Below are 126,191 nucleotides of genomic sequence, written 5' to 3'. Positions count from 1 at the left end.
CTCAATATATATATATATATATGTCGTGTTTTTGTGATTTTTCTGAGAAAAGACAGTCTTCAAAATATATTTCTTTTATGACGGTATAGTCTTCAAAATATCTTCCTTTGGACGGGATTTTCTTGATAATGAAATTTGTGACATTAGTCACACGGATACTCTCATTTACTCTTGTGGCGTGTTTCCTTACCATTCTATGTGAGAGATTGCACAGTAATAGCGTGTCCCGAGTCCTTTCTGTGGGCCCTGTGACAGGAGTTTCAAGGTTCATTTGACAAAAGGGATTGGCATCTTGATTCAAGAGAAAATCGAAGGCTGCAGATTCTAGTGGTTGGATGGAAGCGTGATTTTTTGGGGTGTCAACCGTTCGGGTTTGGTTCGGACTCAGGTAGAACCAGACCTGACCCGATTTTCAGGTATGGTATCAGGTCAGTCTAATCTGACCCGCCATAAGAGAAACCATACTCGAACCTGATAAAAACTACATGATTTATTATTTTTACATTAAAAATTTGCAAGTCTTAATTCAAACTCGGGTTGGGCCCGGGTCTTGTATAAAATTTTACAAACTATAACTGGATCCATGTATTAATTAGACCTTCAGGTTCAGATTTTGATCTTTTTATTTATCAACATACCTTGACCCTATAAGGTTTAGCAGGGGTCGGGTGTGAGTAAAACCATGGCTAATTGGTTGGACTCATGGTTAGACCCAAAAATTGATACAAGTACAATTAAACATATACCTATTAAAGAGTTAACAAAAAATCTGGAGTCAGAAAATAAGTATAATACAAGTGCATTTGTGTTCTTTTTTTTTCTTGCAAACGAGTTCAAAAATATATATGGTACATATTTATATTTCATAATTATGTGTTATTTTAACTTTGTGATCTTATTGTTATTGTCCATTTGATTTAATGTTGTTCTTATTTAATAATGAATATTCTTGTATGATTCAATTCTGTACAGTATAGTTTGAGCTAATATTATTTGCACGAAATTAACTGATGTCAACATATCGTTTATGAGAAGAAGGTGGACATTCTTCCTCCTCGTGGATCAATTCACCACCCGCCAATCAAGGTGAACACCTAGACGAGATCGACATCAAATTATATGTAAGTGATACTTCAAAGGAGGAAGAGCAGACCCCATACATACCCAAGACACGATGGCCTCAAGTAAATATTAATCCACTATTTATTTAGTGCAATTAAAATTTTATTACTATCATTCCTATTAATATTTATTTTTCATAATAAATTAGCAACTGCAAAAATCATCACAACGCAAACATAAGAAGAACAAATGTATAGCCTACCAAAAGCAAATCAAACAACAAAAGACTTCAATAACTATCAAGCATGGGACGCAAGGAGTCATATGGAGGGCGTCTTCATATTCTCTATGAGGCTTTTGTGCATCGTCAGGGAGTGTGCTAACATCACTTACAAGTCATGGATAAAGGTCCCAGAGGATGAGAAGATAGTGTTGCATGAATTAGTTTATGTAAGTATGTTGTCTAACTATATTTTGATAAACAAATTAATTTATAAAAAAAAAATACTAACTTATTTTGATAATTTTGTACAAACCAAGTTTGATTTAGATAATGATATAGCTGAGCATCATGCTACCATGGATAAGCAACTTTAGCTATCATACTCAAGAGTACGAGAAGGTTTTTACAAACATTACAAAAGGTTTAAAAACCATGATGAGGCAGCAAAACGTCCTCCCAATAGAGTCGACTCTAAAGCATGAAAAGTGATTTGCAATCATTGAAAACTATTGGATGGTAAATATTGGATATATATTCAAAAATAATTAAATGTTCAAATTTTTAGATTTTCGTGAATTAGTTGTTGTTCCTTTGGTTAACAACGAATGTCGATGAAAATTTTTACAAATAGAGCAAAATAGACGGTCCAACATACTAGTAGATCATTTTTGTACATCCAGAGGTTTTATACAAGTGTAAGTTTCTTATTTCCTATTTTTTTATATAGTAGTATAATGCTAAATAGTGTGTTCTTAAGGACACATGTTTATTTAAATATTCTTTTTTTTGTTTGGCCTGTATTAATTTTTACTATAATGAGAAGTTGTGAGTATGAAACTGATTATATATATATATATATTTATTTATTTATTTATTTATTTATTTATTTATTTATTTATTTATTAAATTAAAATTGATTTATGGTGTCTGTCAGAATTATGGTTTATTGTATTTTTTTTATTATCATTAGGTATGTAATGAATATTTCATTTTTATTATAATATTAAGGGATTTTTAATTACCATAAATGCATGATTCTTTTAGGATTTAGGGTATTGATTTTGATTATTGCAAATAATGAGTGTTTAACTAGGGTTTTTGTATTTTTTTATGTTTTTAAATTATTATTAAACATGAATTCATGAATAATGAATGCTTGATTTTACTTAGATTATTAATGAGTTTTTTTGTCAATTATCACAAATGCATAATTTATGATGTTTGTAGGAATTAGGGTTTATTGTGAGTTTTTATCAATTATTATCATAAATGCATGCCTTTTTTAGGATTTAGGGTATTGATTTGGATTCTTGCAAATAACATAAGTGTTTAATTAGCATAAATGCACGAAATTAACAAAGGTTGACATATTTACAATGAGGATGGGGATTTGCTCCTTCCCTCAAGTTGGGTTCACCACCCGCCAACCAAGATAAACACTTAGATGAGATCAACTTCAGATCACAGGTAGGTAATACTTCAAAGGAGGAAGAAGTACCCTCTTTTTACATATCATAGGCCACTATAGTTTCAAAGCGATCTACTACGGCCTTAGGTAAATATTTCAATAATTCTTTAGTATAATTAACAATTTATTATTGATAATCTTATTAATATTTGTTTATTATTTTAAATTAGCAACTACAGAATCTTTCCATCATAATCGTGAAAAGAACAAATGTATAAACTACTACAAACAAATCAAGCAATGAAAGACTTCAGTAACTATCAAGCCTGATATACAAGGAGTTGTGGGCAAAGGCTCCTCTACATTCTCTAGGAGGTTTTTATGCATCATCAGGGAGCAAGATGCACTCACTCACAACTCATAAAAGAAGGTCCCAGACGTTGAGAAGATCGTGTCGCATAAGACAACTTATGTAAGTATATTATTTATTTATTTATTTGAAAGACAAATTAATCTATTAAAAAAGTGCTACTAACTATATTATGATAATTTGGTATAGGACGAGTTTAATTTAGACAAGGATATACCTAAACATCAGGTGTGCATGGAGAAACAACTTTCACTATCATTTGAAAAGGTTTCTAAAAGTATTACCAAAAGTTTAAAAACAATGACATAGTAGAACAACATATTCCAAAGGGATGTGACTCTGGAGTGTGGAAATATATTTGCAAGTTTTTTACTAAAGACTATTTAATGGTAAATATTGGATATATATTTATAAGTAAATAAATGCTAAAAATTTTAGATTTTCATACACTAATTAATCTTTATTTGGTTAACAATGAGTGTCGAAGACAAATTTGGTAAATAGAGTAAAACAAATGGTCCTACATACCAATGGATCGTCTTCGTACCTCTAGAAGTATCATACGAGGATAAGTTTTTTATTTCATAAGTTTCTTTTTTTATATAATATAATGTTAATTTAATAAATTCTTAATTTGTTATTTACGGGCTGATATAGATGGGTAGGAATCATTGATGAGTGCATTTTACAAAGGGACACACACTCATTCAGACCACAAGACATTCATCTGTAGTAAAATAGAAGACACCTTTGTAAGTAACTCATACTTTGTAGTGCCACATTCATTCATTCTATTATGTATATTATTATTATTTACTGATAATCATTTATGATTAACATTCAGATGAAGTTGTAATATGTGGAGACTGAAAGTTCAACATCTTCTTCACAAGAAGGTCCACCGATGACACAACATCTTTGCCAAGGTCCTTGAAGAGCGGTACAAATGTGTGAGGAGGATGGATGCATTTATCATCACATCCAAACCATCCATCTACAACTAGGTCTGAGTTTTAAAGATATCTTCTCAGTTGAAGATGATGCAGGCAGAACTCCATCAGTTAAGAGAAGAACAAATGATTAACAAAAAAGAACAAGAGCGAGAGAGAGAAACAACTAGGAAGATCAGAGAGGATATGCAAACCTTCATGGATGCACACATACAGAACCCATCATCATAGATCCAAAAATTTGTGATTATATTGTTTAACTATAATTTTCTACCTTGTTACAATTTCTAAACTTTGTCTATTTATTTATGATGTAATAGTTTTGATTCTCCTTTGATGGTTATATAAATTTTAAACTCTCTTTGTTTACTTGTTTATGTGAATATTAGAAGTGTATATGTTTTTTGCAGGCTTGGAAAGGATGCAAGGAGTGTAGCGGGTTTATATTTGAAGTGTGTTTGTTGCGGGCTTGAAGTATACAATTCCTAAACTCACTTTATTTACTTATTTATGTGAATATTAGAAGTGTATATATTTGTTGCAGGCTTGGAGAGGATAAAAGGGGTTTGTATTTGAAGTGTGTTTGTTGTAAGCTTGGAGATAATACAATTTTTGAACTCTCTTTATTTACTTGTTTATGTGAATATTATAAGTGTATATGTTTGTTGTAAGCTTGAAGAGGATGTAGGGGGTTTATATTTGAAGTATATTTGTCGTAGACTTGCAGATGATACAATTTTTAAACTCTTTTTGTCTACTTGTTTATGTGAATATTAGAAGTGTAGAAGTTTATTGCAAACTTTGAGATGATATAGGGGGTGTAGCGGGTTTGTATATGGAGTGTGTTTCTAAACTCAGAGGAATTTACTTGTTTTTATTGAATGTAAAAAAAAATGAAACTAATTTTTTGTTTTTTGCTTGCAGGTTTATAGCATATAACGGCGAGATCCCTGTCTCACCGTTATAGGTGAGATTCTTGTTTTGCCATCCTATAGCGGTGAGTAAATTCTCTTCGTTAAAGCCTATAATAGTGAGTTAATTCACCCCATGGTCTATAAAGTCTAGTTATGGGTCTCATCATTATAGGCTATAAAGGCGAGAGTATCTCGTTGTTAACCGAATCTCGCCATTAAAGATTGTCATGTCATTATTGGTGTTTTCAGGTCCAAGGAGATTCTTCGCTGGTATTGACTCACCTTTTAACAACAAGCTATAAATGCCCAATTATTACTCAATAAAGGTCAATTCTTTTTAACGTCGACAAGATTTCTTGTCGTTATAGGTCTATAATAGCGAAAAATAGGCCAATAGAGGCAAGATATATTACTACTATTAATGTGCATCCATGTAGTGATAAGTAATCCATACACGGTTTGTATAAAAAGATACCATAGATGTTTAGAATGTGCATGATCTCGGAGCTGGTATGCGCATGCTTTTGTCCTCTTTCATGTTTGCAGATATTATATATGGTTTTTGCTCCACTTTGTAACCATGAACTGTTGTAACTATTATATATCGAGTGAGACCCCAACCGAGTGGCGTTTCTGGGTTTGGTTGGTTTGGGCCAGAGGTCCAGAGTTCGGCTGGGCCCAACCCACTCGGGCTAGGTTCACCCATCTTGGCTGTTTTTATGAAGGAAAATTGGGAGGTGTCATTCTGTCGAGTTGCCTAATCTATGTGTGTGTGTGGTTTTTTCTTGTCCATCTTCTGTGAATTAAATGCTAAGGACTACTCATCTAACGACACATTCTTTGCAAGCATGTTAGTAGTTTTGAAGAATTTTTTTGTCCATATGGTAGTGCGCTTAAGCGAAATGTGTTTTGTTCGCTAGCTCAAGTTGATTACAAATAAGAGAGAGAGAGAGAGAGAGAGAGAGAGAGAGAGAGAGAGAGGATGAAGGAATTGGTATTCAATGGTAAGTCTACCGGAGCTCGGCCTCGGGCCTCGAGTGTGCCGACAGCGGATTCTCGCACCCTCCCGAGTGCACAAGGTGAGAGATGTAAAACGAAGAGTGCACGGGAAGGAAGGAAAATGACCTGGCATCAATCGCGGGGTACCACCAGCAGGCGAGGCAATATTGGGGATTGGATGGTGACAAAGTACGATAGTAAACAATGAGGCTTTAAATAGTTTACGCATCTCATTGAGCGAATAGGGAAAATGTGAGAGGAGGGAGGACCGTCAAACCATCGATCAATGCTTCTTCCTTTCTCTTGTGGAAACGCTGAAAGATTGTATTGACAAGAACTCCATCGAAGCGAGGGAAGTCAATGCATTCATCCCCACTATATCTTAGCTTGTGCTCGAAGATTGTAGGGTGGGTTGTTCCCGTGATTCCCTTCTACATTAAGCAGCCACTCTTTGACGAGGAGGGGGATGCAGTGGAGGCTGGAAGGTTGTCCGCTCAAAAAATTTCAGCAAGGCCTTCAACGCCCTGAAAGGGCTTGACAACTCGGAGCTAAGAAGGGGAGGTTGAATGTGCAAGAGGTGTAGGTTTTTGAAGTTTAGAAGGCGAAAGTGGTGTGTTGTTTGCGAGCAATCTTGGGATGCAAACACTCAAATCTGATCTTCTGTGGGCCTAGCAATGATTGGTGGTAGCTGCTTGGAGATGGTGGATTTTTCGAGAATGGGGAGGTGCATCGAAAGATGACGGGAGAGGCGAACAAGGAGTGACACGCTCATACAGGGAGGTCCTGTTATCTAGGGAGATCATGAAGAAGAAAGAAGGGCCGGATCAAGGAAAGATCAAAGCAGGTTATATGCCCCCCCCCTCCCCCCCAAGATGCCCTGTTTGTTATAGTGGGTGTTCAGGGGTTCGAATGAGTGCCATGTATATAAGCATGTGGGGCTCGTATCCCTGTGTGTGTCTGCATCACTTAGCATCAGAGTTCGGTGCGGTTGCAAAGACTTAACTACCCTTTCCCGCCATTCTCGCCATGAAACGACAATTTGAGAAAAGGACAAAAATGTCCTCTATCTAGAAAAGTGAAACGACGATTCAAGAAAAGGACAAAAATGGTCTTCATCCAGAAAGTCGAGGATGATGTTAATTCTTCAAAGTCCAAACATTCTGTTTTTGCCCTACGCAGTAAACTTTTGCACCACCTGCTGTAACAGGAGCTCCCTTTGACGATGCACCCTTTGCCATCGTCTGTTGCCACCAGACCCTCCTTTGTCGTCGTCTGCTTTCACCGGAGCACCATTTACCGTCGTCTGCTATTGTCGGAGCACCCTTTGTCGTCATCTACTGTCGCCAAAGCATCCTTTGCCGTCGTCTGCGCAGTGGCAGCATCGTTGCCACCATCGACTGCGTCTACCTTCTGGGTGTTTCTCCTCCACTGTCGAATTACCAAAACTCGTATAGTTTTGGTGAGTTTTGTGTAACGTTTTGTTATGCAAACAAATTAATTTATAAATCTGAATGTTAAATCTTACAACTGGTTGTACTATTCATGTTAAATAACACCTATTTTCATACTAAAACAAATCGATTTGTACTGATCCACCTTCTGGGCATCGAAAAACAGTTAGCACGATTTGTTCTTATGAAGCATCAACGATTTATATGCTTGAAGCAGTAACAATTTAATGAAATTTCCACAATTTGTACTTAAGTTTGATAAATCGTACAACAATGTTTACGTATGAAGCCCAAACGTTACAACAATATGTACTTATAAAGGTTGTAATTTCTACAACAATTTGTAAGTTTGAAGCAACAATGATTTATACATTTAAAGCAGTAGCAATGTGTATTTATGAAGTTACCTCGATTTGTACTTAAGTTTGCTAAATCTTACAATGATGTTTACTTATGAAGCCAAATATTGAAACGATTTGTAATGTTGGTGATTGTTTAACGAATGAAATAATTTATAATATTATATACTTGGGAGGCGGTTGTAACATATAATGATGCAGTTAATGTATGTGTTGTGCATGTGAGCAATGTCTAAAGCTCGTCAGATAAGAAATCTCTTGCCATTCAATTTCATGAGAGTTACTGAAATGATTTGTCAGTCCCATCTATATGAGCATTATGAAAGGTACCAAAATATAATGAAGATTGAAAATGATAAAGAAAGGGACAAAGCATTGGAATTATATTATGCATAGCAATATCCATCAGATATTGAGGTTGAAGATCAAAGGAAGCATGAGGAAGAACTAAAGATGAAAAAGAAGAAGAAAGTTGACGAAGAGAAGGAAAAGCAAAGGAAGAAAGAGGAAGAGAATGAAAATCAAAGGAAAATGAAGGAGGAGGAGAGAGAGAAGGAAAGGCAAAGGAAGAAGGAGGAGGAGGAGAGGGAAAAGAAAAGAAAGAAGGAGGAGGGGGAAGGCAAAAAAAGAATAAGGAGGAGGAAGAGAAGGAAAGGCAATTAAAGAAGAAGAAGAAGAAGGTGGAAGAGAAGGAATGGCAAATGATGAAGATAAAAGAGGAAAGGCAAACGAAGAAGCATCAGGATGATAAAGAGAAGAAAAGACAAAGAAAGGAGAAGGAGAAGAAGAACGAGAAAGAGAAGGAAAGACAAAGGAAGGAGAAGGAAGATGAGGAAGTGAAGGAAAGGCAAAGGAAGGAGGAGGACGAGGAAGATAAGAAAAGAGAAAGGAAGAAGCAGGAGAAGAAAAGGGAAAGGAAAAAGCAGGAGAAGGAAGAGAAGGAAAGGGAAAGGAAGAAGCAGAAGAAAGAGAAGGAACAAGAAAGGAAAAAGTAGGAGGAAGAGAAGGAAATGGAAAGGAAGAAAAAAATTGAAAAGAAGAGTAGGGAGCTAAAGGAGCGAAAGAAGGAAGAAGAAAGGCAAATGATGGATGGAGGGGATGAAGAGGAGAAAAGTGTGACCAAGGTACGTAAATCGATCTTATCTGTCATGATTTACTGTGATAGTTATTACTATGTATAACGATTAATGTGATAGCGATTACTATGTATAGTGATTACTATGTATAGCGATTACTGTGATAGCGATTACTATGTATAGTAATTACTGTGATAATGATTACTGTGAACGATTATGTGATAGCGATTACTGTGAAGATTAAAACATGAATACATAGTTTTCTTCAGTGTGACATGCATAGATTTGGCGCTTTGTATGCTTATCATACCTACACAAAAGTATTGTCTTCCATATGTCAATGCCCACTTCTTTTTTTCTGCATATAAATTTTGTAACCACACACAGTCTTCAAGGTCGTACATCTGGATCATTTTCTCCCAATCAGACATAAATGTGACCTCATCTACGCTCTCAAGTACACACCTTATGAACTTTTTGTCAAACCCTGTCTTCTGATTAAATATGTGTCCTATGTTCTTTGTTGTATTTTGAAAGATATGCCACAAACATAGGTGATGATGTGCATCTAGCCATACATGAGACACTGCAGCTGCAATTGCGTGATTACCATCTGTAAGTACAACTTCAGGTTGCTTCCCATTCATTGCCTGTGTAAATACTCTCAACAACCACTCAAAGCTTTCCTTGGTTTGGTCATACAAAAAAGCACCGCCTAATATACAACTCTGTGAGTTATGGTTTACTTCGACAAACTGCGTAAATGACTACTATTTAGTATTAATCTTCACTGTTGTATAAAAAACAAGCACATCATTGAAGCATTCATAATCAATTCTTGACTTTGAATCTGCCCAAAACATATTCACAACATATCAATCTTCATCTAGTTGCATTGCACTAAAGAGACCAGTGTCAATGCTTGATTTCTTCTGTAAGTAATCAACCAAAGAACATATTTCTTCATTCTTCATGTTATCTGTCCTCTTCCTTTTCAAGTGGTTTCTTACATCCATAGGTGTGAATGGCACATTCTCGCGACCACCATCTATGTGGGCAAACAAATTGTATGTCTTCCTTGGTGCAATGTCAGCGCTATCAACTATTTCAACAATTGCAGCATGCGCTACAATAACTTTACAATGTGACTTTAACATAGGAGTCATAAATGAAGCTGCTAAATCATGGTTATGATCATCGATTAAAGTATGAACTACATATTTCCCATTCGGAAGTCTTCTTAACACCATTCTCGTTGGACATTCACATCTTGAATCAGGCTTGCTTCTTGTTGAATTTTCACTTGACTTCTTCCAACCTTACTTAGAACAAACATATGTTTTTCTCACCATGACACCCTGTGCATTTTTTGAACCAAGAATATCTTTTAACACTGAAGCCAAGTTTTAAGGCATAATCATTATAAAATTTATATACAGCTTCTTCATTATTAAACTACATTCCTTCTACATTCTTCAACAATAGCATGATGACATGGAAATGTACTCACGATGCCTTAATGGAACTTGTTGAAATGTTTGTGTGTCATTGCTTTTTTCCATACTGCCTAACAAAAACAAAAAAGAAGAGAAGACTATAAAAAGAGATGGTCGACAAATGCCCCTATGACGCCCACCAATGATCGAACCAGTCCATCAATTTATAGCTATCTTCACGAGGTAGGAACGAACCCGAGAATGTTTTGTAACACAAGGCATGAACGAGAAGGCGACAATGTGTTGTAACATAAGCTAAAAACCAAGGCAGGAACCTGAACTCGAGACGACGACAAAGGCTACTCTTACGGCATCAGACGACAATACGTCGTCAAAGGAAGATCCTGTTAGAGCAGATGTGCAAAAGTTTACTGCTTAGGGCAAAAATGGAATGTTTGGACTTTGAAGAGTTAACATCATCCTCAACTTTTTGGATGAAGGATATTTTTGTCTTTTTCTTGAATCATCGTTTCCCTTTTTTGGATGGAGGGCATTTTTGTCATTTTTTTGAACCATCGTTTCATGACGAGAATAGCAGGAAAGGGTACTTAAGTCTTTGCAATCGCACCAAACTCTGATGCTAAGTGATGCAGACACACACAGGGATATGAGCCCCACATGCTTATATACGTGGCACTCATTCGGACCCCGAACACGCACTGTAGCAAACAGTGCATCTTCGGGGGAGAACACACAACACGCTTCCAAGATAGATGGCCACCACGCATGGTTCTTTCACTGTAGAATGGCGATGTGCTTAGTGGTTGCAGGTCGAAAGATGGAGAACCAAACAACGTCCAAGCCACAACTGTCGGAAAGCTGCGGGGGCTGCACGCTGGTCTGGCGTCACAAAAGAGTGAATGACAATGAAAGTGAAATGGAGGAACGCCAGAAAGACCAAAAATCTGGTGGGTTTGGATTTTTTCTACGAGCAAGGAAGGAGTCTCCTCATGTCCGATCCCAAAAGCAATGATTATGGTGAGCCATTTGATTGGCTGAAAGGGGGAGGGGACGTTACTTGTGGAGAAGGGCTTTTTTGAAATAGAGTGGTTTAAAGGATGTAACATGGAAAGAGAGATAATCACGGGATGCATTAAATGGGGATCGGGGTGGTAACAATGGATCTTGCTGTTGGGTGGGGGCCCACACAATCACCGCCCCCTCCCAATCTCGCTCCCCAATGGCTTTGGATTTTCATGGTATGGGATGACTTTTTTCCAGCCCAACATTAATGGCTGACCCTCCCTTAAAAATTGCCTCTTTTGTGGGCCACATCTTGGGTGGGATGGGCAATGTATGCCATGTCCCTCATCCTCTCTTGGTTGGAGAACTGGAGCAGGGAAGTGACAAACGCCTAGACCAGGGATTACGGGTGTCAACAGACTGACCCGTACCAAACCTTATAAGCTCTGGGTATGGTGATAAATAAGAAAACCCAATTAAGACCCGAGTTCATATTAGAAGGTTCCATTAATACATAGAGCGAGTATAGTTTGCGATTTTTTATACCAGATTCGAGTTCCGATTAAGACCCACAAATTTTAAATGTAAAAATAATAAGAAAATATTATTTTATTATGTCTGGTTCATGTAGTTCTTATCGTATGGTTTTTCTTATAGTGGGTCTGAATAGACCCGAGTTCAGATTCAATACCACAACCAAAAATCAGAGTCAGGTCTAGTTCTACCTGGGTTGGAACCAACCCTGTGTAAGTAACCGTGGCCATGTTTCACGGAGTTGTTTCAACCGTTAAAGAGAGAGGAGGGCCCACTCTTTCTCTAACGATTGAGCTGTGGCCTTATTCAGAATGATCCTCTCATTCTGGATAAGCTCCAAGTGAAACAGGAAGTAGTTGCTGGGGTAAACGGCTACCCAAAGGGAGGTAAAACTCCCAACAACCCTTCTCTATTTTAAGGAGAAGGGATTACTCATTGCATGATGCGATATGTGAGAAGAAACCCCCTTTGAAGCAGGCCGTTTACGATAACCAATCTCAAATCCTCGGTTCTCTTATTCTCTTCGATCCTTCAACTTGACCCGTTGACACCCCCAAGCGGGAATGTTGGTGGTGAGCTACAACACTGGACCATTGTGGGTCCCCCTTCCACAACGAGCCAAAATATGGTCGAAACTTAAAGTCAAAGTGTGGGGTGCCCACAAACGAAAAATCATGCACGGAGTTCCAAAGGCTGCATACCTCATCCGTGCGTGAGGAGAGCAGTGGCTGGGACCATTGAGGTCGATGATATGCGGAGCAGCTCTTAAGGTGGATTCTCTCTTACTCAATTTTTAATGTGTAGTTAGCATGGAATATTAGGGGGTTGGAATGACCAAACAAGCAATTGTTCATTTCAAATCTCATCAAACAGCATAAGGTAGACATAATGTGCATCTTTGAAACTAAAATGTAGGTCATTGATGGTGGTTTTATTAATAGCATTTGGCAAGGATGTTCTTATGATTTTGTCCTGTCGGTGGTGAGGTCAGATTGAATTTTGGTGGCATGAAAGGGAGACTTAGCAGGGGAGGTTCTTGATAAGGTAAGGTTCTTGATGACTATCCAACTTTAGAGATCAAAACTTGCATGTATCCATGGTCGCCCCAAATGTAGCTTGTAGGAGGCACGTATGACTACAACATGGAACATGGTATGATGTGATCAGATCAATTTTCAACTCTAGTATTATTTTCTTTAAAATTACAATGGCATTCTTACCGTAACCACTGATTTGAATAGAGTTGTCTCTAAATTTTAACTAGATAATGTTGAGCTAAGGATAAATATTTAATCCTCCATCGTCATTCACCAAGCAATTGGGAATAGAAAACACTTTGATCTGGGTCTTGGTATACTAAAATATAGTCTTGTGTGAGTCTTCTTTTGAGAAGATGATGGGCACATAGGTCATGACTTGTGACACTAGTGCAGCTAGATGGTTCTATAGCTAATAGTCGTGATTTTGGACAGATGACCTTTTGTGTTATATTGTTTTTTTATCTGGTAGATATGCTCATAAAAGGGATTTTTGAGATGAACTTGATGCACTAGGGCAAAAGAACACACCTAATTGGTGTCTTGCAAGGGATTTTAACTGCATGCTCCACACATTTGAATCAAACCGCGAGCAATGATTCACTAGCAGTATGAAGAGGTTCATAGAATTCATAGGAGAATGGGACTAATATTTTGGGGAGCCTCTTCATTTGGTCTAACAAAGGACCAATCTGTGTACGAAAGCTCGATAAATTCATTGTCAGGAAACAGTGATGGGAAAATATGCATGACTAGATAATACATGAGGCCAATACCAATTTCGGATAATGCACCTATCACACTTGAGTGTGGAGTTAAATGGTCGAATAATCACATGTTCAAAATGGAGTTGTGGCGACAATGGTGGCCCCAATCGCAATAAGCTCTATGGCCAGCTCTTAGATTGATAAAAGGATGTTAGAAGTCGATTAATTGAATGGTCCAAAGGGAGCAGCACTATTCCAGCAAATAGAGGCTTGGGAAGAAAGCTAAAAAGGTTGCAAATGTGTGTGGCAACCAACGTGGATGGTCTAGCGGTGGAGGGCGATCAGAATAGACAAAACTCCCTAATTAACAATATTGCGAAATGAAAAGTGAGGCATAAAATTAGGTGGAGGAAAAGATCAAAGGTGCATTGGATGAAGCAGAGATAAAAGCAAACATTTTTTTTACTTGTATGCATCATCCCGTAGAAGAAAAAACTTTCAAGGTTCTTTTGATTTGTGTGAGGTGCCCATGGGCTATTTTGACGAAAAGGTATGGGTCATTTTGAACGGAACATTCTTGGTTGATGAAATTAAGCTTCCAATTTGGGATCTCCCTAATAACAAGGCCCAGGGAGTTGATGGATTCCCAATTGAAGTTTTTCAAGGCAGTATGGCCGGCTAGTTGGGAAGAGTTCATAGAAGTTTTTAAAGAATTCTATGGCAATGGATGCTTGTCAGGAAGGTGGGGGAGTCCCTCTTCGTGATAGTTCCCAAAGAGCGAGGGGCAAGTGACATTGACGAATTTAGGCCAATCTCTCTACTGGGTAATCCACTTAGGTGATCTCACGGGTATTGGTCGCGTCCGTCTCAAGAAAGTGGTTCATCAAGTAGGAGCCTCGCTTTGTGAGTTTGTTCCCAAGAGGAGAATCCATGAAGGGTGCCTTCTTGTGCACAATGCAGTGCCCGTCTCAAGAGAGTGGTTCATAAAGTAGAAGGAGCCTCGCTTTGTGAGTTTGTTCCTAGGAGGAGAATCCATGAAGGGTGCCTTCTTGCACACAACGCAGTGCACTCGATGCATTCTCCAAAAAGAAGTCTTTTTTACTCAAGTTGGACCTTCGTAAAGCCTTTGATTCACTGAGCTGAGACTTCTTGTTCAAAGTTTTACAAAGGGTAGGGGCGGTGGGTAAGGTAGATTAGGGTTATACTGGAGTCTTCATCGATATTTGTATGCATTAATGGCCAGTGTGAGCCCTCTTTTAAGCCGAAGAAGGGTTTGAGGCAGGACTGTCTCCTCTACTATTTATTCTCGCCGTGGAGGTGCTCAGCTATCTATTTCAAAGTGCTAGAGAATGGGGGATGTATGACAGTATGAAGGAGTGCAATTGCCAGGTATGGATAATTTTTCACATATTCTATTTATAGATGATGTTTTAATTTTTGACGAAGCTAGCAAGGAAAACATGAAATTCTTGGGGATAATTCTTTATGTTTTTCTGAAATCTCTGGCTTGCAAATCAACTCGGGAAAAGTAGCTTAGTGAATGATGAAAATGGGTGTCCTGGGAACATAGCTAGGAGAGTCTTCTAATATGAAAAGTAGAAAATTTCCATTAAATATTTAGGGATTCCATTACACAAGGGGGTGACGGAAGCTCGTCCATGGGCATCGGTGGAAGATAAGATACAAAGCAAAATTGAATCGTGAAAGGGTAGGGTGCAGGTAGGAGAACTTTGATCAAGCATGCCTTAACCACGGTAGCTCAACACTTCATGAGCCTTTTTTTTCATTCCAAACCTGGTCTTGAAGAGAATAAATAAGCCACTCAGGGAATTCCTGAGGAAGAAGGGGTGACAAGTCTACAAGAGCACCCATTGGGTGGGAAGTGGTGACATTGCCGCTCTCGCAGGGAGGACTAGGGATTAGGGACCTCAGGCGTCTCAATAATGCGTTATTGGCAAAGTGGTGGTGGCTAATAGCCAAGAAGGAAGGGTTGGTGGCAGCGGTTTAGTTAAGATTTTTGACATGTTCTTGTCAAATGTAAGGGCTACAGTAGTGGTGGGTAACGGGAGCAGCACATCTTTTTGGAGGGACGTATGTGTTGCAGGAGGGCCTCTACGACAAGTGAGTGTATCCGGAGTTGTTCAGTATTAGCAGGAGGACAAGTAGCACGGTGAGGGACTATTGGCCGGTGACACACCAATGGAGTGTGAATGTTGGGCGTGGTCACAGCAGTGTCACCAACCGGCAGCTGCAATGCTTGATGGAATTGCTCACGGAGGTGCAGCTCTCGGATGGTGAAGATGGGATTCGATGGGAACACGAAAAGGATGGTGAGTTCACGGTAGAATCATGCTATCGAATGCAGGTTGAACGGTTAGCCTTATGGCTCCCGGAACACAGCTTATGGGGAACTGATATGCACATACGGTCATCGCTGTTCGGATGGCAGGTACTTCATGGAAGAGCAACACTTGTTTGCCAAATGTAGCTGGTTTGTGGAACTGCATAGGCACTTCTGGGATCACGTTCTCCGAGCAACTGTGGAATCCTGCATGACGTCTTCATGTCAAATTGGCAGCGCCGTGCGAGAGGACGGGGGTATTCGAAGTGGAGGTGCTAGGTATTAGTCACGTGGAGGCAGATATGGCTGCACCGAAACAAGATCATATTTGAGGAGGCTCGTTCAGATCAGGATCAAGCGCGAATTCAGAGAAGTGATCAGGCTACAAGTGGAAAACCATGGTAGTGGCGTATCTGCAGCAACTGTGTGACGGATGTGAGTTTGGTTCTAAGGGATTGGAATGACACCTCGTCATTCACAGCTCCCTGTAGATTGTGGAACTGAAATGACAGATTATTCCAAGGATCAAACCTTGGATCGTATAAGTGTATTATAAAAAAAGAGGCGGAGCTACATACTGGCCTGAGTGGCCAGTGCCCACCCTGACTTGGAAATCCCTAATAAGGGAGTTTGGGTTAGGGCCCTGACCTGAATGTTGTTGCCCTGCCCCAAACTCTCTCTCTCTCTCTCTCTCTCTCTCTCTCTCTCTATATATATATATATATATATATATATATATATATATATATATATATATATATATATATATATATATATATATGTGTGTGTGTGTGTGTGTGTGTGTGTGTGTGTGAGAGAGAGAGAGAGAGAGAGAGAGAGAGAGAGAGAGAGAGAGCCCAAGTGGATTTCTAGCTCCGCCAAGTGGACCATACCTCAATAATGTAACGTTTCTTAGCTTGCTTGCTTAATTTTACTTCTTGCCAACATCATTTTACCCGATCAGAATATACCACTGTGGTTCCAAGGTGTGTGTGTGTGTGTGTGTGTGAGAGAGAGAGAGAGAGAGAGAGAGAGAGAGAGAGAGAGAGAGAGAGAGAGAGAGAGAGAGAGAGAGAGAGAGAGAGAGAGAGGCTGGGTCAAAATCAAATAGAGATGATAAGTAGTTGCAGTGGTCCATGGGACTTAATTGCAGAACGCCAAAGGTTGGAGTCAAGTCACATACGGTTCGACGTGTAGGTAAGGACAAGTCCTTGTCATCAAGTCCACAATTTGACTTGAACAAAGATTGATGTACAATTGAACCTGGGTCCCATTAAGTTTCAGTCATTTGACCGCAATGCCTTCACTAGATTCTGCTCGACAAAATCACCTCAGTGCACATGGACTCACCCAGTGCATGATGGGGCGGAGGCCCAACTTGGCTAAGCTACTTGTACACTTCAAATTAAACCTTGGCACAAAAGACAAGTTCTTACACGAAGTTTTAACCAATTGGATTAGAGTTACAACTTGGCCTTCTCACCAGCCAACAATATTGCAAGCAACAACATCAATAGATTTATCTAATTTATGATGATCAACTAAATACAGTACTATGCAACTAAATGCTATCTGATTTAATATGATCGACATTGTGGGCAAGAATTTTTCTTCTCAGATCTATTCTATCATTCTCCCTTTCTGTTGCATCCTTTTGAATTTTTGACTCTCAATTTGGTTTTCACATCACACGAACAAAAGAAAAAAATCATATGCAACACCTTTTCTTACGAAACTTCTTGTACTGTAAAATTTTCTTTTCATATGAGTTTTTTTTCACTTCCAAATGTAGCCTTATGGACACATCTGAAAATTTTATTATCCAAAAGATACTGATCAACCAGTTCCAACATAGCACAATCCTTCAAGGAGATCACATACTGAGGAACATAAGCAACAATATTCGCCCACTTTGCAGTAAAGAAATTTTCTAACAAACCAACTTTGAGATCAAAGAGAGCGAAAAAATGCAACAGGATGCATACTTTAAGGAGAACAAATAAATATATCTTGTCCACATGATTACTTTTGTCTTGTGAGCCAGAAATTTGGATGCAAGCAAATGTTCCTCTTTGACCCATGAGATATCAATGTAAAGCGAATATCAATATGAAAAGAGTGTCATATAACTGATTGAGCATTTCTTCAATTAGTAGTAACATACAATTTTGGGTCTTCAAAAATCCTTACAAGGAATAATGTGAAACACAAAAAATGGAGAACAAACAGCCAAAAATAGAACCAACTCATCAATGTCCATTTTGATCCACCACAGCGTCCCAGTCCAGGCTATGAATTGAATGACGCAAAGCCTCTTCCCTGAAATGTGAAAGAACATCATCCACGCTCCTTACAAAATGATCAGCTTTGTCCCTTACACGAACGCTGACCTGAATACACGAAACAATAAAAAGGAATTAGCACCTGCATTAGGCATATGATTGCCTAGAAATATATGTAGCCAAAACAATGTATTAGTGTTCACGTATACAGCACCAGTAAATAATTTTTGACACTATCTATCTAGACAAGAAGTCAAAGATTTTCCTGATCTATAACTTCACCTGGTGAAATCAGCAGATGACATAGTAACTATGCTCTAGCCGCACAAGCAGATCTACTTTAGAATAAGATAAAATTAAATATCAGACTAACCGTTCCAGTGTTTGCCTCCTCCTCCCCAACAACCAGTATGTAATTGTATTGTGCCAGTTGAGCTTCTCGTACCTACAGAAGAGAATAAAAGAAGATTATGTGTGGCATCCTTTCGAGATTCTAATAGGAAAGCCAATTCAAGTAATGGAAAATCCACAACCAGATGCCACCTAAAATTACTGGTAAAGCAGATATAACAAGAAATCATGCAATCAAACACTTTGATTCAGATTTACAAGTTCTCAATCAATTAAGCAAATGGGCCATCCTCATTTTTATCACTTGTCTTCACAAGCCAAAAAGTCGACTGGCGTGAACTTCATGTGGGTCAGGTATACAAGCTGATATTTGCGACTCCCTGGGGGAAGGGTTAAGCCCACGGAGTTTTACGCTGACAGGACAGCGACCGTAAGTACGGCAGGAAAAGCCAGGGCGGCTATGTCTCTGATCCTGGGGGTAGTTTCTCAGTGTAAATATCAAAAAAAGTATGATAGGCAGTCTGTTCAGTAACAGGATAAGTATGGACCTAAATGGTTGCCAGAAAACGTCTGAATTATGAGCAAAGATCAAAAGGAAAAATAATTTAGAACTGAGACAGGGGCAATCAACCTAGAAAGAAAGAACTTTAAAGTGAACTAACATGCTAATTGTGAATATCAAAACTAAAGCCAATGCATTTTATTCAGCAAGCACTCTAGATATGTTACAAATACAATATTTAGGCAGACATACAATGTGCAGCACCTAGAAAAAAAGGTTTAGTGCTGTCACAGGGACTCTTCAACTAGGTGCCTCACCCGCACCCGATGCGGTCAACCTGACCCTGGGTGCAGTCAACACACCCAGTGTCATTTATGTCCAACTTTTAGACTTTATATATATATATATATATATATATATATATATATATATATATATATATATATATATATATAATTTTTTATATTTTTGCTGCACCCCCGCACCCAAGTTTTTTGAAAGTGCCGCACCCTCACCCACACCCATGTGACATAGGTTTAGTGTACTAAGATGCTACCATAGATTTTGTGCAGCAACCTAGAAATGTTATAAATACAACATTCATGTCCTAAAGTATAAGTACAACATTCATGTCCCAAAGACTAGAACAATGCGTTTCACAATATTCAATTCTATTTTTTCAACAATAAAGAAATTGTTAAAGTGAGTCATCTGAGCTTTGGATAGGGATGGCAGTGGACCGGAGCGGAGGCAGAGGACAAGGTCTCCACCCCTGCCCGGTCTCAAAATTTTTCCCTCCATCCTCGCCTTCGTCCCCGCACGGGTTTTGATTTTAACCTCCATCCCCGGTCCAAACGGGGTGGGGCGGAGCCCCGTTTCTCTCCGGTCCACTGCCATCCCTAAAGGTATTTTAGTTATATTACTAACGGGGATCGGAGACGGGGCGGGGGAAAGCATAAGTCCATCCCCACCTCCATCCCTGCATGGGTTTTGATTTTAACCTTCATCCCTGCCTCCATCCTCATTTCATGTCCTCCATCCCCAGTCCAAATGGGGTGAGGCGGGGTGGGGCTCCGTTTTCCCCCGGTCCACTGCCATCCCTAGCTTTAGAGCAGGCTATAAAGACACTACAGCTGATGGAATTATTGACTTGACCTAGCTGAATTGGCTAAATGAGCTCATTTTATGAGATCAAGACCACAGCAGGAGCCAGATAGGATCTACTCTAGGTCAAATCCACACAGAAGAGCTAATTGTTAGGCATAATTTACTAATCAAAATCCTTCACCGCATCAACAACCAAATCCTTCAAATCTTGAAAGAACTATTTATGGACCAGGTGAACTTAATTTTGAAATTGTTACAAGAATTTATAAATAACAACATGAGAAAAGCATGTCTTGTCTGAAGCAACTTCTGATGGTACAAAAAGTGTGACCACATGCAACCTCTATAGATCTCCCTGCTACTGTGAAGTAGAAATGTACAACTTATTGGTGTAATCAGAATTTAAGAAAAAGACAAACAAATGATTGAAATAAGGTTGAATAGCAGGAAGAAGAGCATGAAAAAAACAAAAGATGAAGTTTTTTCCACATGCAATATACAGATATAGACTTCCTAGTTTTCCTTGCATTGAATAGCTCTAAAGAACAACCTCATACAAGTTCTACTATGACCACTAAGAAAATTATTGAGTAGGAGGATGGGGTGGTAGAAAGGTTTTCTTATGAGGCTGGCATAATGACAAACCCTTCCCATTTCCAAGACAGTCAGATTAATTTGTTGATACAGCCTAGTGGCTGCCACCAAAAGTAAATTTCTTTATATGGCAACACAAGAAAACCATGGTTGATGTGATTGAACATTTAGTTGTCAAAGGCGGAGCCTAGGCGAACTAGGTGCAGCCCCCACCACCTGGGATTTTAGGTTTGGGCAGTGGGGCCCTTTTTTACCGCCTAGGCGGCCCATGCCTACTCTTAAACCGACTAGGCTTAAGGACAATTTTGTCCTCTTTTACTTTGTTGACTACATGGTCAGCCGTGCTATGGGAAATGTAAAAGGGGAAGGGCAATGCCCTCAAAGAGCTCTCTCTCTCGCCTTTGCCCCTTTTCTTTCTCTCTCTCTCTCACGGTTTGTTGCAGTGAGAAGAAGAGAGACACTCTCTCTCTCTCTCTCTCTCTCTCTCTCTCTCTCGCGCGCGCGCGCGCGCCTTTGCCCCTTTTCTTTCTCTCTCGGTTTGTTGCAGCGAGAAGTAGAAGAGTCTCTCTCTCTCGGGCGTGCCTTTGCCCCTTTTCTTTCTTTCTCATTCAGTTTGTTGCAGCGAGAAGATGTACTCTCTCTCTCTCTCTCTCTTCTTCTTCTTCTTCCTGTTTTTCCTTTTTTCTGTAGTTTGTCTTTCAGTTTTATATATATTCCGCATTTAAGTTATTATAATATGTATATTATATATATTATGTGTTTGTGCGTTTCCTAATATATATCTATAATAAGCTTGCAATGCTTAAAGAAGATGGCAATTGGAGGCAATCAGAAATAAGGCTCAAAAAGCACCAAGGGAGGAGAATAACTAGTGCATCATACCACAGATAAGGGAGGCTGAGAAAGAAGAAATGATATGAACATGAGGATGATGAGCTATCATTCAAATATCAATTCCAGCATGAATAATGAAAACTATCTAGTAATGTAGACATACCACAAGATATCATCGGACGATTGATAGTACTTGATCATTTGATGAATTACACCATACATTACATGCTAGTTTATTACATGCACGAGATGGTTGATGGTTTACTTTCAGGATGTTTATGTGCTTCAATGATTTTTTTTCTCTTCATATATTTAAAGTTTAACTAGATGATGTTGCAGGTCAATTGACTAATTTAAACAAATTGAACTCCTAAATGGCATTTGTACAAATGAAACCCATGCCAATACATAACTCAACAAAGTACTTTTAATCTTTATGTATATAACGAAGATATCAAACCAAACTCTGTAGACTTATATAGAATAAACTGTTTTTCAAGTGTTATTTTAGGGATATAAAATTTCAAAATCAACATAAGCAACTACCTTCTTTTGTATCTTTCTGTCTGTTGTATCAACATCTACATGATAACCAGCATTATGTATCTGGTCTCTAACCTGCACCCAAAAAGATAACAGAAAAACAATAATATGAAGTTCTATTTTATTTTTTGACACAATAACATGATACACAAAATCAGTGAAATATTCTGATGAAGGAAATGGATAAGCTGTCAGAAAGGTCTCAGCACAATCTGTTACACTAGTAGTAATACAAGCTTGAACTTACCAAGCATTTTATTATACAACAACAACAACAACAACTACAACTACGCCTTCATCCCAAAACAATTGGGGTCGGCGATATGAACCAAAAAAGAAAATCATTCTGGGTCTTCCACATGAATCCTTCTCCTCCAATCATTTCTATCCAATGCCATGTCCTCAGTGAGGTTCAAAGCATTCATATCCTTTCCTATCACATCCATCCATGTCTTCCTAGGCCTACCCCGACCTCTTTTAACTAATATATTTTCCCATTTCTCCATCCTTCTAACTGAAGCATCATTAGGCCTTCGCCGAATATGTTCAAACCACCGTAAACGATTCTCTCTCATCTTATTTTCAATGGGTGCAACGCCTACTTTCTTACGTATCTCCTCGTTCCGAATCTTATCTTTTATTGTATTTCCACACATCCATCTCAGCATACGCATCTCAGCTACACTCATTTTTTGAATATGATGTCTCTTGGCAGCCCAACATTCCGTACCACATAGTAAAGTGGGCCTAATAGTCGTCCTATAAAACTTTCCCTTCAACCGCAATGGCATTCTACGATCGCACAACACTCCAGTTGCACTTTTCCATTTCATCCACCCAACCTTTATCCTATGATTTACATCTCCATCAATTTCTCCATACTTTTGAATAATAGATCCCAAATATTTGAAACAATCATCCACCGATATTTCTTGCTCACCAAGCTTCACTACACTCCCATCACTACTTCGTTGCTTACTAAACCGACATTCCATGTATTCTGTCTTACTCTTACTCAACTTAAAACCTCTTGCTTCTAATGTCTGTCTCCATAATTCTAACTTAGCATTAACCCCAGCTGACTCATCAATCAAAACAATATCATTATCAAACAACATACACCACGGCACATTTTCTTGAATTGATATCGTAAGCTCATCCATCACTATAGCAAATAGGAAAGGGCTTAAAGCAGATCCTTGATGTAACCCAACCGTTATAGAAAAATTGGTTGTCACCCCTCCACAAGTGCGGACATTGGTTACTACTCCTTCATACATATCCTTAATTATACTAATGTACTTGAGAGACACACCTTTCTTCATCATTGTCCACCAGAGAACGTCCCTAGGTACTCTATCGTATGCCTTCTCCAAATCAATAAAAACCACATGCAAATCTTTGTTCCTCTCTCTATTTCTCTCAATAAGTTGTCTAAGAAGATGTATAGCTTCCATAGTTGATCTTCCAGGCATAAAACCAAATTGATTCTCCGATATCATGACAACCTTCCTCAACCTAGACTCAATCACCCTCTCCCAAAGTTTCATAGTATGACTCATGAGTTTTATACCACGATAGTTTGTGCAATCTTGTATATCACCCTTATTCTTATATAGAGGCACCAAAATACTCTTCCTCCACTCATTAGTCATCTTATTTGTCCGCCAAATCTTGTTAAAAAGATTTGTCAACCATTCTAAACCTTTCTCTCCCAAGCATTTCCAAGCCTCGATAGGTATACCATCTGGGCCAACTGCCCTTCTAGATTTCATTTTCTTCAAAGCCTCTGCAATTTCTTTCTTTTGAATCTTGCGCATGAAGTCACGATTCATCTCATGAAAAGGAATAGAGAAGTCTCTAAGATCTTGAGCATGACTTTCATTAAATAGCTTATCAAAATAATCTTTCCATCTCTCCTTAATCTCCTCATATTTGACTAAAACCCTTTGCATTTCATCTTTGATACATCTAACCATACCCATATCCCTCGATTTCCTATCTCTCATCTTTGCAAGCCTATAAATATCCTTCTCGCCCTCTTTGGTATCCAACTTGTCATAAACCTCCTTATATACCTTATCCCTCGCGTTCCGAACTACTTTTTTAGCTTTTTCTTTGCTATCATATACTTCTCCAAATTCTCATTATCACGACTCTTACTTAGATTTCTATAACACTCTCTTTTAACCTTAATAGCTAATTTGACATCCTCGTTCCACCACGATGTATTCTTACTAGCGGTGCATCGCCTTTAGACTCACCCAATACCTCCTTAGCCACCTTTCTCATGCCACACGCTATCTTATTCCACATTGATTCTGAATCCTCCTCGAGACACCAATCAGCTTCCTTAACTACCTGCTCTACAAACATTCCTTGTTTAGCTCCTTTCAGTGCCCACCACTTAATTCTAGGATCTATCCTATGTCTATCCCTTTTGCGGCATTGTCTAATTCTAAGATCTAAAATTAAGACTCTATGTTGTGTAGCTACATTTTCTCCCAGTATAACCTTACAATCGATGCAACAACCCCTATCTCTTTTTCTAAGTAGGAAAAAATCTATCTGACTCGTATTAACCCCACTTTTAAATGTTACTAGGTGAGACTCCCTCTTCCTAAACCAAGTATTTGCTAAGATCATATCATAGGACAAACCAAAATCTAAAATCCTTTCTTCACTTTCGTTTCTTTCTCCTATGCCATAGCCTCCATGGATACTCTCAAATCCATCCCTACTAATGCCTACATGCCCATTAAGGTCATCGCCGATGAAAAGCCTTTCTCCATAAGATATCCCTTGTACTACTCCATCTAAATCTTCCCAAAATTGACGCTTAATGGAATCATCTAAACCTACTTGAGATGCATAAACACTAATAATATTAATAATATCCGAACCTAATACTAATTTAATAAGTAAAATCCTATCACCCTTCCTACGGACCTCAACTACATTATCTATAAACTCACGACTCATAACAATACCTACTCCATTCCTATTCCTATTTATTCCTGTATACCAAATCTTGTATCCCCAAGGTTCTATCACTTTTGCTTTCTCACCTACCCATTTGGTCTCTTGAAGACATAAAATATCAATATTTCTCCTACACATAACATCTACTAACTCTACCAACTTACCAGTTAAAGATCCTATGTTCCAAGTGGCTAGCCTAATTTTATGGTCTAGGACTAACTTCTTTACCCCCACCCGTCCAACAAAGTGAGGGAACCCTTGCCTATTTGACACCACACCCGGGCGCCGGTGTGATGCGTCGCTTCCGGGCGACGACCTAGCAACCCTTGCCCATTTATCACTGCCTCTGGGCCTATAGAGTACAACGCGTCGCTCAGTAGGGAACGCCCTAACGAAATTCTCATATTGGTTCATAATCATAGGGTATGACTAAGTTTTTATGCTGGCTGTCACAGGCCTACCACAACCCTCCTCCTTTATTCGGGCTTGGGACCGGCATTTTATTATACAAATCATAAAAATAAACTTGATTAAATATGATGAAAAGGATAACACAGATTGTCTAGGTAGAGCCTCAAGCACAGTAGCCAAGCCTTGAATTGAACTTCAAGAAGGAAAAACAACCAAGACCGAAAGAAGGTTCTGAAGGAGTATCTTTTCCCCAAATTTTAGATATCATAATTCTTCAAATGAAAGCTTCTCTAACAACACACATATGCACAATATATAAGATTTTTTAAATCCAAGTTTATTATCTAAATAAAGTATATGCAATTATGCACACAATCAAGATTGATAATATTGAGTGCAAGGTCTCTAAGTTATACATTTGGATGCATTCATAGTAACACACTTGCAAAGCTTGTCTGACCTTTCTTCTAAAAAATATAGTACGTAAAATTGTGTTTTAGCAATAATAAAAATATGATAAACAAAAACTAAAAAAAAGATCTTTCACTTGTGTTCACAGGAATAATTAAAAAATTTGACGAAATCAGTACCCAAAAAAAAGCACAATCAATTGAGATCCCTCTATTGAGTGAACCAATTAATCATAAAGATCTATATTTGTCTTAGAGGGGATTTTTTACGCAGTAGCACTGCATGATGCAGCATCGCTGACGCTGCTGACAGCCATCCATCTTAACATTTCTTGAGATGGAGACCATGCCCATCTCAAGAAATGCCAAGATGGGTGGCTGTCAGCACCACTGCATATAATGTGAACACTTTCTTCTAAGGCTTTTAAATTGACATTTTTTGCGCAATGAGATGAAAAATTTTACTACTTTTTAATCAACTACGAAATTAATTCTAGATTAGTATGGTCCACATGCAACATCAAGGATAGAAGAGAAGGGCAAGGACTTCCTAACTTTTCCATCTGACTAAAGCATCCAAGCTATTCATGCAGTCCTAGCTCCTAAGCAAATGATTGAACAAGTGATATGGTAGGAGGCAATTTTCACAACCAGTGGTACCATCTAGTGAAGAAAACCAATTCTAGTCAAAAGGCTATCACAATAAAAAACTAACTGTTTCAAAAAAACAAAACTAATAAAAACCATACCAAAAGGTCTTTATTAGACTGCTCCATATCACACCCTGGCCTGATTCATAAATGCAGTTGTCTCCAAAGAAAAGTTACAGTTTATCAAGTTTAGGGAGTTTAGAGATGGCTTGTACCATATGGCAAATGAAAATAGGGCAATAGATCAAATGTTCCAGATAATTTCTTAGTCTCTTTTTCGTAAAACTTCCACAATGTGCCAAAGAGAGGGAAGTTTCTAAGTCAACAGCTAAAAAAGTTGGAGCTTTAAATGTGTTCCTACATGCTTTGTTTGGTGCCAATGAGTAGATCAAGATTTTGAACTTACCACTTAAGGATATTAGTGAGTTGGACAGAACTAATGCTACTCCCGATACTTGCTAAGAATATTCATTTACAAAATAGCAGAATGATCTACTTGCCATCTAAGTACTCCCCATTATTTCTCTTTATCTTCTAGGCAATCATAAGCATTGACAATATTGATTAGCATGGTGGTTTCCACCAAAATGGTTCCTAACATTTAGCACATCCATTAACATTGTAATGGCTCCTCACAAAGTAAATTATAATTTATAAACAATAACTACAGATGAATAAGAACTTAGGTGTCACTTCAACCATTCATATTTATGCACAAGTAGTTCATAACAAACTACATCACAAATAAATTTCCCAAGGAAACATTGCCATTAGGTGAAAGATGCTTCTTCTTACAGTAAATGTGTGGCATTTTCAGAGGTTCAACTTCTTCATCAGCAAATATTACTGAGGAATACAGAACCATATAGGGCATAGCAATATGGCATGTGTTTCACATAAGACAAACATAGCTGCATAGTTTTTTTTATAGGTAAGCTGGGGTTAGGCAGACCCCCACCAGTTATATCACTATACCATTGGGTTTTGAACTTGCAACATCCCCAACACAAGGTGATGTGTACTAACTGCTCCTACCAGACAACCAGAGCCCCCATTGGTAAACTAGCTGCATAGTAGGCCACTTAGTATCTCAATCAACGTAGTAGAGAAATTCCTGACACATACAAAAGCAGCCCTTGGAACAGAATTTCTTTACCTCTTTTACTTTCTTTCATATACAGTAAACTGACACCACTATCACAACCATAAATTGTGAAGCCCTAGTAGAAGCGGTTGTGCACAATTTATCTAATACCGGTTCCATCAGTAAACAACCTAGTCAACAGAAAAATGCTTCAGAGATCACACAACAGAGCAAGAGAAGCAACAAGCTTTTAAATAAATATGAGCCGGTTAATCAATCTGTTCATTCCACCCTAATCAATCTGTTCATTGCCATTTCAGCAAGTTTCGAACCTGTATTGCGTAAGACTGAGACTTTTCTGAGACAGGACAGACAATTGCTTGCCGAGGACTTAACCAGAATGGCCATTTTCCTTTATAGTGCTCTAAAAGTATTGCAAGCATGCGCTCAACAGATCCAAGGACAGCCCTGTGTATCATAACAGGACGCTCCCTTTTAGCTTCATCTTCAGCTGAGTATGATAAGTTGAAACGAGAAGGAAGCTGAAAGTCCAGCTGCCAACAGAGAGAATTTCAAGTTCAGTAGTGGCATATAACTACAAAAAACTAATAAAACAGGTGACAGACAGACCTGAAGAGTCGCACACTGGAATTTCCTCTTAAGAGCATCAAAAACACCAATATCAATTTTTGGCCCATAGAACGCACCATCACCCTCATTGATCTGACAACAAAATTTAATGGACTAGTTACATAGCTGGTTGAACAGGAAGCTAAAGACATGAAGATCAACTACTTGCAATCAATACCATTTGGTTTACCTAGAGATATTTTCCCTTAGTTATACATTAGTGACCAAAACATGATCACTACTATAATGTTCCCCAAACAGAAATAAAACAGTCACATAAAGCTCATTTAAGAAAGTTCATGAAGAATATCACCTACAACAAACTAGATGGAAATGCAACTTGTCTAAACATTACTCCAAATAAACTTTGAAATGCCATGATTTCAATTTATGGTAATTTTGATAATCTCATAGGAAGCATATTAAATTTCTTATTTGTACTCTAGGAATGTAAAGAATCTTAGAATGCATTAACACATAATTTCCATAAACATCCATATGTGCATGCACAGACACACTGGTCCAGCTCAATTCAGTCAAGAATGATTGACCATTACATGGGAACAGATGCCTCTTCAAAGCATTTCTCCCTTCCAACTATCTTGCTACCTTCACTTCCCTCATTCCTTTTATTAAGCATAATGATGCAATCAAGCTTTAATGAGTTCTAATATACAGTGTGAAGTAGTTGCACTTTCTCCATCCAAAAAGTGTACGGTTGGAACGAGGTATATATGAGAGAGAGGGAGCAGGGAACAACACGCCTAATCCTGAGTTTCCAATTTGAACCAATAGAACGTGCAGGCACATCAGTTGCGGGCATTGTAATGTTCTGTGAGGTTGTTAGTCGCAGTTGCCAAGTATTCAATGGACTAGTTTGCCAGAACAAGCTCATCAAATTTGGAGGTATATGCATATACACATGTATATGGGCCTGATTGTTATCAAGGCCATAATATAGCACAATTTCATCCCAATTGAAACCTCCTAAACCACATAGCAATGTAAAAATAAAGGTACACATGTATTAACAAATGTAGGCCATAAGCACACAGTTTGTCAGATATCAACAACTATTTCACTAAAAGACCACAATTTGGGATACTGATCATTGTTTGTATGTCATGATATTAAATAAAGAACAAGAAGCCATGCTCTTACGAGGATGCAGTTCTGCATCCTTGCAAGGGCATGATTGAACTCGTTTAAATCTCAACAAGAGAATAGAATCCCATCAGGTCAACCAAAGTTAATGTTGTGGCTCATATCTATCCATGTATTTTGGAACATATTTAAAGACTTGTAGTAAACACTTTCATGATAGGCAGGCTACGTTGGATAATTTTATGGGACACAAAACCATGAAGACAAAGATTCTGTTATTTTAGTGGGTTAGTAGTTCAAGACATAAACTACACTTCCATACAAGAACAAAACAAACAAGGCAATGAAAAACAGCCACACGACAGAGGAAGTCTCCCCAGATAGCAATATAAAAATAATAAACAGATTATATACCATACATCACATATAACAAGAGCAAAATCAAAATGGCATGCACTCACTCAAAATAAAAGCAAAATAAGATAAATAAGAAACAAGAAAAAAAATCCTAGTTACCTGCCATGGCCTACCAAACTCATTTAGTGCCTCTGACAGGGCAGCCTCAGCCTTTTCCCATGTCCGAATATCACCCAAGTAATTCACTGGCCTCTAGAGATATGAAAAGGAAATCAAAACATAGGGATATTGGAATCACAATTAAACCAGTGGACAGCTTCACCATATTGCAAGTCATGGGTTACAACAAGAAAATAATATGAACAACAAAGAAAAATAAGGAAAAGACCTCAGATAAATGCATTTCATTTAGTTAACAACAATGAAATCATAATAACACCTGTCACAAAATGACACTTTGTTAAGAAATTAACTCTAAGACAGAGCACATGGTAACAAATGGCATGATTGGTATCTTGTGAAAGAATGCCAGCAAAACCTTTTGACACCAATTACTTAACAACCCAACACTAACCACTGACAATTGTTCAGTGGTTACATGATTATGAAGCCAGATAAGGTCCAATTCTAGCAGTGCAGTTCAAAACAGATTGCATATGAACTGAACCTGCAAGTCCTTTTCAAGCAATAAATATGAGCTATATGTAAAGACTGCTATTCCATCCAACGATTGAAGGCAACATATAAAAATTACTGAACATTTTAACACAACAGAATGTACTAATATTAACATATACATGAACTTCCCTATGTTTTTCTCCCTATAGTACAATATAGTGCAAGTCTTGTTAAAAGAAAACAATACAAAGATGCATAGTACAAGAGAACAAAAAATAAAAAAGACTACGATCTACAGAATAAAAGAATAAATGACAATACTAACCATAAAAGGTAATACAATGAAAAAGACAAATGCCTTTAATGAATTACGCAAAGGAATAACACACAAGTTGATATTTTCACACTCGAGCTCAGTTCTATTCTAACATGGTATTAAAGCATGTTGCTTGGGGATTCATGTTTCAAACTAGAGATTTGTGACATTGGTTTACTCTTTTTTATTAAGATAATTTTGGTGATATTTATTCCTTTCTGCCCATCTTCCCACCATATGTATGATTGCAACAAGTCTGGACTCTGATATCAGCAGCTGTATGATCGTTAAACTTGTTTAATATTCACCAATGTTTTTCTTGAGTCATTCCATACGCAGACATAGATGTGGCTTTACAAAGCTTTTTCCATTCTGCAGGATTTGAATCAAGAAGTGCAAATTTTTGGGAATAAAAAGCCCATTCCATGGAACCACTCATAGATTCAACAAGATAATCAAAGGTTATATGCATGAGAACCAAATCTGGAGAACTTGAACAATATAACAGCAAACAGACAAGAAAAGAATGAGAAACATGTAGCTGCAATTTACAAAACCATTTAAGGTCAACATAATGCATAACACGAACATAACTTAATGAAGCACATAAAGTACACAAATAGAATCATATTAACCCAGTAACAGTGACTAATGCTACTCCATGTAAGACAAAATACCAAGAATCATGAACTCAAGTACTTGAAACAAAGACCCAGAAAAAATAAAAACAAAAAGTATGTAACATTATTAAAAGATAAGATATTAATAGAAAAATGGAACAATAAACTAACTTTATATTGAACAAACTATTGTTTAGCAGATGCAAGAGATCTTTGAAAGTGGAAAAATACCATACCGTTGAGAGCTCCAACTCAAATGTGAAACCAAAAACATCATAGACATAATTTATAAAATCCAACACAGACCTGACTTCATCTTTTATCTGCAAAAGATCAATACATGACAACACATAATAAAAAACATTAGCAAAGAGTCCAGAGAACATCTCCTTTGTGCTTAAAGAATGAATGCCAGTACCATCATTTTGAAGAGGTGAAAGAGTAACATCACTCCATAATATAAAAGTACAATAAGGTCATGATTGTAATTAAACAAGTTATCAGGGATTCTTCCATGGCATGTTAACAAATTATTCTATTATTATACATGATACTGACAATTATTTCTGAACATTCTGTGACAAGGCCTAGTAACAACCAATATAAGAACAGACCTCCATGTATAAGCATTAGAACTACAAGAACATTCAGAAATCCTGTGCATGATACACTGGTATTCTTCACTTAGAAATGGTGAACACATGTTAATGGAAACCCACAAAATGGAATGCTTACAAAATTTTTACAAGCCATAGGATTTCAGGACACTAAATCTGTAGAAGAAAATAAGCTAACTTTTAAATTTAGAATCTCCCCACCCAACAGTATTCCTCAGAAAAAATGTAACACACAAATCCATAAATAGGCCAGAAATTAAGTTTGATTCAATTTTTTCAGTAAGTGTAAACCACCACCTCTCAGGCCTCCCCAACTGATTCTACCATGGGGACCAACACAATCAGTTCAAGAAGAAAGGCCATACATAGCTTTCTCATCCTAGAGAAGTTATGTATGAGATGAAGCATGAAACCTGCACTCACCTAGCAAACAGTTCAGTTACTACTAAATGCATCCAACCGTCATAATATATGTATATGTCAGTTCAAGAACCTTTTGTGTTGTAGTGGATACAAATCATATATGCCACGTGGATATGGATGTGGGAATGAGACTCTCTCTCTCTCTCTCTCTCTATATATATATATATATATATATATATATATATATATATATATATATATTATGGGTAAATTATTTGCTACCCTCGTGGGTAACCCCCTAATTGGAACTCATAGAAGGCTGTCTTGACCACATCTAACCCCATGGATGCCTTCAGCATGATCAAAATAGCAGGAATCAACCCTTGGATCGTATTTTTTTAATGTAAAAATATGAATTTTTGAGGATCAAAAATTTGATACAATGTAGGACATTGATTTCTCTGGACAATCTGACATACATGTTGAGAGAAAATGATCCAAGAGCCAGTCTCTACTAAACCAAACATGTAGATCACAATTGGAGGGTTAGATGTGCAAAAAAAAAGTAAAATAAAAAAAAATAGAGTTTTTGACATTCCCACAAGGATAGTAAATAATTTATATACACATGCACAGAAAAGACATGCACGTGCACACGTATGCACACACAATTTTGAAGAATGGATGGGCTTCCCTCTTCCTTTTGGTGAAGATTTTATTGTTCGTCCCGTTGAGAAATGTAATATTAGTGTACTATTATTGGGTAATAGCCTTCATGTCTATTTTCATTATTTATAAGGGCATCATTCTCCTCGTTTGTAATGTTGTTAAGATATCATTTCCTTCCACTTTTAGATAGGTCGTTAGGATGAGGGGTCGCCCCATATACATGTTGTAGCCTTTCATTTCCTCTGCTCTCTAATGAATTTTTATCTTCAAGTGCTTCACATTCCATCATGTGCAATTCATTTATTGCTTTGATAGGGTATCAGATTCATATCCAAATCAAAAGGTCATCAGAGGGTCAGATAGAGGCTTTGGAGAGAATTCATTCTGGTGTTCTTGATCCTTAAAATTGATTTTCTGCATCTCTAAACATGTCTGCAAATTTCTGCATGTATATACTATGTATTTTTGGTGTTCCTAATGCTTAAAATTGATTTTCTGCACCTCTGAACATGTCTACAAATTTCTACATGTATATACCATGCATTTTTGGTGTTCTTGATGCTTAAAATTGATTTTTTGCATCTCTGAACATGTCTGCAAATTTATCATGTATGTACAATGTATTTTTGATGTTCTTGATGCTTAAAATTGATTTTCTGCATCCCTGAATATGTCTGCAAATTTCTGCATGTATGTACAATGTATTTTTTATGTTCTTGATGCTTAAAATTGTTTTTCTGTATCCTTGAATATGTCTGCAAATTTCTGCATGTATATACCATGTATTTTTTATGTTCTTGATGCTTAAAATTGATTTTCTGCATCCCTGAACATGTCTGCAAATTTCTGCATGCATATTCCATGTATTTTTGGTGTTCTTGATGCTTAAAACCTAAGTCACATGGGTGCGGGTGCGGGCGCGGGTGCGGGTGCGGGGATTCGGTACTTCCAAAAAACCCGGGTGCGGGGGTGCGGCAGGGGAAAAAATGTAATATATATATATATATATATATATATATATATAAAGGGGGTCGGGGAATAAGGGTTTTTTTTTATTTTGCAGCTGTCAGCTGCTGTCAGCAGCTGACAGACTGTCAGCAGCTGACAGATGCAGCAGCTGACAGCACAGCTGCTGACAGCAGCTGTCAGCACAGCTGCTGACAGATGCAGCAGCCATCTGTCAGCTGCTGACAGACTGTCAGCAGCTGATTCAGCATAATTTTTTGAAAAAAAAAAATTCGAGAAGCCCATTTGGGCAAATTTTTTTTTTTTAAAATGGACCTTAATGATCCTGGGTGCGGTCAACGCACCCAGGATCGGGTTGACCGCACCCGGTGCGGCATCCGCACCCGCACCCGCGTCGAGTCGCGTCGACGCGGGTGCGGCACCCTCCTAGCCGAATCCCTGTGACATAGCTTAAAACTGATTTTTTGCATCCATGAACAGGTCTAAAAATGTTTACATGCATACCATGAATACTTTTATCTTTCTTGATGCTTAAATCTAAGTTTCTATATCCCTAATTATGTCAAAATTTTTTTTGCATGCATACCATGAATATTTTTATCGTTATTGATGCTTAAATTCAAGTTTTCGCATCCCAAATCCTGTCTGAAAATTTCTGCATGCATATCATGTATATTTTTATTGTTCTTGATGCTTCAATTCAATTTTTTGCATCCCTGAACATGTCTGCAAATTCCTGCATGTATATTCCATATATTTTTGCATTCTTGATTAGATTTACAACACATATAGTGTACACACATGTGCTGGCTGCATTCTCGATGAGATTCACAACACATATTGTGTACACACATGTGCAGGCTGCGTTCTTGACGAGATTCGCAGCAGTAAATATTTGCGTATATATATGCTATCTGCATCATAACCAGATTTGCAGCAGCATATATTTGTGTATATATATGATGTCGGCGTCATAAACAAATTCGCAGCAGCATATATTTGTGTATATATATGTTGTCTGCGTCATAAACAGATTCGCAACAGCATATACTTACGTATATACAAGTGTTGCCTGAGTTTTGGATAGGTCCACAGTAGTGTGTGTGTGTGTGTATATATATATATATATATATATATATATATATATATATATATATATATATATATTGTCTGCGTTATGGACAGATTCGCAACAGTATATACATATGTATATATGCTGTCATATGTTGTTTACACTTGCTGCCCATGCATGTGCTATTTGCACATGTTGTCCGCATACGCCGTATGCATGTGCTCTTTCACCTATTGTATGCACATGCTGTCTGTATATGCCGTTTGCATAAGCTGTGCGGTCTATGTTATGTTGTCTGTATATGTTATCTACATTATGTTGTTTGCATTACACTGTTTACGCTATGCAGTTTGTGTTATGTTGTATGTGTGTGTTGTCAGCGTTCTTGAGCAGATTTTCAGCTTAACATATATATATATATATATATATATATATATATATATATTTGTGTTGATTGCTTTTGAACAGATTCACGGCATAAACTGATTGCTTTTGAATAGATCCACGACATAAAATATATATATGTTGCTTGCTTTTGAACAACTTCACAACCTTATATATATGTGGTCTGGATTCGAACATGAATTTTTGACTAATTATATGTGTTTCATGTTCACTGAAAAATCTTGCAATGCTAATTTATTATGGAATGTCTGATCCACTAATAGGCCATTGAGGGCCGTAAGCATGTGTTGCTTAGGAGATATTAAATTGTGATTTTTGCATTGCAAAATGATTTTATTGAAAATTGTTTTTTCTGAATTAATTACACTATTGAAATTGATAGGACAAAGGCCCGAATTTGTTATTGTCTGTGGATTTGCATAATTGTTCTTGTGTAAAGAACCCTTATGTGAATAAGAATGGTAAAAGATATCAAACCGTGTAATAAATTTTTTTCACTGGTGTCCCTTTGAAAGGGTGAGAACCTTAGATGATGGTCATAGAGGACCGTGAGGATACTAAACACCGTGCGCATTTGTTGTCCCCAAGAACCCAATGTGTGGTTCGTGTTCCTAGCCACGATTGTAGGAAACTTTCAGCTACTTTGTCTGGGGGTATTGTTGTTGACTCAACTGTAGTTATTGGTATACCAAGAAAGTGGTGTCAATAGTTGTGAAATTTTATTGATGTCCCAACATTAGGTGTGGATTCCTAATGTTTCGATAGATGGTGTGGATTCCTGATATCAGTCGGGGAAGAAGTTTAGAATCAAGTAATTAAAATACAAATTGTGTATTAAGTTATAATTGGAAACCGCCTTTAACCTTGAGAACTTTGCCTGTTTTGAGTATCCGCAAGTTTGTAAGAATTTGTGTGCATTAAATATGGCCATGCATGCAAAAACAATTCGAATAAATTAACTTAAAAAGTTATTCATGCATATTGCATGGATTTATGCATCCCTAAATGTTTAGCATTGATTTCATGCATCCCTAAATGTTTAATTTAGCATAAAATTGTTGATTGTTTGTTTGAACTGCTTAAATGGTAAGTTTGTTTTGATGATATGTTACCTGTGATTTCTTTTAAACTTGTGTTTGATTTACTTTTTGTTATTTCCTTACTGTTGAAAATTTAGAGGGTCTCGTACGAGAACTTCGGTTCTTGCTCATTTTCTAAAAATGTTTTTCAGGTCCTGAGGCGAGACTGGCCGGCTGGAGGACTCGAGGGTTATGGATCTGGTGGCTCGGGTTCTAACAGATATAGATGTTTTGTCTTTTTGTTTTGAGAACATCGTGAAACTTCATTGAGACTATTCAATTAAGTTAAATTTAATTTCAGTTCATGGTTTAAATTTATTATATGTCTGAAATGGTTAATGGGTTGTGAATATTAAATCTATAATGTGCAACTTGTCCTTGGGAGGTTTTCTGCAATTGTTAAAAAAAAAATCCACAATTTTTGAGGGTCAATTTGGGGTTGTTCCAATTAGAAATCAGGTCTGAAGGGTATTTTGGGTTTTTCTCTTTTATGTATCGTGTTGTAATATGCTTCATACCAAAGGGTATTCTTGTCCTCCATGTAATCTCAACATATATATATATATATATAAGAGGGACATCTAAGCTAGGGCACGACCTCCAGTTTATCTTCTTTTCTCTCCACTCTTTGTGTAACATGACACACAGGCCGAGCGACGCTGCAGCCTTCACAAGCTCAACAAAAAAGAAACCAAAAAAGGGTGATGCTAACTATGAAAATAATCTTGAAGAATGGAAGAGGGATAATGAAAAGGTTAAAACATGGCTCCAAGGTTCTATGAAGCAACATGTAGTGATTAATATTTTGAAGTTTGAGGGAGCTAATGATGCTTGGGGCTATTTGAAACAAGACTATGACTAATCAAACAAGGTCCACATATACCAATTGGGACAAGACCTCAAAGCCTTTAAAGTAAGCAAATGAATTGATGCAGGTGTTCTATGCTAAATTTCAGTAGTAATGTCATGCCTTAGCCCTGATAATGCCTAACAATAAGTGTGCTAATTGAAAAGAGTGCATAGAACATAAAAAGTAGGATTGTGAAACAAGGGACCAACAAGTCAATTACACCCTGAGTTCGACAGTGCGCAGAATAGTATTCTCTATCGCCCTATTCCCACACTGATTTAGAACCTTATTGAGTTGTTAGTTGAAGAGACTAAGAATTAGTCTCAGTGCTTTCCCTATAGAGATAGTACTAGCAATCACTAGACGGTCATAAAGCAGATGAGGTGGGAGGATTGGGGGTTTTAAAGGTAATATGAGCACGATTCGGTGCCATTATTACAGAGAGTTTGAGCATATGAAAAATACATTCCCAATAAAGAATAATAAGTTTGGAGCTTTTGCAGCATCACCTAGTGGAGAGACTAAGTGTAAGGAGATGCAGTAATATAGTAGTTGTAGCATTCAACCCAGTTTTCTTCTTGTGGGGCAGTAGGTGGATAGGCGCAAAGTCTTGAGCATATCAGTAGCAAATCCAGCAGCTTTTTAACTCAATCAGCCGTTGCATCAAATTCCACTGATCCTTTTTCTTATTATGATATTGCTTATGTAAATATCTCTGATAGTTCCTCTAGTTGGCTACTAGACTCAGACATCATGTCATATGACTGCTTATGAATTTATTCTAAGCAGCTGTCATCCTTGCAGTAGCACGTTTCACACTACATATGGGTCATCCATGTCTATTTCTAAAGTCGGGTAAAAATGTAAATGTATATATATATATAATAACTAGGAACAGTCTCTTTAGGTTTTCTTTATTTTTATGGTTGCATTTAAGCTAGTCAACACATGTTGACTAGTAAACATAGGGAACCGTTGGGGTCCCAATGACACTCTATGGCCTCCTTCACTTCGTGTATAAATATGGGGCAAAGCCCCACTACAAATGTATGAATCTTGCATATGTTGAGATAAATAAAATCATCATTTTTTATCTCTTGTTTTTGTTTTCCTTTAGTGGGTGTTTGTGAGAGAAGTTAGAACCCATTTGTGGTTCTTTGAGTGTTCATTTTTGCATTTTGGTGGAACTCTCTTGAGTGTCCACTATTGGTGATTGAGTGAACATATTTGAAAGAATTCATTTCCTTACATGGTATCAGATCTTGGTGATCAAGCTGAAATTGTTTTTAGTACATTGGAAAGTGTGCGACTCCAAATTTGAAAGTACTAAAGATATATTGCAATTCTTATTCAAGTATTAGTAAGATCGTGATTGTTTTCAAAAAATAGGTTGATGGTGCTTGCATGGAAAAGGAGTGTTCGTGCTCTTGATTGGTGGAGTTTGCATGGTGGTGAAGTGCTTGTGATTTCCACCCTTGCTCTTGTTCTCTCCTCTATACTTTTTCTCCTTCTCTTTAGTCTTTTTTTCTTTATCTTTACCCTTATAAAATGGATGAGAATGAAAATGTCATCATAAAACCCATCAAACTCAATAATTCAAACTATGTAACATGGGCTTCAATTATGAAGCATCTCATACGGGAAAAAAGGTTGTGGGAATTAGTGGATGGGACCGATCCGAAACCCAAACTAATCCTTACCAAAGTAGAGGGTAAAAAAGAGGTACCTCTTACAGAGGTTGAGAAAAATAAAGCAATGACCACTTATAAGAAAAAGTTGAAGGAATGAAAAATAGGACATGCCAAAATTATGTCTTGGCTCATTAGTAGCGTCAACATTAAGAAGTGTTCAAGTCTTGCTAAATTCAAACATGCAAACCAAGGTTTTAAAACCCGTGACTCGAAACTCGACTCGTTCTTTATTGACTCGTGACTCGGTGGGTCAACTCGGTGACTCGGACCAGGTTTTGTTAACTTTTGATTTTAAAAGAAAAAAAATATATAATTTGTCTCAAACCATGTTTTTCAGTAAACATATAGTCTAAAGAGTTGACAGAATAAAAAATTGCAAGTTCAGAGTAGAAAAAGTACAAACTTCTTCATAACAATGTCACATAGAAAGATCAAGTTACATGAAGAAGCTGATGAACCATAATACAACTACAGCAAAAGATAAATAGAAATAAAAAGGACATTAATGAATACCTTAAATTCAAAGGTGATTAGCTTATTGAGCCAAAGCATGCTGCTCATAATTGACTCAGGTTTAGCTGGATGAATATTGATTGTCCCCAGCTAGAACCTCTAGGTTGGAAGAAATGGTTAGAAGAGGCAGGACAAAGGAGGGACCGAGCAATTTTCATTTGCATGTCTTTGGTATTCAATGAAGGCCCCATGTAACTGAGTCTAGAAACATATTTAAACTCAAGTTTCTAAATAAAATGGTTTAGGAATTTCAACTAAACTTCTCCAGAAGACACCCTAGCTTTTGTTAGCTTTCCTTTCTAGTGATCTCACCTCATTGAGAACAACAACACATAATCTTGCATAAAAACAACAACAACAACAACAACAACAACTACGCCTTCATCCCAAAACAATTGGGGTCGGCGATATGAACCAAAAAAAGAAAATCATTATGGGTCCTCCACATGAATCCTTCTCCTCCAATCATTTCTATCCAATGCCATGTCCTCGGTGAGGTTCAAAGCATTCATATCCTTTCCTATCATCTCCATCCAAGTCTTCTTAGGCCTACGCCGACCTCTTTTAACTAATATATTTTCCCATTTCTCCATCCTTCTAACTGAAGCATCATTAGGCCTTCGCCGAATATGTCCAAACCACCGTAAACGATTCTCTCTCATCTTATTTTCAATGGATGCAACGCCTACCTTCTTACGTATCTCCTCGCTTCGAATCTTATCTTTTATTGTATTTCCACACATCCATCTAAGCATATGCATCTCAGCTACACTCATTTTTTGAATATGATGTCTTTTGGCAGCCCAACATTCTGTACCATATAGTAAAGCAGGCCTAATTATCGTCCTATAAAACTTTTCCTTCAACCTGAATGACATTCTACGATCGCACAACACTCCAGTTGCACTTTTCCATTTCATCCACCCAACCTTTATCCTATGATTTACATCTCCATCAATTTCTCCATACTTTTGAATGATAGATCTCAAATATTTAAAACAATCATCCATTGGTATTTCTTGCTCACCAAGCTTCACTACACTCCCATCACTACTTCGTTGCTTACTAAACCGACATTCCATATATTCTGTCTTACTCTTACTCAACTTAAAACCTCTTGCTTCCAATGTCTGTCTCCATAATTCTAACTTAGCATTAACCCCAACTCTAGACTCATCAATCAAAACAATATCATCAGCAAACAACATACACCACGCCACATTTTCTTGAATTGATCTTGTAAGCTCATCCATCACTATAGCAAATAGGAAAGGGCTTAATGCGGATCCTTGATGTAACCCAACCGTTATAGGAAAATTGGTTGTCACCCCTCCACAAGTGGGGACATTGGTTACTACTCTTTCGTACATATCTTTAATTATTCTAATGTACTTGAGAGAAACACCTTTCTTCATCATTGTCCACCAGAGAACATCCCTAGGTACTCTATCGTATGCCTTCTCCAAATCAATAAAAACCATATGCAAATCTTTGTTCCTCTCTCTATATCTCTCAATAAGTTGTCTAAGAAGATATATAGCTTCCATAGTTGATCTTCTAGGCATAAAACCAAATTGATTCTCCGATATCATGACAACCTTCCTCAACCTATACTCAATCACCCTCTCTCAAAGTTTCATAGTATTACTCATAAGTTTTATACCACGATAGTTTGAGCAATCTTGTATATCACCCTTATTCTTATATAGAGGCACCAAAGTACTCATCTTGCATAAAAAGCCAAATTGAATTAGTTGCAACAAGCTAAAACAACAATAAGAGAATGAATCACCAGAAGAAATTCCAATTATGACCAAGGGAAATGCCGTCACATGGATACATGTACAAGCATACTATACAAGATCAGCACAACTGGTATGATATGGGTGTTTCTGTCAAAAAATAAGGATGTCAGGGTACAGATTGTTATGCACAGGTGTGGGTGCAGGTATATTTAAGATTGCAAAAAAAGAAATTCACAAAAATATGAAGATACAAAATTTCAAACTTTGTACAAGAATATATTTGTATATACAATGAAGGATATGAAATGAGTGCATAAAGTGAGAGGTGTATTTAAGATTGCAAATAGAGAAATTCACAAGAATATGAAGATAAGCAAATACAGATTTTGTACAAAAATGTATTTTTATATACAATGAAGGATATGATATGTGTTCATAAAACAACACTCAAAGGCACCCAACACCAAAACATGAAGTACAAGCATTGATACCTATATGCTTCACTTTTTTGTGGATCTTTGAATCATTTTTTTTGCCAATATGTTTAATCAACACATAAAGATTGATAGATTATTGTATCTTTGAACTGGTTGATTTGTAATTTATTATTTATTATTAAACTGTTATTTTGAAATACCCAAAAAATCAAATTTCAAATATCCCAGAATTCGGCCGAGTCAGGCCGAGTCAAGGCAAGCCGAGTTTACCCTGCCGGGTTGACTCGCTGGAGGGCCGAGCCGAGATGGCCGAGCCACCGAGTTGACTCGGCGAGTTTCAAAACCTTGATGCAAACAATGCATGAGATTATCTTAAGAGAACGTATTCTCTTAAAGATATTGCACATGTGTGCAACTTGTAAGATAAGATACAAAATATGGTTCAAAGAAACAAAAGCATTAGAGAATACTATAATGGTTTGTCCGAACTATGGGAAGAGTTGACTCTTCTTGAACTAAAGTGGCATTGTCCAGAAGACAGAGCTCCACCAAAATCAAATAGACGTGGAACACTTTTACGAAATTATTAATGGGTTGAGATCGGAGTTTAAATCCACTCTTCTTCATTGAGGGAAAGTCCCTTCGATAGAAGACACTAAAGAAGAATTAAGTATGGATGAGAATAGACTTAAAATGTGAATCTCTAAAAGTGATGATGACTCGACTCTAGCATATTTAGACAAGGAAATCTATCTTCATACCTACAAACCACCACACTATGGAAGGCCAAATGATGAGAAGCAAGGCAATGAGTAAAAAAGAAAGAAAGTTATTTGCTACTATTATCGTGAATCGAGACATGTGAAAACAGTCTTAAATTGAAGATACGTTATGAGAAGAAGGTTGCCTCTCTTGGACCTCCACAAGAGTCAAGTGATCCATCTATTGGAAACATGTCTGACACAATTGGTGAAAGTTTTTCAACCTCTACTCAAAGGAGCATCCTCATCCATTGGAGTCGTGGTCTCTTCCTTCGGCCTCTTCGATCCCGATAAATCTCTTTGGCTTCTTTACTCGGGTGCCTTTTTTCATTCGACACCAAATGGTGATACGTTATTCGAATGTCATCAAGTGGGTCAAATGTTTTCACTGTTAATGAAACATCTCTTGAGAAAAAAGGAATAGGAAATTTTAAAAGCATTTTTTAAAGCTCAAAAAGATTTTGTATTCCAAAAATTAGATATATTTCAAAATTGAACTTAAATATTTTATTTGTTTCTCAATTATCTGATCATGAATGTAATGTTTCCTTCTCCTCTCGTGGTTGTCGAGTGCAGGATCATCAGTTAGGGAAGCTGATTGGGGAAGGCCAAGGAGGAGGCTTGTACTATATGGATTTTTTGAAAATACCCAAGAATACATTTTGTTGCAACGTTCAGAAATTGGATTTGGATCTATGACATAAGGGACTTGGCCATCCTAGTTATCCAAGATTAAGTTTTTTTCAAAAGATGGATAATTTTTGTAATTTTGGAAATTTTACATGCCCGACCACTTGAGTTAAATACATTTGGACGTATAGGGATCTGCATCAGTTATATCAAATGGTAGTTTGACGTATTATGTAATTTTTCTGAATGATTTTATGAGATAATTGGATTTTTCCTTAAACACAAGTCAGAAGTTTTCTCACATTTTCAAATATTTAATAATTTAGTAAAAAACAATTCAAGAATAATATTTTCATCTTTCGCACTGATTCAGAGAGAGAGTTTTTATCAAAAGAATTTAAAGATTACCTAGACCTATACAGTATCACACATAAAAAATCTTATCCTTATGCTCCTCAACAAAATGGTTTAACTGAAAGAAAGAATATGTATATTATAGAAAACAAGAACTTTACTTATTACAAACCAAGTGGGTTGAACCCACATTAACTGTAGTTAATCTTATTAACAGAATGTCATTTTCTTCTTTGAAAAATGTATCTCTTATTGAAAAACTTTTCAAATAAGTCACAAATTACTCTAGATTAAGAGTTTTTTTATGTAAGTGTTTTGTTTTTACTGACAAAAATGACAAACTCTCAACTCGTGCCTTTTTAGGATATGCAAATAATAAAAAAGGTTACAAATATTTTGACTTTAAAACTAAAAGGCTATATGTTTCAAGGAATGTATCCTTTTTAGAAAAAAATGTTTTTTTGAAATCGAGAAAACTAAGAAAATAAATGAGTATTTTTTTGTTGGATTTAATTTCAAAGATTGGTGATTGCGATGTTGATGAAGATCAAAAAGTTAAAAGTAATGTGATAAGTGAAGAACAATCTCATCAATATCAAGATTGTATCCAATATTACAGGCATGGTAATTTTGAACACCCATGTGCTCTTGAAAAGTATACCAATAATGAAAAACAAGTAGAAATACAAACCAGAAGGTCATCTAGAGTATAAAAAATCTTTGAAAATTTTTTGTCCTATTACTCATTTTCACCTAAGTATCAAACCTACATTGCATTAATACATTCTTATATAGAACCTTCCAACTATGATGTGCTCTTGAAAAGTATACCAATAATGAAAAACAAGTAGAAATACAAACCAAAAGGTCATCTAGAGTATAAAAAATCTTTGAAAAAATTGTGTCCTATCACTCATTTTCACCTAAGTATCAAACCTAGGTTGTATTAATACATTCTTATATAGAACCTTCCAACCATGTTGAAGCAAAGGAACATCCTGAGTGGGTAGAAACTATGAGAGTGAAATTAGATGCCTTAGAAAAAGTGAATACTTAGACTGTCCAAGATATTCCCCCAAGAAAGAAACCTATAGGTTGTCGATGGGTATAAAAGATTAAAACCAAGACTGATGAAACTCTTAAAACGTACAAAGCCAGATTAGTTGTTAAGGGATATTCCTAAGAGTATAAAATAGATTATGAGAAAATCTTTGCCACAGTTACGACCTTAGTAGCCCTTGCATCTGTGAAGGAATGACCTATATATCAAATGAATGTTAAAAAAAATTCTTAATGAAAACTTGGCTAAAAAAGTTTATATGAAAACACTGCCTGACATAGTTATCCCTAAAGGAAAAACTCTTTGCTTAGACAAGGCCCTGTATGGTCTTAAATAAGACCCAAATGCTTGATACAATAAATTTAGTCAAGTTATGCTTGATGTCAGATTTCAATCTTATCTGACTAACACAACTTTGTTTATTAAGATTTTTTATGCAAGTATTATTATACTTCTCCTCTACGTGGACGATATGATTATCGTTGATAGTGATAAACAGGGAGTTGAACACATTAAAAAGCTTCTCAAAACACATTTTGAAATGACTGATTTGAGTTTTTTTAAAAAAAAATTGGTATAAAAGTTGTTTATTCTTCTAGAGGTTATCTGCGGACTCAATCTAAGTTTGCTTTAGATATTGTTGTCAGGTCTGGTATCTCAGATGATACTCTCGAAGTTTTCAATGTCAAAATGAAGATTGATGATAGGAAACCACTTAAAATCCAACAAGATACAGACAACTTGTTGGAGTATTGTCATATATCTCAATTACGAGACCTGACATTGCGTATGCAGTTCACACAACAAGCTAGTTTCAACATGCTCCTACCACTATTCATATGAGAGCAGTTTTGCGTATTATTAGATATATTAAAACTTTTATTTTTCGAAGACTTCTTTTGTCTGCTTCTTCGTCCTTAGAATTAATTGCTTATACTGATGCTGATTGGGGAGGTGATTGAAATAATTGACACACTCAATCACTGATTTTTGTGTATTTTTAGGTGAATCGTTGATTTTTTTGAGGTGCAAGAATCAACAGAAAGTTTCACTCTCTTCAACAGAAGCAGAATACAGAGTCATGGCTACAACCGCTATGGAAGTGGTCTGGTTAAAGGGATTGTTGGCTGACATGGGTGTTTAGAGTAAATGAGCATCATGACTATGTTGTGACAACAAAAGTTCTATATACGTTGCTAGCAACTGGACCTTCCACGAACAAACCAAACACAATGTAATAGACTGTCGCTATGTACGAGAGGAAGTCCTACACGACACTATTGATCTTTCCTATGTTACTTCAGAATATCAATTGGCAGATTTCTTCACCAAACCTCTCGTTGCTCTTAGATTTTACTTTCTCTTGGACAAACTTTCAGTTATCCAACCGTAAGTTTGAAGGAGAGTGTTAAAAAAGTAGATGTATATATATATATATATATGTATATATATTGTCATATGTAATGTAACTAGGAATAATCTCTTTAGGTTTTCTTTATTTTTTTTGTTGCATTTGAACTAGTCAACACATGTTGACTAGTCAACATAGGGAACCGTTGGGGTCTCAACGACTCTCTATGGCCTCCTTCCCTTGTATATAAATATGGGGCAAAGCCCCACTATAAATGTATGAATCTTGTATATGTTGAGATAAATAAAATCATCATTTTTTATCTCTTGTTTTTGTTTTCCTTTAGTGGGTGTTTGTGAGAGAACCCATTTGTGGTTCTTTGAGTGTTCATTTTTGCATTTTGGTGGAACTCTCTTGAGTGTCCACTATTGGTGATTGAGTGAACATATTTGAAAGAATTCATTTCCTTCCAATCCATTCCTAAGTTGAGTTTGATTCTTATGCAAAAGCAACTTCTAAGGAAGAGTGTCAATAGGCAATGGTTGAAGAGTTAAATGCACTAGAAATAATAAAGACTTGTGAAACTTCCATCAGTGGATATAAGTGGATCTACAAGATTAAGACTACTAGAGCTCTTTTGTTTGTGAAATGTATACCTAACATTTATTGGGTTGATGCAATCTATATGGAAATATATCAAATTAATCACATGCCTTCTGGAACTCTCAAAGGTATCTCTATCAAAATTATATGGTGTTGCTCTTAATTACAAGGTATTGAAAGTAATTGGATAATTGGATATACTTATTTTGTTTTATTACTTGAACAATATATAGATAATTTTTCTCCTCGAGTTGTACAATGTAGTTTTGTAGGACTCCTATTGGGCAGAAAGGTAATATAAGTATTATAATCCTGTTGGAAGAAGACTTTAGGATTTCTAGAAATGTAGTATTTCTTGAAAGTACACCATATTTTGGAAAACTCAAGGACCAGGAGGAAGGTGAGGTCAAATTCTCGTTTTTGGTGATACTAGGTATTTGAGAGAAGATACAGATTGAGAATGCAAGTATGGCCTCACAAACAAGCTCCACGAGCTTGGTTTGAGAAAATTAGTTTGATGGTCAAGTTAATGAGGAGAGTTATCATGATCAAGCCTTGTTTTTGTCTGTTAAGATAAATGTATCCTTGGTATCCTTGGTATGTATACATATATGTATGTGGATATATATATATATATATACATATGTATTCATACATATACTATGAATATATATTTATATATTTATATTTATACATATATATTATATATAATATATATGAAGAGCTTAGTCAACCTAAGTTGACTAAGCCCTTGGTCAATCTAGGTTGACTGAGTTCTAAACGTTGGAAGCTAGTCCAACGGCTAGAATGTCATCACAAAATGACACAGATCCCAATGCACTCCGGAATGCATCCCATGGGCCAAGAATAATACAATGTAGTTAAACACACATTCACAATAAATATACCCATATAATACAAGACTTAAAAATAAACAATTTCATTAAGCATGAAATTCAAATAATACAAAAGAAATGAAAAATTACAAAAGAGCCTCAATACAAACACTCAAAACCTAAGAAACTAACCATCACTCTCTCACTTACAATGTCACCCACTCACCCATATTTATAGGCCCAACAAAGAGAGAGACCCTTCTAATCATTGGAACTAGTCCAACGGCTAGAACTCAGTCAACCTAGGTTGACTAAGCTCTCTCTCTCTCTCTCTCTATATATATATATATATATTCATACTATATGTATTCATTATGTATATATACATATCCACATACATATATGTATACATACCAAGGTTACATTTATCTTAACATTGACATCATCAGATTTAGAGAAGTACATACTTCTTTTATGTGCAGATGATATGATTGTCACAGGTGATGATGTGAGAAGATATTGGATAAAGTGTTCGAGATAAGGATTTGGGAAACTTGAAGTATTTCCTTGGTCTCAAAATTGTGTATTCAAAACGAGAACTTTATTTGTCTCAGCATAAAGACGCGATTGAATTCTTCCCCATTAGAGTGACCTTAGGCTAGATTGGCAGATGTACTAAAAGAGTACTCCCTCATAGAACCAAATATGAAGCCAAAGTCTTTTAAAGGGGAAGAATTAAATGATACAGTTGTGCGCGACAATTAGTTGTGAGTTTGATATAATTGACTATAACTCAGCCAGATATGACTACTGCAGTCCGTGCAGTTAGTCAATTCATGAGCTCACAATAATCAATTCACCCTGCTACAGTGCTTAGGATCACTCCATATGTTCGAGGTATTATATATTTTTCTCATCATCAACATCCACAAAGCTTAGGGTATGTTATGATCCAAAATTTGGAGAATCTACTCATGAAAGGCTCTCTACCACAAGATTTTGTGTGTTTCTCCAGAATTCTCTAATCTCATATAAGAGTAAGAACAGAGAGTAGCTCTATCTACAGTTGAGGTTCAGTATAGACCAATAGCTAAAGTCACAATTGAGTTCATATGGATTAGATGGTTATTAGGAGAGTTTGGAGTTCCTATGAGTGGAAGAACCTCCTTGTATTAGGGCAACACGAGTGCCATTCATCCTGCAAGGAATCTAGAAATTATAAGAGGATGCACATTGAGATAGAATTATCACTTTACAAGGGCATATAAGGATGGAATTATCTCACTGCAGCATGTGTGGTCTAAACTCTAAAGAGTAAGTCGCATATGTGTTCACTAAGAGTCATGTTCCTTTCTTCAGATTGTTTTTATCCAAACTTGGAATGATTTCTCTAGCATCATCTCAAGTTTGAGAGTGTTAAGAAATATGATATTGGTATACTACTATAGTTGGGTAATACCCCGCATGTGTATTTTCATTATCTATACTAGCATAGTATAATGGCCCATCCATATGGCCGGGCCTAGAAATGCATGTTTATGTCAATATTTTCATTTCAAATAAGATGAATAAAGGCATATGTTTAAAACACGCTATATTTATATTTTTATTTTAAATATGCAACTAAAAAGACTAAAAGCAAAAAAATACTTTGTTTAATTTAAAATATGCAATAAAATAATAAAGCAAATAAATATCATTAAACAAAAGGTTGTTTTATCTTTTTTGTTCGATAATAAAGCTGGGGGAAACGACCCCCCATCCTTTATTGGGAAGAAAAATATTTACAATATCTACAAGGCTCTTATACAATAGCAGAACCAGGCCAAAATTGTGGCCGCTCATCGAGACATGTGATAAAAGAAAACAAACATGAAAGCAAGGATTACTTGACAACATGTAGAGCGAATGAAGCACCCGGGGAAGCATATTATATTGCCTTCAACCAATAAGTATAATGGTCATTGTGTTATTTTGTTTACCTTCTAATGAGAAAAAAACTGAAGAAAATTTTAATTTACCAAATTAAAACACAAAAAAAAGGCAAGAAAATCATCATGTCATTCGTAAAGGGAGTCAAACAATGGTAAGAGGAAGTTGCCTGCTTGCAAATAGAGAGATGTATGGTGAAAGAAAAGAACACACAATTTTGGAACAAAATTTAGTAAAATATAGTCAAATATATAGGAGGCGGAGGGTCGTGTTATTAGATAAGGTAGTAATTAATTTTGACAAAAAATAACCGTTTCTAATTAAGATAATTAGCAAGAAGAAAGTGGGGAGTGGAGACACCCATGTTTGGAGGCTAGATTTTTGCATTGAGAAAGAGATATGTTTGAGAGAGAAGTGGGTTTGGTTAAAAATGGTAACTTTTAAGTTTTGAAAAATTATGAAATGCCATTTAAGACATTTTTGTTTTTAAAAAATTATAGATAATTGGCCCACCCATATGGCCAGGCCTTATAAAATCAAATGGTAAAAAAAGTCTACATCAAATAGATTTAACAAGATTGAAAGAAAAAAATAATTAGAATCATAAACATATTGAAACCGGACCCAAATCAAGATGACTTGGGTTTGGGTTTAATTCTTAAACTTGATTAAAAACCATGTGTATTGAAGTCCCGACCTGATACATACTGAACCTATTAACTGATGTGACTCAACAATTTCCAGCTGCACTCGAACCTAAATTAAATTTAGTCGGGTTTTGGTTTAAATTTTTAACCCGATTTGGAGTTGGGTCTGATAAGACCTAACTCGAACCTGACCAGGTTACACCCCTAAATTGCTAAATAACTAAAGGCCTTGACAGTTATGCATGGGAATGACCAACTACGTGCATAATGTTTTCTCTTTTTATGGCCAATATGAGAGAGAGAGTCCTCATTTTATGTCTATTAAGGAGGGAGAGAGACATTTTGGGGGAGAGAGAAAGAAAGGAAGTTTCTTCATGTTATGGTAATTAAAGAAAGGGAGACAAAGACATGGGGAGAGAGAGAGAGCAGTTATACATGGTAATCAAATTTTTTTTTAAATTACAGTGTCATGTAAGTAACACTTGATTTGTTATGAAAACTTTATTCAAATGCCCTTACAAATTTTGAATTACATTCTCAATTCACATGACAAGAATGTCAAGTAAAACAAAGTTATAAAGCATCCAATTTTTAATTACATTCTCAATTCATTTTATTCAAATGCCCTTGCAAATTTTTAATTACATTCTCAATTCACATGACAACGAAACCTTTAAGGAGCTCCGCGCAGATCCAGTTCATATGCAAAATCCTGTTATTGATGATGTGTTTATGTGAATCAACACAAAGATGTGAGAGCAGACATGTCATGGATAAAAATCCAGCTAGTCATTCCTACAATCGTATTAATTGTGATTGAATTAGGAACCTCGTCCTTTGTCCTGACTCTTTACTATTTTCTTTTTTGACATTTACCAATAAAACAAATTTTTAATTTATAAAAAAAAAGGAACTATGATTGGCAACAAGAATAAAGGTTGAGGATCAAAATGTCTCAAAAGCTATGATGCCATCAGCAATGTCTCATCACAAACAATATGCAACTGAGTAGCATGTAATGATATCAAATAGAACATTCAGGAAGATGCTTCTTGTCAAAATTTCAACTGATCAATAAATGAGAACATACATATTTGTTTCTGTTGTGTAGATCAAGCATTGCACGATTCCCTAGATAACCTAGCTGTGTCACACCAGTGCGAGTGAGGGCACTGGTGGTACAAGAAGGGAATATCTAAAACTGTGGGTACAGGAGTATGGCTATATATACAAATACATATATATATATAATATGTAAGTGAAAAAAGATATATAATTTCATATCGTAGAAAGCAAAATTTATAACAAACAGAGAAAAATTGACTTGAAAAGTAAAAAATAAGAGAAGTGATCCGGATTGGTCCAAACCGAACCATACCCAGACCAGCACCTGCACGAGTATCCATATCCACCTGTGTCGATATGGGTACATGCACCTTTTAGCCATACCTTCTTACATAGCAACCCAGTTTGCCAGAGTCTATGATTGAGGACCAAGGATGACATATGGAAACTCAAAGTAAACACTTAGGTTATTAAGTGTATAATTATCCATAGCTGACAAAATGCATGCCTATCATTTATTAAATAGATAACTAATATAAGCAATGTAACCAGAAAGTTTGTTTTTGTATAAGAATGTAAACAGCAAGTATACCTGGCTCTCCGTGCAGAATATATGGGCATCATCCTGCAATTCCAAATTAGAGCATCGCAGTAGTCAAGACAAGTTATAAAAATAAAGGCACCAAATGAAGCACGAGTGAGGTATCTTGGGTTTGAATCTCATGGGGGCTATGCTCAGGGAATATATATAGTTTGGTCAAGATACCACGTCCGTCCAACCCAGCTGGACATCAAGGGTGCAAGCTGTCTCAACTCAATTCGAGCTCATGGATGTGTTCAGTATGGACTGATGCTAGGGATCAAACATTCAATTGTGTTTTCTCAATGTAAAAACATGAATTTTTAAGGCCTGAAATTTTTGAACAATGTGGGCCATTAATAAAACCTGCTTAACACATTGTAATCACATGGTTCAAAAACCTGTTAGATCAAACATTTGGCTAGATCCAGGCAGACAAGAGGGTGTACTACCATATGGTATTGGTATATCGTGGTTCAGAACCACAATAGATTTTATATAGAGCTCAGCCATGCATGTAGCCATTGGATCATCTTATACAAACAAAGAATAAGCAATAATTCACCTCTAAAAATCTGAGCATGGAGTCCATGCACACACAGCGAGATCCCTAGGTATCTGATAACAAATGTCAGTCTAAGGTTAAGAAACTTGGATTTCTTAGGCAGCACACCTAAGGAAACACTTAATGTTGTCACTGGCAGTATTTAATCAACTCACCAGCATCTTCAACTGGGTTGTTAAGTCCACAAACAGTGACTGAACAAAATGGATTATATTAAATAGACTACATGCTTTTATATATGTCCACTCTGTTCCAGGTCAATCTACAGGGAAGCCTCATGGAATGCCCATTAATTATGATTACATCTAAAGTACCTGCTGGAACCTCCGGACACGAGTTAAACCTGTAAGAGCACCACTTAGTTCGTTCCGATGCAAAACCCCAAAATCTGCAAGACGTAATGGTAGTTCTGCAAGTACATTTGAAACATGTCAAGAAAAACCTAGAAGAAACCAACTTGCAATCTGATTCACATAAAGAAAGATGCAAAAGAAAACAATAGGAATTATTCTATGAAGTAAAACATGGTCATAATGCAGAAAAAATAGAAGTGATGCCATTCATGAATAAATCCAAGGTTCAATCAAGATATCAAGCTTAGCAAGTGACTGTGTGATACATTCCCCCACTAAATGCACCAAAAAAGGGCGGTTTCTTTCCATACAGGAGAATTCTCAGTCTCTCAAACCACACCAAATAACTTAAGAATACAACAACAACAACAACAACTATGCCTTCATCCCAAAACAATTGGGGTCAGCGATATGAACCAAAAAAGAAATTCATTTTGGGTCTTCCACATGAATCCTTTTCCTCCAATCATTTCTATCCAATGCCATGTCCTCGGTGAGGTTCAAAGCATTCATATCCTTTCCTACCATCTCCATCCAAGTCTTCCTAGGCCTACCCCGACCTCTTTTAACTAATATATTTTCCCATTTCTCCAACCTTCTAACAGGAGCATCATTAGGCCTTCGCCGAATATGTCCAAACCACCGTAAACGATTCTCTCTCATCTTATTTTCAATGGGTGCAACACCTACCTTCTTACGTATCTCCTCGTTCTGAATCTTATCTTTTATTGTATTTCCACACATCCATCTAAGCATCCGCATCTCAGCTACACTCATTTTTTGAATATGATGTCTCTTGGCAGCCCAACATTCCGTACCATATAGTAAAGCGGGTCTAATAGTCGTCCTATAAAACTTTCCCTTCAACCGCAATGGCATTCTACGATCGCACAACACTCCAGTTGCACTTTTCCATTTCATCCACCCAACCTTTATCCTATGATTTACATCTCCATCAATTTCTCCATACTTTTGAATGATGGATCCCAAATATTTGAAATAATCATTCACCGGTATTTCTTGCTCACCAAGCTTCACTACACTCCCATCACTACTTCGTTGCTTACTAAACCGACATTCCATATATTCAGTCTTACTCTTACTCAACTTAAAACCTCTTGCTTCCAATGTCTGTCTCCATAATTCTAACTTAGCATTAACCCCACTCTAGACTCATCAATCAAAACAATGTCATCAGCAAACAACATACACCACGCCACATTTTCTTGAATTGATCTCGTAAGCTCATCCATCACTATCGCAAATAGGAAAGGGCTTAAAGCAGATCCTTGATGTAACCCAACCGTTATAGGAAAATTGGTTGTCACCCCTCCACAAGTGCGGACATTGGTTACTACTCCTAGCCGTCCAAATGGCTATATTTTAAAAATTAGAGTGTTCCAAATGGCTATAGCAATCCTCACAAGCATAGGATAAATTGCCACTATAAAAGGGTATAACTTTCAGGAAGACTCAAAGACTTCTCTGAATTATTCAATACTTCCAGGAAAAACAACTATTTATAAAAGAAACATCAAAATGCCATTATAAACCTTGAGATCTGACTTTCCACAAGCCTTAAAGCATATTGCATGGTCAGATACCTCATTTTCATTTACCAAAAAGGATCCAGTCCTTTGACATAGGATGGGTTTGATCCTAGCCGTCCAGCTGAAGCATCTGGATGGCTAGGATCAGTCTGTTAAATTATGTATATAACTATATATTAATATATATATATATACATATACTTATATATATATATATACATTCGTATATATATAAGTATATATATACATATATGTATATATACATAATTTATTTTCTTTTTCTGTACAACCAAAAACCCGATAGGGGTGTTTTGGTAATTTACCATGTATTTTTTCCTTTTTGTATTTTTCTCTTTTCCCTTTTTTCTTTTCCTTTTTTATTTCTTATTTTTCTTTTTGTAGGACCATAAGGGGCCCCACCCATCTAGTCGTTGGGGCCCCAACGATCATATTTATGACCGTTGGGGCTCCCTGGGGCTCCCAACGACTAGAAGGGAGCCCCCCTTTATGGTCTCCTTTTTAGCTCTCCTCCTCTATAAATAGAGGAGGCTCTCACTTGTAATTGAATGGGGTTTTCACCCTTCTCTTTCTTTCTTCAATAATATTCAATTTATGACTTTAAGTCATTTTCTACTTTTGTGAGTTTTGTGTGTACACCTTTAGTGTTTGTGTTCTTGGTTCTTGTGGTCACTCTTAAAGAGTGCTCTTGCTCTATTGGTGCTTCCGCCTTTTTCATTACACAGTCCACATCCAGGTGAAAATGTGGACCAATCCTAGCCATTGATTGGATGACTAGAACTGAATGTAAGATGGAAACCATCCTATGTCAAAGGCCTGGATCCGTACTCTTCATTTACAAATCAGACCACCACAAAATTTCATAAATTAGTTGCATTTACAATTATACAATTATAAGTTTTTTTTAACTTGGTCAATGTTGGACCTATGTCCCATAGGTGGGAAGCGGATGCGAGTGACACAAGTGCAGAAATGATATATGTATATATAATTCTATATACATATATATAGTTATAGTTTATTTATTTTACAATTATACAATTATAAGTTATTTATTGTTAAGCTTTTTTTAACTTGGAATGTTGGTCCTGTCACATAGGTGGGGAGCAGCTGCGGGGAGTGCTTTGGAGGTGCAGAAGCACCTATGTTACAAAGTTACAAAGGTTTGAATAAAAGTCAAGAAATTTAAATAATTTATTATACAGAATCAACATGCTTGATGGTCAATTCCAGCATATTTCATACATCAGCAGCAAAGGACATTATTAGCCGACCCATGGAGTTGCACACAGCTAGTGCACCAAGTCAACGAATCACTTCACATTGCAAAATCCAGGAAATATAGACCAAAATGCTGCAAGTATTGCCAAGAGTATCAGCATTAATGACTAGGAGAAACAAAAATCTTTTGCAGGATTAATTTAATTTGGTCAGTAAAGTACACATTTGGCTCTATAATGCAAAATCGCATCATTTATTTGATGTTACATAGAACTCCTGAATTGTTCAGATTACTAGCCCCACCAACCGAGCAAACATGGTTTGTAGAAGTCAAACAAATGATCTATGGAAAATGACTGTACTGTCCTTTAAAATGGCACAATTTCAGAAAAGTCTCACAATTTGCCGAAAACCTCTCCATATCCAAAAATGTCCGGTTCCTGAGTTTTTTAGGACATTTTTGTCTTTCTTCAAATATAGCATCAGATTCGCAAATCATTTTTGTAAATGTCCCCAAATTTGTGAACCTCATTTTACTAAAATTGCATGAGGCATGCAGGAGGACATTTGCAAATGACATTAGAATGCGAAGGTCAGGACATTCACAAATGTGAGAGTATTTAAATAAAGGAGGTTCGCAAATCATGTTTGCGAATGTCCCCAAAATGTGCAAAGCTCCTTTAACTAAATACTCCTGACGTACCTCTGCAAATATAGTACGACCTTCTCAAATCATTTTTGCGAATATCCCCAAATGTTCGAACCTCCTTTTACTAAAATTGCATAAGGGGCACAAGCAGGAGGACGTTCGCAAATGTGTGAGGACATTCAGATGCGAGGGTCAGGACATTCACAAATGTAGGGGTATTTAGTTAAAAGAGGTCTGCAAATATAGTACGACCTTCGCAAATCATTTTTGTGAATGTCCCCAAAATGTGCGAACATACTTTAACTAAACACTCCTACCGTAAGTCCGCAAATATAGTATGACCTTCACAAATCAGTTTTGCGAATGTCCCCAAAACGTGTGAACTTCCTTTAACTAAATACTCCTACATTTGTGAATGTCTTTACACATTTGTGAATGTCCTTCTGCCTATGCCCCTTATGTGATTTTAGTAAAAGGAGGTTCACACATTTGGGAACATTCGCAAAAATGATTTGTGAACGTCATTCTACATTGCTGAAGGGAAAAACTTATTGGGATGTGATATATCTTAGAATCAGGATCCATATCATAGACCCAGATCCATTATAAAACACGTTATTGTAGTTTATCCATTTTACCCCCCATTATATGTCCTATTGTATATTAGAGATTGGGGATAATATTATTCATTTTCATTGTAATCAGTTACGAATCTTAATGATAAAAGATAGAAACCCCAGACGTCCCAGCCATTGACATTTTAGGGTATTCTGCAGCAGCCTCTGCTCTCTCCATTCTTCTCTTCCTTTTGGATTCTCGGTAGATGATCTCTGATTTACATGGTATCAGAGTGAACGATTTTGGACTGGTTATTGAGGTGAGATCGAAATATTGGCTGATTTCTTTTCTATTTCCTGATTTTTCTCTATGTTTCTATCTCTTTCTTTGGCTGTCATATTTTCAAAACCCTAAGTATTTCCCAGTTCTAAAATCCCTTTCTTTGTTTTGGGTTCATTATTGGATCCAGAAATACCCTGTTAATCTTCATCTATTGTCTTTTCTGTACTCTCAAAACCCTAAAATCTGATGCTGCGTATTTCACGTGAAAACCTAAATTACGTGAAATATATTCTCCTTATTTAAATCACGTGAAATATTTCTGATTTTCTTCTTAAATCATGTGAAATATTCCTTGTTGCTGCATACTTCACATGAAAGTTTAAATCACATGATCTCTTACTGCGTATTTCACGTGAAAACTTAAATCACGTGATCTGTTGCTGCATATTTCTTATTTCTTCTTTTTAAATCACCCGAAATATTGCTGATTCTCTCCGATTGATAAGTTAGTCTTGGACATTTGATTGGTTTTCAAGCTACCATCTTTCTGGTTTCTGCAGACCAGATCATTGCTGAAACTGATTATCTACGCGTATTTTTGTTCTTCTCTTTGTTATTCTTTTCTTTTTGCTTTCTTTCTTATCTTGAAATGGATTCTTACACGTCTTCCTCTCTTTCTGCGAGCTTTTTAAATCAACTTGTCTCTGAAAAACTTACCAACGCCAATTTTCTTACTTGGAAGAGAAAAATCATTTTATTTATCCGCAGCCAAGATCTTTCAGGTCACCTAGATGGATCAGTCCTGATTCCACCAGATTTTATAGTGCAAGAAAAGAATGATGGTAAAGGGGCTGTTTTGACTACTCATGTTCGAAATTCAGATTTTGTATGAAGCAAGACCATGCGCTCATTGCCTACATCACATCTACTCTATCTCAGGATGTTCTGATTAGCATTCTTGATGACTGCATGGCTAGGGAACCCTGGGGTAAGCTGGTTTAAACTTTAAACATATTCTCAAGTTTCAAAAGTGAGAGTTATGTTTTTAAGAAGAGAATTTTAGAATCTTAAAAAGGGTTTCATGACCATAATGGAATATCTAAACAAAACCAAGCAGATTATTGATCAACTTGTGATGGTTGGCTATGAAGTCTCAGAAAAGGATAAAGTGCAGCAGACACTTAATGGGTTGGGACTAGAATATAGTGTTGTTTACACTACATTGTCATGTTTCAATGAGTTGCCCACCTTTAAAGCGTCGTGATCTAAGTTACTCCTCTTTGAAATGAATATGCTTGGAGCATCAGGAGAGAATTTACCCACTGCGAACAATCATAATGTATTCCTATCAGATTCATAGTCTGGAAGAGGGCGTGGTAGAATGCGAGGAGGAAGAGGTCGTGGACGTGCATAGAATCAGGAAGGCCAAGGTCTTCTTCCACTTCCAAATACTCTGCCTTTAGCAAATCAGAACAGAAGAATCCTAACATGCTGTGTGTGTAAAAAGCTAGGTCATGTGAAAAACGATTGTTGGTTGAAGGATGATCCCAGATATAATCCAGAAACTAAAGTTCAAGGGAAGTCATCTGACAAATCAACTGGATCAGGATTAGGTTCAGAGGCTCAGGCACCTGTGGATAGATAACTCTTGTTGGCAGCCCTTGTAGGACTCAATCTGAAGCAGAATGACCAAAGAGTTTGGTATGTGGATTCAAGGGCAGTCAATCACATCACCGGAGATAAAGGTAAATTCCAAAGATAGTCATTATTGGAGATGGTACTCGACACCCCATCATTGGCACTGGAAAGGTCTTTGTTCCCATGTCTAATTCTAATCTTCAGTTGCCAAACATATTATTTGTTCCCAACATTAAAAAGAATCTTGTTTCTGTTTCCAAATTAGTTGATGATACCAACTCATGTGTTATTTTTACTCCTGTTTATATGAAGGATCTTTACATGAAGAGGACGTACGCTGAAAGTCAAAGACAAGGAAATATGTACCTCTTCAAAGAATACCCATATGTTGAAGTCAAAGATAAATTTGTCGAGAAGTCTAAGAGTCATCCTTCGTCTTTATGTCTTGTCAATGAGTCCGAATTGAATAAGTCAAATATTTGGCATAGTTGTCTGGAGCATTGTAATAAAGACCCAGATCCATTATAAAACACGTTATGATTATTGTATTTTATTTGTCCAATTTACCCCCCATTATATGTCATATTGTATATTAGAGATTGGGGGCAATATTGTACATTTGCATTGTAAGCAGTTACAGATCTTAATGATAAAAGATAGAAACCCCAGACGTCCCAGCTATTGACGTTTTAGGGTATTCAGCAGCAGCCTCTCCTCTCCCTATTCTTCTCTTCCTCTTGGATTCTCGGTGGATGATCTCTGATTTACAAAATTGTCCTAAAAAAGTCGAGAAACAGTTGACTTTGTTTTTTCACAAGTTGTTTTGATGGGTTCATAGTTAGATCATTCGGAAAATGATGTACTGTCCTTTGATGGGTCCATAGTCAAGTCATGTGATTCAGAATTTGCAAGTAACCCAGCTAAGTAGGCCACAGTCCCATCATTGAAATTATCAGAAGCTATGAGGTTGCCAAGTTGAAAAGTAAGACCTTTCAATCATGGCATAGTTCAACTTAGTACAGTGATCCGTACCACTTATTTCAGTATTGGAATCGAGTTATATAATCTTGAGAATCTTTCAGTAGATGATCTCACCTCTATACGATCGAACCCTATGGTCAAACATCAAACAATGGCCAGGACAGTTCATTGGCTTAAGAGCGAATTCTTGCTTCTCAACCTACATAAGAAATGAGATTTGCATTTGCATTAGAAAGTAGAAACATTGGTGAAAAGCCACAATATTATTGGCAATCAAAAAAGAAAAAATAAATACAGATAGAAAGGACAATAATGTAGCAAAAAGTGCCTTGTACACGGCAAGAATGTCCACTCTGTTATCGTGAAATGCACAGGTAAAGACATATGGTGGTTAACCTCAAAGACAAACATGTGTTCTTTGTAATTTGCAGCATGCCCTGATGTTTCCCACAATTGCATATTGTAAATATTTGGAGTTAAAACCTGAAAGAAAACCAAAATCAGTTGGAATAAGTATATTCTTTTAATGTTGTGGAAAAACAAGGAGGCTGAGAAAAAGAAGACCTCTTCATATCCCCTTTTCCTGTACTCAGCTCGAATAAAGTCCATCAACTTGTTGTAAATTCTAGTCCCGTTTGGCAGGAAGAAGCAACTTCCAGGGCTGGATGTCATTCACATGTATGTAATATTAAGCACACAAGCAGAAAACATCTATTATCGAGCTTCAGGACGCAAATCACATTTGTTACACTAAATTCAATAATTTCATAATTAGACCTGAGTTGATGAAAAAAGAAAAGCTCTTGGTTAAGCCCAACTACTCTATGATCATATTTTTTTGCCTCTTCCAACTGAGTCAAATATTCCTGCAAAAGACACCACCAGCAGACTTGAAGTTTATACATGTCTCACAACTACATGGAAGTTATAAAAGAAGACAAAACAACAAAAAAGTGGGATCAATTTAAACAATAATTATTACCAATTTGTGTGTGATATGCAGCAAACTTCCATATTATAAAAAGTTGCAAACATTCATACATGCATGCATACGTGTGTTACATATATGTGCATGTATAAACTGAGTACTCGTGTTCCTTCAACCAGCAACAATATTGAAAAGTGAATAGGTAAACAAAGAGGTGTTTGATTTTACTGCTTCTTTATGAACGAATACCCAGACAAAGTTCGAAAAAGATCCAAACACACGTGTAAAGCAGTGACCCTCTGAAAGAGACATTATTTTAAGCAATATTCTACCTTGTTTACACCCACAAATATATAAATGCCTTCCTTTTCTGCAACATTCTCTTTCCTAGAGAAAACATCCACCATCACATCTCAAACTTTCTTTGTCCGTTTCCAGATTCATAAAGGACTTTATGAGAGTATGGTTGCTTTACTTGAATAATACAGAGTGTAGCTAGGCAGTTTTCTCGCTTTGTTGTCCAGAAACTTGATATCAGTTCCTTTCACCTCAAAGAAACACCACCAAGAATATATCTAAGCTCATTCATTCCAACAGCTACAGCTGTGCTCCTCCTCACAAATTGAGGATACTCTCTGAGATTTCATTTTCAAAAATAGGATTTTCTTTAAAAGAAACTGTCAAATAAAATATGTTGTCATATATTTCTAGAGTCCCATTTCAATTAGTCTTCTTTAACTGATCTTGAATATCAGATTTATCTGGAGACTGATTAGGAAGATCAACCTCATCTGGACATCCCCATGAGTTTCTGGAATCCTCTTATCCAGATCCATGTTATCTTTAATGCCCCCCTCAAGCTCAACAGCCTAAGGAGGGTGTTGAGCTTGGATCTGAGTAAGCCAAATCTGACTGTAGACAAAGGCTTGGTCAAAATGTCGGCTGTCTGATCAGCAGAAAAAATATAACGAACCTGAATATGCTTTTTGGTCACATAATCCCTGAAAAAGTGCACATCAATAGCAATGTGCTTGGTACGACTATGCATGATAGGATTTGATGTGAGATAAGAGGCCCCAATATTGTCGCACCATAAAGTTGGAAGAGAGGAATTCAGAACTTGAAGATCTGACAAAAGATACCCGAGCCAAAGAACTTCAGAAGCTGTATTGGATAGAGACCTATATTCAGCCTCTGTACTAGACCATGCAACTATATGTTGTTTCCAAGCTGACCAAGAAATAAGAGATTGGCCCAAGAACACTGCAAAACCACCAGTAGATTTTCTATCATCAACATTGTCAGCTCAATCAGCATCAGAATAAGCTGAAATTTGGAGCTGAGAGCATTTTGGAATTAGTAACCAATACTGAAGAGTATGTTTAATTTAACGAAGAATGTGCTTGACAGCAGTCCAATGAGTGTAGGCTGATGCATTAACTGGCAGACCTTATTAACAACAAAAGCAAGGTCCAGTCAAGTACCAACAACCTGACGATATTGGGTTGGATCTGGAAACAGATCACAATCACCAAGAGATAACTTGGAGGAGGAGGCCATGGGTGTAGTAACAGGTTTGGCGGCATCCATATTTGTCCTGTCCAGTAGATCCAACATATATTTTTGTTGGGATAAGTACAAGCCCGGAGAGGTATTGACAGCTTCAATTCCCATGAAGTAATGCAAGGGGCCTAAGTCCTTAAAAGCAAATTCATCACCCAGCCTTTGAATAATATGCAGAACATATTTTGGAGAATTGCCAGTAATAACAATATTATCCATATAAATAAGAATAAACACATAGAGGTGAGCTTTGTGGAAGATGAACAAGGAGGTGTCCACTTTGGAAGTGACAAAACCAATTGACAAAAGAAAGTTATTGAGTATTTGGTACCAAGCTCGGAGAGCCTGTTTTAAACCATAAAGTGCTTTGGATAATTTGCACACATAGTCTGGATGTCTGGAATCAATAAGACCTTGTGGCTGAGCCCTATAAACCTCTTCAGATAAAATTCCATGCAGGAAGACATTATGAACATTAAGTTGACGAATTGGCCAACCCCGGGTAATTACAAGAGTAAGAACGTTACGAACTGTAGCCGGCTTGACAATGAGACCAAAAATCTCAAAGTAATCAATGCCCTCCTACTGACTGTATCTTTTTGCAACTAGCATTGCCTTATATCTTTCAAGAAAACCGTCAGCCCATCATTTAATTTTAAAAATCCATTTGCAACCCACAATATTAGTATGAGGCTTAGGAGGAACAAGGGACCAAGTACCATTTTTAAGTAGAGCATTAAACTCATCCTACATGGCCTTGCGCCACATAGGATTTTTCTGGGCTTGACAAAAACATATAGGTTCAGTGTCTCGTACAAATTCGGTAAGACAGTGGGAATAGAATAACGAGACACACATAAGGCCTTGGGTTTCAAAGAACCAGTTTGGGACCGTGTGACCATGTGATGAAGTCTGGAGGATGGGTTTGAATCACTATACACGGGAGCAGGGGGAACATGCGATGGTTCTAGGTCAGAAGGGGAGACAGTAGTCTGGATCAGACTAGGGGGGTTCGGTAGATTTGTAGGAACAGGTAAGACTGGGTTAGGCTCCACAGAGGGTGGGTCGGCAGCTAAAACATGGACATGAACAGGAATTGGTATAGGGGATGGGGGTATAGGAGGTGGCGGAAGTTGTGGTATATTCTTGAATGGGAAGTCATGTTCATCAAATTGCACATTTATAATGACAATGAATTTACCGGTATTAAGGTCAAGACAATAATATCCTCTGTGATTGTTGTATCCCAGAAAAACACATCTTTTGCTCCGAAATTAAAGCTTGAGAGCATTAAAAGGACGTAGATAGAGATAACATGCACAACCAAATACTTTAAAAAAATTGTAATTTGGAACAGTTTGAAAAAGTATCTAGTAAGGTGATTTATGATTTGTTACTGTAGATGGCAATCTATTTATTAAATAAACAACAATTACAAAAGCATAGTCCCAATATTTTTGAGGTAAACCAGCCTGGGCTAACAAAGCAAGTCATGTTTCAACAATATGTCTATGTTTTCTTTCAACACATCCATTTTGTTCATGTGTGTGGACATGTAACTTTGTGCTCAATACCACACGTTTTTCAATATTCAAACATAGTCTGGTACTCTCCTCTCCAATCTGTTTGGAGAGATTTTATGTTCTTGTTGCACTTATTTTCCACCAATTTTTAAAGTGTTAAAAAACATGCAAAACTTGAGATTTATTTTCAATCAGAAACATCCAAGTAAATCTGGAAAAAGCATTCACAGAGCTAAAATAATAGGCAAAACCTCTACTACTAGGAACTAAAGCAGGTCCCCAAACATCAGAATAGATCAAATCTAGTGGTCCATGAACTGTATGAGTAGATGGTTCAAAGGGTAGACTGTGACTCTTACCCATTTGACATGCCTCACATAAACTACTATAAGTTTGATGAATAAAAGGTAAATGATGCTTGTTTAAAAGAGTTTGTACGATACAAAAAGATGGATGTCCCATCCGTCTATGCCACTGATCAACAGAGGTTCTTTCACCAACAAAGGTAGATGCTTTAAGATGTTTCAAATCCAATCCTTCTGTCTTCATATCTAGTCTGTAGAGACCTCCATCACTGGTACCCTATAGAACTGCTCTCCCTGTTTTGCAAACCCTTAACATAGCGTCGGTCATTATAAAATTCAAGAAAAAAAAACATCACTGTCTTTAGTAAATCTTTCAACAGATAAAATATTTTTGGTAATATCAGGAACATGAAGTATATCATTCATGGTAAATTTTGAACTGGAAGTTCTAGAAGCTGAATTACCAATATGAGCAATATTTAAGCAGGAACCATTACCAATTTTCATGTGATCACCTCCCTGAAAGATTATTCAGGTCTATCATAACATGATGAGTTGCTCCAGGGAACCATCTAATGTAGTCTGTTGTGCTTCAGGGCTAATGGATTCCTAATGAAATATGAAGGCCTTACATTGCAAAGCATCGTGCCCTTGCTTCCTACCTGCTTGACAAGTAGTACAACATTGTGCAACAATATATCCTTGATTGCCGCATGGATGACAAATCACCAGATTAGACTGTCGATCCCCTCTATTTTGACCAGGTTGACCAGATTGTTGGCCTCTACCTCTTCCTCGAGAAGATTGAAACCTCCCCTGTATAGGTCGGTTTCCAATGTTGGATCTTTGATTGTTTTGTTTGTAGGAATCATCACCCTCATGTAATTGAGCTTCATGAATTAATAACATGCCCAGCAAATCATCAGAAATAACAATATCTTCTCTAGTGTTTAAAAAGTTCTATGAGAACCATATTTTGCCATTGGAAGTCCCACAAGAATATGCATAGATAAATCTTCATTGGAAACAGGTTTTTCAGCCATAGCGAGCTGAAGTGCAATACTCTTGGCTTTGTTAAAGTATGTAGATATAGTATCCATTCACTTTTTCAGGTTTTGAAGTTGAGACTTGAGTTGTTTAACTCGGGATTTTGAATGGGCAGCATATGTTTTTCTGAGCGTGTTCCACACACTATATGAAGTAGTTAATCCAACTACTTGGCAATGGACCGTGTCAAATGAGAGGATCTAGCTCAATAAAAGTTGATCCATCCTTTCCCATTTAACATATTCAGGATTTTTTCCTATTTCCTTTCCAGCCTCTCACAGAAACATAGGAGGGTGTGGGTTTGTACCATCAACAAAACCCATCAAATTATAATTTTATAAGAGGGGAATAAACTGGGACTCCCACAGTAAAAATTCTGTGGACAATTTTACTGATAACAAATGTTATAAAGTATTAGGTGCAAGAACTAAAAGGAAGGAATCAATAAAACCTGCTCCACCAGTGTTTTTTTTTTTGCAGCCATCACTACAAATAGAGAGATTTGAATGAAACGTCAAGTAGGAGGATAAAAAAAATCACCACGAACAGGGTTGGACGACTTCACACGATCGTAAGATCAAAGAGCTCGGATACCATGTCAAATAAAATAAGCAATCATAAACACACAGACAGAAAGATTTAATGTGGTTCGACCAATGCGGTCTATGTCCACAAACAGGAACTCTCTTTATCTCTCATCGACTTTTCCTGAGAGATAGGGTTTTTATATAATATATGCAGGTTTACATGGTTTTGGGGTCTCTTAAAGAGACCTTATTTTGATCTACATCAGATGCACTGAGGTTTACACAATTAGAACTCTGTAGATAATTATCCTTTTTGTGTTGGACGGTCAGGATTGAATCCTTGATCTTAACTTGGTTCGACGTGATCCTCATGCCTCTTGACTAGTTCTTCTTCTTGATATTGACTTGCCTTGTTGTCATATATTTCTGGAGTTCCATTTCAATTAGTCTTCTTTAACTGATCTTCTTGAATATCAGATTTATTTGGAGACTGATTAGGAAGATCAACCTCATCTGGACATCCCCCATGAGTGTCTGGAATCCTCTTATCCAGATCCATGTTATCCTTAATAGAAACTACTTCCACCCTACATTTTCTTTCTTCGGCAATTTTAAGAAAAGAGATCATGGGAATCAATCACAGAGACATTATTAAAAGACAAAAAGAAAAAGAAAATGAGAAAACTTTAAAAAAAGATACATTGATCACTTCCCATGCATCTAGACTGCAGACCAATCTGGCTGACACTTCTATTCAAGCAAAATCCTACTCCAAGATTTCAAGATCATAAGAGGCTCTTTTTCTTCTACAATTGTGCACCCTCTATAAATTTTAAAATCATAAAAGGCTCCCTACCAGAAGAATGTCACATGGATGAACACCTATCAAAACTAAAATAGATATATCTAAGTTCTAGTATCCTCTTCTGTTTTCCGGGAAAAAAAAACCATGTACAGTGCACAACATAAAAGATACAAACTTCTTGCTGGTTGGAGCAGAAACATGGCTAGTCATTGATACAATAAAAGAGAGATTTGCTTTTTAATACTTGAAACCATGTTTCGTTTGTACAATGAAGCCCTATAACAAGGAAAAGAATTCCATATAAAACCAACATTTTACATCATATCAATTCTCAATATCGAAATGCCTATACAGTTTTTCATATCTTTGATTGTTTTAACCATTGCCATTCAAAGTTGTGTTGAGGCATCACCTAAGACATCTAGCTACATAATGAGTAATGACCAAGACAATATGGTCCCTTAGGAGTTAGGATGAAGTAGGTCTTTTGCCTCTACCAATAAAGTGGTGTCATGCACTATCCTCATTAAGCTGTATCAGCCAGAAAGAAAGGTTACCTCAAGCACAGGAAGGGCTCTTGAGAACTCTTAATGCAAACAAATCATCATCTTGAGCCAAAATCATAGTATCTCCATTTGATATTTGATATAAGGTTCAAGAATGTCCATATATCATTTGAATTTTCCCCACATTTCATGAGTTTTATAATAGTTAGTACAGCAGATGAGCTGGCTTGAGAATGTAGATCAATTACAAATTCAACTATATTTCTCTACCCTCCAATGCAAATAAAAAAGCTGCTCACCTTTTTGAAAGACACTCCAGTTACTTAAGGAATCATCCAGAATCAACAATTTGAGCAACATGATTATCCAGAGAAGAAAAGTATGATTTAAGACATCAACTTGTAGATTATATTATAGCCCCCTACCATTAAATAACTGCCAAAGATTACCTAGTGTCATTGAATAATGTTCTTTGAAGAAAGTGCAGACAAATATGCCCGATATGGAGGACAGGAACCAACAGAACCTAATAAGTAATAACTCAAATATCCTTCCCAGCAGGTAGCGGAACTGCAAAGACATGACAGGAAAATAGGGTTGGGCCTGGCCAAGATTAATTGGAAGCTAAAAGGCCTGTCAACCCTGAAGGGAAATCGAGTTTATCCCAGGATTCATCATGCCACAGTGAGCCAAGCCTGATCCAATTATAGGGCCTGATTAAACATGCAATCAATTCTAGCTTCAATCAGGTCTACTGCAAAAACTGCAACCCGAGCTCAGTCTTGGCCTCATTATTTATCATGTCAATCATCCCATCTTAACCTCAAAATCCGGGCCTATGTACACCTCCCAAGGGCAGGTACCTATGTAACACAGACTCTTCTAACAGGGCACCGCACCCACATCGCACCCGTACCCATGCAGGTGCAACACTTGGACACGGCTTCCTTTGTGTCAGGTGAAGTCAACCACACTAAGGTCCATTTCTATCCAAAAGTAGATTCAGTTAGCCCTAATGAATTCCAGTTTTATTTATATTATATATATATATATATATATATATATATATATATATATATACATAAATGCACACACATACATGTATACATACATACAAAAAACAATAATACTCTGTTTGGGAGCCTGTCCGAGGTTGCTGGAGTGGATGCTGTGGAATCCACAGCAAACTATACTGTTTGGAAGCGGGTGCTGTGGTAGCAAATCCCAATTCCAATTCCACGATTTGACTGCCTTCATAGGGAGGTGGTAATTATCAAATACTACACTGACGACCACCTCTGACTACTCTCCGGCTATGTCACAGGGATTCGGCTAGGAGGGTGCCGCACCCGCGTCGACGCGACTCGACGCGGGTGCGGGTGCTGCACCGGGTGCGGTCAACTCGATCCTGGGTGCGTTGACCGCACCCAGGATCATTAATGTCCATTTTTTAAAAAAAAAAAAATTTGCCCAAATGGGCTTCGAATTTTTTTTTAAAAAAACTTTACGCTAGTAGCATAAAGTAAGTTTTCCACAGCACAGCAGCTGTCAGCACAGCTGCTGACAGCTGCAAAGTTTGAAAAAAAAAACCCGCCTATTCCCCAACCCCCTTTTATATATATATATATATATATATATATATTACATTTTTGCCCCTGCCGCACCCCCGCACCCGGGTTTTTTGGAAGTGCCGAATCCCCGCACCCGCACCCGCACCCGCACCCGCGCCCACACCCATGTGACATAGCTCTCCGGCATCCCCTTCGATTATATATATATATATATATATATATATATATATATATATATATATATATATATATATATATATATATATATACAGAGAGAGAGAGAGAGTAATGTGTTCCTTAGGCCTCCTTTTTCATTAGGCCCTTTCAGAAATTGTATTTTTAAGTATTTTTTCTCACGTCTAACACCATAGATGTGATCTATAGGTTTTGTTTAGTGGGAACCGACATTTGGATCACCGGAATCTGATTTGTATACAGGTTTCTTCGGTGATCCAAAATCAATGGCTATGAAGGTACCAGTTTTTCTCGGCTCATAAAAATATGTTTTTTCGTCAAAAAAACATGATCCAAGAGTCGATTCCCACTAAATTGAGCATTCTAAACACATCTAACAGTTCAGAACTATCATAAAACACTAAAAACCTATGGGGCAGAACGAGAAATAGGGCCCTAATATGTTCAGTGTGTGTGTGTGTGTGACTGCCTTCTTCAGAAAACCATAGTGCTGGGGGATGTTCACAACAGAGGAAATTTTGTTTGTTGTGGTCTCTCTATCTATCTATCTATCTATCTATCTATCTATCTATATATATATATATATATATATATATATGACTGCCTTCTTCAGAAAACCATAGTGCAGGGGGATGTTCCAAAACAGAGGAAATGTCGTCTGCTGTGGTTTCTACCAAGGGTGTGAGGTGTCAGATGTGGTTTCTACCAAGGGTGTGAAGTGTTTTTTATTTTCAGACAGAGACATGGTTGTGTTCTTTCACTATTCTGAAGTAGTTGCTGTAAAAGCTCTATTTTAGTTTTTTTGGGGTGTATCTTAGCAAGAAAATCCTAAGGAGATCTTTCTACATCATTGGGTAAGCCCAATCACATTCTTACCGGGTTACACCCACGGCTTTCTGTTTTCTCATTGTATTTGCTTTTCAAGTGTTTGACGAAATGTTTATCAATGTATTTTTTTTTTCGACAAAGAAAGCTGGGGTTAGGCAGGCCGCAGACCACTACCAGTTATACAACCATATACCATTGGGATTCAAATTTGCAACGTCCCAACATAAGGTGACGTGCACTAACTGCTCCTTCCAGACCAGCAGAGCGCCCATTGGTGCCTATCAATGTATTTTGTTTTAACTAAACAAAATGTATATTTTTTACAAATATTTCACAATGTGGATAACTAAACAATTTTTTTTCCTCATCTTCTGTTTTTTTTTTCTATTATTCTTCCATGATCAATTCAGTTCTACGAATTGTGTTATCTAAAGTTCGTTGTTTGTTCATATTTGAGATATATAGCACCAATTTTATCGGATGTCTTTGTGTACTAGCTCAAGTTTATTGGCTCTTCCAACGAATGGTGTCACTTGGTTATCTACTTTATAAATATGGTAATGTATCATGGGACAGATTTGGCTCAGTTGGTGCACAAATTAGGTCTCTAGCATAATCATAATCCTTGCCCTAGTCCAAAGTGTAATAAGGCTTTGGTCTGAATTGCTAAGGACATGTTTGAAAAATGGTGCAACTTGACTACTCTAGATCAAGTAATACTCAACCTGCACAAACAAGTCAAGCCAAGTCAAGCACAGTCCAAGCCTGATATGTTGACTAAAGGCATCGACAAGTCAAAGAGTCCAAGCCTTTGTAATCTCTGACAGAGAAAACCAATAGAAATACCACATCTGCAATATTTGTTATGACTGTTTGGAAACTGGTAGCTGGAGAAACATCTATGAAATCCACATATCTCCCAAACAGCTTCAGGCGGATTTGCTAACTCTTAGCTGGATTTTTTATGGTGCTCCCAAACAGGCATGTTGGAAGTAGCAAATCCACAGAATTTATGGATTTCATAGTTCCCTCTTTAGCTACCACGACTGCCAGTTTCCAAACAGATTCTAAGATATTCCTCCAGATCCTTCATATAGAACCATTATATTTCTGAAAAATCAATTTATGAGACTTAGCATTAGTTTCCTGCTATTTTTGGTGTGAAGGAATCTAGTACCCAATGAAAACTTACACAAGTCCAATGCCCATCAGAATAAAGGTACATTTTTTATTTTGGTTCAAATATAAAAAGAAAATGGCTGAAAAAGCATTCAACACAATTTCAAAAAATCCCACTTGGAAAAATCTCCGTGGTAGAACAAATATATGAACAACAACTACTTACAGTTGGAAGATGGTATAGATAACTTATAATTCATATATGCAATTTATGCAGCAAGAGTTGAGCACTGCGAATTGTACACCAGATCACATAAATATCAAGTTCCACTATATAAAGAAGCCGCAGTATTAGACCTAAACCTATTCAAACTTTCATGCAACAGTATTAGTACCTTAACCTATTCAAATTTTCATGACAGCTTAAACTTGCAAGAAACATTAAGGAATATAATTAGAAGAAAAGAAATGTTAGAGTTTTAAGTGAAATAACAAGAGGAAATATGGCCACCTTAAGAAGTTTCTGTTCTGGAAATGAAATACCATAAACCCTTTGTAGACTTTCCCGCTTTGAATCTCCTCTCCAATAAGATGAAGATGCCTGTGAGAAAGGAAAAAAAGCAAAATTAACATTTTCTTAGTAAAAAAGTTTGTTAAAAGACGATCAGGTATCATCAAACTAAACTTTACCTTCAAACAAGTAAAAGCTTTTACAAAAGATGTATTAGGGATATGTGGACCACGACAAAGATCAACTAGTGGCCCACATCTATAAACAGTGATGGTCTTGTCCTCTGGCAAATCATTAATTATTTCAATCTGTACAAACATATATAGTGAAAATGCATCAGCTATCACTCTAATCCATGCAGATGACCTTGCAAAAGCAATATAAGTGTGCAAGTGCATGTGCACGTGTGTGTGGCGGTGTCTGTGCAATTTGTGCTGTTACATTGAACGTCAAACCCAAATTATGGGTATACTGCAGCAGGATCATTTCAACTAAAAATGAACCTGGTAACCTCAGAACACATCCCAAAGTAGAGAACCTCGTGACAGCGTACTGAGCTTATAAACAATCCAACAAATAGGAAATCACATGGAAAGTTGAAAAGGAAAAGAAATAAATACTCAAAAATATACAATCATATTTAGCAATATAATAGAACAAACTATCTCTTGCCTTAAAACTATTTTCAGCAAATAATTCAAGGGCTTGTTTCCTGGAAACTTCAATGCGTTCAAAGGGCTGTTTTTCCTGCAAGTCAATACTACAGACAATAAATGAAGGAAACTTAAAAGCAACAGAAATAACAACAATAAGCATCATCTATATCTGTAGTAAGACAGCTTAACCTTATGATTTTTTAGGATGACAGGCTTAGGTTTGACACCATGAATAAGAACATAGTGATCAGTGCAACAGAAGCGCGAACACAAGATTCCCCAGATATAAACGTTATCACAAACCATTCTAGTGTTAAAACTATAGAAACAAACAATCCAATTCAATGACAAACTTTAGATGCATATCAATCTGCTTAATAAATTATGAGGAAGGATGATTTTGAGGCATATATCAAGTAGAGAGATGAAAGATTCTGGTCTGACACAAGTTTCAAATTTAAATAAGAACAAACAGAGAAAAATGACTTGCACAGCACCAAGTAGATGAGACAAAGACAGAAATGATGATTGCAATAATGATAGACAAACATATGAATGTTACGTGTGCATATATGTGTGTCTGAATATGCATGTATGTGTGTCTGCAGTTCCTTGATGCACTCCAGTTAAAGTGCTTGGCATATCATAGAAAAAACCCATCACTCTAATGATAGAAATATATAAAACACAATAGACATTAATTATTATGATCAATGATTATGCCAGATGCCCTGCAGCAATTTGGACAATTAGAATCCATCTAATTAAGATGTGCAATCTCCAGATATTTGTCATACTTTACAAACAACCTCAGCACCACTTAAACTACTCTGTCAAGAGCATACTGCACACTAAGTATATAGTGGCAAGCAATCCTGCATAAATTACTTTTATGGATTCCAAACTACAACATTTACTCTGGTATATTGACAACTATGTGAATGCACGTATTCATATACAAATTATCACTTAGGAAGACACTCTTGTGCTCCCACTACCATCCAATACCACATTGGCCAAAAAATGGACCACTCAATCAATCTGGTTGCAAACTGGTGCTCGTTTAATGAGGATGTTGATCAATTAAAACTGTCTTAAATCAACCCAGCATCGCAGCCACTTATAAAACCTGTACAAAAGACCATTCTAATGCCAGTTTCCACTCAGGACAAAGAATGGTACTTGTAGAGGGGAGACATAGAAATACGTGCAGCTGCATGTGTGTATATGTGCATTGTGAAGTTGTGCCTTGGAATGGTGCCCTGCTATAGAAGACAAGAAAGAGAGTGGAGAGAAAGAGTTGGGAAGCAAAAGAAATCCAGCAGCAGCCTTAGGGCTGGGCTTTTAATATATATGTATTACTTATTTAAGATAAATTACACAATTGTCCTTGATAAGTTGCAAACAATACAACAAATCAAACAGGAACAAAACCATCCAAAATCCACGATCCATATGTTAAATCTAAACATATATGTATATATATGTTTACATATGCATTTTTGTACATTTCTGTATATTTGTAGTTCAGGGGTATTTTGGTCCATTCACATGTACAACATAAATAAGTGTTTTTTTATTTTTATTTTATCCTTTTTTATTGAAATAATTCCCAACCATCATGAGCTTTTTAGGAATTACCAAAGAGTCGTTGGACCCTACTGAATGGCTAGATTTCTAGCCGTTGGGTAGGTCCCAATGGCTCTCTATGAGCCACCTCTTGGATATAATGGGGTCTACCCCCCTCTCATTTTGTAAGTTTTCTCCAGGGGATTATTCCCCAATAATATCAATTATTTTTATGTGTGTTCTCAGCCCTTAGTGGCTCATTCTTATGTTTTCATGTGTTGACCCATAAGAGGTCATATTCTCTAAGTATTCTCTTGCACATAAATGGCACACCAAAGCATACACTTCAATTCATAACTGTTAAATTATGTAATCAAACTTGTAATTTCGTATATATATTATATATATATAAGGTAATACATATACATATATATAATATATGTATATGTATTTACCAATTATATATATGAAATATATACAGTCATAGTAAGGGTAGTTTAGGAATTTTACACATATTCTTTTTCAAGAATATGTTTTTTTGTATTTTCTTTTTTCTTTTTCTTTTTGTTTTTTGCATTTAATGCATTGTACATGCATTGGGAGGGGCCCAACCCACTAGTCGTTGGACCCCTCCAACGGTCACAAATGTGACCGTTGGAAGGGCTCCAACGACTATGTGGAGCCCCTCGCAAGGCCTCCTCCAAGCCCTATTTATATGGGCAGCTCCTCTTGTATTTTCTCAAGGGATTTGGGATTATAGCCCAACCTCTTTAGTGTTTATGAAACTTATGGGTGCAAGTGCACATTTGTGATTCGGTGTGTTGTGTTTGTTGTGCACAAGTGTTCTTGGGTGTGTATGTTCACACATTTATTCTTAAGGTTGTTGTGTTATCGACTAAAGTATCTTGTTGAAGATACTTTTACATGGTATCAAAGCCTCGTTGAAGAAGAAGAATTGCAACTCGTCTTCTTTTGCATTCCTCGGGAAGCGTGCCTTCAAGTTTTTTGAAATCAAAGAGGATCATCTTCTTCGAGCAATATTTTAGGAGCTCCTTTTGTCAAGAAAGACGCAAAAAGTAATTAAGGTACATACTATCTCTTGCATTCTTTCCTCTCTAATGGGCGAAAAAGACTCCCATTTCTCTCTTGGGTTTAAGCTTAATGGCTCAAACTATCATGTTTGGGCCGGTAATATGGAAGCCCATATTAAAGGAAAGGGGCTTTGGGGTTACGTTTATGGATCCATACCGGAACCGGAACCCAAAATTACCATTGTTGAAGGAGGTGATATTAAGATTCTTGAAGGGGATGAAAGACAAAAGGCCCTTGAAGAGTATTCTAAGAAACATGATGATTGGGAAATGAAGAACTTCAAGATATTATCTTGGATTTTCTCATCCGTTGAGACTAAGATAAATGCCAACATCATCAAATTTAAAAGGGCTTCCGAAGCTTGGATATATCTTGAGAAAATGTACACCTCAAGAGATCTATCCCACAAGTACTTTCTTCAAAAGAGGGCTTTGACTCTCCAACAAAATGACATGACCATTCGGGAGTACTTTGCCGAATTATCCTCTATTTGGGACGAGCTTGCAATTCTTGAACCTAAATGGAGTGGTGAGGCTATCGAATTAAGGCACAAACAACTTGAAGAAGACCGGTTCTTCAATTTTTTAAATGGCCTTAGACCCGAATTTGAACAAGTTCGGTCCTCTCTTCTCTCCGCCTTCACATCCCCCTCACTCGAAGATGTTATCACCAAGCTAAGTGGTGAAGAAACCCGTATGGGGATTGGCAAAAATAACCCTAGCATTCTTGTTACTTCTTCTACTCAAGAAGATGGTGAAATGGCTAATGCCGTGTCAAGACCGGGAAATAACATGAGGACCTATAGACCTCCTCATTTCAAGAATCAAGGTCAAGGAGGAAATAATCGGTATGGCAAAAGAGACTATAGCAAAGTAACTTGCTATCATTGTAAAGAACCCGGACATATCAAACCCTTGTGTCCTAAATGGAAAAAATTGATTGCAACGGCTATGGCATCTCAAGTTGAAGAACGACCCCCTTTATCAAGTGAGTCTCTTTCTCTTCAACAAATCGTGGAAGCCCTACAACCTCTTCTCAAGGGAGGTACTTCCGGAGCCGCTATGTCATCCTCTTCCCCCGGTAAGACATCTTGGCTTTTAGATTCCGGGGCATCCTTTCACATGACCCCTAGTTATTGCACTCTTTCAAATTTTTCTAAAAGTGCTTTTCCATCCTTTGTATCAACCGCGGACGGTACATCTCTTGAGATTAAAAGAATAGGTAATTTTGAAAAACAAGACTTCTTTGTTCCAAAAATTCGTTTTATCCCAAACCTTAACCTAAATCTTCTTTCCGTTTCCCAACTCTCGGACCATGGTTGCGATATAAAATTTTCTTCTAATAAATGTTGGATACAGGATCGCCAGTCCGGGAGATTGATTGGGGAAGGCTCTAGAAGAGGAGACCTCTACTACGTAGATTTTCTTCAAGTTCCCAAGAGTCAATTTTGCAACGTCGTCCAAAACAAAGACATTCATGTATGGCATAAGAGATTGGGTCATCCCAATATTGTTAAAATCTCGTATTTGCCTTTTGTTAAACATCTTTGTAAAAGAGACTTTTTGTGTAATGAATGCATTCTTGGGAAAATGAAATGTTTGCCTTTTCCTCAAAGATCCATGTTTACGACAAAACCATTTGAAATTGTCCATTCCGATGTATGGGGACCGGCTCCGGTAATGTCAAAAGGAGGTTTTTCATATTATGTGATCTTTGTGGATGACTATACTAGGTTTTGTTGGATCTATTTCCTTAAACATAAACATGAAGTTTTTTCAACCTTTAAAAGTTTTCACATGATGATTTCAAATCAATTCAATGGATGTTTAAAAATCTTTAGGTCTGACTCTGGAGGAGAATACCTCTCAAATAAATTTAAGAGTTATCTTGAAAATTTTGGAATTCTTCACCAAAAATCATGTCCGAAAACCCCTCAACAAAATGGGTTAGCCGAACGAAAGCACAGGCACATCATTGAAACAACTAGGACTTTGCTCATTTCTCAAAACATTCCAAAAAATCTTTGGGCTGAGGCAGCCCTTACCTCTGTCTATCTCATAAACCGACTTCCATCTAAAAATTTAAACAAAATTTCTCCCTTTGAAAAATTGTATGATAAGGAACCTGATTATAGCAGGTTAAGGATCTTTGGGTGTAAGTGTTTTGTTCTTACTGATAAGAATGACAAACTTTCTCCAAAAGCCATTCCTTGTGCCTTTCTTGGCTATTCTGAAACCCAAAAGGGGTTTCGTTGTTATGATATCAAAAGTGATAAATTGTATGTTTCCAGAAACGTGAGTTTTTTGGAAAATGTTAGTGGATTTGAAAGTTGTGACCCCCATAATGAAAATATGGATTACTCTTTTTTATTTGATTTACTAAATAAGGACGATGATACTAGTGATAATGAGTCAGATCAAGATAACCCAAATGAACTTGAAACCGAGGAAAACATCTCCCTGTCTCCTTCGTCACATCAACCTATTGAATTACCTAGAGACCCTATCACCTACTCTCATAGAAATCAAAACAACTTTAGGAGTGCTCTTGACAGATATAATGATGCCAGTTCCAGTGCCTCTCAGAATGAAGTGATCCCTCGTAGAACTGAGAGAAGTAGAAGGCCTCCTTCTAGGTTCATTTCCTATGACTCTTTCTCACCAAAATATAGAGCTTGCCTTAGTGTCATCCACTCTTATATAGAACCTAGAAATTTTGAAGAAGCACGTAAATGCCCTGAATGGATTAATGCCATGGACAATGAACTTGAGGCTCTGAGAAGAGCCAAAACCTGGGAATTCCAAAATCTTCCTAAAGGCAAGAAAACAATAGGGTGCAGATGGGTTTTCAAAGTAAAAACTAAAAGTGATGGATCCCTTGAAAGGTATAAAGCTCGCTTGGTTGCAAAAGGATATAGTCAAGAATATGGTATTGACTATGAAGAAACTTTTGCTCCTGTAACTCGTATGGTCACTGTTCGATGTCTTATAACCGTTGCCTCTATCAACAAATGGAACATCTATCAAATGGATGTGAAAAATGCCTTTTTAAATGGCGATTTAAGCGAAGAAGTCTACATGGATGCTCCTCCTAGAATGGAGACTCCTAAGGGAAAGGTGCTTCGTCTTCAGAAAGCACTCTATGGCCTAAAATAAGCTCCCAAGGCTTGGTATGATAGATTTAACTCTGTTATGATTGAGAATGGTTTTTCCTCTTGTTTTACTGACACTGCTCTATTTGTTAGAAAATCCAATGCAGGGATTGTTATTTTACTTCTGTATGTTGATGACATGCTCATCACTGGGAGTGATTCTAAAGGGGTTAAAAGTATAAAATCTATCTTAAAAGATAAATTTGAAATGTCTGACTTGGGTTTTTTAACTTATTTTTTGGGAATTGAAGTGGCATACTCTCTTCGAGGATATTTCTTATCTCAAACTAAGCTTGCTTCTGAGATCATTGACAGGTCAGGTATTACAGATGAGAAGCTGTGTGAAACGCCTGCGGTAGTAGGAGCAAAGATGAAAATTGATGACGGAGTTCCCCTATTGGATCCTACACCTTACAGACAGCTTGTAGGGTCCCTGATGTATCTGAGTATTACCAGACCAGATATATCCCATGCAGTCCATACTGCAAGTCAATTTCAGCATGCGCCTACATCCGTTCACATGAGTGCCATCTTACGGGTCGTAAGATACATAAAGGGTACTCTAAATAAGAGAGTTTTTCTGTCCTCTTCCTCTGATTTAAAATTGATTGCTTATACTGACTCAGATTGGGGAGGTGACCCAAATAACCGTCACTCCACCACTGGTTTTTGTGTATTCTTAGGAGACTCACTAATTTCGTGGAGATGCAAGAAGCAACAAAAGGTGTCGCTCTCCTCAACTGAAGCTGAATATCGTGCCATGGCCACTACTACCATGGAGATTGTTTGGATTCACCAACTACTAGAAGACATGGGGATCAAAATTGAAGGACCCACCAAGCTATGCTGCGACAACAAAAGTGCAATCTACATTGCAAAGAACCACACCTTTCATGAGCGGACAAAACACATCGAAATAGACTGTCACTATGTTCGTGAAGCATATCTCCGAGGAGTTATCGACCTTCCTTATGTCACGTCCGAATATCAGTTGACCGATTTCTTTACTAAAGCCCTGTGCGCTCCGCGGTTCAACTTCCTTCTTGGCAAACTATCGGTCATCTTGCCCTAAGTTTGAGGGGGGGTGTTAAATTATGTAATCAAACTTGTAATTTCGTATATATATTTTATATATATAAGGTAATACATATACATATATATAATATATGTATATGTATTTACCAATTATATATATAAAATATATATAGTCATAGTAAGGGTAGTTTAGGAATTTTACACATATTCTTTTTCAAGAATATGTTTTTTTGTATTTTCTTTTTTCTTTTTCTTTTTGTATTTTTGTTTTTTGCATTTAATGCATTGTACATGCATTGGGAGGGGCCCAACCCACTAGTCGTTGGACCCCTCCAACGGTCACAAATGTGACCGTTGGAGGGGCTCCAACGACTATGTGGAGCCCCTCCCAAGGCCTCCTCCAAGCCCTATTTATATGGGCAGCTCCTCTTGTATTTTCTCAAGGGATTTGGGATTATAGCCCAACCTCTTTAGTGTTTATGAAACTTATGGGTGCAAGTGCACATTTGTGATTCGGTGTGTTGTGTTTGTTGTGCACAAGTGTTCTTGGGTGTGTATGTTCACACATTTATTCTTAAGGTTGTTGTGTTATCGACTAAAGTATCTTGTTGAAGATACTTTTACAATAACATGGTATCACAGCGAGGCCGTCTCTTTGGTGATATTCAACTCTTCCTCAAGCATATTTGTAGTGTGAAGATCGGGCCTTGCCTTGGGAAGCAGCATTCCTACCAACTTTTTTGATGATTGGTCATCTCATGAATGCATAAAGGCATTGGTGCTTCAAAAAAAGAGTTGAAAATAGTTCTTAGTATTTATTCATCTTCCTTTCTATTCCCTTTTGCTTTATATTTTTTGGTTTCATGGCCAACAAGGAAGTAGTGACTGCAGTTCCAATCAAATTTGATGGGAAGAACTATAATTTATGGGCTACCGCCATTAAAAGAATTCTTATTGGAAAGGGTTTGTGGGCGTATGTTGTGTTAAATTCTCTCTCTCTATCTCTCTCTCTCTCTCTCTCTCTCTCTCTATATATATATATATATATATATATATATATATATTCTTTGTAATACCCACTAAGGGTAAAATTGTCTTTCCACATATAACTCGCATATTCACTTGAATATGCTTCTTTTCTTTTCTTTTTTTTCTTTTCACCTTTTTTTGTTTTTTTTATATTATTGAGGGTGATTGAGTCTAGGTTGAGGAAGATTGTCATGATATCGGAGAATCAATTTGGTTTTATGCCTGGAAGATCAACTATGGAAGCTATATATCTTCTTAGACAACTTATTGAGAGATATAGAGAGAGGAACAAAGATTTGCATATGGTTTTTATTGATTTGGAGAAGGCATACGATAGAGTACCTAGGGATGTTCTCTGGTGGACAATGATGAAGAAAGGTGTTTCTCTCAAGTACATTAGAATAATTAAAGATATGTACGAAAGAGTAGTAACCAATGTCCCCACTTGTGGAGGGGTGACAACCAATTTTTCTATAACGGTTGGGTTACATCAAGGATCCGCTTTAAGCCCTTTCCTATTTGCTATAGTGATGGATGAGCTTACGAGATCAATTCAAGAAAATGTGTCGTGGTGTATGTTGTTTGCTGATGATATTGTTTTGATTGATGAGTCTAGAGCTGGGGTTAATGCTAAGTTAGAATTATGGAGACAGACATTGGAAGCAAGACGTTTTAAGTTGAGTAAGAGTAAGACAGAATATATGGAATGTCGATTTAGTAAGCAACGAAGTAGTGATGGGAGTGTAGTGAAGCTTGGTGAGCACGAAATACTGGTGGATGATTCTTTCAAATATTTGGGATCTATCATTCAAAAGTATGGAGAAATTGATGAAGATGTAAATCACAGGATAAAGGTTGGGTGGATGAAATGGAAGAGTGCAACTGGAGTGTTGTGCGATCATAGAATGCCATTGCGGTTGAAGGGAAAGTTTTATAGGACGACTATTAGGCCCGCTTTACTATATAGTAAGGAATGTTGGGCTGCCAAGAAGACATCATATTCAAAAAATGAGTGTAGCTGAGATGCGTATGCTGGATGTGTGGAAATACAATAAAAGATAAGATTCGGAACGAGGAGATCCGTAAGAAGGTAGGCGTTGCACCTATTGAAAATAAGATGAGAGAGAATCGTTTACGGTGGTTTGGACATATTCGACGAAGGCCTAATGATGCTCCAGTTAGAAGGATGGAGAAATGGGAAAATATATTAGTTAAAAGAGGTCGGGGTAGGCCTAGGAAGACATGGATGGAGGTGATAAGAAAGGATATGAATGCTTTGAACCTCACCGAGGACATGGCATTGGATAGAAATGAATGAAGAAGAAGGATTCATGTGGAAGACCCATAATGATTTTCTTTGTTGGTTCATATCGCCGACCCCAATTGTTTTGGGATGAAGGCGTAGTTGTTGTTGTTGTTGTTTGTTGTAGGGATCCAACATAGAGACGTTGGACCCCTACAACGGTCATTAATATGACCGTGGAGGGGCTCCAACTTCCCTATGGGAGCCCCTCCTTGGGTCCCATGAAGTGTATTAATAAGGGGCCTTGCCCCATGTTATTATATGCTTTTGTAGTGCTCTCGCTCTCAATAAAAGATTACTTTTTTATGCATTTGTGCTCCTTTGTGAGTGATTTCTTGTGCCTTTGTGCACTTATTCTCTTTGTGAATCTTGTGGGTTATTTAAGTCATCTTTGAACTTGATATTCTTGAAGATATTTTTACATGGTATCAGAGCGTGGTTTACGAGAAGCTAGCACGATCACGGTCGATGCCTCAAAAATCTCACTCTTCATTATTGTATTTTTGTGTGAAAAGCTCTTGCAATCTACTTCTCGTTTGTCGTACTACAAGAAATAGCTAAAAGAAGACCTGTTGTGGTTATTGTTCTAATTGTGAAGATTATTTTTCTCATAAAAGCCCCTCAATGGCAGAAAATGATTTACATTTTTCCCTCAGATTTAAACTCAATAGGTCAAACTATCATGTTTGGGCCGGTAATATGGAATCTCATATCAAGGGAAAACGGCTTTTGGGCTACATCAAAGACGCGATTCCGAAATTCGAGCAAAAAATTACGATAGTTGAAAAAGGAAAAATAAAAGTCCATGATGGAGAGGAAAGAGTGAAGGCTTTTGAAGAATATAACAAGAAACATGAAGAATGAGAAATGAAAGCTACAAAATCCTTTCATGATTTTTTTTTACGATTGAGACTAAAATTAATGCCAATATTTTGAAATTTAAAAAGGCGTCTCAAGTTTAAAAATATCTTGAGAGGATGTATACCTCGAGAGATTTATCTCACAAATATTACCTCCAAAAAAGAGCTTTAACCCTTTAACAAAGCGAAATGACTATTAGATAATATTTTGCCGAATTATCATCTATTTGGGATGGGCTTGCTATTCTTGAACCAAAGTAGAGTGAAGAAATCATTGAGCTACGACACAAACAATTAGAAGAAGATTGGTTTTTTAATTTCTTGAATAGGCTTAGACCCGAATTCGAGCAAATAAGATCCTCTCTTTTATCTTTTTTCACTTCTTCACCTCTTGAAAATGTTCTTACTAAGCTAAGAGGGGAAGAAACTCCAATAGGAACGAGTAAAACCAATCAAAGTGTTCTTGCTATATCTTCAACCAAAGATGATAATAAAGGAGCCTATGTCGTCTCCAGGCCGAAAAATAATTTGAAAACCTATAAGCCTCCTCATTTCAACAAATTTCAAAATCAAAATCAAGAATTACGGGAAGAAGGAGGCACAAGATGGAATCAAGGAAGGGAGTATGAAAAAATTATTTGCCATTTTTGTAAAGAACCGGGACATATTAAGCCGGTTTGTCCAAAGTAAAAGAAAAAGGTGGCTATGTCTACCACGTTTCAACCACACAAGGAGGAAAATCCATTTACTTCCAACAATGGAGCATTATCATTAAGTCAAGTCATGGAGCATCTTCAACCCCTCTTTAAAGGATCCATTTCTGGTGCCGCCATATCATCATCTTTTGCTCCCGGTAAGATTCCTTGGCTTTTATATTAAGGTGCCAAATATCACTCAATATTTTTGCACTTTCCGAATATACAAAAAATGTTTTACCTTCTTTTGTTTCAACCGCAAATGGCACTTCTCTTGAAATCAAAGGAGTTGAAAACTTTGAAAAACAAGATTTTTTTATTCTCAAAGTTAGATTTGTACCAAAATTAAATTTAAATTTGCTTTCGGTCTCTCAACTCTCAGAGCATGGATATGATGTTAAGTTCTCATCAAATAAATGTTGAGTACAGGATCGTCGATCCGGGAAGTTGATTGGAGAAGGCTCTAGAAAAGGAGATCTATACTACATGGAGTTTCTACAAATTCCAAAACATTCTTTTTGTAATCTTGCTCAACAAAAAGATATAAATGTTTGACATAAAAAACTTGGGCATCCTAATGTCATCAAGTTTTCCTATTTACATTTTGTTAAAGATCTTTGCAAAAGTGACTTCACTTGTAATTATTGTATTCTTGAAAAAATGAGAAGTTTGCCTTTTGAACAAAGATCTATGTTCACAACCAAACCTTTTGAACTTGTGCATTCGGATATATGGGGACCGACACCCGTCATATCTAAAGGAGGATTTGTATATTATATTATTTTTGTTGATGATTATTCTAGATATTGTTGGATATATTTCCTTAAGCATAAACATGAGGTTTTTGCATCATTTAAGACATACCATATGTTGATTAAAAATCAATTTACACTGTTAATAGACTGGTGGCTGATGTGACTTCGCATGAGGAAGTGATTTCAAACGCATTTGAGTTGTTCAAAAAACTGGACGACGAGGTGGCAAGCCTGTAAGAGCAGATGAATTTGCTGATGAGACAGGTTACTTCGCTGAATACAACAGTGACCACCCTACAGACTGAAGTATGGGAGCTTCAATTGAAGAACCGCACTTTGCAGCAGACAGTGACCCTAAATGTCAGAAAAAGTGATAGGCCATCAAAGATAGATGTGTTGAGGCCAACGAAGTTCAATGGTTTCAGAGACATAAGGCCATAGAGAACTTTCTGTTCCAAGTGAAAGACTACTTGGACATTGAGAATGTATTAGTCGAGCACCTTATGGTGAAGGTTGCAGCAACTCTGCTCGACGGAGATGCTATAGCCTGGTGGAGACGGAAATGTAGCGACATGGAAAGAGGGCATTGCGTAATTGATACCTTTGAAGCCTTAAAAAATGAGCTACACAACTACTTTATACCAAGGAATGTACAATAACAAGCTTATCGGATGGTGTCGAAATTGAACCACACTGGAACCTTGATAGACTACATCAAAACATTCCAGAAGTGCATGTTGGACGTACCCAATATGCCAGATGAAGACATACTCAACTGGTTTATTGTGAGACTACAACCGTAGGCACAGTCCGGAGTGGAAAGGAGCAACCCCGAGACTTTGGAAGATGCGTATGTGACGGTCGAGCGCTTAGTGGATACTCAGTGCAAGACCTTCACTCCATCGACAAAGGTCGAGAAGAAGCCAGACCATGGAGGCAAGAAAGAGGATCGGCGTGACAACAAGAGTGAGGCGTCGACCCAATACCACTTCGACAAGAAGCAGAATTACAAGAAGTACAACAACGACAACAAAGGGTGGTTTGTGACTTGTTGGTTTTGTAGCGATAGACATATCGCAAGGCAATGTCCTAAGCGCCTCGTGAAGGATGATGGGCAGGCCAGTGCAGTGCAGGCAGAGAGTAGTGTCACTGAGGTCTTACAACCAAAGATGGGAGCTATGCATTGATCAACGCAGTAAGAAGTGACGCAGTTGCAAGTATACCGGTTAGCAAAAAACTCATGTATCTAGAAGTCATTGTAAATGGAAAGTCTACTACGACAATGGTAGACTCCAGGGCCACGTATAACTTCGTCTCGTAAGAAGAGACAGAGCGGTTGGGCTTAAAGCCCAGGCCAAAGCAGAGGACCATCAAGACGGTGAACTATGAGGCCAAGTTCATTCTTGGTAAAGCAAAGGATGTGGCTATCCAAATTAAGAGTTAGGCCGACAAAACCAACTTCTCAGTGGTGACCCTGGATGATTTTTGAATGATTTTGGGCATGAAGTTTCTTCACAATCGGAATGTGATAATGTTGCCGAAGTTTAACTCATTGACAATCATGGGGCAAAACTCTTCACACACGGTGGAGTGCCTTACAGTCGAAGGCAAGTCTTCAATGATATCTGCCATGCAATTGAAGAAGGGAGTCAAACGAGGAGAGCAGACATTCCTAGTTGCCATGCGTACCGAAGAAGAGAAGGTAAAAGTAGCAGTGCCGCCGACTCTTGTCCCACTGTTGGCGGAGTTTCGAGGAGTGATGCCTCCAGAACTGCCGAAGCGTCTGCTGCCGAGACGCGAGGTCGACCACAAGATAGAGTTGACCCCGGGAGCAAAACCCCCTGCCATGGTCTCTTATCGCATGGGACCGACTGAATTGAAGGAGTTGCGCAGGCAGGTGGACGAGATTTTAGAAGCATGTATCGTTCATCCTTCGAAAGCACCCTTTGGCGTCCCAGTGCTCTTTCAGGTGAAACATGATTGTTCCAAAAGGTTATGTGTGGATTACAGTGCATTGAACAAGGTCACGGTGAAAAACAAGTATCCATTGTCATTGATAGCGGACTTGTTCGACCAGCTAGGCAGTGCCCATGTCTTTTCGAAACTAGATTTGTGATCGGGTTACTGGAAAATGAGGATTGTAGATGGCGATGAGCCCAAGACAACTTGTGTCACTCGCTATGGTGCCTATGAATTTATAGTGACGTCATTCGAGTTGACTAATGCTCTAGCCACATCCACGACATTGATGAACAAGATCTTCTACCCCTACTTAGACAAGTTCGTGATAGTCTATCTTGATGACATCGTGATTTATAACAGCAACATGGAGGAACATGTCGAACACTTGCGAACAGTGTTTCAGGTGCTAAAGAAGAATGACCTCTGTGTCAAGCAAGAGAAGTGTCTCTTCGGCCAGAAAGAGATCAACTTTATTGGCCACGTCGTGGGGCGTGATTTGCTGCGCATAGACAGGCAGAAGATAAGAGTCATCTAAGAATGGAGTCCGTCAACCAAAGTGTCAGAGTTGCGGTCATTCCTTGGTTTGGCAAAATATTATCGACGGTTCATCGAAGGTTACTCCCTCATTGTTGCGCCTCTCACGGATTTGCTAAAGAATAATCGAGTATGACTCTGGACAAGAGTCTGCCAAGATGTCTTCAATGGCTTAAAGAAGGCCCTGGTGAGGGAACACCCTGGTGAGGGAACCAATGATGCGGTTGCCGAACCACACAAGACTCTTTGAAGTCCACACAGATGCTTCAAACTTCACCATCAACGAAGTTATTATGCAGAAGGGTCATCTGATGGGTTACGAGAGTCGAAAGTTAAAGGATACGGAGAGGCGTTACCCTGTGCACGAGCGTGAAATGATGACCATCATGCACTGCCTCAGGACTTTGCAGCACTACCTTCTAGGTGCCTAGTTCGTCGTCAAGACGGACAACGTCGCCACAAGTTTTTTCCAGACACAAAAGAAGCTGACGCTCAAGCAAGCTCAATGGCAAATATTCCTAGCTGAGTTCGAGTTCGACTTCGCCTTAGAGTATAAAATGGGGAAGATCAATGTTGTTGTTGACGCCTTGATTCGCAAGGCAGAACTGGCAGTTGTGCGGGGAGAGCCTTTCGAAGTTCACTTAGAAGGCGCATTGTTGGACCGCATCCGCGAAGGAATGCATCAGGACCCGATGGCGCAACACCTTGTCTCTCTAGCGCAAGCGGGAAAGACTTAACAGTTTTGGCTATAGGACGGCCTCATCGTGAGAAAAGGGGGATGCGTTTTCGTGCTGCGATGGGGAAGTTTTTGCCGCAAATTGCTTAAGGAGTGCCATGATACATTATGGGCCGGTCAACCAGGTCAGGAGCGGACCTTAACACTCCTTGAGCGTAGTTACTACTGGCCGCAGATGAGAGACAATGTGGAAGGGTATGTGCGAACGTGCCTCGTCTACCAGCAAGACAACGAGACCAACCAGAAGACTGTCGGCCTCCTTGAGCCTCTACCCATTCCAGATCGTCCTTAAGAGAGCATTTCCATGAACTTCATTGTTAGTCTACCAAAGGTAGATGCCTTCAGCTCCATCCTGGTGGTAGTGGATTGTTTCTTTAAATACGCCACCTTCAACCCAGCTTCCAAGGAGTGTCTCGCAGAGAGGACTGCAGAGCTATTTGTCAAGCATGTTGTGAAGCATTGTGAGTGATCGCGATGCTCGCTTCACGGGCAAATTCTGATGTGAAGTATTTCAGTTACTCGACTCCGATCTGCTATTTTTAACAAGTTTTCACCGACAAACGAATGGGCAGACGGAGCGCATCAACAGACTGTTGGAGCAATACCTCAGGCACTTTGTTAGTGCCAATCAGAAAGACTGGGTGAAGCACCTGGACGTGGCTCAATTCTGCTACAATCTTCAGAAGAGCGAGTCTTCAGGCCACAGCTCGTTCGAGATAGCCACGGAGCAGCAACCGCTGACCCCGCACACTCTAGCCGCACAGGAGAAAAGAAGGTCATCCTTCGCCTATCAGTTTATTCGAGACTGGCATGACCAGACCGAGCTGACAAAGGCATTTCTGCACAAGGCGGCTAAGAGGATGAATAAGTGGGCGGACAAGCGTCGTCAGCCTGTTGAGTTTCGTGTTGGGGACCAGGTGTTGGTGAAGCTTTACTCGGATCGCACAGGTATCTTCCGTGCGCGGCACCGCGGACTGATCAGAAAATATGATGGATCATTCACCATCACCAAGAAAGTCGGCAATCTAGCGTACAAGGTGGACCTGCCCTCGAACTTCAAGGTGCACCCGGTGTTTCACGTGTGCAACCTGAAACCGTTCTATGCGAACGAGGGGGATCCGGAACGTAGCGTGCCACAATGCGCTCCTATTCTGCAGAGGGTCTCGGTAACACAACAGGCCGAGAAGCGTCTCAGCAAGATCCTTCGTCACAAGGTCAACTACTTGGGTGAAGCGAAGAAGTATTTTGTGCAGTAGGAGACAGCGGAACGGACGTGGGAGGCAACATTCCGGATGAAGAGCCGCTATCCAGTTTAAGTCAGAGCCTACCATGAAACAGATGGCGTCGAGGGCAGCACATGATTTGAAGGGGGGAGCCTGTTCCCCTGTGACCTACATTATATGGTTGTGTCTACTAGAGTCTGTTTTGCTTTGGTTGAATCATGATGTAAGTGTTAAGTCACTTGTAACTTTCTCCAGGCCACCCTTGCACTTTGGTTCAGGTTGATCAATATCCTAAAGAGTTAGCCCGTAGATCTGAACTGTAATAAGCCAGAGGGCAAAATAGTAAATGAATGCAAATGCGTTGAGTTTTCTTTGTTCACCCTCATTGTGATTACTTTTAAGTGATTGCAATTTCTCTCCCTCTCTTCTCTTTTGCTCTCTTGCACACTCTATAATCAAAGCTTCCGCAGCGACAAGTGAGCGACCACAAAGGCTTACGACGGTAAGGAAGCATCATCGTGCCACACTAGCCTATTGAAGAAATAGGCCCGTGACAGCCATATAACCTATGAAATGATGTATCTCCTTCAAGAATACCAGATGGCATGCAGTTGATCAGAAATACTACTACAGAAGCAGCAGCAGTTCAAAATATCCTAAGAACACTACTAGAAAATAACAGTGTTTGTGTGGTCTAAAGGATGTGCCTAGTCTTGTGCTCAGCTACCCCATTTTGCTATGGAGTATAAGGGCAAGATTTTTTATGAATCACCTCACTTTTTAGCAAAGAATTGTTGCAACTGAACACTAATATACTCTCCCCCTGACTCTAAGTGCAAGTTCTTTAAGCAAGTCAAAAATTGTGCTTCGACCATAGCATAAACCTATGATATTAAACAGTTCAATATGATTTTGCATTAAATAAATCCGTGTAAACCTAGTGCAATCATCAATAAATGTAACAAAGTAAACTGATCCACCTTTAGAAGGAATTGGAGAGGGTCCCCATACATCAGAGTTCACAAGATCAAAGGCGTTTGAGGACTCAGAACTACTAACAATGCATGACCATTAGCTAATTTGCAACTCTCACAATCTTTAACCAAATAAGACACAACTACTTTTGATTCATTAATCATGTTGGTGGACAACATATGTCGAAGTCTTGAACTAGATACATGTCCAAGACATTGATGCCATAGGACAGACATCTAAAGCTGCAATACTATAGCCTGAAAAATGAATTGGTTGAGGTCTCAAATCAAGGAGTCTAAGTAACACAAATGCCCCTTTTTATTCCCAGTGCCAATTGTCCTTCCCGAATGTTGATCCTAAACAAGGCAACCATCAGGAGTGAATATAACATTATAGTTATAACAAGTTATTTGACCAACAAAAATCAAATTCATGGCAAGAGTTGGGACATGATATACGTCAGTAATATGCAACTGGCTTTTGATGTTAAGTTGGGATGAAATAGACCCAATTTTTGAAACCAACATTATACTGCCAGCTCAAGAAGAAACCATGACATGGTCTACAAACAATTAAGAGTCATTTGCAGTCATGTCTTGAGTCAATCAACCAACCAGAATTAGGTTCAAACGTACTTGCATGAATTGTATCAAATGAGGAAGAAGATAGGGATAAGGAAGTTGCAGACTGAAAAGGTAACTGGTGCTCTAGCCTTTGCATAACCGATGCAATCATAACATTAGTAAGTGTAGTTGCACTAGTCACAGATGATACATGATCAAGACAAGTTCCTTGATTTTTCTCCAACTTAGGACAAGACTATTTCATATGGCCAAGCCTCTTGCAATAGTTGCATTTTACATCATACTCCATATTCTTAGAATCCGCAATTAATCAACACCTAGCCAAATACTAGCCTCCACTACACACACCAAAAGTCAACCGATCTCTTGGTGAGCACAGGTACATCGAGCAAACAATCATCAAATATCTTTACAACACCCAAATGAAGCACCAAACACATACAATGTGCATTACTTACACAAATACCCAACTACTTGGTGTACATGTTGCTTAGACAATCCATCAAACACTTAATGTGCATTAGCACAAGCAATGTTATTCACCCTAGAAAGCACAGATCGATATTCCACTACAAACAAAACATACAATCTCTAACACATGCTTCAAACGAATCACAATCAGTCACACAAGCAATTCATCAAACATTTAAAATGCACAAGTATGCTCCAAAGCTACCAATGGGAGCTCCGCTTGTCTGGTAGAAGCAGCCAGTGCACGTCACCTTGTGTTGGGACGTTGCAAGTTCAAATCACAATGGTATCATTGTATAACTGGCGTTAAATTTTATATATATATTCTGTTCTATGTAAACTGAAATACACATCAGGGGTATTTCAATCATTTCACCCATGTAATAGGTGTCAGCCTATTAGATAGGGGTGGCAATCGGGTCGGGTCGGCGGGTCAGCATACCTCAACACGAACCCGACCCATTTATTAAACGGGTCGGCTGTGGCAAACACGTGTTAAAAAATGATTGTACATATATATATATAGAGAGAGAGAGAGATCATGACACACACACACACACACACACACACACACACATATATATATATCCTCCTCCCGGTCTTGAGATCGAGAGAGGAAAAGTTATTCGGTTAAAGAAAGCTTTGTATGGGCTTAATCAAGCCCCCAAAGCTTAGGTTTAGCAATGTTATGTTAAACTTGGGTCACAAATCTTGTTATATTGATATTGCTCTATTTGTCAAAGATACAAGTATTGATATTGTCATACTTTTATTATATGTTGATGATATAATCATCACAGGGAGTGACAAAAAGGGAATTAATGTAATTAAAATATTCTTAAAAAAACATTTTGATATGTCTGACCTTGGTTTTCTAAGATGTTTTCTAGGTATTGAAGTGGCTTATTCACCTAGAGGATATGTATTGTCTCAAATGAAGTTGGTTAGAGATATTATTGTCAAATATGAAATCTTTGACAATAAGAAGGTTGATATGACAAAAATTGTAAATGCAAAATTAAGATTAGAGGATGGAACTCTGCTTGAAGATCCACCTCCATGCCAGCAATCGGTTGGATCCTTAACCTTATTCATCACAAGACCAGACATCTCTCATGTGGTTCACTCAGCCAGTTAGTTTCAGCATGCACCAACTGCGGTGCATATGAGTGTTGTTCTACGAAGTCATATATATCAGGAATTCTATAACCAAAGGGCTATTTCAATTATCTTCCTCTTCTTTAGAGTTAATTGTTTATATTGATGTCGATTGAGGAGGTAATCTCAATGATAGAGTCTCAACTAAGGAACTTAGTGTGTTTTTAAGAGACTCTCTTATCTTGGAGGTGCAAGAAGCAACAAAAGGTCTCTCTGTCATCCATACAAGTTGAATATTGAGTCATGGCAATAACAACGATAGAGATTATATGGTTAAGGGGTCTTCTCAAAGATATGGGCTTAATCATCTCTAGTCCTTCGAAGATGTAATGTGACAACAAGAGTGCTATCTATATTGCAAGCGGTCACACCTTCCACGAGCGCACCAAGCATATAGAGATGGACTGCCACTATGTCCGAGAAGAATTTGTGAGGGACCATTGAATTACCTTATATAAATTCGGAATGTCAGCTAGCAGATTTCTTCACTAAGGCTTTGCCTTCAACTCGGTTTTTATTTCTTCTTGGCAAACTTTCGGTGATTATACCATAAGTTTGAGGGGAAGTGTTAAATTATATGTCAATGTATATATATATATATTGTTCTATGTAAATTGAAATACCCATTATGGGTATTTCAGTCATTTCACCCATGTAATAGGTGTAAGCCTATTAGAGGCTTGTCCTTTTTTATTTTATTTTTTTTCTTTTCTTTTTTATTTATTTCATGTACTTTATTGCTGTTGGGGCAGCCCAAATAGACATTGGGCTGCTCCCAATGGTCGTAAATATGATTGTTGGGGGCTAACCCAAAGTCTAGTTGGGCTGCCCCCTTCCTCTCTTGTATTATAAATAAGGGTTGAAACCCCTTCTATTCTTAATGCTTTTCTAAGCATTTTATTAGTGAAACTATCTATTTTTTATGAATTGTGTTGTATGTGCCCATAGTGGCTATTATGTATGCCCATAATGGCTAGTGTGTGTCCGTGTTATGCTATTGAGATTGTTCTCACTTTGTATTATCTCTTGGTGAATTAGTGTTTGTGCACTCCTTTTATATTTGTGTTGATCCTTATTGGGATCTTTTTTGTATTTTCGCTTGTTTCATTACATAGGGGTTTGTCCAAACCCAGCTTGCCTTTCAAAAAAATAGTATGCTCCAAAGCCTTAGCGTTAGCACATAAAATTCAAACACAAATACCTTTAAAAAGCTTCAAACCTCAACCTATGTCACATGGGTGCGGGTGCGACACGGGTGCGGTGCAATTTTAAAAATTTTGGACACGGGGACTCGGCTATATATATATATATATTAAAAAAAAGTGTGTATGCATACAGCACAGTCTGTGCACAGCACAGTCATTGTGACTGTGCACTGTGTGCATAGTGCACAGCTGTGCACAGCACAGCACAGCAGTGACTGCACAACACAGCTGTGACAGTGCACAGCACAGTCACTGTGACTGTGCACAGCAGTGACTGTGACTGTGCACAGCACAGAATTTTCTTTTTAAAATTCTCAGACCAGAATTTTTTAAAAAAAAAGAAATCCAAAAAATGGACCAAAATGACCCTGGGTGCAGTGACCGAGTCCGAGCTGCACCCATGTCGGTGCGTCGACCTTGGAGCCGAGTCCGTGTGACATAGACCTCAACTCAATATTCAAATCAGTCCAGCAGCGCAGGAAAAAAATTGTTATCTTCATAGAGGATGCCCAATACCAAGGAAACCATAAATTAACAGCTACCACCTCTTGTTCCACGATACCAAATTTAAAAATACACTCAAACCAACGTGTATTTGCACCAAACAAAGGTCCCAACGCCTTTCACTATAAAAAACGACCCAAATGGAACCAAACTCCCAAGCTAAGACTTCAAATACGATTCAGAATCCACTGATTTTTTATTCAGAAGAAAATGTTGGACAACAGTTTAGGCAATATTGAAAAAAATCATAACTGCATCTGGACAACTCCGATGGCACTGTAGCGATATTACTGTAGCAACTTGCACTATCTTCCTTCATACAAACCTCAAATCTATGAACTTTGATTGGCTGCAATATGAAGGAAGCACAAGCACACACACTAGAGTGGAAGGCAAAACTCTAAATTGTCTTATTTCATTAAGAAAAAATACACAAGTCTACCCTCTTTATTGGACTTACATTATAAGGAAACATTACAAAGACTGAAATACCCTTAACAAAGATAAGAACAAGAAACAATAAAAAAAAGTATGAACAAAAAAGACATCAAATATTAAAATACCAACTATGCCCTTAAGACACAACCTACCCACTATTTTCACAATGTCAAACTAAGATCAGATCAGACTTAATCTGATCAAAGAACCGAGGGAGATGAAAAGAATGTTGAAGATATAGAATTTACTGAGCAATTTGTTTTAGACGAAATAAGGAGATAAATAAAGAAGATCAAAGGCAGATTGAAGAAGAAGATATCAGAGAAAAAAATATTAAGGAACACAACTTAAGGAAGAGGGAAAATAAAGCAGATTTGAGATGAAAAATTTAAAGGATGATTTAAAGGAAAGAATTAGGGCATGCTTAGAGAGAGAATTAGGCCAGATTTGAAAAAGACTATTTGAAAGAGGGATTCTAGGATATACATAGAAGAGGAAGGAAATTTAGATATGAAAGAGGAATTAGCAGTCAAGATTTCTCGGGACTTACCTCGGGGCCTGCTATGATACCATGTGAAGGTGTGCCTTGGGAATTGTGCACTGCTATAGAAGACAGGAAGGAACGTGGAGAGAAAGAGTTGGGAGGCAAAACACGTCCAGCAGCCGCCTTAGATCTGGGAATCTAATATATATAAGGATGACATTTGCTATCCTCATGGGTAAGGAAACCCCTAGTTGGAACTCATAGGGACAGGTTGTTTGACCAAATCTGACCTCATAGATGTTTTCAGCATGGTCAAACTAGTAGGCAGCAACCCTTAGATCATAGTTTTTCGACGTAAAAATATGCTTTTTTTTTAGGTTTGGAAAATTGATACATAGTAGGCCATTGATTTTTCAATCCACATAAAATCTGACATATACGTCAGAAAAACATGATTCAAAGGACAGTTTCTATTAATATGTAGATCACATCTGGAGGGTCAGATGTGCAAAAAAACTGAAAACAAAATAAAAATATTACATTTTTTTGCTAGGGTATTCCTTATTCACGAGGATAGAAAACACCATCTCATATATATGCATGCATACATATATATATATGTGTGTAAGTGTATTACCTCTCTATGATAAATTACACAATTGCCCTTGGTAAGTTACAAATGTAAACACAATACAACAAATCAAACGGGAACACAACCACCCAAGATCCACAATCCATATCCATTCCTCTACATGCATAACATATATGACATGTATGCATGAACACACATAGATTCAAAAGTTTTGGAAGAGGGAGTAAGCATTTGATTGAGCATTACTGCAACAGCTTTCGTTGCTTGTGACTTTATTTGGTCAAAATGCTCCTCGTTCAAGGCCAAGCCATTGTAAAATGCATCATAGTAGAATCCCTGCATGAGGCATTGAAGCAAATTACAATTTGGCTCATGCTAGGTGCATATTCTTGTACTCTAAATTCAAGGGAACTAAAAAGAGAAAAATTAATGTAAAGAAAGAAAAAATGCATGCATAAGCATATAAAACATACATAGAGATACAATCATAACATATAAAAGAGCATTTATGGGTTTGAGAACATGTTTTCTGCTACCAGGAAAGATATCGCCCACTTCATTTCTCTACTATGAAATCCTAATATAAAATAATAACAAATAAATAAGGATAAGCCAAAATTAGCCTATGTATACTTTTTCAAAAGCAGGATATTTGACAGAATAAAAGCATATCTTAAGAGCACCACACAAAGACATGAAGCAGTTAGTTGCCATGTAATATTATAACTAGATGCTATACATGTAGTTAAGTTCACAGAGATTATTTAGAAAATGACATACCCTTTTAAATAGTCTAATGTTTTCAAAACATCAGCAACAATATTTGACCTCAACAATAACGTCACAATATTTTCAAAAGATTTGTGATTTCATCATAGGAATCCAGCAAAAAAATAATCCTACTACCATGATAATATTTCGATATTACTGCAGATGTGTATGACAATGCTCATGATGAAGTTAAGTTTTCTCTTGCTTTGAGTTCAGTTATTCAGCATGATTTAAGAGAGAGAGAGAGGGTGGGTCGTAAAATCAACGGTGGGGGCAATGATGGTGATGATAGCGATGGGGAGATAAATTCATGATCATGATGACTATGACGATAATGACCACCATGCAAGAAAAAGAAATGCTATAAAGAAGAGCAAACCAGAGTTACCAGAAGCTTCTTAGGTAGGTTGGAAGCTCGCTTCCCGGAAAGTCGCTTCGGAAGCGTGATACTCCTCGCTTCCGAAACTTCATGGGAAACTCGATTCCCCTACGCTTCTTCTATGCTGCTCATACACATGGTCTATGCATACTATATACTTTTCTCACGTTTCTTTTCATCTTTTTCATGTATTTTCTCTAACGCTTTCACTCACTTTCCATGTACTTTCTTTAAATTGGTGACCATCATTGTTAGATTTTAACAAAAAATTTAACTCTTTTACAGAAAAATCATGAAATATAAGAATGATCAATTTTATTTTAGTTTTTATTTGTTTCTTGTTTGATTCCATATTGCTTCATTTTTTATTCATATTTTGCTTTTAAATTGAAACTTCGCTTACCGCTTCGTATAAATTTTAAAATGCCTCGCTTCTCGCTTCCGCTTCCCGTATCGTTTTTCGCTTCCTCTTCCTAGTTTGACAACCTTGGAGCAAACACAACGGAAAATACAAAGAGGCCGTCTCTGGAATGTACGAGTCTGACTGTATACATTTAAAATCTCTGCTCAAGAAAGGAATTGCATGTCTTCATTGACATTGGCATGCTTTGTACAGTTTATATGAAAAAGGCACAAACAACAGCTCAGTTTGCCATTCATCTATGTTATCTGCCAACTATATTTCACATGAAACTGACTGAAAAGGTCAAGCCAACATGTCAACTATTTAGATCTGATGCATCATCATCATCAATAAGTATCTTTACAGAGCGGTCCTCCCATCCAGCATTTGGAAAGGTTGGCTGATATGCTGGAGGATTTCAAAATGTTTACTGCTGCCAAACTCAGTAATGGTTGGTCGGTTAAGTTTTAAAGGATCTCTTTCTAGTAGCTATGGAACAATTAGGAGATCCTCTGGAAGAAATGCAGTGCTCTGCTTCCGGTGGTGGACAAGATTGTTTAGTGTCGAAGTTCCCTCATTTACTAAGGCAGGCCAACAATCCGAATTGTTTGTTCAAATATTGTTGGTATCCTAACGAGGGGTGAATGCATATTTCATGAGGCAAGTTAAAGAACATGAATTTTAAGATTGAACTCATACTGTCCCGGACCGAGCCTTCAGAATGGGGCTTATGCAGTGCGGAGCTCTAGTGAGTGAAAAATGCATCAAGTGTAGGAACATGCGGTGGTAGCATGGCATGCGATAGGCAACGGTATCGTCGTTGGTGCGATAATATGTGGTGGCACAAACATGGAGCGTTGTTTGGTTAAGCAGTGTCAGTGGATCAGAGGATGTTGCCTTTGGGGATTTGGTTAAGGACCTCTCGACTTGAATGAGTTTTTCATTCGTAGCGTTTGGACGCATGGGGGGTGCGTGTGGGTTAGGGTTAATTCTCCAAGAATCACCTTAGGTGGTTCCAATCGAGTATAGTGACTCGAGGCTAGACGTGTGAATGCTTAGGAGCCGGCGAACGAGTCTGGGTGGTGCTCTTCGCTATGACATACAATCATCAACTGGTCTTCGGACTGTGAGTCGCAAGGCCTTGTCCCTTCTGTGGCGAGGTTATGCTTGAGCGTACCCATGGAGTTGCGATACGCTCCATGGCACGCAAGGCAAAGGCATCTGTGCGCTTTCTAGTCGGTATGGGACGGCTATGCACATAAGTGGCATACACCAAATAGAATACGCATTTGAAGATGCGCTAAATCAGCCTTCGCTAGGAAGCTGTGCACGAGGTGGTGCATAGGGCCAATGAAATAATTCAGCACATGAAAAAGTGTTGATGCGTGGCCTTTGGCCGTTAGGCTGGCTAGACTGGCGCGTCGCGGATTTGCAAAAAATTTATGCCCATGACAAACTAGCATCAGAGCAGAAAGATTCACGAAGACCTTATTGTTCGTTGAGTACGACACTGAAGAGGGCAGTGATGGTTTATCCTGTTTACACGAATTTGCGCAGCTGAAGCATGGTTGACCGAACGCAGAAGTAAGTTGTTGGCAAGGTGATATGGAACATCTTGTTGATGAAGTATAATATTGCTATTCAATTGGATAAGGGAATGTGGATAAGCCAAAGATTCCTACCAGTTGTGTATCAGGCTCGCAGGTGGAACGTGGCGTTTGCCTTGTGCATGCAGAGAATGCACGTTGGATATCCACTGAATGAATTTGCACCTTTGAGTATGGGAGAATTAATTGAACTTCTATGTTCTCTCTCAAAATTGTGTGTTAGCGGAGTGTCCATCTTGAGCAGAATGTGCGTTGTTTTGTTCCCTTGAGTTTGGCAGTTCCTCTGTGGATTGTGTGTGCGGAAAAAGTCATTGTTCGTAGTTCGTCGGTTTGGTTCCTGCGGGAACGTGTTTGCTGACTCCAAATGAGAGTTACAGCATGCTAGCTCCAGATATGAGTTGCAGTGTTGGGCCGTGAGTTGCTCCTTGTGTGGACGAGTGACCAAGAAGACGCTTTGAAAGACCGTTTTGGAGTGATACGTAAATAGGCATCCCCCACTTGAGGACTAGGCTGGATTATTAGAAAACCACAAGTTGGTGCTTTAAGGGAGTTGATATCCCTACGGCACACGTTAGTGGTTGTCTTTCTCTGCGAAGACCACGAAGGGCTTGGAATTGCCCTTGTTGGGGTCGGAAGGTACCCCAGTCATGAGCGTGATGACGGCAAGTTTGTCGTGCGGGCGGGCGATGATGACCCGCTTGTGTAAGGGACTACACTGGGGTCCCATGAGAAAAAAATGTTCGATGATGTTGAAGCAGAAAATCATTGTCCAAGTGATTTGAGGTGTGTTGAGGAATGAGACTTTCGCGTGATAAAGGTTGCGGCAATGGCAGATGAAAACCAGAACAAGTTGAGTAGGGTGAAGAAAAAAAGACCAAAGATAAGTGCAAAGGGAAACTGGCATAAGTAAAGGTTGTGTCCTTACCTACATCAACATTGTCGAGGATGACAATGGTTTGGGTGGGGGAGAATGTCCAGGACCGAGCCTTCAGAACGGAGCATATGCAGTGTGGAGCTCTACTGAGTGAAAAACGCATTGAGTGTAAGAATGTGCGGTATGTGTTGATTTGATCGGTGACATGCAGTGGTAGCATGGCATGCAATAGGCAACGGTATCGTCGTTAGTGCAATGATGTGTGGTGGCACAGACATGGAGCGTTGTTTGGTTAAGCAGTGTCAGCCGATCAGAGGATGGTAACTTTGGGGATTTGGTTAAAGACCACTCGACTTGGAAGGGTTTCCCACGCATAGCATTTGGACGCACGGGAGTGCATGTGGATTAGGGCTAATTCCCCAGGAATGACCTTAAGTGGTTTGAACTGAGTATGGTGACTCGGAGCTAGACGAGTGAATGCCTAGGAGACGGCAAACGAGTCTGGGTGGTGCTCTTCGCTACAACATATAATCATCAATTGGTCTTCGGACTAGGGATCACAAGGCCTTGTCTATGGTGAGGTTATGCTTGGATGTGCCCATAGAGTTGTGATACGCGTCATGGCACGCAAGGGTAAGGCATCTATGAGCTTGCTAGCCGGTATGGGACGACTATGCACATGAGTGGCATGAACCAGATAGAATACACATTTGGAAATGTACTTAATCAGCTTTCGCTAGGCAGTTCTGCACGAGGTGGTGTGCATGGCCAATGAAATGATTCAGCACATGAAAACGTGTTGATGCGCGGCCTTTGGCCATTAGGCTGCCCAGACTGGGCAGTTTGGCGTGTCGCGGGTTTGCGAAAAATTTTATGTATGTGACATATACACTGAAATGGCTTAATGAATAGAGACCTGATAATTCAGCTGATCAAATCATCTGGATTGCAGCAGAAATGGTCTGTTTACAGTATCTTCAACACACAACACCCTGCCTAGCACCAGGTATGGTGTGGCCCTTCACCAACAGCCAAGTCTTGCTTGGTTGGTCACACTCAATAAAAAATCAACACTCAAATTGACTCTAGCTACTAAGTCATATTGTGCAAAAGCAAGGAGTCAACCACCCATCTTATTTGGTCCTGGAACTTTCTCCAGCTGCCTTTTTTACTTGCTTGACCAGTTCACAGTTCATTTTAACCAGGAATCATGTATCAAAAACTGATCTTGGGGTCTGAAAATATTTGCACAGATAAAAGATGGAGGTACATTTGGAAATCGTTGCTCTTTTCACCTATAGAGGAATGACCGCATTTTCAAGAGGAATAGTTCGACTCACTTTAATATTCAATTTGATATAGCTGCTTGCACAAAAGTGAGATGGCCTGGTTCAGATATATCAAGGATTGGATCAACTCCAATTGGACAATCAATATCTTTATATATGCCAATTGTATCTGATATGACAGCTCATCATATTTTCTGAAATGAATGAATTTTATTCACTCAAATAAAAAAAAAAGACTCTTCAATTATATCGAGACAACATTGGTTCCTTCAGCCAGATTTTGTGCACAAATTGCTTCATAATTTAAACACCTGAAAAAAAGACAACTGGGAGAAAAAACAAAAAAAAGGGAAAGAGGCATCATGCCAGAATAATTCAAGCTTCAGACGTGGAACTAATGTATTAAAAACCAAATCATTTAATCAAAAAGACAGGAATACATAATGATTCTACTGGAATTGAAATTCCCAGTAGCCAAAATTACATATCCAAGAAAGCACACCCAATCTCAAACCAACACTTTAAGGAGAAAAGACTTTCAAATTTTAGGCCTCTGACATGCTTGTTTCCATTTTCTATATCCCATGTCCTTTAAGCTATCCTCTAAAGTTGTATACACAAATTGCAATTCATAAATCAAAGAAGTCCACAGCAATTTATTAATGTCAAAAAACACTTGCATGCAAGGAATCAAAAAAAATGCAGCATTAATTTACTTGAGATGACAAAGTAATTTTGAAAATGGAGAAAGAGGATAGCCTTTACTACCTCTGCACAAAAAGAAATACGTGCTTCAAGAAAATCTACATCAACAAGCTATCAAAAAACCACAATTATCACGTTGGAAATGAATTACTAAAATGTATTTCATAGATGAATGAAATTTATCCTTATTGAGCAGCTTGACTTGTTTCAGAAACAAAAATATTTAAAGGGATTAAAAAACAGGCCAATTGTACATGCAAAAAGATTAGGCTGAATTAAGTAAAGAGTCAAACAGGAAAGACGTAAAAGGATGATAACCAGAGAAAATGAACAAAAAAGTTACCTCTCCTCTTGTGGTACAGGGTCCAATGCATAACTTGCATCCATATTCCATTTCAACTGACTGGCATTTAAGGACAACCGTTTCAGTCAAAAGGCTAACAAACTTTAAAGATGGAAGCAAGTACTCACTGACAATGAAAACATAACATAATAGAGTTTGGTAAATAAAAACATGAAAATATTTGAACTTCTCCAGAGAATGAAAACCACAAAAGCAAATGCTTGTAAAACAACTTCCAGTGCTCAACAACAACCATGAAAGATTACAAATATAATAAAAAAGAACAGCTGATGGCTATGTAGACAAGCTCATATTCATATTACAGAATAATATACACAAACAGACATTCAAACATCTAACCTCTCCGAGGATGTGGGCACTAGAATGCCAAAATGTATCACGCCCTTCATTGGAATCAAATTTAAACAACTCCAACTGACAGTCACCCTCGAGTGGTCTTGTCATGTCCCAGAGTATCCCATTTACCTACAACATACAGAAATTTAACACATGTCAATTTCAGAGTTCACACACACACACACATGCATAACCTACAATATACAGAAACTTAACACAGATATTAATTTCAGAATTCGCATAAACATGCACACACACTAGTGCATGCATGCATATGCGCAAACACAGACACACAGGCTCACATGCAAATGCACACACATGCATGCACACATAGGCACACATGCATATGCAGATTGATACACTGCCTTAATAACACAGATATTAATTTCAGAATTCACATAAACATGAACACACAAGCATACACGCACACAGACTCATGCATGCAAGCATATGCGCGAACACAGACACACGAACTCACATGCAAATGCATGCACACATAGGTACACATGCATATGCAGATTGATACACTGCCTTCCTTAGTGATGTGTGAGGCCCCAAATGTTGAGTGTCTCCACCTAAGTAGGGGCACATCAGCTGATCCAAGGACAGGGGTACACAGGACATGCACGCACGACAGGCAAGAGATGGGCTTGCGCAGGTGTGAGCGCACAGCAAGCGGGATGCTGGCGCGTCGCAAAGGGAGATGGTGCAGGGTGCGCAGAGGCGAGGGGGAAGGGCCTGCACACAACAAAGTGTGCACACGCGGCAGGGGAGGTACCAGTGCCCAAAGTGTACATACAGCACCCTGGCTGCAGGGAATAAATATGGCAGTGGTGCACGTGTGTGCCTGCGATCGCAGGGGCGTATGCAGCAGCACAAGGCCGGTCGGCGGTGTGTGGGCGCACAGTAGGTGACTGTGTACAGTCCCTCCTTCAAGGCGGAGGAGTCCTCTAGGAGCACTGTTCTTCTCATTGCATGGAAACTTATTACAAGAGCCTTAAATAGGGTGCTCAACCCCAATGTCTCATTAATTGGTTCACCCACAGTTAACTCTTTAGCTCCCATACCCACTACACACTCAAGTATTTAAAATTAGCACCTCACGAGCTAGCCGGTATGTATCAAAACACACACACATGCACACATATATAGCGATTGGTTCCTGTGAACCGGCATTCATGTGGACCCGCCTGCAAATCAACCAACACTTTGATTTTTGTCTGCAATGGTTACCTCGTGTTTACGCTTTTTTTATTCATCCAGCCATCTTCATTGGTTTGCAGTTTGCACACCCATTTGAACGGATGCAGTTGGCAGTAATGCAAATTCATATATATATATATATATATATATAGAGAGAGAGAGAGAGAAGGTGGTAGTTGGTAACCACTTTTCTAGCTAACCGGGCTTTTGAAAGGTTTTTTTAATGTTTTCCTTAAATCTGACCGTACATATCTCTTCTATGTGCTTGATTTTGTAGGAATTGACTCTTGGATCATCCAATTCCGATATGCAGGTAGATTTTTATAAGGTTTAAAAATCAATGGTCTAAAATTTTCATAAATATTCTAGGCTTCAAAAATCATTTTTTTATCGAAAAAACATGATCCAAGTGTAGTTTCCTAGTAAATTGACCAAGTCAAACACATTTGTACAATCAGATTTAAGGCAAACATAAGAAAAAAAACCTTCAAAAGCCTGGTTAGCTAGACAAGTAGTTAGCAGCTATATATATATATAGAGAGAGAGAGAGAGTAATGGGTAGGTGCTAAATGGGGTTTTCAGGGTTTTTTCATTTTATTTTTAAATTCTGACCTTACAGATGTGATCTATGTACTTGATTTTATAGGGATCAGCTCTTTAAGTGTTTGATGCCGACACATGGGTGGGTTTTTATAAGGTTCGAAAAATCAACGGTCCAAAATCTTTGTAAATTTTCAAGGCTCCAAATATCATTTTTTTCATTGAAAACACATGATCCAGGTGTGGATTCCTCGTAAATCGACCATGCCCAACACATTTATGGGGTCGGAACTGCGAAAAAGACACCAAAAGAGCAGAAAAACCCATTTAGCATGTATCATTTAGCATATTTCATTTAGCACCTACCCATTATATATATATATATATGTATATATATATATATATCAGTCACTAATATCGTCAATATATTGAAAATATCGTGATATTATCGGCTATTTCAAGCTAGCCGATAATATCGAGAACATATTGCAATATTTTCAATATATCAGCTAATTATATATCTCACGATAATATCGCTACAGAAAACTGTGTTTGTTTTCTGATTTTGCTTTTAAAAAAAGCCCCATATTTATTAAAAATAAAAATTTGGAAAAATCACTATAATTAAAAAAAAAAGTGACCTTTGCCTCAAAATTTGGTTTAATTTGGTTCAAAAACCAAATCAAATCGATGAGTTCGTGAAAGCCTGGATGTAGTGAAAAAGAAGCTTCTTTCTTATGAAGATGGGAAGATAATGGCCAAGATCTTCTGAAATATCATGCCAAAGATCCTTCTTTGTTTCACGAGGGGTTAGCCATAGATCTTATTCACTCTGCTTATCCATGCAAGTATTCTTTTTGCTCAATTCTTTTTAAGTTTTATCACTTACTCTATGATTCCTTATTTTATGCTCTAATGTTGATTTATTATATCTTGTTTTTACTTTTTAACAATAGGGATTTGGTGGGAGATGTTTGGAAGCTCAGTTCATGTGCTTCAACAAGTAGCAATCAAAAACTTCAGCAAACCATGTAGTGCTTCAGCTTGTGAGAGGATTGGAGTGCATTTGATGCCGTTAATACCAAGAAGAGAAACCCACAAGGGTAGCTGATTTGGTGTTTATTAGGATGAATACGTTTATGAAAAAGATAGCTCCACAAATACAGACGAAGAATGCAAATCCAATCTACATCGATCATGTGGATCCATTTGTTGATGATGACATAGAGGAAAATCCACCTTCAGAAGATAGTGAAGAAAGTATTCGTGAAAGTCGTAGAGTAGTTGATCTGGCTTCTGCATCATCAGATGATGGCTGGTCTTTTTTTTTTCAGAAATTATGATGTTGAACCATGAACTTTATTTTGGTGTTTTATGGGCTATGACTTATAGAGTTATGGGTTATGAGTTATGAGTTATGAGTTATGACTTTTTTTTGGAGTTGTTTGCGTGTTACTTGTTAATTGTTACTTGTTATTCATTTAATTTTTACTTCTAAGTTTTGAATTATTCTATTTTTCCTATTGTTAGATTGATGCTATAATTATTTGTTATGTTGTTAGTTGTTAATTGTTAGTTGTTACTTATTAGTAATGTAGTTACTAATTTATTGTTTGTTAGTTGCTAACTTAGTTGCTTATTTATCAATTTATCTTGTCTATTTTAAGGTATTTATCTTAGTTTTCTTTCATTTTTCTATTTTCTGTATTTTTACTCATTTTTTAGAATTTTTATTTAATTTTTTCTATATTTCCAAGATATTTCCAAGATTTATCAACTTTTGAAAATTTCTCTGAGATTACCCTTAACAATATATATATATATATATATATATATATATATATATATATATATATAGTAATGATAAGGTGTCAAAGTGCACCTACACTTGTGTTGATCAAACCCTGTAGATATGATCTACATGCATTGCTAAGTAGAAAACAAGTTTGGAATCATGCGATCATGATGTGGACTTAAGTTTTTCTCATTAAGATCTTCAAAAACCAAAACCTCTTAATGTACCATAATCTCATGACTTGAAAAATCATATGCTTACATCCAAAAAAACATGATCCAAGATATGGTTCCTACCAAATAAACTAGGATGAATACATCAACGTTGTGACATTTTTATGTTATTTTCAGCTGTTGAAAAAAAAAAGATAATAACCCCATTTTTTCAAAATATCACCAATATTAGTAACTATGGTTTGTGTATACATGTACTCAATTTAAAAAATAACAAAAATATGAAAAAATAAAAATGGGAAGGAAACAATAAGGTGCAAAGTGCACCTACACCTATCTAGTAGAAACCATGATTTTTCTTTTATTTCCTTTTGTGATATATGATCTATACACATTACAACAACAACTACGCCTTCATCCCAAAACAATTGGGGTCGGCGATATGAACCAAAAAAGAAAATCATTATGGGTCCTCCACATGAATCCTTCTCCTCCAATCATTTCTATCCAATGCCATGTCCTCGGTGAGGTTCAAAGCATTCATATCCTTTCCTATCATCTCCATCCAAGTCTTCTTAGGCCTACCTCGACCTCTTTTGACTAATATATTTTTCCATTTGTCCATCCTTCTAACTAGAGCATCATTAGGCCTTCGCCGAATATGTCCAAACCACCGTAAACGATTTTCTCTCATCTTATTTTCAATGGATGCAACGCCTACCTTCTTACGTATCTCCTTGTTTTGAATCTTATCTTTTATTGTATTTCCACACATCCATCGAAACATACGCATCTCAGCTACACCTATATACATTGCTTAGTAGAAAACAAGCTCATGTGATCATGATGTGGATCTAAGTTTTTCTCATTAAGATGTTCAAAAACCAAAACCTCACAATGTACCATAATCTCATGATTTGAAAAATTATATGTTTACATCCAAAAAAAAAAACATGATCCAAAATATGGTTCCTACCAAATAAACTAGGATGAATACATCGATGTTGTGACATTTCCATGTTATTTTCAGCTGATGCAAAAAAAATGATAATTTCCCCATATTTTCAAAATATTGCCAATATTGGTAACTATCATATACATAATTTAAAAGAACAAAAATCTGAAAAAGAAAAATGGGATGGAACCCTTGATTGATCGATTCATTCAAGTTTGATGATGTATAACTGCTAATTGATCATCTACTATGACGATTTGTTGTCGGATCATTTTGTGCTTGTTGTTTTTTATCCTCAAGGATAGATAATAGTAGACCGGAAAATGGAGGCAACAAGTGGAAACATTTGTTGTCTGTGTCGGAGTACGGCTTAATAACATCTTATATCAATTCTGTAAAATCCATCTTTTCTTATGGAATTGGAGCATGAACTAGGAATCAAGGTACTTGATTGTTCTCCCAAAGCCCAACTACTCCTCGACATGTGGGAGATTGGTCTCCTAGAGACAACCTGGCACCAAAACCTCTCGTTCTACATCCTGATAGTACGAATGTATGGTGGGTGATCCCTGCACATGAACCAAGTCGATGGGCAAGGAGTGGGGGTATCAACGGGTCGGGTTTAACCAGACCGACCCGTACCAAACCCTATAGGGTCTGGGTATGGTGATAAATAAGAAGACCTGGTCTGGACCCAAAGGTCCGATTAATACATGGAGTCATGTATAGTTTGTGAAATTTTATACCACACCCGGGCCTGACCAGAGTTCTGATTAAGACCCACAATTTTTCAATGTAAAAATGATAAAAAAAATAGTATTTTACCAGGTATGGCCCGGGTCTGGTTCATGTAGCTCTTATCGGATCCGGGTATGGTTTCTCTTATGGTGGGTCTGATTAAACCCGGTTCGGACCCGATACCATACCCGAAAATCGAGGCATGCAAAGAGAGTATAGCAGTGAAACTTAAGACCAACATAAGATCGAAGGTTTTTTTATATGATTTTTCATTTTAACAACCAGAAAGAAAAAGAACCTCTATCCAAAATATTCCAAAAGCCTAAGGTCATCGATAAGTGATCAGAGGTCAACAAAATTGTTTACCTCTTCAACTTGATGCATGTGCTTCAAGGTACATGAGGCACCACAAGCCTCATGTCCCTTGAGATTTATGTTAAGCCTCGAAGCATAATCGGCCTTGCTTCAAGGCAAGACACAAAGGGTGAGCATCAAGGTGTGATTTTAATAACAATGATGCAAGCCTAGAAATATTTTCCTCAAAGAAGAGGATCAAAAACTGCTTCACAAGCACAACATAAACACTGTAAGTTATAAGTCAAACACTGTAAGACCCCTCGTGAACTAGGAAACTCTCAATTCTACAACTGATGCAGTTATGAGGAACGATTCATTTAAGAGTTGGAAATCTGACCTTGGATATCAAAGCACTTGCAGCTAAGCCCTTTGAAATTCCCTTTGCAATGTCCATGGGTGATGTCAGCCACTTATTTCCTTCCTTGAAATTGCCATCAGGCAATGTTATTCTGAACAGAAATCAGGGAATAGAATATTAAAGCTTCTTAAAATCATAAGGGCAAGCAAGCAGGCAAAAAAGTTAACTTGATTTGTGTAATAAAAGCAGCTCCAATTCTGTTAAAAAAAGTAACTAACTGGTGGACAGTGGTAGTCCTCATGTGCCAACCTACCCAATAATTAAAATCTTTTCTTTCTTGTTTCAAATTCAACAAATGTGTGAATTTTACCTCAACTAATCCTCCATTCAGATCCAAACCTCATATGCAGCAGAAATTATGCTTACACCAATACCATCGCCATTCTCTCATATTACCACTCATAAAATACTCAACACCAACGTAATAGAAAAGCTCCAATGCATAAACGGCAAGCAAAAAGGGTTTTGGGATGCAACCACTTATCCAGAAACTAGGATTAACTTCGGTGATAAATTATGGAACACCAATAAAAAATTTCAACTAATCCCGCACTTCTAGATAATTGTGAAACCAATCATCCGCCTAATCGTTTTCTTGGATGCACCAACTCACAAAGAAAACTGGATAAGTTGGAGGTTTGCATTGTAGATCACAATACAGCTTTCCAAACTTATCCCACAATTTCAGACATCGGTACTTCCAAATTGCCCCGGAACAGTGCGTTTCAATGTGTCCTGTTTATCCCCAAAAGCAGGTCAAGTTGGAAGTTTGCGTTGTGAAGTACAGTACAATTTCCCAACTTATTCAGCATTTCCAGACATGTGGGTGCATCCAAACACTCCCCAAGTTACAGAACAAAATTCACAGGCTCAAACGCAAATCATTCTCTCTCTACCCATTCAATTCCATGGAATACCAAATGCTCCCTTTCAAGACCAAAAGAAAAAGAACCCAACTACCAAAACAGCAAAAGCAAAAATACAAAAAAAAAACGCCCAGAACAAGTTCAACAGCCACAAAAATCCCAATCAGGAACAAAGAAGACGCACCAAAAATACCGTCTCTTTTAGTGAATTCTCCAACTTACTTGATGGGTTCTCCGCCGATCATCTGGAGATGCGCAATCTGCTCGGCTTGGATGCTCTCGAAGATGCGGATCCTCTTCTGCAGGACGGCATCGAGGTAGGCTTTGTCCCTCCTCCCGCTGACGCTGCTTTCCGTCATCTCCCCCTCGACCGCACGTCTGCTATCGGCAGAGTCTACGAAGGAAGAAGGAGGAGGAGAGGAAGCAGGGGAGGGGAACGGAGAAGAAAGGAAGGAAGAGAAGGGGAGGGAAGTGAGGATGAAGACGGCGCGGAGTCGCTGAGGGAAGGAGACCAGGCGAGGAAGAGCGTTGAGTGGGCAACTCATAGGGGAAGGGAAGGGCGCCCCTCGTATTAAAGCCTAGCAAGGGTTTAAGGAACGGGATCGGGTAAAGTATGTGGGTCCCACCAGAATGACGCTTTTAGGGTCTGTTTGGATTCGTGGAATTGCGTAGATTTGGTATCCAATTCCCTGCAAATCCTCAATCCTTTGTTTGTTTTTACTTTGTGCTCAAGAATTGTGTCTAATGTTGTATTAGTTGGTATTCTAGATATGTTTGTATATTTCTGCTAGAGTTTTTTATTTTTATGGTCAAAATATAGATTCTTTTTCTTATCATTTATTCTATTTTTTAGCTTTTTAAGTTTTATAAAAAATCAATTAAGTATATTTTATATATATATATATATATATATATATATATATATATATATATATATATATATATATATATATAATTTTTTAAGGCAAGCTGCTGTTAGGCAGACCCCTACCAGTTAAACTATACCATTGGGTTTTTAACATGCAACGTCCCAACACAAGGTGACGTGCACTAGCGGATCCCCCTTGGTATTTTTATAATTATATTTGGAACATTTGAATGTTATAAATATGGATTCGAAGGTCACATAGGTCTCTCTCTCTACCTACTTCAACATGCAAATATCTGGTTGGCCAATTTTGTTTGTGAAAGTGTTTAATGCTTTTATGACTTTAACAATAAAGTTCAGGATTTCCTTAAAAAAAACATCGTTGTAATTTTTTTTACAATCTTTTTGTTTTTTCAATTACAAATAACCACTACGATTTTATATTTGCATATAGTCACTTTGGTATGTTATTTATAGTTGTTACATTTTATTTGGCCAATTTGACCCATGAATGCATTCAACTTCGTACACTTACTAGGAAATCTGCTTTGGATTTGGTGGTTTTTATGTAAAAATGTGATTTTCTTAATGTTAAAATTATGGGGTATTTTATGCCGCTGATTTTTTTAGCCCTTAAAAATCTTCATATACAATACAATTGGATGATCTAAAATGTTTTTTTAGAGCTTGATTCACACAAAAATGAAGAAAATGTGATGGAATGGGTGGCATATTTTCCTTGTATATATATATATATATATATATTTCTTTATAGTCAACTTTTTCTCTCTCCCCTTGTTCTTTTAGTAAAGGATTATATAAGTGCACTAGGGTCTAATTATGTAGTTGGTTCTGTTTTCTTCAAATTACATGTTCTTCTTATCTAATTTATATTAGTTTCCATAGTTTTATTTTTATGCAGTTTTTGGTGTGAAAATGTAACGTCCATAAAAAATCTAACTTTTTTAAAACTTTTCTAAACCAAAAATTTCAAAAAAAAATGTAAAACTTTTTATTCGTTACAAAGTTTCATATGATTCTTGAGAGTAATATGTCAATGAGTTCATCTATGGTCACATTCCAACAGTTTCAAATACTGGATGACTCGCCTAAGCGCAAGCGCAAGCATATATTAGTCTCCTAGTATCAGATCCAGTATGAAATCATCCATAAACATAACTCGGTTGGGGTTATTACTCTAAGGATCCTCACACGTAGAAAAATACAAAAAAAAATAATTTATTTAATGTTTAATATAATTGAGGAGTTACATAAATATTTAAATTTTTAAAATCAAACGTGCAACCATTGTATAAATGGAAATATAGAATTCACAAGTATTCTTATTCCAAAATATTACAAGTCTTCAATTTAAGGATCCAAAATTAATAAAATTAAATTGTTACAAGTTTATGACCATCAAAACTATTTGGATCTTCTAGGGATCGTAATAGGTAAGAGTGAAATCTTCAGTTGTGCAGCAACCCGCACTTTGCCTGAGTTCTCTAGGAGGTTATATGCAATTTTGTAGAGCATCAACCACTTGCCCGTAGGAAATCCAAAACTAAACTTGAAGAATACATATTAAGTTTGTAATGATACAATGAGAATGTGATTTTCATCATTTACAAAACAAGGGTCAAAGAAATCCACATCCAAACATTCACATAACATTCATTCACATTTATAATCATTCATTTCATGACATTCATAATTACATAAGTTGCATCCATAATATTCAAAATTACATTCATTATCATCCATGGCATTAAACATTACATTAATTGATATCCATGGTAGGTATTCACATAAATGAATGACAATACACAATTCATACATATTTATACAAATATAATTAGGTCAAATCTCATTTGATCGTGTCCAGCGTGAAACACACTATATGCTTCTCAAACAATTCAGAACATCAGAGTCCCTCACAATCATAACATATGCTTTTAAAAAAATGCATATAACCAATAGGTCGAAATCACATTTAACCATCTCAGCGTACTTGATATGTATATGCTTTCAAGTCTAATAAGACATAACAATCTATGAAAAATGTAAACATTTGCATTTTTTTCTCTCAAAAGAGCATACCCATGTCCAACTCATGACTATGATATGCATTCTTTCAATTATCAAATTTTCAGGTCCATTCACAAGACATTAATGCACTCTAATTTAACCTTTCTTGTGTGTCTAATCACACCAATTATGGGGAAAGGAAACGATTTTCCATGCAACAATATGCAACACAATATATCCAACAGTTTAGTTGTGATCTTTGAATCACAATATGCTCCTAAAGTGCATATGCATCATCAAGAGTCATGTACCCTTCTTTTAGCAACAATATTGATAGACATCAACTAGATCGACAATTTGGAAAGCATATGAAGCATAAAGAACCTCAACAAAGAAATCCATGACTGACTTGCACGATGCATGAGGGTATTCCTCGTCAACATAGACACAGATCTCGGGAGGAAGGGGCTTCACTTTGCTATTGTATACATAGTTCAAAATTGACACGAAAGTAACAAGGCCCACATCAAAGTTCTTGGCAAGATCCTTTAGTGTATACATATTCTTCTCCTTCCCAATGAAAACTTGTTTGAAAAATGGGCTTCTCGCTGTGAGTATACACCGGTGGACACGAACTTTCTGGCCATCATCAGCCACTATCTTTGCATCGCTGAAGAGATTGAAACCCGATGATTGAAACAATGATTTGAGGTTCTCACTAAGCTTCTTGAATGGTGAAATCTCAGGTGGGGTGAAATCTGGGAAAAAGTAATCACTGTTTGACAGGTGGGAGATTGTATTTGGTGAAGAATCAAGGTAGGACAAGGTGGGTTTCTCATAATCCTCCATGGCAACTAGGGAGCAAGAAAAAAATGGGAGTGAAGGGGTGGTTGGGGTGAGAAAGATAGAGAAGAGTGAGATAAGATGGGGTGTCGGCTTTGGGAGTGAGAAAGAAAGAGAAGAGAGGTAAAAAAAAGAAGGGTCTCGACTGTGTAGAGATGCAAAAGAAGAGGGAGGAGTCAGGTGCCTAAAGTGGGCCCCACTTTTTCCCCTTTCTCCCCTTTGGGCGCAAATCCAAAATGAGGTCCTATTTGGATCCAATTTGTATCCAAATAACCCCAAAAATAAACAAAAAAAATAATCGATCCTAAATAAAAACTTGAATCTAAAATACATATAAATGTCATATTTAAATAATATTTGATTAGACATTCCAATTAGGATTAAAGGTAATATTCGTTTAGTGGTTTAAAACCATAAAACTTTATGTTTGGGTCGATCCCTTTTGGGTCCAATTCATACAAAGTTCGGGTCTATTCTAAATTCCATATTTTTTTCTAAAATAATTTCTTACATTTTATTCACATTAAATAATTATACTAACTCTAAATAGTTCATGGTTTTGGTCCTTTCTAAAATATTAATTTATTTGATTAAAAACATTTATTGCATATTATTTTATGATCAAAATGCCTTTTTTAAGATTTTTTTTCTAAAAACCATCATAATGCATCTAGTTAAGTTCAAAACACATCGAAAACCCCTAGATGAGTTTGTGACTCACTAAAATAAATAGTTTTTATGATAATTTAAATATTTTAACAGTATTTTGTCTGAAATAAATTTTGAAATGACTATTTTACCCTTATTGGTCTGGAAAGAATAATTGAGCATGTTAAATACCCATAATTGATATTTAAAAGATAGAAACACATTTCTAGCTCAAGGATAATGCTAATCTCTTTATTTATTTATAATCTTAAAAATTTATAGGTTTTATATAAAATGGTGAGAAAAATCCAACTTAAGCTCATTGTAAAGAAGATCCTAATGATCCTTCCAAAAGAGGAAATTTAATATGCAACTATTGCAAACAAAATTGCTAAATATGGAGTAGCTATAATGAAACATCATCTAGTTGAAACAAGAAAATGATGTTAAAGAATGCCCAAACGTTAAGAAGGATGCAAAAAAATTCTTTATGGAGTACTTTAATCTATGAAAGAGATGACAATAGGAAAAATTCAATTTCACAAATTGGCAAAGACAAAGATTTTTATGAGTCAGAATTGGGAAGTGGCAAGGATGCATTTGTTACTGGCATTAAAGTTGAAATCTCACAGGCAAGAGGCCCTATGGATCAATTTGCAAATGCTTAAATTCGACAAACAACACTATATATTGCTCACATAAAAAAATGAAGAAAAAGTGTCATATCAGGAAAAGGTTTTTTTATGCAAATGTATTGTTATTTAATTTTTGCAATAGTCCATACTTTGGGGTGATATGTGAAGTGATTGCTAATCATAGTTAGGGATTCAAACTTCCAAGTTGTCATTGTTAGCATAAAATGGATCATGGAAAAGCCACTTATCGGATGTAGTCTTTGACGATCCGAACGACGCTTCGATGGATGCAGGTAGTCGACGTTCTCCTCAACCAATCGATGCTCTCAATGAGCCCAGACCAGAATGTTGAGAGGTGAAAAAGACCCTTGAACCTAGAGAGAGGTCACACACGAATGTGACACTCAACAACCATATATGCTCTCATGGTAGTCCTCATCAAGCTACCATGTATCACTCCTATTTATAGGGAGATATGGGGGAAGGCCCCATAATGGGTATATAATGTGTCCATAATGGGCACTAATGGAGGTCCTTAATGGGCATTACTGGACAGTTATGGGACCTTATAACTGTCTTGTAACCTCCCAAAACATCTCCCATGTATGTCCCTTGATGTGCCCATGTCAATATGGGTCATATCTAGGTTGGATCCAATCCGATCCAAAATCCAACATTCTCCCACTTGAACCATTGACATGAAAAGGCACATAATTGAGATTTTTTACCGTTATCTCGATTCAATTTTTATATGAATTCATATGCTAGCCTATATCACATGAGTCATGAAGGTGAACACCTCTATACGAGATGCCATATTTTCATGCACTACAATATTATTCATTTTCAGTGTTTTAGCATGTTAAGATTACCTTTATGAATAGGTTAGTCTCTAACCCATTCTATTGGTCCTTTAATATTGTTATTTTGCTATTCTCTCCACCCAAATAAAGGATACTTTATACATAATCAACAATATACAAAATCATATAGAATCAATTTAGCTTTATAAATGTGATCACATATAACCATAATGTACTTTCATACATCAGAAAAAATGAAACAAACCCATCTCCTTTACATGTTGGAGATATAATATCGGTGCTAGTCCTTTAGTAAGGAGATTCGTAGTCATTTTCTTTGTAGTGATTGTATCAATACACACTAAATGATTCTCATTCCTTTATTTAACAACAAAGCACTTTAACTCCATGTGTTGACATGAGGTGAAGATCTTGTTGTAATTCTAGAATGATACAACAACTTCATTATCACATAAGATCTTTAGTGACCTCCCAAATGAAGCTTCTAATCCATATGGTCTGAGATGAAATCTTGTTTAAATCAATAATTTTTGCATTAATAGCTTTCAGAATTTTCTCCATTGTCCTACAATGAAAGATGACACCTCGAATATTCTTAGCCACTCACAATTGCAAAAGTAATATGCTAAGATTTTTTGAGCGCTCTCACTTCTTATAGACATCTTTTTAAGCGCTCTCACTTCTCATAAACATCCTTTAAAACAGTTGTTTTATTCTTTGTATAAGTGTGAGATTAATCGCTCTATACAAGATTCTTATAAAAAAGGTAAATGTGAGACCCTTTATTATCCACCTTTTATAAGACAAGCATAATACAATCATTATCGTTCTATTTTGGTAAAAACAGTAATACTCTGATCTCCTACTTCTTATAGACATCTTTTTAAGCGCTCCCACTTCTCATAGACATCCTTTAAAGCAATTGTTTTATTTTTTGTATAAGTGTGAGATTAATCGCTCTATACAAGATTCTTATAAAAAAGGTAAATGTGAGACCCTTTATTATCCATCTTTTATAAGACAAGCATAATACAATCATTATCGTTCTATTTTGGTAAAAACAATAATACTCTGATCTCCTTCACCTCCTCAATTATCAAGGAATTGACTTTAATTGGTAAAACTAGTAGATCATGTAACCATAGGTAATTCAGTATTGTACCTTTGGGTACGAACATGCTTCATGGGCTGGGCTAGTGTACACTTCTACTATTATACCCTGTGTAAATTTGGGATACAATGACCTACTTTTGGGTAAAAACATTTTTTTCATAAAATCACACACAATCTCAATACCAAATTTCAATCTCAACATAGTCCAAGAAATTCTCAATCAACAAAACTTAGATCACTTTGGTGATAACCATAGTGAGTTAATCAAAATCTTTTACCGCAAGTTCATGTAAAGCATGTCATACGACAAATAAAGTGCTTACATTCACAATCTCATGCTTAAATAATCATGGATAACTAAAAAAAATAACATGAAACACACTGTATATCATGTTAAAGTTACCAAAAAGTATGAAATCAATGACAAACATGCATTTATGAGTCATATTTAGGACTGAGGTCTTAAAATGACCTAAATGGTTTCTTAAAGACCCTAAATCAGTCACAAAAAGGCTTGAATTAGTCACAAAAACCCTTAACAGATCTAGAAAACCATTAAACTAGTCAGGAAAACCCCCAAACTGGTCTCATAAATCATTGAACCGGTCTCAAAAGGACCGAACCAGTCCCTAAAAAGCCAAAACCGATCCCAAAATGAATGAACCGATCTTAGAAATCACTAAACCAATTTCTAGAATGCCTGAATCAGTTCCAGAATGTCTGAACCGATTCCAAAAACCCTAGAACTGGTCTCAAGAACCCTTGAACTGGTTCTGAAAGGACTGCATCGATTTTTGGACCAATTATGCCCTTAATAGGTTAAATGGTTTGATTATGAACTTGATCTGACCCATGGTTATTGACCCGGTCCACCCAAGAATAATAATAGGTCATGAATCGATCTCAATGGGTCACGACAAGACCCGATCTACCCGAAATCCCAATGGGTTCGACAGGGTCGAACTCAGACCCAGTCCACCTAAAACCCCAATGAGTCCGAGTCCCAAGTTCGAACGGGTCCCTCAACGGTTTCGAGTCTGACTAAGTTAGACTCAGACCCGGTCCACCTAGAACCCACAATGGGTGCAAGCCATGTATATCAGATCCGACATGGTTGGACTCAGACCTGGTCCACCCCAAACCCACAATGTGTTCGGGTCGTGGGTCGTGTTCGACCTGGTCGGTCATTGATATGGTCCATTCGAAACTCCTAACGTGCCTAGATCTTGGATTAGATCCATTAGATCGAGTAAAGACTTGATCCACTGGTCTCTCAAATGGGTCTGGATCTGGATCGGGTGCTATTGGGTCAGATGCAGACTTGATCCACTCGGACCCACCAATGGGTTTAAGAATGCTCTTCCCAAAATACAGCCTACTGGAGATCTCAAATACCAATGTGGTCGAAATTAAAGTTGCTTAGAATTTAATTGTGAACAACTTTTATTTTGATGTGATTATCGAATTCTGTGCCGATTCACCAAAAAATGCAAATCAAGGTGCCAGACTGTGCATAGACAGATTTCTATTAGAATTCTGTAGAGCTCCTAGAAAATATGTTAGAATCTCTCCACACAACTCCAATGATGCTAAAATCACTCATATAAGATCCTCACACGTTAATGAACTCAGTTCCACTGGCGAATCATCGATCCTTCACCGAATATGGCCAAAATTTAAGGAAGTAAAGGCCACCTTAGCATTCATCAACGAACAACCAACCAAATGGCTAGCTGAAACAACTATGGCAGGCGGTGGGTCGCTTGTCAATTCTTCCTCCATTGTTGTCTGACATCCCAAAACCAAATGGGAGTCCGATGAGGAAGAACAGCGTTGACAAAAAATTTTGGCAAGCGTCGCATGAACACTGGCAGTCCTCCACCCCGAATATGCACAGTGGATGTGCGATGTGGAGCCATAACCCAATGTTAGCATAAAATAAATCATGGAAGAGTCACTAACTGAATCCAACCTTGGACGATTTGAACGACGTTGCAGTAGATGCACGTAGTCGACGTTCTCCTCGATCAATTAACATCCTCAATGAGCCCAGGCAAAAATGTCGAGAGGTGAGCAAGACCCTTGAACCCAAAGAGAGAGATCACACACGAATGTGTCACTTAGCAACCACGTATGCCGTCATGGTAGTCCTCATCAAGCTACCATAGATCTCTCCTATTTATAGGGAGATCTGGGGGAGGCCCATAATGAGTCCATAATGGGCACTAATGGAGGTCCCTAATGGGCATAAATGGACAATTATGAGACCTCATAACTATCTTGTAGCCCTTTAAAACCCAAAAGCCTCTCCCATGTATGTTTTTTGATGTGCCCATGTCAATATGGGTCATATCTAGGTTGGATCCAATCCAGCAGTCATGGGATGAAAACTTTTTATTCAAAAAGATGAAGTGGATATAAACCAAGTAACTATAGAAGAGTATAAAAAAACCTGCTCAATGATTGGTTGCAACATAATGGCAAATGATTGGACTGGTGGTAAGTCTAGAAATTTAATTAATCTGCATTTGAGCAGTCTTTCTAGCATAATTTTTTGAAGTCTTATGATATAAGTGGAGTTAGGAAGATAACTAGCAATTTGTATAAGTTATTTATAGAAGTAAATAAAGAATTCAAAGCGTATAATGAAATTCAATCAATTACAAATAATATAACAAATTATACAGCTACATGGTTGAACTTGAAAGATATTAAGGTTGTAGACATTTTATGGACACCTTGTTTAATACATTATATAGATTTGATTTTTAAAGACAAATGCAAATTAAATTTTAATGCAGAAGTGCTGAAAAAAGCAAATAGTATAACAAATTATATATATGGTCATGCTTGGGTGTTGAATCTAATGTGGAAATATACAGATAATAGAGAGATTTTGTATCTAGCTATTACTTGCTTTGCAACCTCCTATCTCACTTTTTAGAGTATTGTTGTAAATAAGCAAGCATTAAAATTTATGTTCTTATGTCCAGAGTTTCAAATTAATGATTATTTTACTAAAGAAAAGAAGCAAAAAAAATGTCACTTTATTAATGAAGATAAAATATTTTGGAAAGATGTTTTTTATACTATCAAAGTGACATTGCCTCTACTCTTATAATGATGATTTTAAAAGTTGTGTGAAAATCAAAGCAAATTTTTTTCGGATTGTTTAGAAAAGATGATTCTCAACGTAGAAGAACATTATGTGGTTGCACTTTTTTGGATTTATAACCCGAAGAAACCACATCCGGCATGAAGACCTGGTCACGCTGAATTAGCCTGCCATACCTACGATCGTCGTGCCATGATCATAAAACTCTGAGTTTAGGACCCCTGCCCCTGAGGCCTATGCTACACATTGGCTTGCGTAGAGAGGTGACACCCATGAGAATTGAACATTGACTGCCCTCTAGCAGCCAAGGCCCCACCTCACTACGCCAACCCCCCTTGGGCCACACGGTTGCAATTCAATTAAATACCTTTGAAAAAACGATAGGTTTATTTGGTAGACAAGAGGCAATTGGCACAAGAAAACAAAAAAAAAAACTTTGGTATGTCATAATTATTACTTTATTACTCACATTGATTTGCTTTGGTTTATGAATGCATATGAATTATATTGTATTAAATTGATGCTTACTACTTTACAGTTGATTGGTGGAATACTTTTGGTGATGTTACAAAATAGTTGAAGAACTTTGCAATGCATATTTTTAGTCTTACCTGCAATGCATCATGATGTGAGCAGCATTGGATTGCATTCTCATTGTAAGTGATAATTATTTAAAACAATTGATTATTTAATTTCTTTATATGCATGTTTTATTAAAAATGTGGTATAATCATTATTTTTTACAATGTGCACATAAAAAAGTAGAATCGTATTTAGCAAGAAAAACTTGATGCTTTGGTACTCATTATGTATAATATTACGAAGTTAAAGAAATGTCATATAAGAAGAAAAGCAATTGAAGACCCATTATGCCTTGAAAACATTGGTTCTGACGATGAATGGACTGTGGAAAAAGAAAAAACATTTTTTCCTACAGACACATCTTTATTTGAAGATTCTTGGTTAGATTCGAGTTTTGACATGAACGAAATAGATGTCGTTCCCTTTGATGCTACACCAAGTGGAACAAACAAGCACAAGAAAAAATCTTTGTATTAAAATGCACTAGTTATAGGGATGGCAGTGGACCGAGGGAAAGCGGGGCCCCGCCCCGCCTCGCCCCGTTTGGACCGGGGATGGAGGGTATGAAACGGGGATGAAGGCGGGGACGAAGGTTAAAATCCATCCCTGTCCGGGGGTGGAGGCGGGGATGGACTTGCACGTTCCCCCGCCCCGCCCCGCCCCGCCCCATCCCCGCCCCGCCCCCGCCCCGGCCCATCCCGGCCCCGCCCCGGCCCATCCCCGCCCCCAACCATTTATATTTTTCTACATGTTTACTAACCCTAACTCCCTTCCCTAATTTCCTAACCCTAGAGTCGCCGAGCCGGGCCGTCGCCTCTTCTCCTTCCCCATCCGCATTATCATTGGAGTCGGGCCGTCGCCGACCACCGTTGGCCGTCGCCGACCACCGTTGGCCATCGCCGACCACCGTTTGCCGACATCGACCACCGTTGGCCGACACGATCTCTCCCTCCTTCCATGGCTGATGCATTGTTTGACATCATCTGAGATCTTAAAAACAACTTTTGACATGGCTGATGCATTGTTTGTTTGTCAGCGTATGAACTATCAAAAAAAGAAGGTAAGGTTGGGACACCTGAGAGACCACTCTCCGATCTTGGTAATCTAAGTTATCGTGGCTACTGGACTAGGGTTTTGCTTGACATTCTGAAGAAGCATAAGGGCAATATTTCCATCCTGCTTTCTTTCTGGACCTTCATGTTTTAAATTTGTGTTGCACTCTGTGGTTTTGCTTGTGCTGTCAAATCTTCTCATATAGTGGACACATTTTTCTGTGATTATAAAGCAGGTTTCAATAGATTAATTTTATCATTTATAGTGGTTGTTTGATTTGGCTTAATTTTTTTTAACATTTTAGATCAACTTATTTGCATATTCATTTTTCTAATTATTAAATAATATTCTCCAGTTCAGAAAAAATTAGAGGATGAGGAACTGAGTCCATTCAATGTCTTCTAGAGCATGATCCATGGATGTTATGTATTAGTTTACTAGGCACAAGTAAAATCTAATTTTTGTCTGGGCTATGAAGGCGGGGAGATCCTGTTTTCCATGTGGATGAATTCATTTATCATTAACTGAAATATTAAAGTGAATGATTTCTAAGTAGGGATGCAATTTGACAAACGGGGATGGGGACGGGGCGGGGCGGGGACGGGGACGGGGCGGGGACGGGGACGGGGCGGGGGTGGAGGACATGAAACGGGGATGAAGGCGGGGGTGGAGGATAAAATTTTGAGGCGGGGCGGGGGTGGAAACCTTGTCCCCCGCCCCGCCCCTCCCCACTGCCATCCCTAACTAGTTAGAAAGGGCACATATTGATATTTTTTTAAATATTTTAGCAAAATATTTGTTTTATTATTAAATGTATTATTTTTTCAATATTTTTGCATGAAGGCAAAGGAAACAAGTTGAAGATTTAGAAGATAAGAGTACAAATGACGATGAAACTGAAGATGAAGAAAACCTCATTCCTTATACTGATGATTTAAATGAAGATGAATTGTCTAACTCTAGCAAGAACGAAACTAATAAAGATGTGATTCAAGCAATGTCATGAAGAAATATAGAGTCTATTATAGCTGAATTTTCTATTTTCATTGATATTGATTGAAGAATTTATCATGCATATTTTAAATTAACTGATGATTTGATATTTGAATTAAAGACCTTGATTGAATAATTTATTTATTTTATATTTTGTTGCATATTTGCTTGTTTTTAGTGTCTTTCACTTTTAATGGTTGATACTTACGCTTCAATGGCTTGCTTCACAGAGGCCATAATGCTTCGCCTCGCCTCAATGCTTTTAACAACCTTGGTGCCCCATGCCAAGAGGAAGCCATAGCTTATTCAGTTATGGGTCTAGGGTGCATCAGGTTAGTTCTAGATCTATATCCAAGCTACATCTGAATATGTGGAAGAGGATCAAAGTGTGATTTGGGCAAGATAATGCAATGCCAATTGTGTAAGGTCAGTCAGATCCTGGTTAGGAGTCATGAGAGTTTTCACATTAGAGGAAAGAACAAACAAGGTGGAGCATATCCAATCCAGACAGATTCAACTTAGATCCAACTAATTCATGATTGCATGGATATGACCATGGATCCCAAAGATTCAGATAAGAAAGATCCAAGTCCACCCAGAGCTTGCAAACATAACTTGTCATTTGGCTTATAACAAAAAAGTATGGATATTGTATCCAGTTATCCAGCTTGGCCTTCAACACACTTTCTCCCCTACAGCTCGCCATTTGACGTTGCTTAAGCTGCGATGATCAGTGGTCTCTCGTTGATGCTAATTTAATCAGACTTGAATGATTGTGCTAGTAAAAGTATTACTGTTTGGATATGTAGTAGGCATGTTCAAATTCATATCGGGATGTAAAATGTAAATCCAATTTCAATTTTGGTATAGGCATGTGACTACATTTTTTTGAACAGATCTAATAAAATTGGATCCAGTCTCTTGCATATACATTTTGCTACATTGAAACATAATTATTTGATATAAATTTGTCCGCAAATTGCATGATTGGATCCAAATCTTTATTTAGTTTGGATACTTTCTGAATTTGATTGGATATTGATTTGAAGACTCCAAAACCAACCATAAATCCTACTATGTATGAAAGAAGCTTACTGAATGCAGTTCACCAGGATACCTGATGCAGTACGGATCCATGATAACTGTGACTCGAGCCAGGATCTGAATTTGGCCGAGATCGACCCAGTAGGCTTGAATAACGAAGTAGCCTCTTGTATTTGCCAAGGGCCTAGCCAAGGAGGAAATGTTGTTCGTAGGTCTACTCTTATGATCAAGGGGCGATAGAAGCATTCATACTGCCCTTCGCCAACCACACACTGATTCAAACCATGATATGGTTCAAACGGATCCTTCATGTCATTCTATTAGGCTTATTCTTAAACCTTGATCTGTGATCCATCATGAGGGCATATCTCCTCGATAAATACTTTAGAAAAGAAGAAAATAAGCAATGCTATTAAGAAAGAACCCTTGATACTTGATTTTCTTTGCCCTTTTTTTTGTATTTAATTAAATCTTTATTTTAGTTTTTATTTTCATAGTTGAATAGCGTAGTAGCTCCGTATTGAATCCTACGGTGTTTAGGAGCGATCTTCCTCCTCACTGCATCATATTGGTATTCATGAGCAGATTTTGAGAAAGAAAGAGCGGCATGCAGGGATCGTTTGGAATATAGGGTCGAGTGCCTTGATGATCAAATCTGCAACATCAATAAAAAATTCGATAAAGTACATGGCACGATCTAGAGTTTAGAGCAACCTATCAAAGGAATGGCCAACAAATCAAAGACACCAATCACTGTTGTGTGGATTGTTTGGGGAACTAATGAATAAAAAGCATCTCACGCCTCCACTAATCAGATCTAATGTGTGTGAAAGCATATAAGAAAGGGTGGTAGAGATTCCACGAAGCAAGGTCACTCCCAGCCAGGGGAGTGCCCCACTGAAAGGGTTGGAGGTTGGCAATCCACAACAAGAAATGGTAATAGAGTTAACGTATAGATTGGCTGAAGTTGATCGTCGTCTCGCAGCCACTGAAGGAAGAAAAAAAAATGCATGGCAGTGGTAGGGCAATCAATCCTTACCATCAATTTCTCCAAACATGCACCACCGGAGCACCGACCTTCGTCTTCCACAATGTAACGACTAGAGCAGCGGGCATGGGAGATCCCGACCATCGGTGATCTTCCGCCGGTGGCCTCGAATGGCCGCGGGTTCCTCCCCCATGTGGTTGGACTCTCGGACGGAGTCGATGACAGTTATGAAACCCACCACTTACCTTAGATCGGGGGGAAGGGGGGGTTCAATCACTAGCCCACCGATGATACCTTACTAATGGCAATTGGCAGGCAGAAATCCCTATGGGTGGCCCTTGGACGAGAATGTGCAAGAAGATACAGGTGGGGCTCCTCTCCACCCGACGTCGAGAACCCCACAACTAGCTGGGATAGGGTACCCACTCGCTGGTGAGGCCTTACCGACGGGGGCTGATTGTAGGGGGTTACCCGCCCCAGTGGGTGGTGATGAGCACCTGCCCATCGACGAGGGCCTATCGACAGGGGCTGGCCGTAGGAGGTGGCCCGCCCCCTACGGCTGGCCTCCCGTCAGCGATGCATGGGGCGGTGCAGGTGGGGAGGTGCCCTAAGGCACCCCCATGGTGACACACCAGAACGAGCCAGTTCATTTCAGAACCTGTTCCCTTCAAGTATGGTAGTTCAGGCCGATTCTAGGGATCCAGAATCGTTTTGCACAGTTCAGGACCCGGTTCTGACCCAAAACCTACCTCAATTTGTCGAGTCGGATCCGATTTTTAGTTTGGATCCACCCAACCCAACTATCTTGCTCTCAGTATATTAAATCCAACCCAAATCGAACCTTCTCAGACCCAAACCTAGCTCGAGTCATATGTTGGGCTGAGTCAAGACTAGACCCATGCACATTATGGATCTGGATTGGGTCCAAACTAGGTTCGTGTACCTCAAGATCCAATATAGGGTCCAACCCATCCTTATCTGGGTCTGACAAATAACCCAATACCAAATCTGATCATAATCCAACCATATTTTCATTGGTATTATCCAGACCCAAACCCAAATCCAAATTATGATCCAAACCCAACCTTAACCCAAACCTAGGTCAACTCCTATCCAACTGGACCTACATAGACCCTAAACCGCCTTTACCCCATCATGACCCACAAAGCCGACCTACTTTATCCCAAACCCAAATTTTGGACCAGTTCAGGCACTTGATCCACCAAGAGGTCCAGATCCATGACCTCTTGTTCGAGGGGCACAACACAGAACCCCCCGTTATACCACCACCTATAGCTATTCAGAGAGGGTGGGTACCCCTAAAGCAACCTCCTTTCCACTCTCGAGGGAGGGACTCACAATTCCAAGATGTTTGAGGTGACCCCAACAATGCCTTTGTTGATTCTAACGACAAAGCCTTTTGGCATGAGCATCCACTGGATCGCGTAGAGCAGCAATGACAGTATGATAACACACAACCTAGTATGCACAACCTCAAGTTGGATATTCCTAAGTTCATAGATAGATTTGATGCAGAGCTCATTTTCAGTTGGATCCATTCGATGGAGTCAGCGTTCGAGCTACACTACGTTCCAGAGCATCGGACGACACTAGTGGCTTCATCACGGTTGAGGGGTTTCACTCAGGTACGATGGATTGATTTGCAAGGACATATGGGGACTACGGATTGGGGTGGATCCAGATCTGGAATAAGATAAAGCATCTGATACAAGCTAAGTTCGTCCCTTCAGATTATGCAGAGCAAATCTCAAGCAGTACCTCCTCCTACAACATGGCTCATGATCCAATGCAGAAGTACACTGAGGAGTTTTACTACTTGTCACTCGGGGTTCAGTTGTAGGAGACACCCACATAGACAATCATAAGGTATATCGTTGGAATTTGTATTTCTTTATCCAATGCATTTAGTTGTGTTTCAATAAGCAATATAGATCAAGCTAGTAAATATGCAACAAACCTAGAAAAAATCTAGAAACGAAAAGGAGTCTCGCCTAATGTCTCATCGATCTAGCTTCAATTTTCCAGCCAGGGGAGCAACCACCTCCAACATTGGAGAGCCGAAGACCAATGAAGCTAACCCAAAGCCTTACCTCAAGAAGGAAGGTTCAGGGCCCGCTTACAATACTCAATCGAGAACTTGGGCAACCGAGCAGACAACTCGTTATTTTTGTTGTCATGAGATGGGCCGCTTAGCTGAATGGTGTCCAACTCTCACTAAGAGCAACCACCTAGCTGAACAAAATCAAGGTAATGAGTCTAGTTTAGGATGTCTTTAGGAGGCTCAAGAGTCAGAATATGAGAGTGATACAAATGAGGAATTTTTTGAGATCGGCATTAATGATGTCATTAATTTTTTCTCTATTCATCACACTCTCTCATCCAAGAGTCTAGAGGTCATAGTTGGTTGAGGCACAATATTTTTCATACAATTTGCAAGTGTAAGGGTCAAATTAGTAGTATAGTCATCGATACCGGAGCTTGTGAAAACATGGTGTCTTCATAATTGGTCCAGAGTTTGGATTTGAAACCTGAGAGACACCCTCACCCTTATAAAATGTCATGGTTTCAAAAGGGAATTGAGGTGTCCATTACGTCACGTTGTCTTGTCAAATTTTTCATGGGACCACATTACCATGATGAAGTTTGGTGTGTTGTCCAAATGGATGTGTGTGATATCATGCTAGGTCGTCCTTGGTAGTATGATAGGCACACCATTCATTTGGGAGACAAAAACACCTACTCCTTCAAATTCCAAGAAAAGGAAATTACTTTGCTTCTCCTTAGGGAACCTAGGGAGACCAATGAAACAACTCCTCAAAAGTCTTTATGGTTAGTTGGTTTGTCACAAAGAGAGTTTTTGCAAGAATGTAATTCTGACAGATTTTGTTACGCTCTCGACAAAGTATCTTGTACAACAATGTTTGTTGTCCTTGGGGAAGTTCTAGCCCTCATTTCTAAGTTTCGGGAGATGTCATGCCAGATGATGATTTACTGGATGGGTTACCTCACATGAGGACCACCCAACATGCGATTAACTTGGTTTTTGGGTCTAGCCTCCCAAACTTGCAATCTTATCACATGAGCATGTTGATTATGCATAGCTTCAAAAGCAAGTTATGAAGCTCTTGCATAAGGGTTTCATTACGGAGAGCGTGAGCCCATGCGTTGTTCCTGCCTTGTTTACTCCTAATAAAGTCAGGTCCAAGCGCATCTGTGCTGATAGTCAGATGATCAATAAGATCACAATTAATTATTATTTTCCTATTCTTCGAGTAAATGACATGTTAGACATGCTTGCGGGCTCGCAAGTCTTCTCCAAGCTCGATTTAAAAGTGGCCATCATCAAGTTTGCATTCATGAGGTTGATGAATGAACTCTATAATAAAGGACATTTGTTGACACCCAACTTTTTTGGGTTCCCAATCAACATAAATGTTGGCCCTGAAACAATAGAGTCATCTCGATGACTTTTCAAAAATAAGATGGTTTGTTCACACTCCAAAGATTTCATATGTGAAATTTAAGTATCCTCGCATGCAAGGAGTGAGATATTTCACGAAGGACTCATTTGCTTAAGGTTGATCAATTCTAGGCACAATTCATCCAAAATGATTTTAAAAGTCAAGAGAGAGATCTTTTCATAAAAACCCCACGAGATTTAACAAATATTTTTGGAAAATTGACATCCTCTCAAATAAGTTCATCAAAATCTAGAGATTTCAAGCTTTTCAACCAAACAAAAAGCACCTCAATCCACATTAGAGTGAAAAATTATAAGCCAAATAAGTTTTAGTATAATCCAAATCTCTTCTGAAATTCATTTCAATTTACATTTTGATATTATTTTTCTTCCTTTCTTAGAACTTTCTTTCCAAGATTTTGTTTTCTTGGGTTTCTTTTCTCAAGCAACCTGTTTTTCTTGAATTTTTCATTCAAAAATCCATTTTCCTATGTGAGA

At 37.7% G+C, this 126,191-nt stretch overlaps 1 protein-coding gene across 1 annotated transcript; it reads right to left on the bottom strand.

Moving 5' to 3' along the window:
- Window positions 1–17,975: 17,975 nt before the first annotated feature.
- On the bottom strand, window positions 17,976–108,038 carry LOC149814960 (threonine--tRNA ligase, mitochondrial 1-like). The gene is made up of 21 exons (XM_089989567.1): window positions 107,701–108,038; window positions 106,592–106,703; window positions 100,497–100,622; window positions 100,137–100,196; window positions 94,012–94,101; window positions 71,427–71,501; window positions 70,934–71,062; window positions 70,755–70,844; window positions 60,104–60,192; window positions 59,891–59,987; window positions 59,723–59,809; window positions 59,441–59,525; window positions 52,391–52,485; window positions 51,524–51,556; window positions 31,522–31,608; window positions 29,891–29,983; window positions 28,271–28,363; window positions 27,973–28,194; window positions 22,107–22,178; window positions 18,546–18,617; window positions 17,976–18,280 (listed from the first exon to the last, which is right to left on the bottom strand). Exons 1-21 carry the CDS (start codon window positions 108,021–108,023, stop codon window positions 18,140–18,142), a joined length of 2,271 nt encoding a protein of 756 aa, XP_089845693.1. The 5' UTR covers window positions 108,024–108,038; the 3' UTR covers window positions 17,976–18,139.
- Between the last annotated feature and the right edge of the window lie 18,153 nt (window positions 108,039–126,191).

The sequence above is a fragment of the Nuphar pumila genome, chromosome 15 (assembly GCF_984573655.1).
Source record: "Nuphar pumila chromosome 15, dmNupPumi1.hap1.1, whole genome shotgun sequence".
NCBI lineage: Eukaryota > Viridiplantae > Streptophyta > Magnoliopsida > Nymphaeales > Nymphaeaceae > Nuphar > Nuphar pumila.
This window is presented reverse-complemented; position numbering and strand designations above follow the sequence as displayed.

Coding starts and splice junctions, on each gene's coding strand:
- LOC149814960 (XM_089989567.1), bottom strand. CDS start 108,023: ATGAGTTGCCCACTCAACGCTCTTCCTCGCCTGGTCTCCTTCCCTCAG. Junction 59,526..59,722: donor AACACATGTTTGTCTTTGAG/GTTAACCACCAT, acceptor TTTCTTATGTAG/GTTGAGAAGCAAGAATTCGC. Junction 22,179..27,972: donor CTCAGTCTTACGCAATACAG/GTTCGAAACTTG, acceptor TTTTGGGTGCAG/GTTAGAGACCAGATACATAA.